Raw genomic sequence first — 144179 nt, 5'->3', positions numbered from 1 at the left:
AAACAGCAAGTATGGAAAATAAGACAGAAAAGCTAAGGTGAATTGGCGACCAATCCAGAAATGTGGTCAAAAGGAAGGAGGCTGCTCTGTGGAATCACACACACACACAATACAGAAATGCAAACACTCACTATTTCTTTAATCTAAATTCTGATGTAGCCAAATTGGGAAGATGGATGGTATGGAAAAGTCGCTTGCGTGGGAAGAGACAGGGGATGGAAAGAGAGGCAAACTCTTTCATTCCAATGTGGGAAGTCTACAGATAAAACCTCAAGATGAAAAATCAATAAATAACAGATCAGCAGGCTACAGAGGGATATTTAGGAAAACAGAAAAAGAACTCCTAAGAAAATGTAAGGAGATTGTTTTTGCAAGACAGTAATTATGGGATAGAGAGCTCTTTTTCTTAGAGATCTTTACAAAAGTATTTCCTTCTATAAATTTTGTTTATCTGTAACATAGTTAAAACTCAGGACAAAAGAGAAAATGTTTGTGTATGAAGATTTTTACAAATGATAATGCTAAATATGCAAATAGATGGTAAAACTGAGGAATCCAGCCTACTCTGAGGAGTCAAGGAAGACTTCAGAGAGGAAATAACTTCTCATCTGAGATCCAAAAAAAGATTTGGTATTATACATGGTATTTCATACTCTTATCGGTTGCTGTAAAAGCTATATGATTCATTCATTTGTTACAAACTGGAGAAAAAAGCTCCATTTGAGTATGGAAATGACACTATGAGAAAAGTGTATCATTGAAATGTTTTTCAAATGTGAATTTATATAGACACAGTAGTCTTAGAGAATTATACAAATCATGAACCATTAGAGTGGCGTGACTTATCCAAGAAGAAGGAACTAACAAGTCACATTTTGTTCTTCTAATTTGAAAAAAAAAAAAAAAGTAGAATGTAAGGCCTTTTTTTCTAATATCATCATCATCAATCATGGGTGAAGAACAGTTCTGCCATAAGTAAAATGGCAAGGTACATGGAAAACGGGCGCCGTTTCCTTCTAAAAACTCAGATGCAATAAATAAAACTCAGTGATTGTATAATGTGCTTTTAAATAAAATCCAGAAATGTATATGATGCATTTTAAAGTTCTCTGTACTTTAATTTATGCTTTATGTTTAGTATTCTGAGGAAATCAAACCCTGAGCACAATGGATCATTTGCCAGTTACCTATAGAGTAATACATGTTATCCACAGTAGAAAAATCAGGAGCAATTCTGTTTTTCTTGAACCATTCCCTAACCCCTAACAAATCGCAGGAGGTGTCTACTCTCATGGCCAGGAGGTCATTTCAAATTGGTTGTGCTTATTTTTCCTCCTCTACAATGTTTTCTGAAACTAATGCTGATGAAAATAATTCAGGGGAGTAGAAGGAAAACTTAATTAGGTGAAGGGAAAAATAACACATCAAAGTATGCCCCAATACCCTTGAGCTTAAATACAAAGCTATGCTATTGTTCTTACAAGAAATCTTTTTCTGGCTTTCCATATGTGAAAAGTGTAAAAGAGATGCATGATCTGTTAGTTCAAAGACTCTGGCAGAAATTATATGTAAGTCATTTGTTGGTTTAGAGGAAAATACCCTGAGAAACTTTCAGCAGATGTTGTATTTCAGTAATAGCATTCCTCTTTTTCTACAAGCTTTTTATTTTCTTTTTCGGTATATAACCAATAAGGACATGTTCATTGAATTTCTCTCCATTGTGGCCTCAAGAGCCCTGAGGTCTTTACCTACCAAGTTGCTCCAAAATGGGATTATCTGACTAAACAATTCATTCTCACAACCTGTTTGAGATACTTAAAGAATTCTACCCTAACTTCTTTTATCTTGGTTGCAGACATTAAAACATACAAAGTTGATTTCAAATGGTCTGTAAACTCTACAGCACTATTCCAGTCTTCTCCTTTATTGAAACGTGGACTCATCTGTCTTCTAAACCTGAAGGGATTTCATTAGAAAATTCTCTTACTTTAAAATCACTGCTTTTGTTTTTTTCTGTTTTTTCTACCTTTGTTTTGGCCGATTTTCTTGAGTGTGTGGGTGTGTGAGGGTATTAAATTTGGTGACATTTTTGGTTATTCAGTACAGATCTCAAGTACTATTAGAACACAGTGATTAGGTAATAAAGAATCAGAAGGCAGTAAACATACAGGAAAACATATATAATGTATGTCAACCCCATGGATGAAAACCTCATCAAAATCATACAAGAAGTGGAAATAGTGGGATTATTTTTGAATACAAATTTAAAAAGTGATTTACTTACTTCAGGTGGCAGAAAACATCTCTACTGAAAAATAAGAATATGTTTCACAAATAAGTAAGAGAACTACAAGGAAAGATATGAAAATTATATTACCTAAAAACAATTTCTACTTAGAGAAAATGTTTCATTGAGAAATTAGTCTTTGTTCTACTAATGATAATTCTATGCATTAATGCATTATTTATTTTTATTAGAGAAAGTTACCTATTTGGGAATTTAAAAGTCAGCTTTGTGTTCCTAAACATTTCATGTAACTCTGGTCCACACACACAAACACAGAAGCCTGAATAAAAGAGATAAAAAAGTAAAATGTTCTATGTCAAAATTATGTATTTTTCCCCTAACCTAAACCATCAAATCTAGTTAATAGAAATATGTTTCTCTAAAACTTTTTGAAAAATAAACAAATTCAAGAAAAATATTGATTCTTTATTCTGTAAAGTTTCTGGTGGCATGAAAAGTTGGTGAAACATATTTTAAATGTTTTTGAAGTAAAAATACAACATTCTGTTCTACAAGCAGCCAAAGGGACTTTGATAAAATGGATGCAAAATACTTAATATAAAAATCCCTGATGAATTATATATTGCCCTTGAACAATACTACTCTACACATAAGACAGCTTTGAAGTGTCATTTTATTTCTGCTAGTATTTTATATGTACAAAAATATGTGAAATACTTAGCATAGTACTTGGCACAAAATAACATTTTATATGTTAACTGTTGACCATATCAATTACTCTTTAATTATTGTAATACACATATACAGAATTTTGATTAAATAGGTTTCCTTGAGAACAGGATCCCTTTCAGTCATACTCACTGTTGAATCCCCAATGTCTAACAAAGTACCTTGCATACAGAGAACACTCAATATGTGAGGAATGAGTGATAGGAATGAAATTAATATGCTGCTGATAAAATCTCGGCAGTGACAGATAAAATGGTTTATTACTTGAATCTGCATCTTATAAACATTAAAAGCAAAAAATGTCCTCACATAATTGGAATATCACCTTAACTCCAATTTTTGGAATGGGGTCATGAATAAATAGAGATTTATCCAGCATCTGTATGGTTCATTCACTTTTTAAATTCTATGACCTCATAGTTTTTACAGTACCTAAGTAATTTAATACATTTAGAAAAAAATTGCAAAATATTTTGTTCACAAATAAAATAAGGAAACAAAGTCAAGTTTGATGATGACTGATCAGTTCAATTTTCTAACATTTTTGCTTATGCTAGCAAATGTATATGGAGAGTCATTACCATGATTTTATTTAAAGGTGTTCAGTCTCTCCCTATAACATTACCATTTCCTTTTCAATCTTAAAAAAATGGCTGAGATGCCAGCTATTTTTCTATAATAGATGCAAACTGGACAAAAATGTTCTCAATTATTTTTAATGAACTTTTCAATTATTTACCACTGGTATCACTATGCTTCTTGAGGATAAATTGAGGGTAGAAAGTGGAAAGTAAGAAGAAAGGAAGGAAAGAAAAGAAGGAAGGAAGGAAGGAAAGAATTGAAATTACTCTGCTCAAGAATGTGAGGTTCTACATGCCTCTTCCATCCACATTATGTTATTGTTTATCATCATAAAACCCTCTGAGTATTTAAAGCAAATGTCAACAAGTTAGTCATGTTGTTTGATGATATATATGCTTTGTATTGCCCTGCTTTGGTAGTTGGCTTGCTATAAGTTGTAATGCAGCTAAATAAGAACTCTGCAATTTTCTGTTTCTGTTTGGGTCACCTAAAACAAAATGAGGCATTAAACCAAAAGAGAAATTTAACACAAATCTGAATTTATTACAGTTCAGACTTTGCTATGATGTGAATTTCAGAGAAATGAGTGTAGGGAATTCAAGCATGATGAAATGTTAAAAGTTATGTTAGCCAGAATAGAAGTAGGTAGATAAAGAAGGTCTTAGTGAAGATGGACACATTTCTTGAAGAATAAATTTTTCTTGGAGAAGCTGGTAGCTTCATGAAGTTCTCTCCTTGACAACTGAATCACTGCTTGATCAGGGCCAGGGAATGAATTTTGAATGGCTAAGTTTAAAAAGCAAGTAATTTATTGCCACTACCCTCCCCAAAGTAGGTGTGAAATGAATGGTAAAGTGATAAGCTCTGAAGGTCAACTATGAGCAAAGCCCTGTAGAGAATTCAATTAAATAAGGTACAGCTCTTTCCTTCCAAAAAGTATATTCTGGAAGAGAATACAAACAATTCCATGAAAATTTAGGACAATTCTGATCAAGTCCATAGATTCAGTACAATTGATTGGCTAGAGAAGTACTGAGAACATAAAGATTAACTTTGACTGGAGGACTAGGAAAGCTTTTCGAATATGGAGATTGAGATAGAGGGGATTCAAAGAGGAACTTCCTAGGTGTGAATGTTCTAGTTTCCTAATGCTGCCAGAATGCAAAACACCAGAGATGGATTGGCTTTTATAAAGGGGGTTATTTGGTTACACATTTACAGTCATAAGGCCATAAAGTGTCCAAGGTAACACATCAGCAATTGGGTACCTTCACTGTAGGATAGCCAATGGTGTCCGGAAAACCTCTGTTAGCTGGGAAGGCATATGGCTGGTGTCTGCTCCAAAGTTCTGGTTTCAAAATGGCTTTCTCCCAGGATGTTCCTCTCTAGGCTGCAGTTCCTCAAACATGTTACTCTTAGTTGCACTTGGGTTACTTGTCCTCTCTCAGCTTCTCCAGAGCAAGAGTCTACTTTCAATGGCCGTCTTCAAAATGTCTCTCATCTGCAGCTCCTGTGCTTTCTTCAAAGTGTCCCTTTTGGCTGTAGCTCCTCTTCAAAACATCACTCACAGCTGCACTGCATTCCTTCTGTTTGTCAGCTCATTTATATGGCTCCACTGATCAAGGCCCACCCTGAATGGGTGGGGCCACACCTCCATGGAAATATCTCATCAGAGTCATCACCTGCAGTTGGGTGGGGAGCATTTCCATGCAAACAACCTAATCCAAATGTTACAACTTAATCACCACTAATATGTCTGCCCACAAGATTGCATCAAAGAATATGGCTTTTCCTGGGGGACATAATGCATTCAAACCAGCACAGTGAGAATAGAGAGGAAATTCCAAGCCAAGAATATATGGGTAACACTGAAAAAAAAATGGGGAAAACCTTCACTATTTTAAGTTTGTGTCATAGAATTTTACACCTGGAAAGGACATTACAGTTAACTTATTTTATAGATCTTGAAATCACATTCCTTATTACACAGAGAGGAATATTTTGTGGTAAAAATTAAGTTTCAATGCAACATTTTTAATTGCTCTTCTTTACCAAAAGGAATTAGCTTCTTGGAAAGGACAGGAGATATCCTTTTTGCTGGAAATTCACTTTGTCTGGAAGACAAGATTCCGGGTGCTTGACTTGTCATCCAATAAGCTTTAAATTACCCTCCTACTACCAAATATTGTTTCATTGAGATGGACTGAGACAATACTTCAAAACTAAAAATATAACATACAAATTCTGACAGTTTCAGATCTTTTTATATTTTATTTAACAAATTATTTCAATATATTATTAATGAGCCTCTACTATTTGGCAGGCCCTGTTTTTATGCAGAAGGAAACAGAGCAAAGTGTTCTATTCTTGTGAAGCTTAGATCACAAAGGAAAAATCTTAAAAACTCATTATTATCTTTGTTATTATTATCATTCTCTTCAAACTGAACAGCCTAATATGTCTGTAACTGAGAGAAAATATTCAATTGTGGTTAAGGATGTTAGCTCTAGTTAAACTGTCAAAATGTAAATCCCATCTCTGTTCCTTATTGGCTGAATGACCAGGTGTAATTATTCTCTCTACTTCCATTTCCTCATTTGTAAGATTAGATAACTATGATACTGAGTTCATATTGTTGTTTTGAAGATTAATGAGATAAAACATGTAAACATCTTAGAACACTAAGAGTCTATTACTGTCTTCATCTTTGACATTTTTTTTTAATTGAGATTGTTCACATTCCATACAATTATCCAAAGATCCAAAGTGTACAATCAATTGCCCATGGTACCATCATACAGCTGCTCATCCATCACCACAATTAATTTTTTTTCAATTTTTAGAACATTTTCATTACTCCAGAAAAGAAATAAAGACCAAAAAAAGAAAAAAAAAAAAAAAAGGAAACTTAAATCCTCCCATATGCCTACATTATTGACTCATAGTATTGGTATAATACATTTGCTACTGTTGATGAAAGAATGTTAAAATACTATTAACTGTAATATATAGTTTGTAATAGGTATACTTTTTCTCTATGTGCCCCTCTATTATTAACTTCTAGTTATAGTGTCATACATTTGTTCTACATCATATGAAAGACATTTCTAATATTTGTACAGTTAATCACGGACATTGCCCACCACAGGATTCACTGTTTTATACATTCCCATCTTTTAACCTCTAACTTTCCTTCTGGTGACATATGTGACTCTGAGCTTCCCCTTTCCACCACATTCAAACACCATCAGCACTGTTATTCTCACAAAGTGCGACCATCACCTCTGTCCATTTTCAAATACTTATGTTAAACCTAGTTGAACATTCTGTTCATAATAAGAAACAGCTCCCCATTATTTAGCCTCTTTCCATATCCTGGTAACTTATATTTCATGTCTATGAGTTTATATATTATAATTAGCTCCTATCAGTGAGAACTGTTAATATTTGTCCTCATGTGTCTGACTTATTTCACTCAATATAGTGTCCTCAAGGTTTCTTCATCAACCCATTTTTCTTTTAAAGACAGTTTTGTTCACACCCCATACATTACATCCTAAGTAACAATCAATGGTTTCCTGTATAGTCATGTATTTATGTATTCATAACCCTCACCAATATCTAAACAAGGACATCTCCATTTCTTCCATAAAGAAGGAGGAAGAGTCAGAGAAAGTAGAGAGACAAAAGAAAAAGAAAAAGAAAAAAAGAAAAAGAAAAACAAAACAACAAAAAACATGACAGCTAGGAAGCAACAAAAGGAAAGATAGCATTAAACTAAAGCAGAATAAAGAGTTAGACAACATGACCAATGCCAAGAGTCCCATACCCCTCCCTTATGTCCCCTTCTTATATGCATTTAGCTTTGGTATATTGCCTTTGTTGCATTAAAGGAAGCATAATACAGTGTTTCTGTTAAGTATAGTCTCTAGTGTGCATTGATTATATTTTTCTCCCAATACCACCCTATTTTTAACACCTTGCAAGGTTGGCATTCATTTCTTCTCCCTCATGTAAAAATATATTTGTACATTTTATCACAATTTTTGAGTGCTTTAGGTTTCACTGAGTTATACAGTCCCAGTCTTTACTTTTTTCTTTCCTTATGGTGTCCCACATGCTCCTAATCTTCCTCTTTCAACCATACTCACATTCATCTTTGTTCAGTATACTTACATTGCTGTGCTACCATCAACCATGATTGTGTTCCACACCTCTCACTTCTGTCTTTTCCTATATGTCTGTAGTGTTCCCTTTAGGATTTCCTGCAGAGCAGGTATCTTTTTCACAAACTCTGTGATTGTCTGTTTGTCAGAAAATATTTTAAATTCTCCCTCATATTTGAAGGACAGTTTTGCTGAATATAGGATTATTGGTTGGTGGTTTTTCTCTTTCAGTATCTTAAATATATCACACCACTTCCTTCTTGCCTCCATGGTTTCTACTGAAAAATCTGCACATAGTCTTATCAAGCTTCCTTTGTATGGATCATTTTTCTCTTGCTGCTTTCAGGATTCTCTCTTTGTCTTTGAGATTTGAAAATCTGATTATTAAGTGTCTTAATGTAGGCCTATTCAGATCTATTCTGTTTGGGGTATGCTGTGCTTCCCTGGATCTGTAATTTTATGTCTTTCATAAGAGATGGGAAACTTTCATTGATTATTTCCTTTTTTATTGCTTCTGCACATTTTCCCTTCTCTTCTCCTTCTGTGACACCCATGACATGTACATTCATGCATTTCATGCTGTCATTCAATTCCCTGATATGTTGCTCATATTTTTCCATTCTTTTTCCTATATGTTCTTTTGTGTGTACGATTTCAGGTGTCTTGTTCTCCAGTTCCTTAGTGTTTTCTTCTGCCTCTTGAGATCTGCTGTTGTATGCTTCTATTATGTCTTTCAACTCTTGTGTTGTGCCTTTCACTTCCATAGATTCTGCCAGTTTTTTTCAAACTTTTGATTTCTACCTTATATTCACCCAGTGTTTTCATTATACAATTAATCTCTTTTGCCACCTCTTCCCTAAACTTTTTGAATTGATTTAGCATTAGTTTTTCAATTCCTGTATCTCAGTTGAAGTGTAAATTTGTTCCTTTGACTGGGCCATAACTTTGTTTTCCTTAGTGTAGGTTGCAGTTTTCTGTTGCCTAGGTATCTGGTTTCCTTGGTTACCCTAATCAGGTATTCCCAGTCCAGAACATGCTCTGATCTCAGAAGGGAGCAATATTCAGTGTCAGTCCCTGACAATGTGTCTTAGAAGATTGACACACCCTGTGAGGCCTCTAGCTGCTGTGCTTTTCCTAACCTGCCCAGCAGGTGACACCTGTCAGCCTGTAGCTCCTGACTGGTGTAAGGTGGTGTGGCCCACTTAGTTTCTGTTTTGGCTGTTTTTCCCCCAGGCTCTGGTGTCTGGTTCCGAATGGGAGGCTTGTAGTAGGGCTTGGCACCACCTCCTTCCTCTTAGTGAAGATACAGACCCTAGGGAATTTTCATTTGCATTTAAAAAGGCTCTTTGTCTCTCTGACTCTGCTATCTCCACCCTTGTCTGGGTCAGAGGACTGTGAACTCAAAATGACTGAGGCTTTCTCCTCTGAGCTGCCCTGGTTGAGAGAGAGAAAAAGGGACAGAAAGCCCCCCTCAGGGCCAGTCCACAGTCCCCCCAGCTTCACCCGCCAGCCAGAGATAGCACCCAGTCCTCTGGGCTCCGCCTCCCAACATAGAGAAGTTTGCCGGCTGTTTTAAGTTCAGTCATCACTAGAAGCCTCTGTCTGCTTGTCACAGATTTGTAGATTGTATTGAGCAGTCCACATTTGATAATCAAAACCTCAGATAGAGTTGGACTGAGGTATATTCGCTTATTCAGAGTGCTGCTCTCTATCATAGTGAGGTCTTGCAGTTCAGGCTGCCGTGAGAGAGGATCTCACAGTGAGGGTCTGCCCTCTTTACTTACAGATTTTATGTTGTGATCTCAGGCATTCTTCCCAATCAGGTTGGTGTATGATGTGTGGACAGTCACATATGTCCCCCAGCAGTTATTCCAGATTATTTCCTAGTTGTTTCTGGTTGTTTATTAGTTATTCCAGGGGGACTAACTAACTTCTGCTCCCTCTATGGCACCATCTTCTTTCCTCCCATCATTGACTTTTAAAAATGTATTTATTTCTAATCATCCCACTATCGTGTCATTTTTAGTGTATTGCCTTTAACTACTTTCTTGAAGTATAATTTCCAGGTAAAAAAGCTGCATGTATTTAAAGGGTACAATTCAGTAAGTTTTGAGGTAGGTATACATGCATGAAACCTTCATCACAATGAAGAAAATGAACATAGCTATCATCTCTTAAAACCTTTCTCTTGTCCTTTGGTAATTCCTCTCTCCTTTGCTTCATGCCCCTTATCTTTCCTAGGTAAGCATTATAGATTATATTATATAAATAAAGCCACACACACTCTTTTGTCTGACTTCTTTCACTCAGTACAATTATTTTGAGGATCATCCATGTTGTTGCATGTATCAATTGTTCATTCCTCTTTACTGTTAAAAAGTATTCCACTGTATCAATATGGCATGATTTGTTCATCCATTCACCTCTTGATAGACATTAGCATTGTTTCCAGCTGTTGGTTAATACAAACAAAGCTGAGACAAATACTAATTTATTAGTTTTTATAAATACATAATAATGCTGTACAGGTAGGCTTTCTGGGTTTAACTGCTGCCTTTAAATCTTTGATGAAGTGTCGACAGAAAATTTTGCCCACTTCTTATTGAGTTTTTTCCTTATTATTGGGTTTAGAAGGTTCTTCATATATTCTGAATAAAATTCCTTCATGAGATATATGATTTGCAATTGGTTTTCCTAGTCCATGGCAGTGTCTTTCTAAGAGCAAGCATTTTTAACTTCAATGAAGTCCACTCTATCATATTGTTTTTATTTATGGATCATGATTTTTGAGTCAGAGATATGAAATTTGAGCCTCACCCAAGGTCACAAAGATTTCTCTTACAGTTTCTTCCTGATCTTATAGAATTTTAGATTGTACATTTAGGTCTAAGATCCATATTTAATTATTTTTTTCTATATGATATAAGGTATAGATCAAAGTTCACTTTTTCATATAGATATACAAGTTTTCAAACATCATTTGTTGAAAAGATGATTCTTTCTCCACTGAATTATCTTTATATATTTGTCAAGATCAGTTTTCCCTTTATGTTTGTGTATACTTCTGGACTTCCTATTCTGCTCCATTATATCAGTCCAACCCTCTTTCAAAACTACAGCTTGTAAAAGTCAAAATCAGTTACTGTTGGTTTTCTATCACTGTTCTTTTTCAAAATTGCTTCACTTATACTAGGCTCTTTGCATTTCCATATGAAATATTGAATCCACTTGACAACTATTACAAAAGAAAGAAAAAAGCTACTAGACTTTGTTTTGATTAGGTTGAATTTTTCAATTTGGGGAAAATTGACTTCTTAATAATAATTGGTCATCCAATCTGTGATCACAGGTTATCTCTCCATTAGGTGTTATTTAATTTTTCTCAAAATGATTTTTAGTTTTCATTGTATGTGTTAGCAACACATTTTTCCATTAGCTATTTTGCTTGTACAAGGAACAACTCATATTTTATTCTGCAAATGATCATTTCAAAAAAGTGGCCAAAATTGTAAGAAGATGAATTCATGTTTATTTGATTGAGTTGATAATTCACTTCTGTTGAAATGTTTCACCCAGAGCCCTCTGATCTCTAAAACTTTGTTAAAAATCTCATTGACTCATATTTTGATTTAGATAAAATATAAATATATAAATATGCACATTGATAGATTAAAATATAAATGAACAATTATTTTCACAACTTGAAAGAATTCTTTCAGAGTGCAATCATCAGATATGAAGTTTTCTTCCATTGGTAATTCTCATTAGAGAAGTTCTCTTCCATTATTGTCTTTTAAAATATGGATAATGTAGTTATTTTAAGAGCAATATGATTTCATACTATTGAGAAATGTGTTTCCTCAGTATAATGAGAAGTTTTAGTGTGGTCTATGGATCATTATTTCATTCTTGAAATTGGCAGAATTCTAGTATTTTGTACAGTGTCTGTCATGCTGCAGATTTTGTACAGTGGCTGTTATGTAGCAGATTAATCCTTCTTGTAATTAAACCCTGGAGAATAAGTCTTCCCTTGTCTTACACCGGGGAGGGGGGGCACATCATCTTTTACAACCTGTAAAGTCTTTCCTATCCCTTTACTTGAAAATTCTGGGAAAATAAGTCTTCTTTCCCCAGATCTCTAGGCCACCCAGAATTAGACTTAACTTAGGAATTCGATCCACATCTGCCATTTTTATTACCCATTCTTGTTGGGGTACACGAAGGAAGACAAAATTTCTCAGTACTCACTGAAGTTTCTGGTTCTTTTTTGTACTGCAACAGATGTGGCAGAGAATACTGGATCCTTATCTGATATGCATTCTATCATTCTTCCCTAAGAAAAACACTAATTTTGTATGGAAGTAAAACATACAAAGCTGAAAAAGAAAACCTCCTTTTCTCATTCTCTCTTCTTTTGTACACTCTCTTTTTCTTCCTGTTTAGAATCAAAATGTGATTTCTGGTAATGAAGCAGTCACCTCATATCCATAAATAAAAGACCAAGAATTTTGCTGAGACTTTAGATATGATATCCTGGGTATCTGAAACAACACCCTTAGCTGTCTAATCCTTCTTTCTGTAGGAAAAACATAATATCCTATATTGTTTTATTTACTGTTATTTATATTCTCTTTACCTGCAAATTACCTCAGTGCTTCACTAATACAATAGGTATACAAAGGTTGCTATTATAGTGTTTGGGTATAAACTATGATATATTTTCACATTGAATATTATGACTGTTGTAAATAATCTTGGACATCCTAGCTTAGGCATGAAAGGGACTTTTTGGTTCATATAACTGAGCAGCTGGTATGAATTTCATCCTCCAGCTGACTTCTAGAGAACTGCAGATATTATAAGCCTTACATATTCCCACTCAAGTTTCCAAAAGAAAGGGGGGAGATCACTTCAAAAGTCTCTCTCAAAAGAGAAAAGAAAAGACCCCCATTAAATCTTCCCTAGTTCTAACTTCTGTAGTCAGGGGAATATCAAGCACTGACTGGTTTGGGTTTGTCCAGGCCTAAAGAATCTCTAGAAATAGGGTGGGATCACTTAAAGTGGCTAGCTCAGATGAGTGGTTTTCAAACTTATTTGATGATACACCTCATTAAGCCAAAAAAAATTAAAAAAAGTTTATATTGTGAACCATTTGGTATATGTATATATACATAAGCCACCACAAACAAATGCTAATGAAATGTATGTCTCAGGAAGCAAAACTTTCATATTCTGTTCTATATAAATACTGGTAATAACAACATAAATTTATTTGACAATGCACCAGTAGGTTACAAATTCAGTTTGAAAAATTACAACTTAGACTAATCAGTGTCTAGCCCTATGGTCAATATCACCACAGCATCATATCATAAAGTGTGATAGAGTGGGATAAATAGTAGAGATGCAACCACAACTTCCCCCCAACTCTTCAAAACACAGAATCACAATATATATGTTTTGTCTACCAGTTCTAGGGGCTCACAAAAGCACCTAGAAATAAAAAAAAAGACATGGGTTTCAAATTATGTTGTTCTATCACAGGCGGAAAGATAGTCTTTGATAGGGAAGGAAGCTGATTGGTTATTTTAAGTCAATATCACACTATTTGTAGAAATTCCCATGGTAATATGCTTGTCAGAAGGTACATGCCCAATTACATACATAGTGAAGACAGTGATTAGGTTGTCTTAAAAATTCCAAAGTTAAAAAAAGAAAAGTTTGCTATCTACTTTAAAATTTAGCTTTTCTCCCCCTTGGAAATGAGCTGATTTTCTAGATGCAGTAATATCAAGATTACTGAAGAGTATGGAAACGATGTTAGCTTGTTTGTTCCTTTAAGTCTGGAAAGGCCATGTCATGGCTAGTCACTGAATACAGTCAATAACTTGCAGGCAATGATTTTGGCAACTTTGAGTACAAATGCAAAATAATATAAATGTTTTATTTCAGAGAATTTTTTAGTTCAATAAAATCATTTGGTATATTTATTCTGTTTATATTTTGCCTGACAAAAGTAAGCAGCAAAAAATTGCATGAGTAGAGCTCACTGTTTAAGTGAATATTGTTAATCTTATGGATCCCTTCTGTCTCCACTTAACACATTGCTTTTGTACCTTTTGCATACAAAACAGTGTGTTCTATACTTGGAGTATGTAGCAGTAGGACATACTTGGTTATTCTGTAGTAACACCCGCAGAATCTCAACAATAGTTTATTTTTCTGTCATGCTGCATCTTCACTACAGATATTTTGGGACTCATATGTCCCAAAGACTGCAGATGTCTTTCTTATTCTGGGTTTAGTCTGACTACCTGATGTATTGGCAACTGGTAAAGCAGAAAGGAAGAGAGAACATGATAAGTCATGCATTGGCTCTTAAGGCTTCTATTCTAAAGTAATAAATATCTCTTCCATTCACATTGAGTCACCCATAGTCATTGGAAGACTTTGCACTAAACTATTCTGCCTTATAATTACATCATAAATATTTGCCCTTTAAGGTTATGAGAATTCTTACAATAAACATGTTTAACTTAACATTCCCCAACCCAAGAATTTTTTAACAACAGCTATTGATAACCCATATACAATGCAACTTAGTTTAGAAGTTTTGAAGAAAGGTAATAATCATTCATTCCAGACTGTAATAGAGCCGTCTATGTGAATAGGGTGTTTTGCTTAATACAGTTACACAAATGAATAATCAACTTCCAAGGAGGAAAAGCTCAACAGGAAATGCATGCTGAACAAGCATGAGATTTTTTTATTAATTTCATAAGTCACTTTAGGATATTGCAGTGATTTGGGCCTCTCATTATATAGTATTATTTTAAAATTAGAAAATTCAGGCATTATTTTTAATCTAGATTAATCTTATTTCATGTCCTGAAAACAACAAATTGGAATAGGCTTCTAATATCTTTGTCATTTGTGTTTATTTTTGAATGAAAAATTGTTAAAAATAGAAGCAGTGTGGATTTTATCAGTGCTTTTTTTAAAGTGGAGCCATTGTAGGTTTACAGAAATACCATGCAGGAAATACAGAGCTCTCATACACACACACAGTTTGTCATATTATTAAAATTTTACATTAGTATGGTAACTTTGTAACAATTCATGAAACAATATTTTGAATTATGCTATTAACTTTAGCACACTGTTTAGTTGTGAAATTCTATGGATTTGTGTGTGTATGTGTGTAATACTCTTATACAACCTAAAATTTTCCTTTTTTTTTCTCATTTCAGTGCTACAATTCAGTGGTGTTAATTGCATTTGCGAAGATGTGCCTCCACCCACATCATGAATTGCCAAAATGTTTTCATCACCCCAATCAAAGCTCATGACAATTAAACATTAATTACCCATTCTCCTGGTGACCTGCACTCCAGTTTCTGCCTTCATGAATATTCTTATTCTTCTGTTTCATATAAGTGGTATCATAAAGTATTTGCCCCTTTGTATCTGGCTTATTTCACTCAACATGATGTCTAAAAGTTCAACTATGTTGTAGCAAGTGTCAGAACTTCATTCCTTTTTACAGCTGAATAATATTCCATTGGATGCATAGACCACAGTTTGTTGACGTATTTGTCTGTGATGGACCTTGGGTTGTTTCCACTTTTTGGCAATTGTGAAAAATGCTACTATGAACATTGTTGTGCAAAGTCTATTCAATTGGTTAAGTATATACCTAGAAGTGGAATTGCCAGGTCATATGGAAATTCCGTACTTAACTTTCTGAGGAATTGCCAAACTATTTTCCACAGTGGCTGCACCAATTTACAATGCCACTAACAACATATTTCTACACATCATCTCCAGCAGTTGTTATTTTCTGTTTTTCAGTAGTAGCCATTCTATTGAGTGAGAGATGGTATCTTATTATGGCTTTGATTTGCATTTCTCTGATAACTAATGACTTTGAGCATCTTTTCATATGCTTACTGGCAATTTGTATATCTCTTGGAGAAATGTCTATTCAATTATTTTTTCCATTTTTTAAACATATATTCTATTCCAGAAAATGATCCGTGTGTACCTGAGAAGAGGGTGTATTCTGCAGTTTGGGGGCACAGTGTTCTTTGTATGACTATTAGACCTAGTTCATTTATTGCATTGCTCAAATTCTCCCTTTCCGTGTTGATTTCTGTCTAGATGTTTTATCAGTTGATGAAAATGGTGTATTGAAGTCAGCAACTCTTTTTGTAGAGGTGTGTATTTCTCCCTTATTAATGTTCTCATGCATTTTGGGACACTGTTGTTAGGTACATTAAGTTTCTGATTATTTGTTCTTGGTGTATTGATCCTTTAATTAATATTTATTTTCCTTCTTTTTTCTGTTGTACAGATTTTGATTTAAAGTCTATTTTGTCTAGTATTAGGAAGGTTACTCCAGTGCTCAGCTGGTTAGTATTTGCATGGAATATTGTTTTCTATCCTTTCACTTTCAACCTATTTGTTTTAAAATGTATCTTTTATAAACAACATATTGTTGGGTCCTGCTTTTTTATCCATTCTGCCTATCTGTGTTTTTTGATTGGGAGTTTAATATATTTATATTAATTGTTATTACTAAGTAGACAAGACTTCAGCCTTTTTTTCATTTTTTAAAATCATCATATATTTTCTGCCTCTTTTTCTTTATTGCAGTCTTCTTTTGTGTATAGTTGAGCTTTTGTGTTATAATTGGTAGATCCTTTTCTCATTTCATTTCTGTGTATAGTTTAAATACTTTCTTTATGGTTACTCTGGGTTTATATTAAACAATCTAAGTCTATAGCCTACTAGTTTGAAAAGATACAAACTTAATTTCAATAGCACCCATAGTCTCTGCCCCTATATACCTTCATTTCTCCTCTTTATTTTTTTTTCACACATTACCTCTTTATATTTTGCATGTCCATTACAAGGAAATATTGTTATTTTTATTCAACTGTATTCTAAATTTTACAGGAAATAAGGAGTAGAGTTAGATACTGAGGATATATTTCTACTAGGTTTGCATTTACCTATGTAATTACATTTACTGGAGATCTTCACTTCACACTTCTCCAAGCCACTATCTTCTGTCTTTTCCTTTCATCCTGAAGAACTCCCTTGACATTTCCTGTAGGGCAGGTTTTTTGGTGATGAACTCTCAGATTTTGTTTATCTGTAATTTTTTGATTTAAATTTTTAATTTAAATTACAATTTAAATTTAAATTACAAATTTAAATTTGTAATTTTTTGATTTAAAGTCTAGTTTGTCTAGTATTTGTCTAGTATTAGGAAGGCTACTCTCAGTTTTGAAGGACAGTTTTGCCAGAAAAAGAATTTTTGGCTGCCAGTATTTCCCTTTCAGTACCTTAAATTGCCATACAACTGTCTCTTTACCTTCGTGGTTTCTGAAGAGAAATGGGCACTTAGTCTTGTGAAGGATCCTTTGTATGTGACAAATCACTTTTCTCTTGCTGCGTTCAGAATGCTGTCTTCATCTTCGGTATTTAACATTTTGATTAGTATGTGTGTTGGAGGTCTATTTGGTTTATCCTGTTTAGAGTATGTTGTACTTCTTGAACATGTGTATTTATGTCTTTCATAGGAGTTGGGGAATTTCTGGCTCTTAGTTCCACAAATATTTTTTCTACCACTTTTCCCTTCTCTTCTTCTGAGACTCCCATAATGCATGTGTTGGTACATTTCATGTTTTCCCACAGGTCTCATAGACTGTCCTCTTTTCAAATTCTCTGTTCTTCAAACTGTATGATTTTGATTTTCCTTTATTTTAGTTTACTAATTACTTCTTTTGCCTGTTTAAATCTGCTGTTGTATGTTCCTAATGTATTTTTAATCTGTTTTTGTGTTTCTCATCCCCTTATATTCTGTTCTGTTCCTTTTTGAACTTTCTAATTCTTTTTGTTCACACATTATCTTCTTAATATCCTTTAGCTCTATAATCATATTTAGTTTATTTTTATCCACAGTTTCCTTTAATCCCTTGAATTAATTTAGGATATTTGTTTGAACTTTGATTTGTTGTTTCAGTGCTTCCTCTGAAGTTTTAATTATTTTCCCTTGAATAAGCTAAATCTTCCTGTTTCTTTGAATAGCTTATGATTATACATACTGATTACTAGAGCATTTGATTACTTTGATATGCTAACTCTGGTAGTTCTTGCCTAGGATTTTATTGTAGATTGGCTGTATGCTAAGGCTCTTTTCCAATGCTTGGTCCAGTTTATACCGAAATTTTATAGCAGCCCATGGTTAATAGTTCAGATTTTCTCAGGTCTTCTACACCTGTCTCTTGCCCCGGACATGCATTGCAATTTTTTTTTTTTTTTTAACCAGAAAGGGGATAGGAGAGGGGCCAGCCTGGGCACCACTAGATCTATCCCTTAATTTTTTTTTTTTAATTTTTTATTGTGAAAGATAACATATATAAAGAAAAGTGATAACTTTCAAAGTACAATTTAACAAGTAGAGAGAAAGTTTCAAAGAATGTTATTTGATTATGGTTCCACAATTTCAGCTATTTCCTTATTGTAAAATATATTAAAAAGTGATAACTTTGAAAAGTATGATTTAATAAGTAGTTACATAGGAAATTTCAAAAAATGTTATGGGTTACAGTTCCACCATTTCAGTTATTTCCTTCTAACTATTCTAACACCCTGGCAACTAAAAATAAGAAGTAAAAAATAAAAATCTTTTATATAAAGATTCAGTGTTTATAATCCTTTGTTAAATCCTATCTTGTCTGTTGCTACCCCTTCCTCTTGTTTAATCACTTTCTCAATTTTCAAGGATGTCTAGGAAGTGCCACCCTAACTTGTTCATATTCAAAAGGGGTGTCAACATTGTGGAAAAGGGGGAAGCATCTGACTGATGTTCTTGAAGAGGCTGCTGCCTCTGGATGTTGGAACTAATCCAGCGTAAGAACACCCTGGATGATTTAAGTTTTGGAAGAATAAACTTAGTAAGTGAGATTTTATAGAATCTAAGAGAGGGACCAGGGTTTTCTTTAGGGTTTTCAGGTCTAGTATTGATTTGAGCTTGTCCTACTGTGGCCATTTGGCATATCTAGCTGAGGCTTGCAAAAGAATAACCTCCAGGATAACCTCTCAACTCTATTTGAAATCTCTTAGCCACTGAAAACTTATTCTGCTACCTTTCTTTCCCATCTTTTGGTCAAGAAGACATTCTCCATCCCTCAATGTTATGTCCAGGCTCATTCTTGGAATCTGCGTCCTATGTCGCCAGAGAGACTCATTCACCTTGGGGTCATGTTCCATGTAGGGGGTGGTGAGTGATGAAGTTATTTGCAGAGTTGGGCTTAGAGAGAGAAAGACCAGATCTGAGCAACAAAAGAGGTTCCCTGGAGGTGACTCTGAGGCATAATTATAGGTGGGCTTAGCCTCACATTTACAGCCATAATTTTCACAAAAGCAAACCACAAGATTGAGGGCTTGATTTATTTGGTAGGTGGTTTCTAATTTCACATAGCATACATTCTGTCCAAGAGAATCAGTGTCTCACATTACCTTCACTTAGTTGTACTATCATCATCACCCTCAATTTTAAACAGTTGTTGTTATTTAAATATCCTCAAATACCCGAAAACTCTTATCAGCCTCTAAGTATATATACCTAGTATTTGTGTGGTACTAGTAAGGTATTCTTATTAAGTATGGTTATTAGTATGCAATAAGTAATTTTTTCCATATACAACTCAGTTAACTCTTGGTACCAGTGTCATACCTTAGAAGAATATCATGCACTGAGTGCTGCTGTGAGTGACATTTTGAAGAGCAACTGAGGGTGACATTTTGAAGAGGAGCTACAGCCAAGAGGGACACTTTGAAGAATGCACAGAAGATGAGAGAGGAGCTGCAGATGACAAACAGTTTGAAGATGGCTGTTGAAAGCAGACTCTTACTCTGGAGAAGCTAAGAGAGGACAAAACACCCCAAGAGCAACTAACAGTGACATTTTTGAGGAACTGCAGCCTAGAGAGGAATGTCCTGGGAGAAAGCCATTTTGAAACCAGAACTTTGGAGCAGACACCAGCCAGGTGCCTTCCCAGCTCATAGAGATTTTCTGGACACCATTGGCCATCCTCCAATGAAGGTACCCTTTGTTGATGGACACTTTATGGCCTTACGACTGTAACTTTGTAACCAAATAAACCCCCTTTTATAAAAGCCAAAAAAAAAAAAGAAGAATATCATGCAAGCACTGATTTATATCTGTCGTGCTAATCTGCGGGATACATGCCTTTAAGCAACCCCTTTCAATCATGTTTGACTTCAATGTAGCCCTGATACTTATAATCCTATTAACAAACAATTATCACCCCTGTCCATTCCCATACCTTTAAGTTCACCCTCATTAACATGTCTGTACATATTAGGTTATCATTCCCCCTTCACTAGCTTCTGTCTATCTCTAGGTAACCTATGTTCTGCATAATAAGACACTGACTTTATATTTTTCAGGGAGTTCACAGTAGCAGTAACATGCAGTATCTCTCCTATAGTGTCTGACTTATTTCCCAAAGCATTATGTCTTCAAGTTTTATCCCTGTTGTCATATGTTTCAGGACCTCATTCCCTCTTCCTGCTGCATAATGTTTCATCATATGTAGATATCATATTTGGTTATCCACTCATCTGTTGAAGGACACTTGGATTCTTTCCATCTCTTGGAAATTGTGAACAATACCGCTATGAATATCAGTGTGTAAATGTCTACTTGTGTCACTGCTTTCAGATCTTCTGGGAATATACTGAGAAGTGGAATTGCTGGATCATATGGTAATTCTATATCTAATTTTCTGAGGAACAGCCAAATTGTCTTCCACAGTGGCTTTACCCCACCAGCAAGGAAAAACAGTTCTAATTTCTCCACATCCTCTCCAGCATTTGTAGTTTCCTGTTTGATTAATGGCAGCCATTCTCATTGGTGAGAGATAATATTTCATTGTGGTTTTGATTTGCATTTCCCTAAAAGCTAGCAAAGATGACCAATTTTTCATGTATTGTTTCTTTCAGCCATTCGTATTTCTTCTTTGGAAAAATGTATTTTCATACCTTTAGCCCATTTTATAATTGGGCTGTTTGTACTATTGGTGAGTTGTAGGATTTCTTTATATATTCAGGGTATCAGTCTTTTATCAGATAAATGGTTTCCAAATATTTTCTCACATCACCTTTTTGACAAAATCCTTCAAGGCACAGAAGCTTTTGATTTTGAGGAGTTCCTATTTATCTATTTTGTTCTTTCTTGCTAGTATTTTGGATGTAAGGACTAAGAAGCTACTCTCATTACTAGATCTTGAAGATGTTTCCCTATATTATCTTCTAGGAGTTTTATGGTACTTTCTCTTCTATTTACGTCTCTGATCCACGTTCAGTAAATTTTTGTATAGGGTGTGAGGTAAGGTCCTCTTTCATTATTCTGAATAAGGATCTCCAGCCTCTCCTAGCCCCATTTTTTGAAGAGACTGCTCTGTCCAAGTTCAGTGTGAAAATCAGTTGACCATAGATCTGGGGGTCTATTTCTGAATTCTCAATTTGATTCTGTTGATCAGTATGTCTGTCTCTATGCCAGTACCATGCTGTTCTGATCACTGCGGCTTTATAGTAGGCTTTAACGTCAGGAAGTGTAAGTCATTCCACTTATTTTTCTTTTTTAGAATGTTATCAGCAGTTGGGGCCCCTTTCCTTTCCAAATAAACTGGATATCTAGCTTTTCCAAGTCTGCAGATTAAGTTGTTGGAATTTTTATGGTAATTGCATTGAATTTGTAGATGATTTTGGGTAGAATTGACATCTTAATGACATTTAGCTTTCCTAACTATGAACTTGGAATATCTTTCCACCTAATTAGGTCCTCTTTGATTTATTTTAGTACTGTTTTGCAATTTTCTGTGTAGAGGTATTTTACATCCTTGGTTATTTTTATTCCTGAGTGTGGAGACATGGAAAGTCCCCTGGCTTGATAAATTATACATAGGGACCATTTCCCAAAATCTGGAAGCCTGAAGGTGGGCTCCAGAATGGGAAAAGACCAAAAGCTTTGCATGTCTGAAAGCAGACTGCAATTTAGATGAGGGAATAGTCTCTGAGCTCCTGCTGGGCTCCTTCCGTGCTCCTGTCTTCTGCCCCCACTGTTTCCCATCTAGTCCCCAAAGAAATTGTCCCTTAAGACTAAAGATATGTAAATACACCTCATGGCTTTAGAAGAAATGTATCCTCCTTGAAATACCTGAGAACAGTCACGTAGGAAACTACCTTGTATGCTATAAAGACCTGTAGAAATGAGTAGAATAAAACTTTCTTTTGCATGGACACTGAGGATGGAGTGTGCTCCCCTTCTTTCACACCTAAGTACTTGATTATTTTAGTTACTAGTTTGTGTGGAATTTTTTTCTTGATTGCCTCTCCAGTTAGGTCATTACTAGTGTATAGGAACATTACTGACTTATGTGCGTTACTTCTATCCTACCACTCTACTGAATTTATTAGCTCAAGTATCTTGGTAATCAATTTTTCAGGATTTTCCAAATATACAATCACATCATCTGCAAACAATGACAGTTTTACTTCTTCCTTCCCAATTTGGATGCCTTGTATTTCTTTGTCTTGCCAAATTGCTCTGACTGGAACTTCTAGGACAATGTTTTATAATAGTGGCGACAGTGGGCATCCTTGTCTCATTCCCAATCTTAGTGGGAGGGTTTTCAGTCTCTCACCTTTGAGTACTATTCTGGCTGTGGGTTTTTCAAATATGCCCTTAATCATATTGAGAAGGTTTCCTTCAATTCATACCTTTTGAAGTATTTTTATCAAAAAGGGATGTTGAATTTTGTCAAATGCTTTTTCAGCATCTGTTGAGATGATCATTTGACTTTTCCCTTTCAATTTGCTGAAGTGTTGCATTACACTGATTGATTTTCTTATGTTGAACCACCCTTGCATGCCAGGAATGAGCCCCACTTGGTTGTGGCATATAATTCTTTTAAGGTGCCTTTGAATTCTATTTGCAAATATTCTGTTGAGAATTTTTGCATCTCTTTTCATTAGGGAGACTGGCCTGTAGTTTTCCGTTCTTGTGGTGTCTTTATCTGTTTATGATATTAAAGTGATATTAGCTTCATAAAATGAGTTATGTAGTGCTTTTTTTCTTCAATTTTTTGAAAGAGTTTGGACAGGAATGGTGTCAATTCTTTTTGGAAAGTTTTGTAAAATTCCTCTGTGAAACCATCTGGCCCTAGGCTTTTAATTGTAGGTAGATTTTTGATGACTGATTGAATCTCTTTGCTTGTGATTGGTTTGTTGAGGTATGCTATTTCTTCTTGGGTCAGTCTAGCTTGTTCATGTGTTTTCAAGAAAATATCCATTTTCCCTAAATTAGCTTGTTGGCATACAGTTGTTCATAGTATCCTTTTATTTATTTATTTTTTATTTCTTTGGGACCTGTAGTAATTATTCCCTTCTCATTTCTGATTCTGTTTATTTGTGTCTTCTCTTTTTGACTTTGTCAGTCTAGCTAAGGGTTTGTCAATCTTGTTGATCTCAAAGAACCAACTTTTGATTTTTTTAATTCTCTCTACTGTTTTTATTTCCCTCCTGTTAATTTATTTCTGCTTTAATCTTTATTTCTTTTCTTCTACTGGATTGAGGGTTAGTTTGCTGATCATTCTCTAGCCTCTTCTGTTGTTCAGTTATGCCTTGGTTTTAGCTTTTTCCTCCTTATTAATGTATGCATTCAGAGGTATAAATTCCCCTGTCAGCACTGACTTCACTGCATCCCATAGGTTTTGATATGTTGTGTTCTCATTTTAATTCAGTGCTATGTGTTTATCAATTTCTCTTGTAATTTCTTCTTTGACCCACTGGTTGTTTCAGAGGGTGTTGTTTGATTTACATACAGTTTTGATAGATCTGGTTTCTTGGTGGTTATTGAATTCCAGTTGCATTCCATTATGGTAGGAGACAGTTCTTTGGATAATTTCAAAGTTTTAAAATTTATTAATACTTGTTTTGTGCCCCAACATATGATCTATCCTGAAGAATGTCTCATGAGTGCTACAGAATAATGTATATCCTGGTACTTTGGGATGTAATGATCTATACATGCCTGTTAATTCTAATCCATTTATCACATTGTTAGGTTCTCAATTTCCTTACTGGTCCTGTCTAGTTTTTCTGTCTACAGAAGGGAGTGATGTATTGAAGTCTCCCACTATTGTTGTAGAAATGTCTATTCCTCCCTTCTTTTTAGCCAATGTTTATGTTCTTTGGAACTCCTTTATTGGATGCATAAGCATTTATGATTATAATTTCTTCTTGGTGAATTGTTACTTTAATTAATATGTAATGTCTTTCTTTGTCTCTTATGACATCTTTGCATTTAAAGTCTATTTTGTCTGATAGGATAGCTACCCCTGCTTTCTTTTGTTTGCAGCTTGCATGGAATATTTCAATCTCTTCATTTTGCAGGGTCTAAGGTGAGTCTCATGTAAACAGCATATCAATGGGTCATACTCTTCTATCCATTCTGCTGGTCCATATCTTTTGATTGGGGAGTTTAATCCATTCACATCCAAAGTTATTACTGCCAAGGCAGTTCTTGAACCAGCCATCTTATCGTTTGGTTTTTAGTTGCCAGATCTATTTCCCCCTCCCCTCTTTCCTTTTTTTCCTTTAAGTTACCCTTACTAATACTCTTCAGTTCTATGCACTTCTCCAGACATCTCTCTTCTTTCTTTTTTTCTCAGCCGGTAGAGCTCATTTTAGTTTTTTCTTGCAGGGCAGGTCTCTTGTTAACAAATTGCTTGACTGTGAAAATTTTAAACTATCCTTCACTTTTGAAGGAGAGCTTTGCTGGATAAAGAATTCTTGGCTGGCAGTTCTTCTCTTTCATGATCTTCAATATGTCACACTTCTGCCTTCTTACCTCCATGATGCCCACTGAGTAGTCAGTACTTAGCCTTATGTGGTTATGTGGTGAATCACTTCTATCCTGCTTCTTTCAGGAGTTTCTTCTCTTCAGCATTTGACAATCTGATTAGTATATGTCTCAGAGTGGGCCTATTTGGATTTATTCTATTTTGTGTTCATTGTACTTCTTTGATTTGCATATTTATAGCATTTATAAAGATTGGAATTTTCCCCAACCATGTCCTAAACTACTCTTCCTAGTCCTTTACTATCTTTCTCCTTCTAAGACACCAATGATTCTTATATTTGTGTGCTTCATGTTGTCCTTCATTTCCCTGAGATCTGTTTCAAATTTTTTTCATTTTGTTTTTTTTACCATTTGTTCTTTGGCATGTTTGTATTCAATTGCAATGCCCTTTAATTCACTTACTCTTTCTCCTCCCTCTTCAAATCTGCTGTTGTGTTTCTCTTGTATATTTTTAATTTGATCTACAGTAACTTTATTTCCATAAGATCTCTCATTTTATTATTTCATCTTTCAAATTGTTATATATGCTCTTGTAAAATCTTCTTGGTGTCCTTTATGTCTTTAGCCAACCCATTGAAGTTGTTTTGGAGATTTGTATGCATTTTTTGATTAATTGCTCTAGATTCTGTTTCTCCTCTGGCTTTTTAACTTGGTTGTTTGGCTTGCCCATATCTACTTGGGTGTTCATGTGCATTGTGATTTTCTGTTGGCTTCTGGGCATTTGCCCATCTTGATATGATTATTTTGGGATATGCAGGATTATAAGAATATTTACCTGTAATTCAGCAGAGCTACAGCTTACTGGAGTGCACTTTCCCTGTCTTCCTTGCAGATGGAACTCTTGAACCACCTCTTACCTTCAAACCAGCTTTCCCCCATCTTCACCTTTGTGCTGTGCAGGGTCCAAACCAGGTGGAAATCCAATCAGTGCACCAGTGCTCCATGTGCAGTTGGGACTGCCAACCCTGTGGGTGGGGGGAGGACCCTGTGCCATTTGGCAGGAAGTCAACTCAAGGGCACTGTCAGCCTGGTTGTTCCTGGGCCTTTGAGTGGACTACTCGCAGGCTGTGGGGCTGTGTGTCTCACTCTTCACTCAAATGTGCTGCTGTTCCTCTCTACCACTCATCTGTGAGCCTCTGTGGTTGAGGAGGATCTTTTTGCACTTCTGTGTGGCAGCCTTGGCTCACCCCACCTCTCACTTGATGCAAACTACCAGCTTCTGTGGAGGAAGAGTAAATGTGATCACTACCTGTTCACAGAATCCCAGGTTCCCTTATGGGAGCTCTCAGTCACAGGGCTGTGAAGAGTTAGGTCCCCAGCCAATTGCTGAGATGGCTGCACAGGGAGTGGATAGCCATTCCCTACCCCACTTGGCAGCCAACTCCAGCCACCTGCCCCTGGTGGTAGCCCTGTTTGGATAAAATCACCTTGTCTTTTCAGATGCAGTTTCTCCACTTTTTCATCCAAGAACTACTTACATATGATGTAGAGGTCCCTCTCTGGCTGATTACACCCTGGAGCCACTCTTCTGGGCACTTTGTGTCCTTTCTCTATTTTCTTTTTTTTATGGAGAAGAAGTTTGATTTCCTCTCCTATTCCACATCTTTCTGAAAGTCTCCCTGCACTGCAATTTTTAAGATTACCCTTGTACTGGTTTGTATATATTATGTCCCCCAGAAAAAGCCATGTTCTTTGATGTAATCTTGTGTGGGCAGACATATCAGTGTTAATTAGATTGTAATTCTTTCAGTGCTTCCATGGAGATTTGCTCTGCCCAACTGTGGGTGATGACTCTGATTGCATAATTTCCATGGAGATGTCACCTCACCCATTCAGGGTGGGTCTAAATTAAATCACTGGAGCCGTATAAATGAGCTGACAAACAGAAGGAACTCAGCACAGCTGAGAGTGACATTCTGAAGAGGAGCTACAGCCCAGAGGGACACTTTGAAGAAAGCACAGGAGCTACAGATGAGAGACAGTTTGAAGATGGCTATTGAAAGCAAACTCTTGCTCCAGAGAAGCTAAGAGAGGACAAACACTCCAAGAGCAACTGAGAGTGACATTTGGAAGAGGAGCTGTAGCCTAGAGAGGAACATCCTGGGAGAAAGCCATTTTGAAACCAGAACTTTGAGGCAGACACCAGCCACATGCCTTTCCAGCTAACAGAGGTTTTCCAGACACCATTGGCCATCCTCCAGTGAAGATACCCAATTGTTGATGACTTACCTTGGACACTTTATGGCCTTAAGACTGTAACTTTGTAACTAAATAAACCCCCTTTATAAAACCCGATCCATCCCTGGTGTTTCGCATTCCAGCAGCATTAGCAAACTAGAACAACCGTATCATATGTAACTCCTTCTCCTTACAGATTTCCTTTTTTCTGTTCCTTCTCTGGGAGCTCTGGGATGTTTTCATTGTTATATGCAAAATTTCTTCCCTAATGGCTATGATTTGCTCATCTGCTCTATCACATTGGTGGCCATCTTTTCATTAGAGCCTGAAGTTCTGGGGCTGACCTAACTTACAGTGTGGTCATTTACCCTTTTTTGGTGTGGCTTTTCTGCTTCTAGTAACTTTCACATTAGGGTGTCCTGCTCCATGGATCCAGATGGGGTCAGTATTCAAAAACACCCAGTTTTTAAAAAATTAGGTGCACCAGTGATGGGAGCATGCACCACTTGCTAACTGTTCGAACACAAGTCACTCTTTTTTCCCGGAGGCTGCCTTGTATTCAATTGCTTACTAACTGGTAGGGAAGCACTTTTAGTTTGTGTGGTCTTGAGTCCCCCTGACTGAATGTTTAGCAACTTCTATGCTTTTGGTTGTTTTTATGTGCCAACTTAAGAAGTCAGTTTCTCCCTCTTGCCTAGGATTTGACTGTAGATTGGCTGTGCATTAAACTCTTCTCCAATGCTTGGTTACTGCCACAGGTGGCAAGCAACCAGAGCGTGAGGTGCCTGGGCTGGAGTGCTACTGCAGTGTGACTCTTGAGCCATGCAGGACAAAATGTTGGGGGGAGATCCAGACTGGTAGATCCGATCCAAGTCATATATTACTTTCCTTTTTTGTTTTATTTTCTTTCTTCAATTTGGCATTTATAGAGCATTATCCATTCTCTATTTTTCTTCAGAGGAATCTACCCTTTCATTTAGCTGTCTCTAAGAGAAAACTTAGAGACATCTTCATGCCATCACTCTTTGCACTGCTTTTTAATATCCAAGTGTGTGTGTGTGTGTATATATATATATATGTATGTATATATACTCTATAATTATAAAGCACAAATAACCTGGGATCTTTCTATACGATAGCTTTTATCCCCAGACTTTTAATATATTTATATAAAATACAAAAGGTAAAATAAAAAGCTCAATATTAGGTGCTTTTATATTATCAAAAGAAGATGGTGGCATAGAGAGGAGTGGAAGTTAGTTAGTCCCCTTGGAACAACTAATAAACAACAAGGAGCAGTTAGTAAATAATCTGGAATAACTGCTGGGAGACAAAGGTGACTGTCCATATATCACACACCAACCTGGATTAGGAGAAATGCCTGAGATCACAGCATAAAATCTGTAAGTAAAGACTGTGGAATTGTGCCAAGAGCCCCTCCCCCATGGAAATCTGAACTGCCAAAACCTCACTGTGATAGAGAGCAGCACTCTCTGAATAAGTGAATATACCTCAGTCCAGCTCCAACTGGGGTTTTGATTAACAAACATGGACTGCTTAATACAAGCTATAAATTGCCAACAAGCAGACAGAGTCTTTTAGTAATGACTGACCTTAAAGGAGCCAATAGACTTCTCTGTGCTGAGAGAGAGAGCCCAGAGAACCCATTTTAAAAAAATGGGTGTTTTTGAATACTGACCTTATCTGGATCCCTGGAGCAGGATATGCTAATGTGAAAGTTAATAGAAGCAGAAAAGCTGCACCAAAAAAGGTTAAATGTCCACACCGTAAGGAAGGTCAGCCCCAGAACTTCAAGCTTTAATTAAAAGATGGCCACCAGTTTGATAAAGCAGATGAGCAAATCATAGCCATTAGGGAAGAAATTTTGCATAAAACAAAACATCCAAGAGCTCCCAGAGAAGGAACTAAAAAAAGGAAATCTGTAAGGAGAAGGAGTTACACATAATAGGGTAATCTTAAAAAATTGCAGTGCAGGGAGATTTCCAGGAAGATGGTGGAATAGGAGAGGCAAAACAAACTTATTCTCCATAAAAAAAGAGGGAGAGAGAAAGGGTACAAAGTGCTCAGATCAGTGGCTCCAGGGTATAACAAGTGGGTGAAGCTGGTGGGACCATGGACTGGCCCTGAAGGGGAGCTTTCTGTCCCTTTTTCTCTCTCTCAACCTGGGTGGCTCAGGGGAGAAAGCCCCAGCCATTTTCAATTTGCAACTCTCTGTCCCAGAGAAGGGTGGAGTTAGCAGAATCAGAGTGACAAAGAGCCTATTTAAATGCAAATGAAAATTCCCTAGGGGCTGTATTCTCCCTAAGAGGAAGGAGGTGGTACCAAGCCCTACAGCAGGCATCCCATGCAGAACCAGACCACAGAGCCTGGGGGAAAACAGCCAAAACAGAAACTGTGGGCCACACCTCCTTACACCAGTCAGGAGCTACAGGCTGACAGGTGACACCTGCTGGGAAGGTTAGGAAAAGCACAGCAGCTAGAGGCCTCACAGGGTGTGTTAATCTTTTAAGACACACCCTCAGGAAGACCTGATACTGAATATTGCCCCCTTCTGAGATCTGAGCATGCTCTGGTCTGGAAGTACCTGATTGGGGTAACCAAGGAAACCAGATGCCTAGGCAACAGAAAACTACAGCCTACACTAAGCAAAATGAAGTTATGGCCCAGTCAAAGCAACAAAGTTACACTTCAACTGAGATACAGGAATTGAAAAAAACTAATGCTAGATCAATTCAAAAAGTTTAGGGAAGACATTGCAAAAGAGATGAAGTATATAATGAAAACACTGGGAAAATATAAGGTAGAAATTGAAATTTCAAAAAACAGCTGGCAGAGTTTATGGAAATGAAAGGCACAAAACAAGAGATGAAAGACACAATGGAGACATACAACAGCAGAGCTCAAGAGAGAGAGGACAACACTCAGGAAGTGGAAAACAAGACAGCTTAAATCCTACACACAAAAGAACAGACAGGGAAAAGAATGGGAAAAATATGAGCAGTGTCTCAGGGAATTGAATGACAACATGAAATGTGTGAATGTACATATCTTGGATGTTGGAGAAGGAGAAGAGAAGGGAAAAGGGGTAGAAGTAATAATAGAGGAAATAATCAATGAAAATTCCCCATCTCTTATGAAAGACATAAAATTTCAGATCCAGGAAGCACAGCATACCCCAAACAGAATAGATCTGAATAGGCCTACACTAAGACACTTAATAACCAGATTTTCAAATCTCAAAGACAGAGAGAGAATCATGAAAGCAGCAAGAGAAAAACTATCCATCACATACAAGGGAACCTTGATAAGGCTATGTGCAGATTTTTCAGTAGAAACCATGGAGGCAAGAAGGAAGTGGTGTGATATATTTAAGATACTGAAAGAGAAAAACTATCAACCAAGAATCCTATATCTGGCACAACTGTCCTTCAAATATGAGGGAGAGTTTAAAATATTTTCTGAACAAACAGCCAATGACAGTTTGTGAACAAGATACCTATGCTTCAGGAAATACTACAGGGAGCACTACAGACATATAGGAAAAGACAGAAGTGAGAGGTTTGGAACACAATTTTGGTTGATGGTAGCACAGCAATGTAAGTACATTGAACAAAGATAACTGTGAGTATGGTTGAAAGAGGAAGGTTAGGAGCATGTGAGACACTGGAATGAAAGCTGAAAGTTGAAGACTGGTACTGTATAACTCAGTGAAACCTCGAGTGCTCAACAATTGTGATAAAATGCACATGTGTTTTTACATGAGGGAGAACAAATGAATGTCAACTTTGCAAGGTGCTAAAAATATGGTGGCATTGGGGGAAAAGTCAATGCAAACTAGAGACTATAATTAACAGAAACATTGTATTTTGCTTCTTTCAATGTAACAAAGGCAATATACCAAAGCTAAATACATATAAGAGAAGGACATAAAGGAAGGATATGGAACTCTTGGCATTGGTGATGTTATATGACTCTTTGCTCTACTTTAGTTTAATGTTATCTTTATTTTTGTTCCTTCCTAGATGTCATTATTTTCTCTTTCTTTTTTCTTTTTCTTTTGTCTCTCTACCTTCTTTGACTCTTCCTCCTTCTTTGTGGAAGAAATGAAGATGTCCTTATGTAAATACTGGTGAGGGTGGTGAATACATAAATAGGTGACTATACAGGGAACCATCAATTGTTTACTTAGCATGGAATGTATGGGGTGTGAACAAAACTGTCTTTAAAAAAGTGGGTTGATGAAGAAACCTTGAAGACACTATATTGAGTGAAATAAGTAAGGCATATAAGGACAAATATTGCAGGGTCTCACTGATATGAACTAATTATAATATGTAAACTCATAGACATGAAATATAAGTTACAAGGATGTAGAATGAGGCTGAAGAATGGGGAATGGTTACTTATTGTGAGGAGAATGTTCAACTAGGTTGAACTTAAGTATTTTGAAACGTACAGAGGTAATGGTAGCACTTTGTGAGAATAACTAACAGTGCTGAATGGTGTTTGAATGTGGTGGAAAGGGGAAGCTCAGAGTCATGTATGTAACCAGAAGGAAAGTTAGAAATTAAAAGATGGGAATGTATAAAACAGTGAATCCTGTGGTGGGCAATGTCCATGATTAACTGTACAAATATTAGAAATCTCCTTCATGAACTGGAACAATTGTATGACACTGTAACTAGAAGTTAATGAGGGACATATAGGGAGAAAAGTATACCTATTGCAAACTATATACTACAGTTAGTAGTATTTTAACCTTCTTTCATCAACAGTAACAAATGTACTATTCCAATCTTATGAGTAGATAATGTAGGTGAGGGTAGGTAGGGGTAAGGGATGATTTAAGTTTCCTTTTTTTATTCTTTATTTCTTTTCTGGAGTAATGAAAATGTTCTAAAAAAAATTAATTGTGGTGATGAATGCCAGCTGTATGATGGTACCATGGGCAATTGATTGTACCCTTTGGATCTTTGGATAATTGCATGGAATGTGAACAATTTCAATAAAAAAAGGAATAATTTCATTTCCTCACAAAGGAGTTCTCTCCAGTGTTTAAGTACATTGGATAATTTTTTTTCCAGTTCCTTTCTATGCTATGTAAAAAAAGGTGAATCCATACTAATGAAATGATAATCTAATGTTGACATCAAAAATGTGTAAATATCATGCATACATATGATTTAAATACATTGGCTCAATGTGGAGCTAAATATGAGCTATACAAAATCCTGATTAAAATTATTTATGAAAATATAAAATTTATGATGAGCTTTATTTGAAAAATATTATATTAATTAACCCAAGACCACTTACAGCAATTTCTATCTGCTACAAAAACATCTTTTCTACAAATTTTGCTGAACTCTCAATAAACACAACCTTGCATTTGTTAGCTGATGTTCATGTCATCTCCATCTCTGCCTGATAGGATTTAAAATTCTTCATGGATAAACAGCATCTCTGTGCTTCAATATCCTACTAAGGGAGGTTGGGCAAGATGGTGGCATAGAGAGGTGTGGGATTTACTTAGTCCTCTAGAGCAACTAGTCAATAGCCAGGAACAATCAGTAAATAGTCTGGAACAACTGTTGAGGGACATCCATGTGTGGACACACATTATACACCTGCCTGGAATAGGTGGAAAGGCTGAGATAGCTGCATAGAACTAGGTTCTTTACACCAGCAGGGAATTGCAGGCTGACAAGTGACACCTGCTGGATAGGATATGAAAAGCAGGGTCCAAAGTCCTCACAGGAAAGTCTGACAATCTGCTGAGTCTCATCTTCAGGGAAACTTGATACTGATTGCACTTCCTCTTGAGACCTGGGCCTGTCTGGCTTGGGAAAATCTGATTGAGGTAATCAAGGAAACCAGATGCTTAGACAACAAAAAATTATGAGTTACATTAGGAAAAATGAAGATATGGCCAAAGGAACAAATGTACACTTCAAATGAGATACAGGAACTGAGACAACTAAAGATGTTCAAACAAATCTTATAAATCAAATCAACAAACTGAAGGAAAATGTGGCAAAATAGATGAAGGATAAAAAGAAGACCCTAGGTGACCAAAAAGAATTCATAATGTTGAAAAAACAAATGTTAGAATTTATGGGATTGGAAGGCACAATGGAAGAGATGAAAAACACAATGGAGATATACGATAAGAGATTTGAAGAGGCAGAAGAAAGGATTCATGAACTGGAGGACAGACCATCTCAAATACTACAAACAAAAGACCAGATAAAGAAAAGAATAGAAAATATGAACAATGTCTCAGGGAATTGAATTACAATATGAAGTGCATGAATATATGTGTCATGGGTGTCCCAAAAGGAGAAGAGAAAAGAAAAGAGGCAGAAACAATAATGGAGGAAGTAAGCACGGAAAATTTCCCATCTCTAATGAAAGACAAAATTACAGATCCAAGAAGTGCAGCATACCCCAAACAGAATATGTCTGAATAGATCTATGCCAAGACACTTAATAATCAGATTATCAAATGTCAAAGACAAAGAGAGAATTCTGAAAGCTGCAAAAGAAAAGCAATTGATCACATACAAGAGAAGTTTGCTAAGACTGTATGTATTTCTCAGTAGAAACCATGGAGGCAAGAAGGCAGTGATATGATATATTTAAGATACTAGAAGAGGAAAACTGCCAACCAAGAATTCTATACCTGGCAAACCTGTCCATCAAAAATGGGAGAGAGTTTAAAATATTCTCAGACAAGCAGACAATGACAGAGTTTGTGAACAAGATACCTGCTCAACAAGAAATACTATAGGTAGCACTACAGGTGGAGACATGAGAGAGAGGATTGGAGAATAGTATAGAAAAGAAGGCTATCAGTAAGTGTAAGAAAAAAGAGAAAAAACAAAAATAAATTATGATGCATAAAATCCAAAAGAAAAAATGATATGTAGTAAGTACTACTTTGAGTGAAAGTAGCCAAAAACAAAAGTTCAAATGCTGTATCATCTCACTAATATGTACTAACATTAATGAGTGAAACTTGAAAGTTTAATTTGAGAACATTTTTATGAGGAGGTAGAAAAGATGTCTGATACTGAAGGAGTACAGAATATTCAACAGGATTGATTGTTAAAATCCAGAAATAGATATCACAATATTGTGTGATCCTAGCACAATAATAAGTACTCTGAAGAAAGATGAGTGTGAGTATGGGTGAAAGAGGAAGACTATGGGCATGTATGATACCAGAAAGAAAGTGGAAGATAAAGACTGGGATTGTGTAATTTAGTGAAACCTAGAGTGGTCAATGATGCTAATTAAGTATATTAATATAAGAATGTTTTTACAAGAGGGAGAACAAATGAATGTCAAATTTGCAAGGTGTTGAAAACTGGATGGTATACGGGAAAAATACAACCAGTGCAAACTAGAGTCTATAGTTAACAGTAACATTGTACTTTGCTTCCATTAATTGTAATAAAGGCAATATGCCAAAGCTAAAGGTCTATAAGAGGGGGACATAAGGGTGTGGCATGGGATTCTTGTGGTGTGGTTGTATGAACCTTTCACTGTATTTTATTTTTTTTCTTTTATCTTTTTTTCATTCTTCATTTTTTCTCCTCTTTTTCTTTCATTGCAGAAGAAATGGAAATGTCCTCTTATAGATTGTGGTGGAAAATGCATAATTTTTTGAATATACAAGGAATCATTAATTGTTCACTCAAGATGGATTGTATGGGATATGAATAAAACTGTTTAAAAAGTAAGTAGAGGGATACAAATGCTGGAGAAATTGGGGAGAGAGAGATGTACCTATTCACTGTTGGTGGGAAAGTAGAATGGTGCAGCCCATTGGGAGGGCAGTGTGGTGGTTCCACAGGAAGCTTAGTATGAGGTTGCCATATGTCCTGCAGCCATATTATTGGTCGTATACTGGGAGGAACTGAGAACAGGGACACAAGTGGATATTTGTACGCTGGTATTTGTGGTGGCAGTATTCATGATTTGCAATGGATGGAGGTGGCCTAAGCATACATTGACTGACAAACCAAATGGTATACTGTGGTGTATACATACAACAGACTATTTAGCATATGCAAGAAGGAACAAAGTTGTGAGGTATGCAAATAAGTGAATGGACTTTGATGATGACAATAGGTTGAGTGAAAGAAGCCAGAAATGAAAAGACAAACATTATAGTGCTTCAATAATATGGACTACCAATAATGTGCAAATTCTGATAATTGAATCTGAGATCCATGGATTATCAGGGGAAGGCTTATTGTAAAGGTTCCTAGTTTTAAATTCTTACAGCAGTGACATCTATTCATGAGTTGTAATGGTTATTTCTAAATTCTGAGATGCTGAATTGTTGTGTCTGAATTGGTCAGTCTCTGGAGCTTCAGGTGTCTGTGTGGCACCTGGACTTAGAAGCCAGAGTTTAGCAGCTGTGAGTGTTGGCATTGCCCCATGCAGCAACTGTTAAAGAGACTGAAAAGGAGATCAGACTTCAATTGTAGATATGAAAGAAATAGACTTGGTTGAGATTGAGGTAGATCAGACTAATGAGTAGAGGATAATATTAACTGTTTTAAGACTTTGGCTTCTGTGTGGGACCAAAGGAAGAAATGTTTATTTGGTGCAAAATTTATATTTTCTGTAGCACACTATATAATTTAACTTGCATGTTCAGTTTACTCAAACACTATAATTAAATGGAACCTTGAATAGGGAATGAGATCTGTTGGTTTTTATGGGTTAATGTGAAGCCCCAATACATCCCAGAATAATTTAGGCAGAGAATAAAAAGTATTTGCAATGCCCCCTTGAGGGACTTGGGGAAGATGTGGAAATATTAAACCTCCCCAGCTGTGGAATTCCTGATATTCTCACAAACATTAAGGATTACCAGTTTAGTAGGCCAAGCCCTTGATCTTCAGGCTTGCCTTTGTCAAGCTTGCTACTGCAAAGGAGAAGATGAGCCTACTTATAATTAGATCTGAGAGTCACCCTTAAAGAACCTCTTTTGTTGCTCAAATGTGGCCATTCTCTCTAAGCCAACTCAGCAAGTAAACTCATTGTTTTTCCACCTTCATGGGACATAACTCCTCCCAGGGGTGTAAATCTCTCTGGTAACATGGGGCATGACTCCTGAGCATGAGCCTGGCCCTGGCATAGTGGGATCAAGAAAGTTTTCTTGACCAGAAGAGGGAAGAGAAATGCAACAAAATAAAGTTTCAGTAGCTGAGAGATTTCAAGTGGAGTTGAGAAGGCATTCTGGAGGTAACTCTTCCGCATTATATAGGTATCCCTTTTCAATTTTTTGTTTATTAGAATAGCTAGATGGAAATATCTGAAACTGTTGAACTTAAGTAGGGTCTCCTCGATTCTTGAAGATGATTGTATAACTATATAACTTATATGATGTGAATGTATGATTGTATAAACCTTATGGCCACTCTCCCTTTATGCAGTGTATGGACAAATGAGTAGAAAAATGGGGACAAATAGTAAATGAATAAGTGGAGGAGGGGTATGGGATATTTTTGGTGTTCCTTTTTACTTTTATTTTTATTTTCCTTTTTTGGAGTAATGAAAATGTTCAAAAATTGATTGAGGTATTGAATGCACAACTATATGATGACACTTTGAACAATAGTATACTTTGGATAATTGTACAGTGTGTGAATATCTTTCAATAAAATTGCATTAAATAATAACAGCATGCCATTAGACACACTTTGCTGACAAGAATAATTCTCACCTTAGCACTGTAGCCAAAGGAGAGTAATAAGACTTGATCCATTAAACATCCTTCTGCTGATTACATATCTTTCAACTCATTGGTGTGCCAGCATCTGTTTTACTTCATTCCTTTCTTTCATTTTATAAATTTAAATGCCTAATTTATTTTGAATAAAACAGTAAGTAATATTGAAATTGGTTAGAAAGATTTCTTAGGAAAAATCACCAGAAGTAATTACTATATAAATCAAGTTGGGGAACACTCTGTCTACAATGTTGGAGAATTTTTTTCTGAGTCCTTGAAGATAAATTGTTTTAATTTCTTACTTGTGTCCTTTAACTCTCCTGTGGATCCAAGTATTTGTTTGTTTGTGTGTTTGACTCTGACTCTATAAAATATAGTTCAAATGAAAGAATTGAAGTATTATTTAGAAAACAATACACATGTTTGCACATACACATACACATGCATATATACATACACATGTATGTGCATATATGCACATAGTTTAAGTTTATCAATTGGGGCATACACACTTGAACTTAAAAGTGAAATCTGAAATGCAATACCTTGTACCACAAAGATGCCAGTTTTGAGGAGTTAATTAGCCTTCTAATTTGGAACATGCTGTAATTGGGTCTCCTTTGTTATGAGAGACTAAAGTGAAAACAATTGCATTTTCCTTACATTTATATTCCTGAATTGTCAAACATAATTGTTTTTTTTTCTTATCTGCAGGTAATTGACTTGTAATTTTTATGTTATTGCAATGTATTTCTGCTTTGGAGTCTCTTTGTAATCCACACCCTCTGCAAGTTCTTCATTTCAAGAACTGTAGGATGTGGTATAACATTAATTCATTTGTATAGCTCCATGGAAATAGTGATGTCTAAAAGGGAGTCACATAGGGGATAAACCAATAAAATACTTTAGCACCTATTCTTTTGGTTCACAACCTCTTTTTAATTATAAAATCACTATAAAATATAGAGTATGTGGAAATAGAGGAGGAACAAATCTGTAAATCCATCATTCTTATACATTTCAGCATAAATTTGTTTCACATTACTTTCTTGATACATATTTTACATTGATATGTGTATAAATTGAATTATTTTATATTTTTAATTGTAATTTTTTAAGGAACTTAGAAATTTAGGAGAAAGATATTTATTCCATGAGGATCATAAATAAAAGATAAAAAGAAAAAGACAGTTGAGAATTGGCTGGTTATGTAATAAAACAACAGATAAGGAGATAGTACTAGAATATTTGACTAGTAATATATGACTAAGAATCTGGAAAATGAAATATCTAGAAAGATAGTATCAGCCATTTAAGAAAGGGTATGCTTTAGGAAAAAATCACATTAGGTTAACTGTACAAAATCATTACTTGTTTTTCACTCACACAAATGCCCAGTGCATGTTTTGATTGGCTCTGCCCAACAAAACATGAAGGACTCAATATAATGGAGGTTGTATTGTCATTTATTGTCAATCCACCATCTGGAAAGATGGGGTCTCTTTGGTCAATACAGCAGGAAAGAGAGCTTCACAATTAAATGATATAACTAGATGTACATCACTTCTGCTAATGCACTATGGCCAGAGCAAGTCATAATTCTCTATATGACTGAAAAGGGCTAGAAAATGTGTTTTTTTTAGAGTCTAAAAGGAAAGGAGATCCAGATGGTGGATGGTATCTTGTACCATAGGTAAATGGTCATATTCCCATTATTTTAGTTGAATAATATGATGGAAAGTGTAACTCTACTTACTAATTAGAATTATTTCTTCAGTATATTTAACCAAATTTTTGAGAACTCATATTTTAACATTGTTCTCCTCAAAGCATTAATTTATGGTTAAATCTCCTTGGATACAAAGTTTTACTGAAAACTACACTAGTGGCTTGCATTTCTACTTGTCTCTCTTATTTTAAGAAAAGATTTTACATCTAAAATTACTGTTCCTTCTTTTGTGAGGCAAGTTTCTTTCTGTAAATCTATTTTAATAAAAAAGTATCTTATTAGGGGATGTAAATAATTAAAATGATAAAGACCTACAATTACAACTTCACAAATTTTTTACTCTATACAATGGATATTATACCTTAGGTAGATTCAATTAAAAAATATTTAAAGTGCTTCATATTTTGTATGTGTTCCCTAAAAGTTAAGAAGTTTTTATGAATTTAGTGCAATCATGACATGCTGATACTAATACTAATCATATACATTACTATTACATTTACAAAATAGGATTTTATTTTTTCTGATTTACTGGAAATTTGTCATACAAAATGATTTAATATAAGGAAAATTACCTTTGTGCATGAAGATATTTATTTATGAATTGTATAAAACAATAAAAATCTAAAACAATTTAAATAATTATAAGAAATATTTACATAAATTATAAGTTCTTGGGAAAATTTTTATTCTGCTATTAAAATTACAATCATGAAGACTACATAGAAACCTGGGAAAAGTTATATACTGAACAGTAAGGTAGAGTAAATCAAAATATAAAATTGCATTAAAATGGCTGCAACTATAAAAAAATACACATAGAATTCCACTTCTGTGTATCATAGACTAAGACCCTACCGTATGATCCTTTTCCCATTGAAAAACTATAAATCTCAAACATAACAAAAAGTAGCTTAGAGTACCAAGAATACTTCAGAGTACCTGTTTTTCTTTTCTGGGCTGCTCAGGCAAATACCCTGCAAAGGGATGGCTTAAGCAATGGGAATTTATTAGCTCATGGTTTTGAGGCTAAAAGAAAGTCCAAATCAAGACATCATCAAGGTGATGCTTTCTTTCTTTAGACTGGTATTCTGGGGCTGGTTGCCAGCAATCCTGGTACTTGACTTCTTTGTCATATGGCAAGGCACATGGCAGCCTCTTCTGGCCTCTCCATTCTTTTCTGGATTCCATTGAATTTCAGCTTCTGTCTGCTCCCTGTGGTTTTCTCTCCCTCTATGAATTTTATTCTGCATATAACGGACTCTGGTAATTAGGATTAAGACCTAATTGAAAAGGGCTATGATTTGACTGAAGTAACCTCATCCAAAAGTCCTTCTTATGATGGATTCACACCTACAGGAATGGATTACATTTAACATGTTTTTCTGAGCTACATACAGCTCCAACCACCACAGTACTTGAGAGTAAACAAAACCCACATCTCCCGATCCTAAAACTTATTACAAAAGTGTCAGAAATCAAAACAGGGTCACCATACCAGGCAAAGTACTATGACCAGCTGAGGTGCTTGCTGAGGTTAAAAGTTACATGGAATGAACAGTGGAATGAAGTAGTGATAAATAGGAATTGTGATCAGGTAACCAGTTACAGAAGCAAGAACTGTAATGGTTACAAATATTTCTTGTTTTGTTATGAGTATGTTTGTATATGTACATAAAGCAAAATCTTTTTTCTTCCCTATCTTATCCTCTTATCATATGACATAGTTGCATTAGCTTCATGTCATAGTATTTAAGTTTTAAGATATTAAGTTAAAGAGTGAATATTGCCCAGGGACTTGTACCCTATTCTGGGGAGACTTGGTGCATTTCCTTTTGTATGCAGGACAGTTGAGTATTATAGGCAAAAATACGGCTTATTGTTTTTATTTGGAGATTAAGTATGGTTTAAATAGATGTGTATGGCTGCCAAGTTGACAAGGGGTGGAGTGTGATGGTTAGGTTCATGTGTCAACTTGGCCAGGTGATGCCATTCAGTTGTTTGGTTAAGCAAGCACTGGTCTGATTGGTATTATGAGGGCTTCCAGTGAACTTAAATCATCAGTAAGTTGATTGCATTGATGGCTGATTACATCTACAATCAACTGAGAACATTGCCTTCAACAATGAGAGATGCCTCATCAAATCAGTTGAAGGCTTTAAAAGAAGAAGTGGTGATTTCAGCAGTCAGAAGAGAGAATTTCCATCTCTGCTTCAGCCAGCCAGCTTCTCCTGGAGAATGCATCAAAACTTTAATTGGAATTCCCAGCTTGCAATCTGCCCCAAGGAATTTGAACTTGTGCATCCCCACAGTGATGTGAGACATTTTTATAAAAATCTCACAATATTTACAGATATTTCCTTTCAGTTCTGTTTTTCTAGAGAACCTTGACTAATACAACAAGGCAGTTCACCTCATTAATAGAGTAAAAGAGGGAAATAATATGATCATCTCAATAGATGCAGAAAAAGCTTTTGTTAAATGCAGCAGCCATATGGGGTTTAAAAAACAAACACACACATACAAAAAACTCTTAGCAAACCAGAAATAGGAAATTTAAAATAAACAAAAACAAAAACAAAAACAGAACACCTTCCCTAAACTTAATCATTTAACTTTGAAAGTGTTCTCTGAGAGATCAGGAATAACACAAGGAAGTTTGTCATTAACATTCCTATTTGATGATACTGGATATCCTAGTCAACATAATAAGGCAACTAAAAAAATGTGTAAGGATTAGAAGGGAGGAAACAAATCTGTTATTATTTATAGATTATATGATTATATGTGTAGAAAACTCCATCATTAGTATTAATAAATGAATTTAGTAAAGTTGCAACAAACAAAAAACAACATATAAATTTATTATGTTTTCTATATAAGCAAAAATTTTTCTATATTATCTTAGAAAATGCAATTTTAAAAAATACCATTTTTAATCACAACAAAAATATCAAACACTTAGGAATAAATCTAATGAAAGTTGTGTAAGACCTATGTATTAGTTTCCTGTGGCTGCTGTAACAAATTAGCATAAACTCAGTTGCATACAACAACAAAAATTTCTCCTCTCATAGTTCTGGAAGGCAGAAATTTATATCAATATGACTGAGTTTAAATTAAGGTGTCTACAGTGCTAAACTGCCTACTGAGGCTCCAGAGGAGAATCTGTTCCTTGCCTCTTCCAGCATCCACAAAGCCTTCCTTGGTTTGTGGCCACATGACTCTAATCTCTGCCTCAATGGTTATATTCATTACCTTAACCTCTTGCAGGTCATATCCTTCTTTGTTATGTTCTTTTAAGGATTTATGTTATTGCATATAGAGCCTACCCAAATAATCCAGGTTAATCCCCCCGTATCAAGATCCTTAACTCAATCATGTCTGCAAAGGTTCTTTTCCATAAAATATAATATTTACAGATACCAGGGATTAGGACCTGATTTCTTTGAAGGTCATTATTAAGCCTACGACAGTCTCCATGAATTAAAATTATGGAAATTTATTTATTCAATGAAGACTTAAACAGAGGGATATATCTATACCTTGTTATAAGAAAACAAAAACAGCATAATACTGGCAGAAGGACAGATACATAGACAAATATAATTGAATTGATAGCTAAGATATCAATCCTTACATTTAGGGCCCACTGATTTTTGACAAGGGGGCAAAGATCACTTGATTGGGAAAGAATAGTCTCTTCAATAACTGATACTGGGAAAACTGACCCCCCATTTGCATAAATAGGAGAACTCCCACAAAATCAACTAAAAATGGATCAAAGATCTAAGTATAAGATACAGAACTATCAATCTCCTAGAAAAAAATGTAGGGAAGCATCTTCAGGATTGTGCTAGGCAATGGTTATTTAGACTTTACACTCAAAGCACAAGCAAAAGAAAAAAGAAAAAAAAATAGATAATGAGACCTCATCAAAATTTAAACTTTTTGCACCTCAAAGGAATTTATCATGAAAGTAAAATGGCAACCTACACAATAGGGGAAAATATTTTGAAACCACATATCTGGTACAGGCTTAATATCCAAAATATATAAAGAAATCCTTCAACTTAACAACAGAATACAAACAACCCAAATTAAAAACAAGTGCAAGTCTTGAATGAATATTTTTCCAAAGAAGATATACAAATGGCCAGAAAGTACATGAAAAGATGCTCAACATCATTAACCAACAAGGAAATGCAAATAAAAACTTCAGTGAGATATCATTTCACACCCATTGCAATAGCTGCTCTTTTAAAAATTGGAAAATAACAAGTGTTGGACAGGATGTGGAGGAATAAGAACACTCATTCATTGCTGATGGCAATGAAAAATGGTGCAGCCACTGTGGAAGATAGTTTGGTGGTTCCTCAGAAAGCTAAGTATAAAACTACCATATGACCTGGCAATCCCACTGTTAGGTGTATACCCCAAATAATTGAAAGCAGGATCTTGAATAGATATTTGTACACCAGTGTTCAAAGAAGAATTATTCAAAATTGCCAAAAGATATAAGCAACCAAGTGGCCAAAGACCAATGAATGGATAAATAAAATGTAATGTATATAAACAATGGAATATTATTCATCTGTAACAAGGAACGAAGTCCCGATTCATGTGACAGTGTGGATAAGATTTGAAGACCTCATGTTGAGTGAAATAAGCCAGATGCAAAAGGACAATTGTTGTATGATCTCACTGATTTAAAATAGGTAAAATAAGTAAACTCATAGAGTTAGAATTGAGAGTAAGTTACCAAGCAATGGGGTGGGAGTAGGGTGTAGGAAGTTAAGACTTAAAATATACAGGGTTCCTGTTTGGAATGATGGAAATGTTTTGGTAATTGATGGTGGTGATGGTAGCATAATATTGTGAACATAATTAACAGCACTGAAACATCTATGTGAATAGGATTAAAAGGGGAAATGTGAGATTGTATATATGATAACAGAATAAATATTTTTTTTTTTAAATTCATGGAACTACACTACACAGTGAACCCTAAGTTAAACCATGAAATATACTTAACTGTACAATTATAAAAATATGCTATCATCAATTATAATAAATGTTACAAAAAGTTGTTGTTGGTGGGATGGTCTATGGGAATACTGTGTTTTATACATGATTTCTGTAAACCCACAGCTTTTCTAATAAAGGGAAAAAATGAAGGTAAAGTAAAGATAGCTTTTTACACAAAGAAGGGTAATATAATTCCTTGCAAGCAGACCTGAATAGAAAAATGCTAAAGGAATGTCTTCAGGTGGAAGGGAAATTATATTTAACACAAATTAAAAATTTCAGAAAAGAATCAGGTGAATTTGAAATGGTAAGTATATGGATAAATGCAAAGGCTACTTTTTTCTTTTCATCTTGTCTTCTTAATTTATTTTATAAATTAATGACAATTATTCATACCCTTTTCCCTATTGCCAATGCTTTCCAACTGGATTACCTACTTCAAATATCTCCCAACTTTGGCCTACATGTGTACACACACATGCACACAGACATACAGACACACACTAGTTCATCCTAAATAAATATTTGTAAAGAACACTTATTTACATCATGTTTGCCTTGCAAGAGACTTTTTGAAATCTTCCAATTTCTTGCTGAGTAAAAATTTTGGTCTGACATGCTACAACTTTTAGGTTCCAAGTCTCATCACCAACTGCTCCCTGAAAGTGAAACCCCATCCACACCCTTACTAGTTCTTACAAGTGTCACTTTAAAGGTGATTAGAAGGATTCAATATAATATAATAATCAAGCATGCCATAACAAGTGGTAATTTCCTAGCTCAAGTCAATTGTGTTTATAACAAAAGAAGGTGCTTTTCTTCTTTTTTATACTTCTTGAATTTTTTATCTCTCAGAATTATTTTTAAATATTTGAGAAATGTGGATGTGAGTGGCAGTTTTAGTTTCATTTGCTGCTCAAGCAAATGTCATGCAACAGGTTACATTAAATAATGGGAATTTATTAGCTCATGGTTTGGAAGCCTTGGAAATGTCCAAATCAAGTCATCCTCAAAACATCTCTAAGGGGGTGCTTTCTCACCCAGGAATTTCACATTCTGTGGATGGCTGCTGGTGATCCTGGTCCTTGGCTCCTCTGTCACATGGCAATATACAACCTCCCATGGCTTCTCTGTTTTCTTCTGGGTTCTGTTGAATTTCAGCTTCTGAATTCTCCCTGTGTCTTTCTCTCTTTATCTGAATTTTGTTCTGTGTACAAAGGACTCAAGCAATAGGATTAAGACCCATTCTGATTGAGGAGGGCCACATCTTAACTGTAGTAGCTTCATTAAAAGGTCCTATTTACAATGGGTTCACACCTTAAGGACATGTTTTTCTAGGGTATATACAGCTTCAAACCACCACCTGGAGAGTGACAGAGAGAAAGGGGAGAGAGGGAGGGAGAGTGAGACAGTGAGAGAGATCCACCAGTTTTCTGCTAAAGCTCATAAGAACAAAGCATGTTATTCTAGTACAGAGACCTCAAAGGGGACACTAGAGTGCTGCTCTCATCCTACATTATTCCAAAATACTGAAGCAATAAAATAATATTTACACTTTGAGGTATGGAGGGGAATAATATATTCTGGACTCAGTTTACTACATATCTTAGGGATCAAGATTTTCTTAAGGGTGGCCATAAATGCTGACAGTGCAAGTTTGAATGGAAGACGCTTTAGAAACAGAAGTGGAGACCTGGGGAGAGAGACACAGCACGGTGGGCTCTTTATCAAAGATTACCTACTGGGATCTTTTCCTTAGATGATGAAAAAAGTCAACTAACAAATGGCATTTAAAAATTCTTTTCCTTCTAATTTGCTTTTCACTTTCTTTTCATATAAATGTGAACTCTCCTATATCCATAACTTTGAAGGATGATTATTTTCTCCAGCAAAGTGTGATGCAAGAAATAGAGAGAAATGAAAACTGTCTCCACACCTTCTCTACATGTTCACCTTCCCTATCACCCACAGCCATGGAAAGGGAAAAAAGATGTAGGAAAGCTTTGACAGAGTAAAATTTTCAAAGAATTAGAAATATGACTTTTATACAAATACAGAATAAGCACATGTCAGAGTTTTCTTTACACATTAAAGAGGAAATAATTGCAATAGTAAAGCTTATTCAAAAGAGAATTAGAACATCCAAAATTACACGCCATCCACAGGGAAGACATTCTAAAATAAGCTGAGTTAAGAGCATTACTGTTTAATTTCCTACAAAGCAGTAAAATCAGAACATTTAGCATTATATTTTCTATAACAGAACTTTTTTCTTGTCTACTGGAAAATTTCTACAAATTAACATGTAACTCCACAGAGCCTGAGCACTTAATTAATCATAAATAGAAAAACCAAACAATGTTACACTTGCCTACATAATTAAATTGGTGGATGATCTGTAAAACAAGTCTTCAATATAACATTTTAATGATGTCATCCAGTCTATTTTTTATATCCAGGTTTTTAATTTTTCTTAACAGTCTGGTTCTATATCAGCTTAATTCTGCAGAAGCAGATGCTGAGATTGCATTTAGATTGCTAGATGAGTATTAGGTATTAAACATGTGAAAAGAATAGAGCTGAGCAAGGATTGGCCAAGGAGGAAATCAAACTGTCATTCATGCCACTCAAAGCCTGGCAACCCAGTGGGAAGCACTGGAGAGACTTCTGCTAATCATAGTTCTCCTGAGACAGTCTGAAATGTTAGATCCCTTTGGTGTGGATATGTCATTGGATGAGAATTGCCCCTGAACAGGGCTGATATTGGCCAAGGTTGTTCTCTGCAGCTGAAGCAGAACTTGAAAGAGCTAAAAATTAAAGATTGTCTACCGGTCACACTCCCCACAACTGGGCAGCAAGTCCTAGGGATCTTGGTAGGGTGTTTCTATCTCCTTCACAGTCCACTCCTTGTGCTGTTTGGATCCATGCCTCCACATATGTTCAGGAGGCAACTCCTCCATGATTCTCATGGGCCTCTCTTTCCAAAGAGAAATTAGGAGAGGTTAGTGGAATAAACAACAGATCCTGCTGCTGCAGGTAGACTGGACCACAATAGATTTTCATGATTTCTCTTCTCCACTATACATCTTAGATTCCTCTTACCTTCAGCTACTACCTTTGCTCACCCCAGTGGCCTTCTCTAACCACCTCTCCATGCAGAATTGATGAACCTAGGCATTTACAGTCATTAATGGGCAAGAGAGTACTAAGAGGGACCAAATATTTCACCTGGGCTCCATGATCATTGTGCAATTGCACTCTATCTCCTCTTGATGATCAGGGTTGATTCCTGATGCCAAGACAGTGACACAACTTTCTTCTTCCTGATCCCTGCACAAAAGGATGCAAGGTACAACATACTTAAAACTTAATGGGAAGCTTGTCGAGTTCCCTGATAAAAATATGGCCCCCTTGAGGTCAAGGTCTCCTAACACTAAGGCTAGAATTGTGAGAATAGAAAACCTAGGGTTCAACAGTGGATCCTCAGGAATTATGTTATGCATGGCCACTCTTGTAACCATCCCTTTCATCCTGGACCCAAGTACTTTAACCATAAGGAAGTAAAGGTCTTTGAGTTCATGCAAATACTGCTTACTGAAGGATGACACCCTATCTTCACAGAGCATTGCCTCTGGGCTGGGGCTTCAGCTGTGTCTTCATAGGTGGTATATTATATGATGTGAACAGGGAATCCAATGATCATGGGCCCATTCCTTCATCTCCTTTTCTGTAAAACATATCCTGTGTCTCCTTAATTGTGTCGTTATGTGGTATCACATGCCAGTGATCAAACTTTTCTTAAGTCCTCATTAGTACTGGTGAATGAAATAATGTGAGTGGGAAAGGCAAACTCATTAACAGCATACATGTATTCCAATGAGAAAAAAAGGAGAAGGAAGTAGATAAAATATGGCCTGTCAAGTGCAAAATGTAGTCAAGGTTCTACTGCATTGCTAATTGGTCTCCTTGAGTACTGCCAGATCCTCATCTTGACTGGTGGTAGGCCCAGCAGTTATTTCTGGAAATAGCTAGATTGATCTATTATGTACATGGGTGTTCTTGCAGTTGGGACCATAGATAGCATCCATCTGGATGCTCTCTGGAGAGCATAAATATATGATACAGGTCTTCACATTTTGTGCCCACTCCCAAATCTTTATCCATATGCTTCTACTCCAGATCTCCTTGTGCCCAATCTTCCAATTCCAATCTTATTCCTTCAACATTTCCAGTCAGGTAGCCAAACTTTCTGAAACTTCCCATCAGTTTGTATATATTCTATAGTTGTTTTACATGTTTTTACACATACAATGGATAACAAATTTCTCTATGGTCAGGTCTATTGAGAAGATTTTCCTTCTCCAGTATTATTCAATGAAACTTTTTGCTCCTCTTTCATCTATTTGTAAAGAATTTCCCAAAGAGCCATAGGTGAGAGCTGAGGGAAGGATGATAGTGGAATAGTGGTGCATTCCATGTTGTTCTGGGATAACAGCTTATGAAGCTTGCTGGTACCCTCAGGTTCTGCTTATGGTTACTACCATTTGTAACACTTCCATATTTGATGGATTTGTTCTTTCTGAGCCTATGTGGTGATCCTAATAAGATCCACCTCATGACAGACAGTCTTGGATTCATGGTTGCTTGCTGCCTCATGCTAAGGCATTCCACCAGATCCCATTAGTATGCCAGGAGTCCTTTTTTTAGAATGTGTATACTTTGTCACTTCAGTGTCATTGCCTTGTTCCAGAAAGCCATGTGCTTGCATTCTTTCTCATGCTGGGGCTTACAACAAACTCCACAAACATCTTTTCCCATCACTGATACATCTAACACTGTAAGGTCTGGGGGATCATATAACCCAGCCAATGGGGTTGCTTGTAGAACAACCTGAAATTTCTACAAGGCCTTTCCATTTAGAGCTCCACTCCAATCTATAGATTTTACATTACCCACTATGGGTCTGAGAGCTACTCAAAAAATCTGCCAGACCTTGTGTATTAGTCAGGGTTTGATTATGGGAATTGTTTCAAGTGACCATGGTTATGGGTAAGCCTGAATTCTGTAGTGCAAACTTTAAGTTGGAAACTCTGATGGAGATGGAGTTGAATTCCCTGGGAGATTCTGGCTGGCTAAAGTAGAGATAGAACATCTTCTTTCTGATTTCTGAAATCCTGAGTTCTGATTTTAGGATCTTCAATTTTGGATGAAGAGACTCTGTTCATTGTTGAGGGCAATCTCCTATATTGATGACCCATGCAATCAGCTATAGAGGGTATCAACTGACTACACAAGAAAGTCAATCTGTGAAATGCCATCACAATAACAATCAGACCAGAGTTTGTTTGACCAAACAATTGGACACCATAACCTAGCCAGTTGACATGTGAAATTAACTATCACACCTTTTGCTTCCTTCTTATGGTAGAAGTTAGCAAATGCAATAACTTGTCTTTTCCTTTGGAGGGGATATGACAACATGCCTTTTACCACTGGACCACTACCACTGAATGATTTTACACATATTGTAGGACTCAGAGTCTTCAGTGTATCTATCTCCCACCCAGTTGAATGTATGTGTCCTATCATGGCCTCAAGTATGCTAACTCTCACTTCTCCAGTCTAATCGACGTAACGTCAATGATGTTGATCAATGTGATATTCTGTGGCGTGTCCAGAGAGTACAGCTAAAATTGGACTATATTTTGGTAAAACTCAGTAAAGTTAACATGAGGACATAATTATAAATGGATTTTATTGCCCTCTGTATTATTCTGACATGTTTCTGATTCCCTTTTGTGGTTGAGCACATTTGCCAAATTTTTGACATGAACCTGAGGCCAAACTAATATGCTATAACAAAGGTAAAATATCTTCCTTCAGTATCCATCTGTTTTCTGCAGAGCTAAATTAATTAATTAAATACAATAGTGATTACTATCCCTATGTTCTTTAGATCATTAGGGATCTGTATAAGCCATTCTCCCTTGAGATGTGAACTTTTCTGTGTATCACCTTGGCTGGGAAGGGAGGAGGAGGTTGCATTAGAGCCTTGTGCATCACCTTTTCCATAATGATATACCTCATCTTTCACCAAGACCAAATATGGAGATGCATTTAATGATATGTAAGTCAGTGCCAATTAATCATTTGGAGATCAGCAATGTAACTACCTATTCGGTAACAGAACCAGTAGACATAGACAAGTTTATTCCAAAATGTATATAGAAAGTTCCAGCCCTAGAACAGCTAAAGCAATATGGAAAAAGTAGAATAAAGTAAGAGGAGTCACTCTACTTGATATCAAGGCCTACTTTATAGTGACAGTATTTAAGACAGTGTGGCTTGGCAGAAAAATAGACACATAATCAATGGAACAGAGTAGAGAACCCATGAATTGACCCACACAAATATACCTAGTTGAGTTTTGTAAAAGACAGAAAAGCAATTCAATGGAGGGAAGAGAGCCTTTTCAACAAATGATGCTGGAAGAATTATGTCCTTGAGTAAAAAACAAACAAACAAACAAAAAAAACCATTGATCTATCTCACATCTTACACATAATTAACTGAAAAGGGCCACAGACTTAAATGTAAAACATAAAATAGTTAGAAACAAATATAGGTAAAACATTTAATGTCTAGAATTCTTAAATTTGACACCAAAATTATGATGTATAAAAAGAAACATTGGCAAATTTAATCTCCTCAAAATTAAGAAATATTTCTCTATGAAAGACTCTGTAAAAAGTATGAAAAGACAAGCTACCTATTGGGAGAAAGTATTTGCAAACTACATATCATCAAAATTCTAGTCTCTAAAATACGGAAGAAATTTCAAATCTCAACAAAAACAAATCAAAGAATTTGGAAAGTGGGCAAATGACAGAGACATTTCATGAAAAATTATATACAGATAGAAAATAAACACATGAAAATTTGTAGCATCATAGCCACCAGGAAAGCACAAATTAAATCACAGTGAAATATCACTATACACCTATCAGAAAAGCTAAAAAAAAATAGTGGTAATACCAATGCTGTAATTTGTTCAAAATATTTTTAATTTTCCTTTTTTATTTCTCCTTTGACCCATAGGTGATTTAAAAGAGTATTATTTTATTTCCACATATTTAGAGATTTTCCAATGATGTTTCAGTTATTGTTTTCTAATTGCCTTCTATTTTGGACACAGATAAATTTTCTGTGCCTTGAATCATTATGTATGAAATTAGTGTTTTAGCTATGAATTTGGTTTAGATTGATAAATATTGTGTGTCCTAGAAAAGAGTACTTATTCTACTGTTGGATGGATTGTTCTATAAAGGCCAATTAGGTCAAATTGCGTAAGTGTATTGAAGTCTACTCTATGATCACTGATTCTCTGTATACTTGTTTTTATCACTTATTGAAAGGGTTTTGTATTGAAATCTCTGACTATAATTGTAGATTTGCCTATTTGTTCTTATGGTTGATAAATTTAGTTGTATGTATTTTGAAGCTCTTATTGCTTGCATAAATATTTAGAATTACGTCCTTCTGATAGCATAATGCTTTATCATTATAACAATTTTATCCCAGTAATATTCTTTGCTCTGATATTTGTATTTTATAATTATATTAATATAGACCTTTCAATTTATTTTGTATTAGTGTCATATATATTTTTTCCTTTAACTTAAAACCCATTTATATTTAAAGACATTTCTTGTAGGCAGCATATAGTTATGCATTTTTTATCCAATCTGTCAGATTTGCATTTAATGTGATTGCTGATAGGATTAGATGTCAATCTATGATGATATTCTTAGCTGGTTTCTATTTGTCCTTTCTGTTGTTTTTTGCCCTTTAATTATTGTCTGCCTTCTTTTGGATTCATTAGTGGTTTTTAAAAATCTTTCTTGCTTCTTTTAGTGGTTAATTTAGGGCTTATAGTACCCAGTCTACTTCAAGTGATATTATATCATTTTATGTATAACAACATTAAAATAGTATATTTCCAATCTTTTTGCTACTGTTGTCAAGCATTTTACTTTGGTATACATTACAAACCCCATACTGTATTGTTGTTATTTTTGTTTATATAGTCACTAAGTTTTGAAATGTATTTTAACCAGGAGAAAATAATCCTACATATATACCTATGCTGGTTTGAATGTTATGTACCCCAGAAAAGCCTGTCCTTTTAATCCAATCTTGTGGCGGCAGACTTATTTTGGGTTGGAACTTTTGATTAGGTTGTTTCCATGGAGATGTAACCAAGCTCATTCAAGAAGGGTCTTAATCCCCTTGCTGGAATCCTCTATGAGAGGTTAAAAGACAGATGAAACTGAGAGAGCTTAGAGAGGCTAAGAGAAAAATGCCCAGAGATATTTGGACAGCGAGAGCCATTTTGAAACCAAAGCCTGGGAAATAAGAACCATCAGATGTCACCATATGCCTTCCCATGTGACAGAGGAAACTGGGGTGCCAGTGACCTTTCCTCTGAGAAGGTATCCTCATGTTAACACCTTAATTTGGACATTTTCAAGCCGTAGAATTGTGATTTGTAAAAATAAATCCCCATTGTTGAAAGCCAGCCCATCTCTGGTATACTGTATTTTGACAGCCTTAGCAAACTGAAAGAATACCCAGCTAGTTAACATTTCTGGTGCTCCTCCTTTCTTTCTGTAGATCTGATTTTCCATCTGCTGTCATTTTCCTTCTAACTGAGGATTTTGTTTATCATTTCTAGTAGTGTTTCTTTACTGGTGATGACTTCTTTCAGATCTTGTATGTTTGAAAATTCTCTACTTTAAGTTGAAATATATTTCACAAGATATAGAACTTTAGGTTGACATATTTTTGTTTGTTTTAGTCATTGAGGAGGTTGCCCCACTGTCTTCTCATTAGTAGTGTTTCCAAGGGCAAAGTTTCTGCCATTTTAATCTTTGTTTCTCTGTAATGGAGCTTTTTAAATTTGATTATGGTAAGCCTTGGTGTGCTTTTCTTGTTTGTTACTCTGTGTGGTTCATCTTTTGAATGTATGGGTTTATAATTTTCATCACATTTGGAAAATTTTCAGACATAATATCTTTGCATATTTTTATGTCTTTTTCTTTCCTCTACTTTGGGGACACATTTACAATAACATTAGTCTACTTGAAGTTGTTCAATAGCTCACTAATACTCTGTATTTTTCCTTTTTAAATTCTGTTTTTTTTATCCTGTGTTTCTTTTTTTGGATAATTTTTATTGCTTTATCTATAAATTCATTGATTTTTACTTCTTCAATAACTAATCTGACTCTAATCCTTTAATCCTGTCTACTGTAGTTTTCTTCTCACCCATTGTAAGTCTCTTCTTGAGAAGTTTACTATGGTTCTTTTATTGTAGCATACTTCTTCAAGGTTCTGATTAATTTTTATACTAATGGAACACAGATATAATAACAATTTTTGGCATATTTTGCTAATTTAACACCTGTGTAAGTTCTTGATTGGCTTTGTCTAATTGGTTTTTGTCATCATTGTGGGTGCATTTTCCTACATCTTTGTAAATTTTTAATTTATTTATTGGAAGCCAGACATTGCAAAATTTCCTTGCTGAATGCTGAACATTTTTGTATCACTATAAGTATTAGCATACTTTATTCTGAGACATATAGTCTCTTGGAAAGAGCTTGAATGTATCTGGTCTTTCTTTAGAAATCTATTTGGTGGAACCTGAGCAGTGTTCAATCTGAGGCTAAATATTCCCCATTACTGAGGGAATATTTTGTGCATTCTACACAATGTCTCATGAATCATGAGGCTTTACATAATGGCTGGGGAGATCAAACACTGCTCCCAGCTATAAATTAACTCCAGGCCCTATATCCTCTAATCCTTTCAAGTAGAATTTTTCCCAGCCTCAGATAGTTACCTCAACTGAGTACTCAAAGGAGACCTGTTATAGATCTCCAGATGCCTCTCTCTGTACATCTTTCTCCTCTCCAATGCTCTGTCCCCAAACTCTAACTACTGCTTTCTTCCTGCACAGTTCTACCTTTTCAAGACAGGGATTCCTCTATATTATGACTGAGTTTTTCCAACTTGTGCTACAGTCTAGAAATGCTCTCAAGGCAGTAATCTGGGGTAATCATGGTGTTCCTATGTCTTAAGGACCACTGCCATTCATTGCATATGCCAGTGTACAGTAAACCATCCTTTCTTATATGTTATCCAATTTTTGGTTGTTTCAGATGGGATGATCAATATAGTCCTTCTTAACACCTTAACTTACAGTGGAAGCCTATGAAGGAGATTCATAAATATATAGATTCATGAGCTTCAGTCTGATTCATTAAGACTTGGGGAGTGGTTGGGAATACACATTTCTTCAAAATTCTCTAGTTTTTCTGATGATCAATGAGGATTCTATTTCACACCCTAAATAACCAATATATAGTGAAAACAGTATCCGAGAGTTATCATAGCAGTTTGGTTGGCATGTTTTTTTTCTTAGTTAAAACAACAACAAAAGTAAGGTAGACTTGTTTGTTGGTTGGTCAATCAAGTTTATTGAGTATAACTTATGTAAAATAGGGTTCAATAATTTTAATATTAGAGTTCAGCATGTTTTGCCCAATATATTATATTGTGCAACAACCAACATAATAAAATATAGAATGTTTTCATCTTCCCAAAAAGTTTCCTTTGTTCTGCAGAGTCAATCCTTTCCCACTACTACATCCAGAATTATTCAACCAATGATCTGCTTTCTGTACCTATAGCTTTGACTTTTTTAGAAATCATACAAATATAACCATATAATGTCTTCTGTGTTTAGTGACTTTCACTTAGCATAATGCTTTTGAGATCCACTCATTGTGTTGGTGGTATCAGTAGTTGTTCCCCTTATGTTGCTGAATAGCAGTTTATAGTGCAGGAATAACATAATTGTATTCATTCATGAATTAAGAAGCATTTGTGTTGCTTCCGGTTTGGAGCTATTATGAATAATTCTGGTAGAATATTTACTTATGTATTTTTATGTGGACACATTTTCTTTCTCTTGTATGTATACCAATGATGTATGAGATTTATGATTGCTCCATATCTCTGTTAACATTTAGCATTATCAGTGCTTCTAATTTAAGATATTCTAATGAGATTGTAGTACTACCTCATTGTGGTTTTAATCTGCACTTTTAATGACTAATGATTTTGATTATTTTTTTTCGTGTGTGCATCTGTGTAACTTCTTCAGTTAAGTGCCTGCTCAAACACTTATACAAATTTGATTCACTTTTTTGGCTTTTTATGATTGAGTTGTAAGAACTCTTTATAGTTTTGGATGCCAGTCTTTTATAAGATACATATTTTGCAAATATATACTCCCACACTTTTGCTTGCATTTAATTTTCCTTACAGTGACTTTCAAAGAGAAGTTTTCATTTTGATGATGTCCAGTTATGTGTCTTATTCTTGTATGGCTCATACTTTTAAAAAATTAATATCCTATATAAGATATCTTTTCCTAAACCAATGACACCAATATCTCATTGTAATTTTCCTTTGGTAGTTTCATAGTTTTGACTCTTACATTTATAATTTATTCAATTTTGGTTAATTTTAAACAAGCATGTTTCTACATTATCAAACATATCCCTACACAGAATATACAACATAAATAATTGTGATTGAACATTGAAATCAGAATTCCATGTTTATTTTTTAATTATTGCAAGAGAAGAAAACTCTATTTTTATGATTTTCAAAACAACACATACGCTAGCTTATTTGAGAATCCAAGGTTCACATCAATTGGATTCTCACAAAACATTCTGGTCCAGTTCTAAATATAGTTGATTTAAAAGAATTACCTTGATATGTTGAAACACATATCCAGGTGTCTGAAATTGGTACTTGGTCACCAAAGGATAGAAGGGTTGAATTAAATGGAGTTGGCTTAAAGAAAATTGTTTTATCTCAATTGATATTGAGAAAACAGTCAACATAATAATTGTTATAATAATAGACATTTATATAAAGAAACATAATTTCATACATTTCCTCATTTTATCTACATGTCTGCAGTGAAAAATTAATAGATGAGATAAAATCACCATTATTTATAGACTATAAGCAAAGGCTTGATAATTTAGATGATTTGTATCAGTCATACTGCTAAAAAGTCTGTGTAGAAGCATGATATAAATGTCTATTCCAATACCTACGCCCTTTGCTAAATAGTTGTCCCAACAGCTGATAAAGTAGGAAAAGAAAACTATATGGGAAGGAAAGAAAGTTTCTTATTATCTGAAACACTAATTTCCAGATGATGGCATATTTTGGAACACAGCATCAATTCAAAATTATTTTATTGATTATGCTGTGGCTCAACTGTTTTCTTTATTCTATCTGATTTTTTAATTCTGTGAAACTGTTAAACTATGCACTCACAACAACATGATTATGTTTTTTTAGGATACACATAATCCTGTCTGTCCATGAAGTACATTAATATTCTCCAAAAGACCTCTTATTCATGAAATAAAACTTGTTTGAAAATTAAAATCAGATTTAAAATATGTAAAGTTTCAAGTACTGGGGGTCTTTTAAATATTTTGTTTGCTCTTAAGTTAGGTTAAAAAATGATGAGGGAGGAGGCAGGGCAAGATGGCAGCATAGAGAGGTGTGCAATTCAGTTAGTCCTCTAGAGCAACTATAAATATCCAAGAACAACTAGTAAATAGTCTGGAACAACTGATGGGGACAGCTGTGACAAGACAACATTGTACACCAGCTAGGAATGGGTGGAATAGCTGAGATCACAGTATAGAACTGCAAGAAAAGCTCCCCAAACTGCAGAGCAGGCACCCCTTCCCCATCAGCATAGCAGGCTGAGTTGGAAAACTTTGCAGTGGGAGAAAGAAGCAGTCCCTGACAAGAACAAGGGAATGTAGCTCAACCAAGCTCCAATTGCAGTTTTAATTTAAAAATTTGAATTACTGAATACAGGCAATGAGCACAGATAAACCAGGAACAAATAGGAAATGAACATGAGGTTCCTCCCAGCAGAGAGGAGGCAGGGCTGACAGAAAAAAATATATAAATAAATAAAAACAGAGACTTTTGGAAACAGCTGAGCTCAGAATACTGGAAAATGGCTGTGTCCTAAGAAAAGGGGCACAAAGAACCAGATACCAACACTGGTTGACTGGCAAAAGTGGGGGGCTGGGACTGGCTCTGAAAAGGGGCTTTCTCTCTTTTCTTCTTTTTTCTCTCATTCTAAGTAGCTCATTAGAGAAAGCCATAGTCATTTTCAATTGTCAGAGCTGACCCAGACAAGGGTGCAGTTAAGAGAGTCAGAGAGACAAAGGAGAAATTCAAGTATAGGGGATAACTTCCTAAAGGGTGTATCTTCTCTAAGAAAAGGGGTACAGGGCCCAGCTCAAGTGGCAGCCCTCTCTCAGGGAATTAAGACCCAAGGGTCTGGGCAGGGACAGAAACAGCTTAAGCTTGGCTTTTGACACCCTCAGCCTCTGGCTAGGACAGGGTCTACTGAGAATTAAAGGTACCACACATCTTTACACCAGTGCAGGGCTGCAGGCTGACAAGCACCACCTTCTGGGCAGGATAAGAAAAGCACAGAGTCTCAAGGCCTCACAGGAAAGCCTGACAATCTGCAGGGTCCTGAGACCTGGGCCTGTCTGATCTGGGAAAATCTAATTGGGGTGATCAAGGAAAACAGAAGCCTAAATAACCAAAACTTACAAATCACACTAGGAAAAATGAAGATATGGCCAAGTCAAAGGAACAAATTTACACTTCAAATGAGATACAGGAATTGAAACAAATAATTACTAATCAAACAATCAATTCAAAAATTGATTGACAATACAAAAGATTAAAAACACAATGGAGACATATAACAACAGATTTGAAGAGGCAGAAGAAAAGATTCATGAACTGGAGAACAAGACATCTGAAATCCTACACACAAAAGAACAGATAAGGAAAAGAATTGAAAAATATGAGCAGTGTCTCAGGAAATTGAATGCCAACATAAAGAACATAAATGTACATGTAATGTGTGTCCCAGAATGGGAAGAGAAGGGAAAAGGGGCAGGAATAATAATTGAGGATATATTCACAGAAAATTCCCCATCTCTTATGAAAGACATAAAATTACAGATCCAAGAAGCACAGTGTACCCCAAACAGAACAGATTCCAATAGACCTATGCCAAATACTTTAAAATCATATTATCAAATGTCAAAGACAAAGAATTCTGAAAACATCAATAAAAAGCAATCCATCACATACAAGGGAAGCTCAATAAGACTATGTGTGGATTTATCAGAAGAAACCATGGAAGCAAGAAGGCAGTGGTATGATATATTTAAGATATTGAAAGAGAAAAACAACCAGCCAAGAATTCTATATCAGGCAAAACTCTCCTTCAAAAATGAGGGAGGGTTTAAAATATTCTTAGACAAGCAGACACTGAGAGAGTTTGTGTACATGATAAATGCTCAATGAAATACTAAAGGGAGCACTACAGATAGGAAAAGTCAGGAGACATGGTTATGGAGAACAGTATTGCACAATGGTAGCACAATACTGTCAGTACACTGAAAAAAGGTGATTGTGAATACAGTTGAAAGAGGAAGGTTAGGGGCATGTAGAACAACAGAAGGAAAGATAGAAGATAAAGACTGGGACTGTATAACTTAGTGAAATCTGGAGTGGTCAATAATTGTGATTAAATGTATAAATATAAGAATGTTTTTACATGAGGGAGAACAAACAAATGTCAACTTTGCAAGGTGTGAAAAATAGGATGGTATTGGGGGAAAATACAATCAATGCAAACTGGAGTCTAAAGATAGTAGTAACATTGTAATATGCTTCCATTAATTATAACAAAGGCAATACACCAAAGCTAAATGTCTATAAGAGGGGATTTAAGGGAGGGGTATGGGATTCTTGGCATTGTTGTTGTTGTCTGACATTTTTATAGTATTTTATTTTAGTTTTGTTTTTCTTTTGTTGTTTTTTATTTGTCATTTTTTCTTTCTTTTTCTTTTTTCTTTTCTTATCTCTTCCTCTTTCTTTGTGGAAGAAATGGAAGTGTCCTTATCTAGATAGTGGCTGTGAATGCATAACTGTGTGATTATACAGGTAACCTTTGATTATTTACTTAAGATGGAATGTATGGTGTGTGAATAAAACCATCTAAAACATAAACAGAGAGATACAAGTGCTGGAGAAAATTTGGCTAATGGAATGTACCCAATCACTGTTGGTGGGGAAGTAGAATGGTGCAGCCCATCTGGAGGGCAGTGTGGTGGTTCCACAGGAAGCTAAGCATGGGGTTGCCATATGGTCCTGAAACTCAGTTATTGGGTATATAATTGGAAGAACTGAAAAGAGAGACATGAATGGACATTTGCACAGTGGTATTTATGGTGTCACTATTGCTAATTTGCAGTGGATAGATGTGGCCTAAGGGTATATCGACTGACAAACAGAATAGTGAACTGTGTTGTATACATATAATGGAATATTGAGCTGTTACTGGAAGGAGTGAAGTTGTGAGGTGAATGGGCATTGAGGACAGAATGTTGCATGAAATAAACCAGAAATGAAAAGTAAAATATTATAATGCCTCACTAATATGGACTACCTATAAGTGCAAACTCTGAGAATTGAGTCTGAGAACCTAGGTTATCAGGGGAATGCTTACTTTAAAGGTTCCTAGATAATAAGCTCTTCCAGAAGTTACATCTATTCCTGTGTTGTAATGACTATTTCTAAATTTTGAGAGGCTGAGCTCTTTCTGAATAACCTTGTCAGTCCCTGGAGTATTGGGTATCTGTGTGACTCCTGAGACTCAGAGCCAGAGTCCAGCAGCTATGAATGTCAACATTACCCCATTCAGGAAATGTCAAAAAGTCTGAAAAAAGATCAGAGTTCAATTAGAGATATGAATGAAATGAGCTTGGTTAAGACTAAAGTAAATCAGACTAAAGGGTAAAGGGCAATATTGACAGTGAATTTAAAACTTCAACTTCTGTGTGAGACCAAAGGAAGAGACATTTATTAGGTGCAAAATCTGTATTTTTTTGTAACACACTATATCATTTAACTTGTATGGTCAGTTTATACAATCAACATAATTGCATGGAACTTGGAATAAGGAGTGAAATCTAGTTTGTTTGTACAGGTTAGTATGAAGCCCCAATACATCCCAGAGTAATTTGGGTAGAGAATAAAAATGTATTTGCAAACCCTTGAGGGACTGGGGGAAAATGTGGAAATATTAAATTTCTCCACTTAGGGAATTAATGATATTCTCACAAGCATTGGGAACTACCAATTTAGGAGGCCAACATTCTTACAAAGGACTGGCTAAGCCTACTTAAAATTGTGCCTAAGAGTCACCCCCAGGGAATCTCTTTTGTTGCTCAGATGTGGACTCTCTCTCTCTCAGCCAACTCTGCAGGTAAACTCACGGCCCTCCCGCCTATGTGGGACATGACTCCCAGGGATGTACATTTCCCTGGCAATGTGGGACATGACTCGAGGAGATGAGTTTCACTCCTGGCATCATGGGATTGAGAAAGCCTTCTTGGTCCAATAGGGGATAGAAAAATGAAACAAAATAAAATTTTAGTGGCTGAGAGATCTCAAATAGAGTCAAGAGGTCATTCTGAAGGTTATCCTTATGCATTATATAGATATCCCATTTTAGTTTTTAGTGTATTAGAATAGCTAGAAGGAAACATCTGAAACTGTTGAACTGCAACCCAGTAGCCTTTATTCTTGAATATGATTGTATAACTATATAGCTTATACTGTGTGGCCATGTGATTGTGAAAACTTTGTGGCTCCCACTCCTTTTATCCAGTGTATGGGAAGATGAATAAAAAAATAAGGACCCAAAGTAAATGAATAATAGGGAGGGATGTGGGGTATCAGATATTTTTGGTGTTCATTTTTACTTTAACTTTTATTCTTATTCTTTTTTGTGTGTGGTAGTGACAATGTTCAAAAATTGCTTATGATGATGAATGCACAGTTATATAATGGTACTATTGTACACCATGGGTGACTATATGGGATGTGAAGATATCCCAGTAAAATTGAATTAAAAATGATGAAAAAATTAAGTATTCTGTTGAACAACAATTGAGAAGACTCAATTTTTGAGCAGATATTTAAACTTCAGTGCATGAAATCCACCCTCTGTAATTTAGTCTCTGGTCTAACATGTCATCCCAGGATAGTAAGAGTCCAGCCAAAGCTTATTATAGAACATGATCATTTGTATTGAAAAGTAAAAGGGAGCAAGTTAATAAAATGAGAAAAAGCTGATCCCTGAATATATTTTAAATGTAATTCATCATGAAATACATGTCAAAAAGTTAGGCTTGTAAAAAGTTGGAGTATTCTGGTATTCTAAAATGGAATCCTCTCCTCACCAGTTTCTATTACTTAATTTTTAAAGGGAATAGGTAGAGCTATAGGAGTGGGATACAGTATAACACAGTACCTTCTGTGCTGGTTTACTATTAAGTTTCAGGCTGCTTGTGTTGATTTGAAGCAAGTAAGTGAAGAGATCCAGGTATCTTCAAAAAAATTAAAGTTTTCTTGTATGATGCTATTCTTCTTTGATTCCCTTCTCTATGGAGAGATGCCATTTAATTCTCCTCTGTAATATCTATATTCTTGTAATCTGCATGCTACCAGCTTCAAATCAAATAGTTACCCACAGCAACTCTCTTCATATTTCACAGCAAATTTCTTTCTAATTTGCTTCTTGATTGCCTTAGTGGATGGTAAAAGATCTGTTACACTCCATCTGAGAGATGAACTAAAAGTACTCAGGAAATTAATAAAATGCCCTCCTTCTGAGCTTAACTCCAAACAGGTTAGTGAACATGTCTGCCAGTTTCCCCAGTATATGTTACATGAGTCTTTAACTGCAATATCTTTTTAACCAGAAAGTTTTTAGAACAATTTCATATAACAGCAGGGTAGGTGACCGTTTGAGAATAACAACTTTCTTGCTCAATTTCTTTGCTAGAGCAAGAAAATTGTTCAAATTCATCTTGGCCCCTAACCCTGATGTTTATTACAGCAGGTGAGATTTTCCCTCCAGGCAGCCACTATGCTATTGCTCTTTTCATACTAAATTCATTTCCCATAGCAACTCTGTTAATCATTTCCTTCCTTCCTTCTTTCCTTCCTTTCATCTTCTTTTCTTTCCTTCTCTTTTTCTTTTACAGCATTTCACAGATTTTGTACTTTTTAAGTTTCATATTTTATTTTAAAGTGCTTACTCTACATTTTCTCTTTTCTTTAATTCCATATAACAAGAATACATAATATTTCTTTTAACATCAGCTGACCAAAATGTTTTCTTCTTGAATTACATATATTTTATATGGATATATGTTGTAATTATGAGTTCAAAATTGGTGTGAATGCCACAAATAGAAATAACCCATTATTCCCCCCCCCACACACACACACACATACTCACACACATGTATCCCAAATCTCAATCAGATTTATACAATTATGACCCATGAATTGTTAATCAGACCATATCATAAAAACATAAATGAAGTCTCAATATGTCTGTATATCATTCCAATTTTTAGAATTATGTTCTGAAACAAGTTAAGATACTTATATACATGACTGAGTTTCATGGAGCTGGAGCCAGATGTTTATGATGTTGATAGTGACTCAAAAAAATTATATTTTATGAACTTCACCATCAATATTGAAACCAATGACTTTAACATTATTTTATAGTACAATTTTGTTATTTCAACTATCTTGACAGATGATGTGAGTAGACACACATTGATTTGAACTGGGGTACAATGATCTGATCATATGTAGTCTGTCTTGCAGTTTAAAAAACATCCTTTAAATGGTTTAGAAATTTTTAAAGCATTGGTTGTCATTTTCAGAATTATAATGCTCAAGTCCCTGAACTGACACTTGAAGTTTTTTTTTTTTCCTTTCTCATTAAATAATAGAGGGGTGTGTGGCCAAAAACAACAAAATTAAAGCTAAATTAAACAAACAACTTTTAGATCCCTTCACATTAAATGAAATGTGGGAGTAGGCACATACTCATGGAATTCTCTGGTCTTTCTGTGTTTTCAATCATCTGAAGCATCTAGATTGATAAAACATGGAATGGCCCTTTAAAGACTCAATTTTGGTGTCAATTATGGTGCCTTTGCAGGGCTGGGAAAATGGTCTCCAGGAAGCTGTTTATGCTTTAAATCAGCATCCACTTTATGGTGCTATTTCTCCCATAGCCAGGATTCATGGGCCCAGGAACCAATGGGTGAAAATAGGAAAGGCATCAGTCACTATTATCCCTAGTGATCCACTAGAAAAATGTTTACTTCCTGTACCCATGATCCTAAACTTTACTGGTCTACAGGTCTTAGTTCCAAAAGGAAGAATGCTTCTACCAGGATACAAAACAATTATTCCAATGAACTGGAAGTTAAGACTGCCACCCAATGGTCACTTTTGGCTCCTCATGCCACTGAATCAACAGGCAAAGAAGGGAATAACTGTACTAGCTGGGGTGGCTGATCCAGATTATCAAGTGGAAACAGGACTGCAACTAAATGATGGGGGTAAAGAAGAGTGTGCCTGGAATAAAGGACATGCCTTAGGGTGTCTCTTAGTACTTCCATGCTCTGTGATTAAAGTCAATGGAAAAGTGCAACAACCCAATCCAGGCAAGATTACTAATGGCCCAGACACTTCAAGAATGAAGGTTTCAGTCACTCCACCAGGTAAAGAACCACAACCACCTGAGGTGCTTGCTGATGGTAAAGGGAATATAGAATGGGTAGTGATAAAAGGTAGCTATTAATGTGAACTATAACCATGTGACCAGTTACAGAAATGAGGACAGCAATGACAATGAGTATTTTTTCTTTTTTGTTTTGCTATGAATATGTTTGTATATACACATAAAACACACAGCTTTGTTTTCTTCCCTATCTTATTCCCTTATCATAGAACAAAAATTGCATTAATTTTATGTCATAGTATTTAAGTTACAGGATATCAAGTTAAATAATGAATATTATCCAATGGCTTGGATCCTCTGGGGAAAGAATTAATGTACTTCCAGTTGTACACAGGACAGTTGAATTATCTCAGGTAAAGGCATGACTGTTATTTTTATTTAGAGATTAAGTAGGGTGTAAAGAAATGTATATGGGCACCAACTTGATAAGGGGTGACTCTGATGGACAACTTTGCTGAGTTATGTGTCCAGCTGTTTGGTCAAGCAAGCACTGGCATGATAGTCCCTATGAGAATATTTTATGGATTTACATCATTAGTTATTTGATTACATCTATGTCTGATTATATCTGTAATCAACAAAGGCAATTGTCTTCAGCAATTTTTAGAAGTTTCATCCAATCAGTTGAAGTCATATATTTTTATGTTTATTATACTATTTTCTTCAAGAAAAAAGTTATAAATATGTTAGAAGAAATTTGTCAGTCTTTTGGATGTATAAAAACTCTGGTATCTTAAGAATAAAATGTTTTTATTTTATATATTTTTTGTTTTTGCCTTGTTTTCCAATGTTGGTTATGTTAATTCTTTTGATGTTATCTCTTTTACAGTGGTTTTCATTTCTGTGATGTTTCTTTTATCTTTTTCAGTTTTCATTCACTAAAATTTGCGACTCTCCTTTTGATTTCCTTCAGTTTTCTGCTAATTTGCTTCATAATTTAGAACTATTGAAAATATATTGGGGAAGAGGGGCAAGATGGCGGACTGGTGAGCTGTATGTTTTAGTTACTCCTCCAGGAAAGTAGGTAGAAAGCCAGGAACTGCGTTGACTGGACACCACAGAGCAATCTGACTATGGGCATACTTCATACAACACTCATGAAAACGCTGAACTGCTGAGATTAGCGAAATCTGTAAGTTTTTGTGGCCAGGAGACCTGCACCCCTCCCTGCCAGGCTCAGTCCTGTGGGAGGAGGGGCTGTCAGCTCCGGGAAGGAGAAGGGAGAACTGCAGTGGCAGCCCTTATCAGAAACTCATTCTACTGATCCAAACTCCAACCGTAGATAGACTGAGACCAGACACCAGAGAATCTGAGAGCAGCCAGCCCAGCAGAGAGGAGACAGGCATAGAAAAAAACAGCACAAAAAACTCCAAAATAAAAATGGAGGATTTTTGGAGTTCTGGTGAACATAGAAAGGGGAAGGGCAGAGCTCAGGCCCTGAGGCGCATATGCAAATCCCGAAGAAAAGCTGATCTCTCTGCCCTACGGACCTTTCCTTAATGTCCCTAATTGCTTTGTCTCTTAGCATTTCAATAACCCATTAGATCTGTGAGGAGGGCCCTTTATTATTTTTTTAATCCTTTTTTCTTTTTCTAAAACAATTACTCTAAGAAGCCCAATACAGAAAGCTTCAAAGACTTGCAATTTGGGCAGGTCAAGACAAGAGCAGAACTAAGAGAGTTCTGAGACAAAAGGCAATAATCCAGTGGCTGAGAAAATTCACTAATCACAACTTCCCAAGAAAGGGGGGTGTCTGCTCACAGCCATCATCCTGGTGGACAGGAAACACTCTTGCCATCGCCAGCCCCATAGCCCAAAGATGCCCCAGACAACCCAGTGTGACGGAAATGCTTCAAATAACAGGCACACACCACAAAACTGGGCATGGGCATTAGTCTTCCCTGCAACCTCAGTTGATTGTCCCAGAGTTGGGAAGGTGGAGCAGTATGAATTAACAAAGCCCCATTCAGCCATCATTTCAGCAGACTCGGAGCCTCCCTACACAGCCCAGGAGCCCAGAACCACCCTGTGGGGGACAGCACTCACCTATGACATAGCACAGTCATCCCTCAACAGAGGACCAGGGGGTGCATGGCCTGGAAGAGGGACCCACTCTCAAGTCTCAGGAGCCATACGACAATACCAAGGACTTGTGGGTCAGTGGCAGAGACAAACTGTGGCAGGACTGAACTGAAGGATTAGACTACTGCAGCAGCTTTAAAACTCCAGGATCACCAGGGAGATCTGATTGTGAGAGCCACCCCTCCTCCCTGAATGCCCAGAAACACGCCTCATACGCAGGGCGGGCAACACCAACTACACACACAAGCTTGGTACACCAATTGGACCCCACAAGACTCACTCCCCCACTCACCACAAAGGCAAAGCAGGGGAGAACTGGCTTGTGGAGAACAGGTGGCTCATGGACGCCACCTGCTGGTTAGTTAGAGAAAGTGTACTCCACGAAGCTGTAGATCTGATAAATTAGAGATAAGGACTTCAATTGGTCTACAAATCCTAAAAGAACCCTAACAAGTTAAGCAAATACCAAGAGGCCAAAAACAACAGAAAATTATAAAGCATATGAAAAAACCAGACGATATGGATAACCCAAGCCCAAGCACCCAAATCAAAAGATCAGAAGAGACACAGCACCTAGAGCAGCTACTCAAAGAACTAAAGATGAACAATGAGACCATAGTACGGGATACAAAGGATATCAAGAAGACCCTAGAAGAGTATAAAGAAGACATTGCAAGACTAAATAAAAAAATAGACGATCTTATGGAAATTAAAGAAACTGTTGACCAAATTAAAAAGATTCTGGACACCCATAGTACGATTAGAGGAAGCTGAACAATGAATCAGTGACCTGGAAGATGACATAATGGAAAAAGAAAGAATGGGGAAAAAAATTGAAAAAATTGAAATGGCCCTCAGGGATATGACAGATGATATAAAACGTCCGAATATAAGACTCATTGGTGTTCCAGAAGGGGAAGAAAAGGGTAAAGGTCTAGGAAGAGTATTCAAAGAAATTGTTGGGGAAAACTTCCCAAATCGTCTAAACAACATAAATACACAAATCATAAATGCTCAGAGAACTCAAAATAGAATAAATCCAAATAAACCCACTCTGAGACATATTATGATCACACTGTCAAACACGGAAGAGAAGGAGCAAGTTCTGAAAGAGCAAGAGAAAAGCAATTCACCACATATAAAGGAAACAGCATAAGACTAAGTAGTGACTACTCAGCAGCCACCATGGAGGGAATAAGGCAGTGGCACGATATATTTAAAATTCTGAGTGAGAAAAATTTCCAACCAAGGATACTTTATCCAGCAAAGCTCTCCTTCAAATTTGAGGGAGAGCTTAAATTTTTCATATACAAACAAATGCTGAGAGAATTTGCTAACAAGAGACCTGCCCTACTGGAGATACTAAAGGGAGCCTTACAGGCAGAGAAACAAAGAAAGGACAGAGAGACTTGGAGAAAGGTTCAGTACTAAAGAGATTCGGTATGGGTACAGTAAAGGATATTAATAGAGAGAGGGGAAAAATATATATGACAAACATAAACCAAAGGAAGATGGCTGATTCAAGAAATACCTTCACAGTTATAATGTTGAATGTAAATGGATTAAACTCCCCAATTAAAAGATATAGATTCACAGAATGGATCAAAAAAAATGAACCATCAATATGTTGCATACAAGAGACTCATCTTAGACACAGGGACACAAAGAAATTGAAAGTGAAAGGATGGAAAAAAATATTTCATGCCAGCTACAGGCAAAAGAAAGCAGGTGTAGCAATATTAATCTCAGATAAAATAGACTTTAAATGCAGGGATGTTTTGAGAGACAAAGAAGGACACTACATATGAATAAAAGGGACAATTCAACAAGAAGAAATAACAATCATAAATGTTTATGCACCCAATCAAGGTGCCACAAAATACATGAGAGAAACACTGGCAAAACTAAAGGAAGCAATTGATGTTTCCACAATAGTTGTGGGAGACTTCAACACATCACTCTCTCCTATAGATAGATCAACCAGACAGAAGACCAATAAGGAAATTGAAAACCTAAACAATCTGATAAATGAATTGGATTTAACAGACATATACAGAACATTACATCCCAAATCACCAGGATACACATACTTTTCTAGTGCTCACGGAACTTTCTCCAGAATAAATCATATGCTGGGACATAAAACAAGCCTCAATAAATTTAAAAAGATTGAAATTATTCAAAGCACCTTCTCTGACCACAATGGAATACAATTAGAAGTCAATAACCCTAAGAGACTTAGAAAATTCACAAATACCTGGAGGTTAAACAACACACTCCTAAACAATCAGTGGGTTAAAGAAGAAATAGTAAGAGAAATTGCTAAATATATAGAGAAGAATGAAAATGAGAACACAACATACCAAAACCTATGGGATGCAGCAAACACAGTACTGAGGGGGAAATTTATAGCACTAAATGCGTATATTAAAAAGGAAGAAAAAGCCAAAATCAAAGAACTAATGGATCAACTGAAGAAGCTAGAAAATGAACAGCAAACCAATCCTAAACCAAGTAGAAGAAAAGAAATAACAAGAATTAAAGCTGAAATAAATGACATAGAGAACAAAAAAACAATAGAGAGGATAAATAACACCAAAAGTTGTTTTTTTGAGAAGATCAACAAGATTGACAAGCCCCTAGCTAGACTGACAAAATCAAAAAGAGAGAAGACCCATATAAACAAAATAATGAATGAAAAAGGTGACATAACTGCAGATCTTGAAGAAATTAAAAAAATTATAAGAGGATACTATGAACAACTCTATGGCAACAAACTGGATAATGTAGAGGAAATGGACAATTTCCTGGAAACATATGAACAACCTAGACTGACCAGAGAAGAAATAGAAGACCTCAACCAACCCATCACAAGCAAAGAGATCCAATCAGTCATCAAAAATCTTCCCACAAATAAATGCCCAGGGCCAGATGGCTTCACAGGGGAATTCTACCAAACTTTCCAGAAAGAACTGACACCAATCTTACTCAAACTCTTTCAAAACATTGAAGAAAATGGAACACTACCTAACTCATTTTATGAAGCTAACATCAATCTAATACCAAAACCAGGCAAAGAGGCTACAAAAAAGGAAAACCACTGGCCAATCTCCCTAATGAATATAGATGCAAAAATCCTCAACAAAATACTTGCAAATCGAATCCAAAGACACAGTAAAAAAATTATACACCATGACCAAGTGGGGTTCATTCCAGGCAGGCAAGGATAGTTCAACATAAGAAAATCAATCAATGTATTACAACATATTAAAAATTCGAAAGGGAGAAATCAAATGATCATCTCAATAGATGCTGAAAAAGCATTTGACAAAATCCAACATCGGTTTTTGATGAAAACACTTCAAAAGGTAGGAATTGAAGGAAACTTTCTCAATATGATAAAGAGCATATATGAAAAACCCACAGCCAACATAGGACTCAATGGTGAGAGACTGAAAGCCTTCCCTCTAAGATCAGGAACAAGACAAGGATGCCCGCTGTCACCACTGTTATTCAACATTGTGCTGGAAGTGCTAGCCAGGGCAATCCGGCAAGACAAAGAAATAAAAGGCATCCAAATTGGAAAAGAAGAAGTAAAACTGTCATTGTTTGCAGCTGATATGATCTTATATCTAGAAAACCCTGAGAAATTGATGATACAGTTACTAGAGCTAATAAACAAATTTAGCAAAGTAGCGGGATACAAGATTAATGCACATAAGTCAGTAATGTTTCTATATGCTAGAAATGAACAAACTGAAGAGACACTCAAGAAAAAGATACCATTTTCAATAGCAACTAAAAAATCAAGTACCTAGGAATAAACTTAACCAAAGTTGTAAAAGACCTATACAAAGAAAACTACATAACTCTACTAAAAGAAATAAAAGGGGAACTTAAAAGATGGAAAAATATTCCATGTTCATGGATAGGAAGGCTAAATGTCATTAAGATGTCAATTCTACCCAAACTCATCTACAGATTCAATGCAATCCCAATCAAAATTCCATCAACCTACTTCTCAGACTTGGAAAAGCTAGCTATCAAATTTATTTGGAAAGGGAAGATGCCTCTAATTGCTAAAGACACTCTAAAAAAGAAAAAGCAAGTGGGAGGACTTATACTCCCTGACTTTGAAGCTTATTATAAAGCCACAGTTGCCAAAACAGCATGGTACTGGCACAAAGATAGACATATAGATCAATGGAATCGAATTTAGAATTCAGAGATAGACCCTCAGATCTATGGCCGACTGATCTTTGATAAGGCCCCCAAAGTCACTGAACTGAGTCATAATGGTCTTTTCAACAAATGGGGCTGGGAGAGTTGGATATCCATATCCAAAAGAATGAAAGAGGATCCCTACCTCACACCATACACAAAAATTAACTCAAAATGGACCAAAGATCTCAATATGAAAGAAAGTACCATAAAACTCCTAGAAGATAATGTAGGAAAACATCTTCAAGCCCTTGTATTAGGCGGCCACTTCCTAGACTTTACATCTAAAGCGCAAACAACAAAAGAAAAAATAGATAAATGGGAACTCCTCAAGCTTAGAAGTTTCTGTACCTCAAAGGAATTTGTCAAAAAGGTAAAGAGGCAGCCAACTCAATGGGAAAAAATTTTTGGAAACCATATATCTGACAAAAGACTGATATCTTGCATATATAAAGAAATCCTACAACTCAAATGACAGTAGTACAGATAGCCCAATTATAAACTGGGCAAAAGATATGAAAAGTCAGTTCTCTGTGAGGAAGTACCAATGGCCAAGAAACACATGAAAAAATGTTCAGCTTCACTAGCTATTAGAGAGATGCAAATTAAGACCACAATGAGATACCATGTAACACCGATTAGAATGGCTGCCATTAAACAAACAGGAAACTACAAATGCTGGAGGGGATGTGGAGAAATTGGAACACTTATTCATTGTTGGTGGGACTGTATAATGGTTCAGCCACTCTGGAAGTCAGTCTGGCAGTTCCTTAGAAAACAAGATATAGAGTTACCATTCAATCCAGCGATTGCACTTCTCGGTATATACCCGGAAGATCGGAAAGCAGTGACACGAACAGATATCTGCATGCCAATGTTCATAGCAGCATTATTCACAATTGCCCAGAGATGGAAACAACCCAAATGTCCTTCAACAGATGAGTGGATAAATAAAATGTGGTATATACACATGATGGAATACTACATGGCAGTAAGAAGGAAAGATCTCGTGAAACATATGACAACATGGATGAACCTTGAAGACATAATGCTGAGTGAAATAAGCCAGGCACAAAAAGAGAAATATTATATGCTACCACTAATGTGAATTTTGAAAAATGTAAAACAAATGATTTATAATGTAGAATGTAGGGGAACTAGCAATAGAAAGCAGTTAAGGAAGGGGGAACAATAATCCAAGAAGAACAGATAAGCTATTTAACATTCTGGGGATGCCCAGGAATGACTATGGTCTGTTAATTTCTGATGGATATAGTAGGAACAAGTTCACCGAAATGTTGTTATATTAGGTACCTTTCTTGGGGTAAAGTAGGAACATATTGGAAGTAAAGCAGTTATCTAAGGTTAGTTGTCTTTTTCTTACTCCCTTGTTATGGTCTCTTTGAAATGTTCTTTTATTTTATTTTTTTTTTTTAATTTTTTTTTCATACAGTTGATTAAAAAAAAAAAAAACAAGGATAAAAATATGTAGAGCCCCCTTGAGGAGCCTGTGGAGAATGCAGGGTATTGGCCTACCCCACCTCGAGGGTTCCTAACCTGACCACAGACATAGGGGACTGGTGGTTTGATGGGTTGAGCCCTCTACCATAGGTTTTACCCTTGGGAAGATGGTTGCTGCAAAGGAGAGGCCAGGCCTCCCTATAATTGTGCCTAAGAGCCTCCTCCCGAATGCCTCTTTGTTGCTCAGATGTGGCCCTCTCTCTCTAGCTAAGCCAACTTGAAAGGTGAAATCACTGCCCTCCCCCCTACATGGGATCAGACACCCAGGGGAGTGAATCTCCCTGGCAACGTGGACTATGACTCCCGGGGAGGAATGTAGACCCAGCATCGTGGGACGGAGAACATCTTCTTGACCAAAAGGGAGATGTGAAAGGAAATGAAATAAGCTTCAGTGGCAGAGAGATTCCAAAAGGAGCCGAGAGATCACTCTGGTGGGCACTCTTGACGCACAATTTAGACAACCCTTTTTAGATTGTAAAGAATTGGGGTAGCGGGTGGTGGATACCTGAAACTATCAAACTACAACCCAGAACCCATGAATCTCGAAGACAATTGTATAAAAATGTAGCTTATCAGGGGTGACAATGGGATTGGGAAAGCCATAAGGACCACACTCCACTTTGTCTAGTTTATGGATGGATGAGTAGAAAAATAGGAGAAGAAAACAAAGAGACCAAGGTACCCAGTGTTCTTTTTTACTTCAGTTGCTCTTTTTCACTTTAATTATTATTCTTGTTATTTTTGTGTGCATGCTAATGAAGGTGTCAGGGATTGATTTAGGTGATGAATGTACAACTATGTAATGGTACTGTGAACAATCGAATGTATGATTTGTTTTATATGACTGCGTGGTATGTGAATATATCTCAATAAAATGAAGATAAAAAAAGAAAATATATTATGCTTTCTGAATATTTTTTATCTATTTTCCCTCCTGGAGTGTATTGGGAGTTTTTAGTGTGTAGGGGAACAGGAGGAAATGACTTAATCATAGAAGGGATTTGCAAGGTGAAGGAGGGTTTGGGGGTTTTAACATGCTTGACTTTACCTTTCTGTGCAAAGTTGGGACAGGGAACAAATTAATCAGGGCACTTCTCACATAAATTAAAATTTATCAAATACTAATACATACAATATCAAATGAAGATATAGAGTATGCTGAAATCAAAAGCCTCTTGGTGCAAATAAATTACAAATATATATGCATTCTTCATTGTATATGGTATATTGAACCAAGTGAAAATAGTTAATGAAGCTCTTCAGTGAAAAATCCTGACAGTATATGAAGGTGCATCTTTTGAGAAGGACTGACTATCTACTTGCTTACTAGAAATGAGGAAATTAAATTTAAAAGTATATTTAATTAATGTGAAATTTAGCAAAACATATGACTATACTTTGAAATTCTAAAATAAAGAAAAAAGTAAGGAACCTGAAATGGTTCATCATTAGATGAAAAGATTGGCTATCATGGAATGAAGCATATGAAAAATAAGATTGTAGATGTCCTAATTTCATCTTTCCAATGGAAATATAAAAAATTAAAATAAGAGTTTTCAGAATTTGACTTTTAAAAATTGTCTTCTTTTACTTTTACTAGCAAACAGTCTCCCTTCCCTACCCCCTTTCTTCCCTCAATCCTTCCCTTCCCAGGAAACCTCTATCTGCTTTCTACGTCTGTGAATTAAAATTTCTGCAATTTTTAATGTACTTTCATTTGTTTGTTTAGAAATATTTTTTTCTAAAATCTTCTACATTTTCATGGGTGGATACTTTTTCTGAAGGAGTACGTTAATCTTCCATTGACTCATGTGCCCTTTCCTTCAAACATATGCATAGGCTTTGTTTGCATTCCTTCCTAATTATTGTCAATAGCTGAATGAAGGTAACTATTTATCCAAAACTAGGTTAAGAATGATGAGCATGGTGAGGAATAAGCTTTGGTTTGTTTTCTCAAACTTAACTCTCACCCAGTTGGTTACTTCCTTTGCCCTGTGAGCACACCATCCCTCTGTATTGATGCTTAACAATACAGCATATCATGGCTGCATGCAGTCCTGACATCACAGACTCTGTATATGAAAGTTTATCTCCACACTCCTTCTCTGCATCCACTTTGCTTCAACTCTAGGAATATTGATTTGTCTCTGACGTGAAATGAGTTGTGCAGAGCTGCCATCTATTGACCCTGACCAAGAGCAGTTTTGGGTCATCCTGGGAGACTGGCTGTGATGGGACTTATTCCTCTGCTCTTTTGGACTCTGTGCTATGTGACAAGAAGACTGCAGGAAAGTCAAGCTGCAGAAATTAGAAAGGAAGGTGTAAAAGGTTTAGCTTTTGACTCAAGCTAAAACACCGGCTCTTCTGAGATATCAGTTTGAATCTTTATAGGACTGGTTCCTTCTTTTTTACTACATTTCCTCTTCTCCTAATTAATATTTGGCATTTTGATGACATCCATTTCCACATCCTATTTCCTTTTCTTTTTTCCTTCCTTCCTTCCCTCCTTCCTTTCATCTACTTCATTTTCTGCTTTCTCTGTAAGATCATTTCAAAAGTGTTATCTTACAAGAAAATAACTTTTCTTATTTTCACAGAATAGTTCAAAATGTCTGTGCATGTTGCATATGTTTAAATTTTTGTGGTACAAAATATCTTAAATATGATATCGCCAGGAAAATTGTAGCTGCTGCTTCTTTAAAGACAGAATTTGTCATTTCTTAATCTTTTCTTTTCTTCCCCACTGGGTTTTTGGGAAATGGAGTGGAGTGAAAATGCCTTCACTCTACCATCTTTAAGGAGTATTCTCTGGGTAATTCATATATTTTACAGACACCTTAGCATTTTACTTTTTATGCTGTGTACATGCAGGTATTCATGCATCCCCACTCAGAAATATTATATATCAGTTTGTAATAAAAATAGATTGTTTATGGCTCACTTCTGACAAGATATAAGATCTCTATACATTTTGCTTTACTTTATTTTTTCCTGTTCTTTTTCTTTCCTTTTATTTCATACATTCTTCTTCCCCTTTTGGAAAATAAAAGTAGGTAATACATACAGAACTTTAGTAAAATATATGCAGACTCCTTATACAACTAACATGTGCTGTTTGTAGACTTGTATATGAATGTAAACACTGAAAAATTGTTCTCACAGCAATGAATGTTTAACTGTTAAGAACTACATACATTTAAGGTATGATTATATTTTGTACAAATAGCACTTCAAATACAACTACAATAGAGAACTATTTCTACAGGACAGGACTAGAAGGGAGGGACAATTATATATATATGATAGATACAGTTATAACATTACAGCCAATGTTTTAGTGTTATAAATATTTGTGGTTATTAACATAGGTGGTCATGGTAGAAATGACTGGTCAATTCACTTACCTTTCCTGATGATTATTTGGATGAGATTATTCTGTTAGGGAAGTCACAGGCCCCTATTAAATGGCCATCTCCCAGACCTCACCTACCCTGACCATCTTCTCTGGGGAAGTCACAAATACTGGGCTTTTGCTCCCCCCATCTGCTTTTCTATTATGAGCCATTCCACAACCAGCAGGAGATGTTAAGTCCAATGAAAAGATCTACCCAGACCGCAAACCCAAAACCAGGAACAAGATAAGAACAGGAATTCTCAGTGACTGGTCCCCTTCCCTGAAATGGACAAAAACCACAATCAAACAAACAGTATTGATTTGTCTCTCTTTGTTGTGAAATGGGGTGTGCAGCGCTGCCATCTATTGACCCTGATCAAGAGCAGTTTTGAGTCATCCTGGGAGACTGACTGTGATGGGACTTCTTCCCCTGCTCTTTTGGACTCCGTGCTATTTAAGTGACAAGAGATTGCCCTTTCCATACTCTTTATTCTGTACAATGAAGGGATCATTTGCTGAAATTTCTGTTGTGCTGTGAACATGCATTCCCAAGACACTGTTGTAGCAATTCACTCACAATTGCATTATTATAATAAGCATATTTCATTGTACTAATGAAAAATAAGATTTTAACCAATTAGAGTAGGAGTCTATAAACTTTGGCCTACAGTAAAATCTGGAGGGCCACCTGATTTTGAAAACAAAGTTTTATTGTAACACTGCCACACCCATTCACATATGTATTGTCTAAAGCTGTGGTGCTTTCATTCAAAAATACAAAGCCAGGTATGACAGTAAAATATGGCTCCCAAAGATGAAAATATCTGTCCTGTTTCAGAAAAAAATATTGCCATCACATGAATGAGTGAATTTGCATTTAGTGCAAAGAACATTTTTTAAATCATCTGTTCATTAGCCTTTTACATTCATTTATATAAAATTGAAAAAAAATGGAAGTACATTTGCATGTGTTAAAATAAAACCTTGAGCAGGTTTTTGTTAGATCTCAAAGAGATTTATTAAAGCACTTTATGAATTGCAGAAATTCCAATCTCCATGAGTTAGAGAGGAGTTCCACAATGACAGTAATGGGTTTTTAATACACAGAACAAAGAAAATTTTTACTGGTTAGTGCAGACTATATTTCCTAATATGATTAGTGCCTAAGGAGGCTTAGGAATGAGGAATTAACTGGTGTAAGAATGAGGAGTTAGCAATAGCTGACTGGCTGAATTTAAATTTTGTTTTCTGGGCAAACTGGGCATTTACAGGAGATAGAAACATGCTTAGGTTTTGGTTTTGCTGACATGAAGCTTAGCATGAGCAATTCCATGTTGGGCCTTCTAAATTTTATTTATCATGTGTCATAATACTCCACCCAGATACTAACTTCATAAAGAGTAGAAACTCATAATTTCAATAAATGGATAGTTTATGTCAATGAATACTTCATAACTTTTAAAAATAGTAGCAAAACATCAGCAAAAAAAATGCTGATCTATGCTGATTTATTATTTCCCATTTTTTCACCAAATTAATATGTTCTTCTATTAAACTAAGTTATGAGAACAAACCATTCTAATTTTGTTTAGAACTCAGATAATTATCATTTTGAAATTTAATAAACAGTTCTGGGCAACAAATATAATGTCATATTTGTTAATGAAAATGCTTAGTTATCAGTTATGGCTTTTTGTTTGCAAACAGTAGAAAACAACTATGGTTTATTAAGGAAAAGAAAGGAGTAAATTATTCAAGGGTTATCAGGTAGCTCACATAATGAATTGCATGGTCAGAATTTTTAGGCTAGGAAAAAACACAGCCAGGGTGGAATTTAAGCAAATCCAAAAATCTGGAAGGCAAGAATTATTCAACCATATTTTCCAGCTATCATCACTGAAATAAATATGTCAATCTCTTTTTTCAAATTTGAATCATTCTAGTCATGATTAAAAAATACAAGAAAAAGAATTCCATTGGCAGAGTTTAGATTCTGCATCCACATTTCAGGTATACCAGACAGGAAGAGAGAAGATTTAGCAGTAGGAATATCTGGCAGATGTCTGAGTTCCTTGGTAACAAAGCAGAACATTTTTATTTATTGCCCTACAACATTAATTAAACCCTATTTCCCACATTAAAAAAAAATAAACAAATGAAAAATGCTATTAGGAAAGAGAAATGGATGCTGGGTAATCAGAATAAAAATATTCACTCCATTCACATTTCTTAAAATGGAAATTTAACATAAATGTGTGTTGGTTTACTTCTTTCATGGGCCCATAAGACCATACTGCCCAGCACCTAATTTCCACCTTGTATTTAAGGAGCAACAAAAAATGGAATGTGGGCAGGAATAATGATCCCTCTAGAGCTGACTACTGAGCTATCACCCATGGTTGCCATGCTCTCTCTTTCCCAAGGCACAGAACTGAAAATCTAGGAGATGGCAGGGACAAATAAAGGAAGAAAACAACATCCTGACCCACCACATGTTGGAAAACCACTTTAGAGAACTGCCTGACACAAATCTGTTGGTAATACGAGAAGGAATTCAAACTATTGAATTAAGCCATAGACTTCTATAACTAATTTTATCATATATGAAATTAATTATAATTAGAAATTGATTTTAAGTAATGCACTTGATCTATCTCTTATAGAAACTCTCTTATTCTCTTTCTTTTTATCTCTTTCTCTCTCTCCCATAAACCAATGTGACTGGATTGAGTATTTAAGGAAAATTGAAAGGCACAATAGAAGAGAGGAAAAACACAATGGAGATATACAACAGCAGACCTGGAGAGGCAGAAGAAATGATCCGTGCACTAGAAGAAGTGACAAATCAAAATCCTACACACAAAAGAACAGATAGGGAAGGAATGGAAAAATATGCATAGGGTCTCTGGGAACTGAATGACAACATGAAGTCATAAATATAGGTGTTATAGGTGTTGCAGAAGGAGAAGAGAAGGGAAAAGGGGCAGAAAGAATAATAAAGGAAATAATCAATGAAAATTTCTCAACTCTTATGAGAGATATAAAATTACAGGTACAAGGTGTGCAGGACACCATACTTACATGGAACTTTGAATAGGGAGTGAAGTCTTGTTTGTTTGTACAGGTTAGTGTGAAGCCCTGATACATCCCACAGTAACTTGGGCAGAGAATTAAAAATGTATTTGCAAAGCACCCTTGAGGGCCTGGAGGAAAATAAGGAAATATTAAACTTCCTCACCCAGAGAATTACTAATATTCTCCAAACATTGGGGACTACCAATTTAGAAGACCAAGCCCTTGACCTTGGGTCTTGCCCTTATGAAGCTTGTTACTGCAAAGGAAAGGTTAAGCCTACTTATAATTGTGCCAAAGTGTCACCCCCAGAGAACCTCTTTTGTTGTTCAGATGTGGCCTTTTTCTCTAAGCCAACTCTTCAGGTGAACACATTTCCCTCCCCTGCACATGGGACATGAACCCCAAGGGTGAAAATCCCACACTGGATATAGGGAGTGGGAACCACAAAGTTTTCACATTCACACAGTCACACAGTGTAAGCTATATAGTTCTACAATCATCTTCAAGAATAAAGGCTACTGGGTTGCAGTTCAACAGTTTTAGGTATTTCCTTCTAGCTATTTCAATAAAAACTAAAAAGAGATATCTATAGAACATATAAGAATAACCTCCAGTATGACCTCTTGACTCAATTTGAGGTCTCTCAGCTACTGAAAATTTATTTTGTTTCATTTCTATTCCCACTTTTGGTCTAAGAAGGCTTCCCCAATCCCACAATTCCAGGGTCAAGCTCATCCACACGAGTCATGTCCCACATTGCCAGGGAGATTTTCACCCCTCGTATTCATGTTCCACATGGGGGTGGTAATGAGTTTACTTGCATAGTTGGCTTAGAGTGAGGAACCACATCTGAGCAACAAAAGAGGTTCTTGGGGGTGACTCTTAGGCACAGTTTTAAGTAGGCTTAGCCTCTTTTGCAGTAACAAACTTCATAAGGGCAAGCCCCAAGATTGAGGGCTTGGACTTCTAAATTGGTAGCTCCAAATGCTTGTGAGAATATCATTAATTCTTCAGGTGGGGAAATTTAATATTTCCACATTTTCCCCCAGTCCCTCAAGGGTTTGCAAATACATTTTTATTCTCTGCCCAAATTACTCTGCGATGTATCAGGGCTTCACATTAACCTAAACAAACCAACCAGATTTCACTCCCTATTCAACATTCCATGTAATTATTGTGTTTGAATAAACTGACCATGCAAGTTTAATTATATAGTGTGTTACAAAAAATACAGATTTTGCACCTAATAAGCATCTCTTCCTTTATTATCACACAGAAGTTGAAATTTTAAAAACACCATCAATATTGTTTCTTACACATTAGTCTGATTTACATTAGTCTGATTTACCTTAGTCCTATCCAAGTCTGTTTCATTCATTACTCTAATTGAAGTCTGATCATTTTCATACTCCTTAACATTTGCTGTCTGGGGTAATGCTGACATTCATAGTTGCCAGACTCTCACTGAGTCTCAGGTATCACACAGATACCCAAATTCCAGGGTCTGACTAGGTTATACACAAAGAGCTCAGCATCTCAGAATTTAGAAATAGTCCTCACAACTCAGGAATAGATGTAACTGCTGTAAGAGCTTACAATCTAGGAACCTTTACAATAAGACTTCCACTGATAACCTGTGCTCTCAGACTCAATTATCAGGGTTTCCACTTTATACTTATTCCATATTATGGAGGAATTATAATATTTTTCTTTTCATTTCTGGTTTGTTTCATTCAACATACTGTCCTCAATGTCCATTCACCTCACAAACTCACTCCTTCTTGTAGGAGCTCAATATTCCATTGTGTATATACACCACAGTTTGCCATTCCATTCATCAGTCGATGTACACTTAGGCTGCATCCATCCACTACAAATTGTGAATACTGACGCCATAAACACCTCTGTGTAAATGTCCATTCATGTCCCTGTTCTCAGTCCTTCCAAGTATATATGCAATAACAGGGTTGCAGGACCATATGGCAACACCATGCTTAGCTTCTTGTGGAACCACGACTCTGCCCTCCATTTGGACTGCACCATTCAACTTTCCCACTTACGGTGATTAATTATTTCCCTCTGCCCACATTCTCTAGCACTTGTCTCCCTTTGTTTATTTTCAGATGTTTTTATTCACACACTACACATTCCATCTTAAGTAAACAATCAATGGCTCCCTGTATAATCACACAGCTATCCATTCACCACCACTATCCATATAAGGACATTTCCATTTCTTCCACAAAAAAAGGGGAGAGGCAAAAAAAGAATTAAAAGTAAAAAGAAAAATAAAGAAAAAATGACAACTAAAAAGCAACAAAAAATCAAATAAAAATATAATACAATTAAAAAGTCAGATGACAACACTAACACCAAGAGCTCAAGAGTGCCCACCAGAGTGACCTCTTGATTCCATTTGGAATCTCTCAACCACTGAGTCCCCCTCTTATAGACATTTAATTTGATATACTGTCTTTGTTACAATTAATGGAAGCATATAACAGTGTTACTGTTTACTATAGACCCTAGTTTGCATTGATTGTTTTTCCCCAATACCACCCCATTTTTAATATAATTTTACTAAGATATATTCACATACCATACAGTCATCCAAAGTGTACAATCAATTGTTCACAGTACCATCATAGAGTTGCTCATTCTTCACCCCAGTCTATGTTTTGAACATTTTCCTTGTACCAGAAAAGTGAAAATAAGAATTAAAAAAACAAAAGTAACAAAGAACAACCCAAATCATCCCCCCTCCTTCCCTATTGTTCATTTAGTTTTTGTTCCCATTTTCTACTCATCCATCCATATACCAAATAAAGGGAGTGTGATCCACGAGGCTTTCACAATCACACTGCCACCCCTTGTAAGCTACATTGCTATACAATTGTCTACAAGGGTCAAGGTTATTGCATTGCAGTTTGATAGCTTCAGGTACTTACATCTAGCTATTCCAAAGCATTAAAACCCAAAAAGGGTTATCTATATAGTGCACAAGAGTGCCCACCAGAGTGACCTCTTGATTCCATTTGGAATCTCTCAACCACTGAAACTTTATTTCATTTCATTTCACATCCCCCTTTTGGTCCAGAAGATGTTTTCAATCCCACAATGTCAGGTCAAGATTCATCCCCAGGAGTCATATCCCACATTGCCAGGGAGATTTACACCCCTGGGAGTCAGATCCCATGTAGAGGGGAGGGCATGAGTTCACCTGTGGAGTTGGCTTAGCTAAAGAGAGAGGGCCACATCTGAGTAAAAAAGAGGTACTCAGGGGGAGACTCTAGGCACAATTATAAGCAGGTTTAGCCTCTCATTTGCAGTAACAAGATTCATAAGGGCAAGTCCCATGATAGAGAGCTTGGTACATCAAACCACCAGTCTGCAATGTTTGTGAGAACATCAGCAACAATCCACATGAGGAAGCCCAACACCTCTGCATTTTCCTCCAGCTCCTTGGGGGGGGGGCTGCATATATATATACTCTGTCCAAATTATTTTAGGATAGGTCACTATTTCACACTGACCTATACAATCTCACTTCCTATTAAAAGTTCCACATAGTTATGATTGAACAAACTGTACAAGTTAAATTGTTTAGGAAATATAGATCATGCACCAACTGAACATCTCTTCCCTTTGTCTCACATGGAATTTGAAGTTTTAAAATGCAGTCAGTATTATCCTTTACCCTTTGGCCTAATTTGCCCTAGTCCTAACCACATCTGCTTCATTCATATCTCTAGTTGAAGTCTGGACACTTTTCCAGCTTTTTTTAACAGTAGCTATATATGCTAATACCGACATTCATATCTGCCAAGTTTTAGCTCTGAGTTTCAGGTGTAACACAGATACTCAAAATTCCAGGCATCTATTAGTTATACACAAAGGGATCAGCATCTTGGAATGTGGACATAGCCTTTTTAATTCAGGAATAGATGTGACTGCCGTAAGAGCTTACAATTTAGGGACTGTTACAATAAGCATTCCCCTGATAAGCTGTGCTCTAGGGTTCAGTTCTGAGTTTGCACATTGTAATTAGTCTCTATTGGTGAGGCATTATAGTGTTTGCCTTTGTTCTCATGTAGTTAACTCCAAATGCTGTCTACAGGTTCCATTCACCTCTTTGTGTGTCTCACAGCTTCACTCTTTCTGCAGTAGCTCAATATTCTATTGTATGCACACACAACAGTTCACCATTCTGTTCCTCAGTCGATGCACACTTAGGCCACCTCCACCCATTGTAAATCATGCATATCCTCTCCATAAACACCAGTACTACCTCATTTTTAACACCTTGAAAAGTTGACATTCATATATTCTCTCTCATGTAAAACATATTTGTACATATAATGACAATCATTGAGCACTCGAGGCTTCAATAAATTACACAGTCCCAGTCTTTATCTTCTATCTTTCCTTCTGGTGTCCTACATGCCCCTAACCTTTCTCTTTCAACCATACTCATAGTTGTCTTTGTTCACTGTACTTACAATATTGTGCTACATCAGCCAATATTGTGCTCCAAGACTCTGTCTTCTTTCTTTTCCTATCTCTGCAGTGTTCCCTTTAGTATTTCCTGTAGCGAGGTCTCATTCACAAACTTTCTCAGTGAATATTTTAAACTCTGAGAATATTTTAAACTCTCCCTCATTTTTGAAGGACAGTTTGGTGGATATAGAATTCTTGATTGGCAGTTTTTCTCTTTCAATATCTTAAATATATAATACCACGTCCTTCTCACCTTCATGATGTCTACTGGGAAATTGGCACATAGTCTTAATGAGCTTTCCTTGTGTGTGATGGACTGCTGTTCTCTTGCAGCTTTCAGAATTCTCTCTTTCTCTTTAACATTTGAAAATCTGATTACTAAGTGCCTCAGAGTAGGTCTATTTGGATCAGTTCTGTTTGGGGTATGCTGCACTTCCTAGATCTAATTTTATGTCTTTCATAAGAGATGGGAAATTTTCAGTGATTATTTTCTCCATCATTGTTTCTGCCTCCTTTCCCTTCTCTTCTTCTTTTGAGACACCTATAACATGTACATTCATGCACTTCATTTTGTCATTCAGTTCCCTGAGACACTGATCATATTTTTCTATTCTTTTCCCTATCTGTTCTTTTGTGTTTAGGATTTCAGATGTCTTGTCCTTCAGCTCCTGGATCTTTTCTTCTGCCTTTCAAATCTGCTGTTTTATGTCTCCATTGTGTTTTTCATCTCTTGTATTGTGCCTCTCATTCCCATAAGTTCTGCCAATTGTTTTTTCACACTTTTGAGTTCTTCCTTATGTTCACCCAATATCTTCTTTATATCCTTCATCTCTTTTGCCATGTCTTCCCTCAACTAATTGATTTGATTTTTGAATTGATTTAGGAGATTTGTTTGATTAATAGTTAATTGTTTCAATTCCTGTATCTAGTTAAAGTTTGTTTTTTGACTGGGCCGTATCTTCATTTTTCCTACTGTGATTTGTAATTTTTTTGTTGTCTAGGCATTTGGTTTCCTTGATTACCCCAATAAGATTTTCCCAGACCTGACAGGCCCAGGTCCCAGGAGGAGGATGTATTCAGTATCAGGTTTTCCTGACAGTGGGACCCAGCAGACTGTTAGACTTTTCTCTGAAGCATCTAGACTCTCTGCTTTTCCTATCCTGTCCAGCAGGTGGTACTTGCCAGCCTACATTTCCCCACTGGTGTAAGGAGGTTGAGTTCCTTTAATTCTCAGCAGACCCTGTCCTGGCCAGGGTCCAAGGGTGTCAGAAGCCAAGCTTAAGTTGTTCCTAACTTTTTGGTATCCCCTCAGGCCCTGGGGTCAGAAATCTCTGAGGGAGGGAAGCATTTGAGCTGGGCCCCACACCTATTATTTAGGGCAGATACACCCTGTATGGAATTATCTTCTACACTTGAATTCCTTCTTTGTCTCTCTGACTATGATAACTTTGCCCTTGCCTGAGTCAGGTGACAATTTAATATGCCTGAGGATTTCTCTAATAAACTACTTAGAATGAGAGAATAAAAAAGGCAAAAGAGTGAAACCACCTTTTCAGAGCCAGTTCCCGGCTCCCCAGTTTTGCTGGTAGACCAGTGTTGGTACCCAGTTCTCTATGCCCCTTTTCTTGGAACACAGCCATTTTCCAGTGTTCTGAGCTCAGTCATCTCCAAAGTCTCTGTTTTTATTTATTCATGTATTTTTTTTCCATCAGCCCTGCCTCCTCTCTGCTGGGAGGAACCTCAAGTTCCTTTCCTGTTTGCTCTGGGTTTATCTGTGCTTGCAGCTTCTATTCAGTAAGAATGACTGATTATGGCATTTGACATATTAATTTTGTTTTAAAAGATTATGTTTTGCAATATAAACTGTTTTATATATAGCATTCAGCTTTCTATGCTGCTAAATGATCTCAGTTGTCTTCTCATAAATATTAAATATTAGAAAAATAAATAGCAGTGACAAGTGGAAAATGTAAATATGAAATTATGTACTGACACACGTCCTAAAGATTTTCAACTGATAATAATATGTAACAAACAAAATTCATTAATAAAATTAAGCTAAATTTATTAGGTCTCATCTTTACAGAATTTTAGCACTGTCTTAGGGGAGTGAGGAGATATTCATATGTTTGGAGTCAGGGCTTAAACGACTTGAATTGGATCTTTGAAAACATTGAATTGACTGAGGTTGGGTAAAATTTGTTGTATAACAGCCATGATTTGTAGGCATAACAAAGGAAGCTCTTATAATGAGTCATGATAAGCAAATTGTTTTTTAGTAGAGTCTTGATAATTACATTGTTGTTTGATTGTTGTTTTTTTTCCCTCAAGTGAGTGGATCATAGTCCCAAATAAATTGATCTGCATGAGCTTCCAGAAGTAAGCAGTGAAGTTATATTTTGGTGTACAGATTTACATGCAGGGATTTCTTGAAGTAAATGATCTTAGCTCTTAGGAGATCCAGTCCTCAAGACAAATGATTATTTTCAAAGATGAATGAATTGTAATGTACAATTATAAAAAAGTAACCTTTCATAGGGTTCCTCAACATATTAAATTTCTATAGTGGAGTTAATGTGTGTCATTTACTGAAAATAGAAAAGTGTCAAAGGCAAAGTGAGCAATAACTCAAATAACATTTTTACAGACAATGCTGTTTCATGTATTTTGAATAATCATTGGTAGAAAACCTGCTAGTTTGAAGGAGCTTGTTTTATGCCTCTTTACTGTTAATTCTAGGCAAAGACTTCCCCAGAATCCTGCATGTTGGCAAACATTCTTTATGTGTTATTATGTCTTTACCTATGCTAATCACATCTGCCTTGCAGACTAAAGAAGATAACATATTTAAATATTAAAAGCTGCTTCAAGCATGATTTCTAGTAAGCATACCCTAAGTTTATTATTTCTCTGAATATTTTGCTGAAATGGTTCATAATGGCTGACTTTTATGTAGGAGTTGGCAAATTAGGGAAATTAATATGGATAATAGATTATTTGCCTTTAGTTTTCTTAAAGTTGGCATAAGTGAAAGGCTAATGCAATTTTCTACCTGACAGTATTTTGATATATTTTATGTAGATATTGATTGATTTAGTTTATTGTTTATATAATAAAGGCATTTAATCACCATGGACATTACAAATTAATGGTAATTTAAGGTAAGGGATTTATAATTTAGTGGCTACAGGGAAACAAAAAAATATTTTAATGTAGAATGAGGTGCTAAAGCTAAGAAGGAATTTTGATATTCACTTTGTTATTCCTTAGTAGCTGAGACCTGTTTCATGCATTATTCACATCCCCTACTCAATTCATCATGTAAATTACCTAAAACTGTCCAATATTTTTCTTCCAGAAAGAAGGCATGACTCTGAACTGCCATGAGGGATATTCAAAGCCAGATATCAGAGATGGGTTAAAGAGCTAAAGGGTTGAGAAACCATAGGGAATCTACTTGTGGCCTCTTTCTCTATCGAGAGTTAAGGGAAGAATCAATATGTCAATATTTTAATCTGAGATTATCTATAGGATAAAAACTGTCAACAAGTTATAGGTGTTTTGGAGAAAAATAGTTTTTAGATTGGAGTGATTCTTGAGGAAAGATTTCCTTTGGAAGGATTGTAAAATCTCATCCTCATTAAAGTTGTGCTCTCCATTTGGTTTCTAGCTTCATTTTTACATAATGATTTTGCATCAAGTTTTGGATAATGTTTAAAAAAGATTTTTTTTATATATTTTTGCAAAAATGGAAGGTGATTTATTTTACTTGCTACACCTGAAATTAGTAACATATTCTTTTTCCTAGAGTTAGAAGTTGATAATTTTAAGATTCAGTGTAAACAACTTGTTTACTTTTTCCTCATACTATTGAGCAAAAATGCTACTATTACACACACTATTTTCCCTTTGTTGATGGAATCTCATGTTCCTTGGCACTTTTAGAAGATTAACATAGAATAAGCCTTTCTTAAGAAGAACAGGCAAGAATTGTATATCTTTAAGGTAAATTACTTGGTTATGATCTAATCACAGTTTTTCTTTCTCTGACTTGTTTCTCTCTATTACCAAGATCAGGGCTAATTCAAGTTTTCTAGAGCTTGGACAGCTTTTTTCCTTATATTTCTTACAGCCTTTCTGAAAGAAAGAAGTTCAAATTATGAATGGAAAATTAGGAACAGGGCCTTGGAGGACCAATGAGGAGAGGTACTGAAGCATAAGGTTCATTAGATTCATGGCAAACTTGTACTGTCCAAGATGATTGCTGATAATGACATCCAATCACAGTTTGAAAGGAATCCTGTGCTCTAGTCTCTCCCTCATTATAGCTTGCATGCACTTTTTTCCTTTATTAGAGAAGTTGTGGGTTTACAGAACAATCATGCATAAAATACAGGATTCCCATATACCACCTTATTATTAACATTTTGCTTTGGTGTGGGACATGTTTTACAATTGATGATAACATGTTTTTATAATTGTACTATTAATTATAGTCCATGGTTTAACTTATGGTTCACTGTTTGTGTCGTCTAGTTCCATAGATTTTTTTTTTAATTTTTTATTCTGTTACCATATATGCAAACATTCCCCCTTTTAGCCACATCAGATATATATTTCAGTGCTGTTAATTATGTTCACAATGTTGTGCAACTATCACCAACATCCATTACCAAAACATTTCCATGATTCTTAGTAGGAACCCTGTACAGCTGTACATTTGAAGCCTTAACTTCCAATTCCCTATCCCCACTGTGCCCCCATAACCTATATTTTAGATTCTATGAGTATGCTTATTCTAAATATTTCATATCAATGAGAACATACAGTATTTGTTCTCTATCTGGCTTATTTAACTCAGCCTGATGTCTTCAAGGTTCATCCACGTTGTCATGTGTATCAGCACTCCATTCCTTTTTTTACAACTGAAAATATTCCATTGTATATATATGCCACATTTTCTTTATCCATTCATAGGTTGATGAACACTTGGGTTGCTTTCGTCTTTTGTCAATTATTAATAATTGCACTATGAACATTGGTGTACAAATATCTAGTTGGGTCCCAGATTTCAATTCTTTGGGGTATATACCTAAAAGTGGGATTGCCAGGTCATGTGGTGTGCCAGTTTGAATGTATTATGTTCCCCAAAACTCCATTATCTTTGATCTAATCTTATGTAGGCAGAGGTATCAGTGTTGGTTAGATTGTAATTTTTTGAGTGTTTCCATGGAGATGTGCCCCACCCAGCTGTGGGTGATGACTCTGATTGGATAATTTCCATGGAGGTGTTACCCCACCCATTCAGGGTGGGTCTAAATTAAATCACTAGAGCCATATAAATGAGCTAACAAATGGAAGGAACTCAGTGCAGCTGTGAGTGACATTTTGTAGTGCAGCTGACAGTGACATTTTGAAGAGCTTGCTACAGCCAAGAGGAACACTTTGAAGAATGCACAGGAGCTGAGAGAGGAGCTACAGTTTACAGAGACATTTTGGAGATGGCCTTTGAAAGCAAACTTTTGCTCCAGAGAAGCTAAGAGAGGACAAATGCCCCAAGAACAGCTGAGAGTGACATTTTGGAGAGAAGCTGAAGCCTAGGGAGGAATGCGCTGGAAGAAAGCCATTTTGAAACCAAAACTCCAGAGCAGATGCCAGCCACATGCCTTCTCAGCTAACAGAGGTTTTCTGAACACTGTTGGCCATCATCCAGTGAAGGTACCCAATTGTTGATGCATTACCTTGGATACTTTATGGCCTTAAGATTGTAAGTGTGTAACCACATAAACCCCCTTTATAAAAGCCAATCCATTTCTGGTGTTTTGCATTCCAGCAGCATTAGCAAACTAGAATATGGGGTAATTCTATACTCAACTTTCTGAGGAACCACCAAACTGTCTTCCACAGCAGTTGCACCATTTTACATTCTAATGAATAAGTATTCCTATTTCTCTGCATTCTCTCCAACACTTGCAATTTTCCATTGTTTTAATAGCAGCCATTCTCGTGGGTGCAAAATGGTATTTCACTATGGTTTTGATTTGCATTTCCCTGATGGCTAATGATGTTAGCATCTTTTCATGTGCTTTCTAGTCATTTGTATATCTTCGTTGGAGAGATGTTTATACAAGTCTTTTGCCTATTTTTTAGTTGTGCTGTTCATCTTTCTGTTTTTTAATTTGAAGGATTTCTTTAATATTCTGGAAATTAAAGCTTTATCAGATATGTGGTTTCCAAATATTTTTCCCATTATATAGTTGTCCTTTTACTTTAATGATAAAGTTCTTTGAGGCACTAAAGTTTCTAATTTTGATGAGTTCCAATTTATCTATTTTTTTCTTTTGTTGTTGTGCTTTGGGTGTAAAGACTAAAAAATCATTGCTTACCCTCTAAAAGATGTTTGAAAAATCTACACTTCCATCAACCTCTTTCAAATAATGTTGGCATAAGCTGTCCTTTAACACTCAGAAATTACTCTTTATTCCTTTTTCTCTTTGAATTATTATTATTCTATTTCCTATGCAGAATTTTATTCTAATGTAAAATATTGTATGATTGAAAGTCTAATATTTATAACCCTATCATAATTTTCTGCAATAAAATGTGTATAAATTGAAATTTCTTCTTTTATATTAAGAACATAAAGCTCAAAGTATTAAACAATTTATTCTGGATTGAATTAATACAACTGAAATTAATATAGAATTTATCCAAACAACATAAACATAAAAATGTTTTAAATAAAGAATTATTAAACATAACAGTAAAATAAGAAAACACATTTACTGAGAATACATCACTTTAAGAGATGTGCAGGGCTTATTTTTTTCAATTTCTCAGGTATCCCTAGATTAATATAAGTTACTGCTGGACTTAGATGAGACTTCATCTCAATTGTTGAATGTAATTGCTGAGGAATTAGAAAGTAAATTCAAGTAACATAGATTTGATTTAACAATGCACCTTAATATTTTTACTGCTTCTCAGTTTCAAAACAAAGTAACTAATAAACAAACAAAAATCTAAATATTATCCATTATTGAAATTGTTTTAAACAGATCTGGCAGCTCATAATTCATTTTGATCCTCTTTTGGCTTTGCTGAAAGCAAGAAAACAGAAAATAATTTATATTCTAAACACCAACAACAATTATTTAACTTGCACTTTAGTGCCTCATTTTCTACCCCTAAACAATGACAAAATTTGGAATGTGTGGAAGGTACATTATGATTTTGCAAAGTCCTACAAGAACAATTATGAATGTCTTGTTCTTATGCAGTTCAGTTTTTCTTTAATAGTTCAATTCACACACCATACAATCGATCCTAAGTGTACAATCAATGGCTCTTGGTATAATCACATAGTCATGCATTCACCACCACAAAGAATATGAGAACATTCTAATTTTTTCCAAAAGAAAAAAGAAAAAAGAAAAAAACTCCTATACCCCTTATGTGGAGAGCCGCTTTCCGGGTTAGGGCCTGGTGGACACGCCGCGACCTGCTCTAGAGTAGCCCCCGCCCATCGTTTGAGCCAAGATGGCGCCCGTATCCTGCTTCCGCATATGACGCATGAGGCAGCGGTTGCTGCTAGCCTATTGTACACGCTTACGTAGTGCCAGCACATTGGTTGTAACTATTGTATATAAGAAATTGCCCGGGCTAGCCTCGGAGAGACAGCCCACAGGGAGCCATGCCTGACGGCCGCATAGAGGTTGTTCTCCCACGGGGTGTAGGGCCTCGTGTGGAATATGTAACAGAGAAAGTTTTCTTCCTGGCTCCAGTAAAAGGCTTGCATTCACTGCCATTGTGTGCCTCAAGTGTCAGTTTGTCTGTGTCTCTCCCTCTTTCCCTCTGTTCTCCTTGCCGGCCGAGGACAGGACGCGTGGGACCGAGCGAGAAGGCGCCGGACAAGTGGTGGCCTGTACGGGGAACACACATACCTTTCGCCTCGCTCCTCTTTCATTGCAGCGGACTTCCCGCGCCTGATCAGCGCGAGAAGGTGAGTGTTCCTTTTACGTGAGAGTCAGGGCCCGTGGGTTCTCAGGCGGTCCCGGGGACTCGGAAGAGCTCTCCGAGTGGTTAAAGTACAGTGCCGACTGCAAGCATGGGGCAGTCTGGAAGTTCACCTTTGTTGGCTCCTTTAAAAACTCTCCTGAAACAGAGGGGTATTTCAGTTAAGAAAAGCTCCCTACAGAGGTTTCTCGATGATGTTGAAACTTTTGCCCCTTGGTTTCCCTCCACCGGCAGCCTCAGTCTGCCCTCTTGGCTGAAGCTTGGTCACGATATAGACCGGGCGCGTCAGACGGGCGTTTGTCTGGATCCAATTCTAGTCCCTATATGGGAGACCGTCCGCGCGGTCCTTGAACTGGAGTCGACTACAGGCCTAAGTCCGTCCTCCGCCTTGCAAGAGGTACGGCACGCTCTCCAAGAAACCCAGTCGGTGTCATCTGCGGTCGGCTCCCATAAAGGCAAGCAGCCAGAGTTGAGTGGTGGTAGCTCGGACACCTCTGCCTCAGAATCGGATAGCGGTGACGATGAGGGAGCGGAAGCGCCTCCATTAATTGATTGGGAGGAGCCTCCCGCCCCACCCACGCGGCCTTCCGCCCCGCCGGCGCCTGTTGCCGCGTCACGAAAAACGCCGCGGCTTCCGGTGGGCTGGTTGAGCGGTTCCGTCAAAGGCCCTTACCGAGAGCTCCCACTAGTGCCCGAATCCGATAATCACGATGGTCCGCCTTTGCGGGACCCGGAACCCCTTGCAGGCGGGCCGGGGGAGGGGCATTCACAGCCGTATCCCCCACCTGAATACTCAGGCCCCCTAGACCCCATATCATCAGAATGTGGAGGGAGGCATTTCTGGAAATGGGTCCCCTCTTTCACCTTTAGGCCTTTCGGTATACTAGGTGGGTACCAACCACTTAAGCCAGAACCATCCCCAGAAATGTACCCGGTTATTATTAACCACCAAGGCAACAATCAATATGAAGCATATGATTACAAACTTTTGAAGGAGCTAAGGCAGGCCGTCCATCAGTACGGCCCCAATGCCCCTTATACCCTGAACATGGTTGAAAACCTCTCCGCCCTAAATCATACGCCCGCAGATATCGTTCAGTTAGCCCGTGCTTGTTTGCCACCAGGTCGATTTATAGATTGGAAAGCGTGGTTTGAGGAATTAGCTGAGGAACAAGCGGCTAAGAACGCAGCGGGAAGACATGGCGCATGGAATACAGACATGCTGTTAGGAAGGGGAGCCCATGCCCAAAATCAAACGCGGTTCCCTCAAGAGGTCTATGCCCAAATCTTCCGTTGTTTTGTGGGAGCTTGGAAAAAGCTGACAGGTGAGGGAGAGGCTCAAGCCTCGCTCAGTAATATTCATCAGGGCCCCACAGAACCTTTTGTGGACTTTGTAGCCAAAATGCAGACTGCAGCCGAGAGAATTTTCTCAGATCCAGGGGTGGCAGAGACTGTAGTTAAACAAATGATATTTGAACAGTGTAATAAAGAATGTAAAGTTATTTTAGCACAAAACAGAGGAAAACAGCTAACGGACTGGGTTCGGCTTTGCAGAGATGCTGGCAGCCCGTTAACTAATGCAGGTCTAGCTGCCATGCTAGCCAACTCCTTACAAGTGTCTGCAAAGAAATCTAAAGAACTAGAAATGAAGCCCAGAGGATGTTTTCATTGTGGCCAGCTGGGACATATTAAGAGGAACTGTCCCAATAAAGGTCAACCACCTGCCACTCCACAGTTTGGTAGACCATATGCAGCAACCAGGCTATGTGGCCGTTGCCACAAGGGACCTCATCGCGCAGAAGACTGTAGGTCAGCCTTCGATGCGCAAGGTGTGCGCCTTTCTGGCCGTCCTGAACAGGACCCAAAAAACGGGCAGGGGGGGTCCACCCTTTCGGTGGGCCCCCCTGCATGCCATCCGGCGACACGAAGTCCGCCCAAATTCGCGCATCCCCTGGGTCAGCGGGACTGGACCTCTGTGCCACCTCCAGACTCGTACTGACCCCCTCCATGGGTGTCCAGTTGGTAGGGACCTCCTTTAAAGGGCCCTTGCCAGCAAAGACTGTTGGGCTCATAATTGGGAGAGCATCCACAGCCCTGAAAGGACTAAGTGTCATACCAGGTGTTGTGGATTCAGATTTCACAGGTTACGTCCAGATTATGGTACAATCTCAGCAAGGTACGCTGGTCATTGCAAAAGGTGACAAGCTGGCACAGCTCTTGCTCCTACCCAGCTTGCATACACTCTTTCAGAGTAGACCCAGACAGAGAGGAGATAAGGGATTTGGGTCTTCAGGGGAAGTTTTTGAGGGCCTCCATATGTCTCTGGAGTCTCGACCCATGCTGACTATCAAGGTACAAGGCAGATCTTTCCTAGGCTTGCTAGATACCGGGGCCGATCGGTCAATTATAAGACAACAGGACTGGCCCTCCACCTGGCCGACGTGCAAGGCGGAAGATACCATCAGAGGAATAGGCCAGGTTTCGGCACCCATGCTGAGTGCCGCTGCCCTTCATTGGGCAGACGAAGAAGGACACCAGGGTAGTTTTCAGCCATATGTATTGGCCCTGCCTGTTTCCCTTTGGGGAAGAGACATTCTTACCCAGATGGACGTTACCTTGACCAGTGGTTGTTCCCCAACCTCTAAGCGATTGTTAAAAGGAATGGGATATGTCCCTGGCAAAGGCTTAGGAGCCTCGTTACAGGGACGTGTAGAGCCCATACAAGCTACCTCCAACATTGTCAAGCAAGGCCTGGGTTTTTCCTGGGGGCCACTGAGGGAATGTTCCCACCCACACCCATAAAGCTAAAATGGAAGACCAAATCTCCGGTTTGGGTGCCTCAGTGGCCCTTATCACGGGAAAAGCTCTCTGCATTACACACTCTGGTGTCAGATCAGCTAAGAGAGGGCCACCTCATTCCCTCCACATCACCTTGGAACACCCCTATTTTTGTTATAAAGAAAAAATCAGACAAGTGGAGGTTGCTGCACGATTTAAGAGCCATCAATAATTGCATGGAGCCTTTAGGGCCCGTTCAGATGGGGTTGCCCCTCCTTTCGGCCCTGCCAGAGCGTTGGCCTGTTATCATCTTAGATATCAAAGACTGTTTCTTCTCTATCCCACTTCACACAGAGGATACCCAAAAATTTGCTTTTACTGTGCCCTCTCTAAACCAAGAGGGGCCCTGTCACCGCTTTGAGTGGACAGTCCTGCCCCAGGGCATGACCAACAGCCCTACCATGTGTCAGTTGTATGTCGCTGCACAGTTGGCCGATACCCGGCAGCAATTCCCCAAAGTAAGGATCCTTCACTACATGGATGATATCTTGCTGACTCATGAAAGCCCAGATCTCCTTAACGCTGCACTATCACATTTGGTTCTTACACTTAGAGAGGTCAATCTCGAAATAGCCCCGGAGAAGATCCAGATGACCGAGATTGTCACCTTCCTGGGAGTGAAACTTACGTCTACTCAAGTCTCCCCCCAAAAGGTGTCTCTCAGGTTAGATAACCTGAACACCCTCAATGACCTACAAAAGCTCATGGGAGACATAAATTGGGTTCGCCCATACCTGAAGTTACCCAATGCCGAATTAAGACCCTTGTTTGACTTGCTTAAAGGGGATCCGGACTTAGCTTCGCCCCGGTCCTTCACCCCTGAAGCGAGACAAGCACTATGCCAAGTAGAACAGGCACTCAGTAGTGCCACATTAAAAAGAATAAACCCTGATAAGCCTTTCGAAGCTTGCCTGCTGCCGACGGTGTCACAGCCCACGGCGGTGCTGTGGCAACAGGGGCCATTACTCTGGATCCACCCCGGAGTTTCTCCAAAAAAGATCTTAGAGCATTACCCTACCGCAGTTGCAGATCTGGCCCTGGAGGCCATCAAGAAGGCCATCCAACATTTTGGCCAACCACCAAAAAACCTTAGAGTACCCTACTCTCTCCCACAAATTGAGGTGCTTACCGGATGCATAGATCAGTGGGCTGTTCTCCGATGCACCTTTTCGGGATGTATTAATAACCAATATCCCAAAGACCCCCTCTTACAGTTTGTCACCCAACATCCGGTAATCTTTCCCAAAGTGACTTCGTCTAGGCCACTAGCGAACGCCCTCACCGTGTACACGGATGGCTCCAGCTCCGGTACAGGGGCGTATTGTGTGGAAGGGGACACTCCCAAAACAGTGTTTTTTCAACCACAAAAACCGCAGTGGGTTGAATTGCAGGTTACTATTACAGTCCTGAGAGAGTTTCCTGGCCCCCTGAATATTGTCTCTGATTCCCTTTATGTCGTAAATTCTCTGCAAATCCTAGAAACTGTGGGCATTATAAAATGCTCCTCCACTGTAAGCACATTCTTTCTCGAGCTGCAAGAGACGATTCGTACTAGGCAACATCCCTTTTACACAACTCACATTAGGGCCCATACAGGCCTACCTGGTCCCGTGGCCCAAGGAAATCACATAGTAGATGTGGCCACTCGACAGCCACACGTCTTCCCCGTGCTGACACCATATCAGCAAGCCCGAGAGTTCCACGCCAAATTTCATATCAATGCAGGTACCCTGGCTAAGCGGTTTGGTATACCGCGAGCGGCCGCTAGAGACATAGTCCGAGCTTGTGGAAATTGTGTTACTCAACAGCATATCCCATCTGTGGGAGTTAACCCTAGAGGTCTCGTCCCAGGAGACATTTGGCAAATGGATGTCACTCATCATTCAGAGTACGGAAAAGTCAAATACCTGCATGTGTCAGTAGACACATGTTCTCAAATATTATTTGCCTCTGCTGAGACAGGAGAGAAAGTCCACCAAGTCATTGCACACTGCCTTGCCGCTTGGGCAGCGTGGGGCAAGCCAAAAATGTTAAAGACAGATAATGGACCTGCTTATACCAGTAAAACTTTCCAAAAATTTTGTGATAATATGGGAGTACAATTGAAGCACGGAATCCCTTACAACCCTCAAGGACAAGGTATCATTGAAAGAGCACACAGGTCTCTGAAAGACTTGCTCAACAAACAGAAAGAGGGGATAGGTCACGGCCTATCCCCAAGGGCTCAACTGTCTGTAGCCTTATTCACGTATAATTTCTTAAATGAAAATTCACAGGGCATGACACCTGCCCTTCAACACACCACCCCGAGTCCTCCACATAGAGGTCTAGTCCGATGGAAGGATGTCCTGTCAGGACAGTGGCAAGGCCCTGACCCCGTGCTCAGCTGGGCCAGAGGCTCTGTTTGTGTCTTCCCACAGGAACCAGGACGTCAACCGGTGTGGGTTCCGGAGAGATTGGTGAGAACCGTATCAACGCCCGAGAGCGCTGAGAAGCTGCAGCCTGACCAATTGGGAAAACCCCAATATGACACAAGAGACCCAACCTTCAACGCTGGTGACGATCAGCAAGATGACCAGCAAGATGATGAGAATGATCCTGACCGCCTCCCCGTCGTCCAGGGGGAGGACCGGTGATCCCAACCCCTATTCTCCTATAAATACCCTCCTGATTTGTTTTCTCTTTCTCAGCAGTGTTGCAGTGGTCCAGGGAGAAGATCAGTTCCTCTGGGGCCTCTGGCACCATCCCCCGACGTTAGCTCCCTTTTCTGCGGGGTCTCCCGCCTCTCCTCAGTTCTTCACTCCTAATTTAACTCTTAGCCTCCGTCATCTACCTTTGCCTGCCAATGCTTCCTCCATAACCTTCAACGAGACCTTTCCTCTAACCGATGATACGCTGATCCTTTCATTTGCTAATCGCTCTATAGCTAATTGTTCCTGCGCAAACAGCACAAGTACTGCCTGTGATACCCATTGCACTCAGGTGACTTTTGGAGTCTTGCTAGAATTTCTTAATACCTCAGCTGGCTATCAACAGGACTGTGAGGGGTTGCTTAACAAAAATGAGACGAAAAGATGCCTCAAGTTTTTTGGGTTTAGACCAACAGTCCTTAACTGCTCTCGAGATCCTGATGTCCCGCAGCCTTCTCTCCCTCCTTGCGCGCATGACCTGCACAGGAAAGCCACTCTGGAGGACTTCTCTTGGCACAGCTGTATGCCCGTGAGACACCCGTTCCTCTTAAGTGAGGACTGGTGGCTCTGGTCCGTGCGCCCTCACATACGTAATTTCACAGCAATAAGCAAGATCCGAAACTATACTGAGGCATCGGCGTGGGGTACCGTAAACCAATGTCGAGAACCGCTAATTGACCCCATAGCCTCCCGTATCCAAACCTTCGCTCAGCATTTGGCCTGCAACCCCCTGGGGGCATGTCTGGACCTGCGCTATTTCATGCTATTGAATGGTACCCTTACCAACACGTCAACCGACGCGACGGGTAACTCTTCCAATTGTTCTTTTTCGGGTGCAGAGGGAACATATGCGGATAAAAATTGTTCCTTCCCTTTGCACAGGCAGGTTTGTGTGCTCCCTCCCTTCGCCTTTCTACTCTCTACAGAGCCTACCTTCAACTGTTCTAGCGTCCCCTGTACCCTGTCTGAATGCTGGAACGGATTCCCTCCCTACGCCATCCTAACCTACCGTCCCAGCTATGTCTGGGTCCCGGTCAATACCACTGATTGGGTAGGCCCTATTACCCAGGTTGTGTCAACGGAAAACTTTCCGTTTTCTGGGCCTTTTAATCCCTCCCTTAACAGGAAACCAAGAAGTGTCAAAAGCTGGCTGTGGAACCTCGGCGGCATCGTCGCTTCAGTGTTCGTCCCAGCAGTGGGGAATGCGGTGCTTCAAGCCTGGACAACGGAGCAGATCGCCCTGACGATGGAAACAGTCAACACTTTAGCCAATGCCACCCGGGACGCGTTGCACGCCCACAATCTAATGTTAGAGTTGAATTCGCAAGCGATCCAGAAAATGCAAAGTGAAATACAGGAACTTGGACAAGAGATAGATGGGCTCTGGAAAACAGTTGTGCAACTGTGTGACACCCGATGGATCCTTTTCAGACTTTGTGTCACTCCGGTCAGGGCCAATGTAACTACTAACACCCACAAAGTCTCTGACTGGCTTAAAAATACTTATCTGCCAACTTTTGCCAATCTTACCCAGCAGGTGGACGTCAGCCTGGACAAGATTGGAACCGTTAAGTTGACCCCCATTAAGTTCAACCTTGCCAGTTTGGTAACTGACCTGTGGAACCGAGTTACCTCCTGGTTTTCATGGCCCAATCTGACCACTTGGGTTTTCCTCGCTGTAGGGTTGTTGGTGGGTTTAGTAATCGTCAAATGCCTGTTAGAACGCTTGTTTCAAGCACAGCAGCAACTGCGTGTTACCACTATGATGGCTATGTCTTCAACCTGTAGTACTTTTGACAGCAGCTTCTATACTGATCGATCCCCGTCCCGGCCACTCGGGGTGGGGCGCTCTGGGGCCAGGTTCACGGCAAAGTCCATGGCCGTATCCCGGATATAACATATAGCTCCAGCTGTCTTAATTTTTGTCTCAGGCGAGTCTCTTAGGCGGGGTCCCAGTTGTGGCCAGACTGGGCTCTGGCCATTGCACAGAGACGCCTAGTGACGCCTTTGACACTGGTTGCCACTCTCCCGCCCCAACCGTCTTTCCCCAGTTACGAGGCGAAGTACTGTAGGGAGAGTCACGTTGTTTCCAGCTCACGGGCTCTCCGGTCTCTATATGAGGTAAGCATTCTGGTCGGTGCCAGAGGTTCCGCCGTAAAATGGCAGGGGCCTAGTCCAGACTCCCCAAAGCACCAAAGCATGTAGTGGGTCACTCAAGCCCACGGGAGTACACTCATCAATGGAGACACTGGGTTGAAATATATAAAAAGGGGGGAGATGTGGAGAGCCGCTTTCCGGGTTAGGGCCTGGTGGACACGCCGCGACCTGCTCTAGAGTAGCCCCCGCCCATCGTTTGAGCCAAGATGGCGCCCGTATCCTGCTTCCGCATATGACGCATGAGGCAGCGGTTGCTGCTAGCCTATTGTACACGCTTACGTAGTGCCAGCACATTGGTTGTAACTATTGTATATAAGAAATTGCCCGGGCTAGCCTCGGAGAGACAGCCCACAGGGAGCCGTGCCTGACGGCCGCATAGAGGTTGTTCTCCCACGGGGTGTAGGGCCTCGTGTGGAATATGTAACAGAGAAAGTTTTCTTCCTGGCTCCAGTAAAAGGCTTGCATTCACTGCCATTGTGTGCCTCAAGTGTCAGTTTGTCTGTGTCTCTCCCTCTTTCCCTCTGTTCTCCTTGCCGGCCGAGGACAGGACGCGTGGGACCGAGCGAGAAGGCGCCGGACACCCTTATACCCCCTATTATTGATGTTTAGTTTTGGTACAGTGTCTTTGTTACAATTAATGAAAAAATATTACAATGTTACTGTTAACCATAGACCTTAGTTTGCATTATTTGTATTTTCCCATATACCACTCTATTAATAACAACTTGTAATAGTGGCATACATTTGTTCTAGTTTATGTAAGAACTGTCTTATATTTTTACAATGAACCATCATCATCATCCACTCTAGGTTTCACTAAGTTATATGGTCCCAGTTTTGGATTTTTTATATTCTAGCTTTCCTTTTGGTGACATACATAGCCCTAGCCTTCCTCTTGCAACCATACTCACACTCAGCCTTGTTAATTACACTTAAAGTATTGTGCTATCACACAGTATTGTGCTATACATTTACAAACACTTACAACCAACCTTTTTGAGGCAGTTCAGTTTTAGCAACACCTACCTCTAACCACCAGTGTGTGCGTGTCAGGCCCCTCAAAGTCCCGTCTACTGTATTGTCAACCCATGCGTGTTATGCACTTATAGGCCAGCTTCCATCACTCCACCCCTCCACCTGGCAGCCCTAAATTCCCACTATTCTGGGAATCATCTGGAGGGTATGTGGAGATCTAGGGCCCAGACTCCCCCTCCATATTGAGAATAAGTTGCTGCATGTAGCTGTCTATGTGATCAGGACAGAAGTTAAAGGTCAACAGACCTCCTCAGGAAAGAAAGACTGTACAGATGGTATCATAAACCACTGATCTTTAAAGTGTTAAAACTCTTTTCTCCTGATGTATATGTTGACAACAAATCTCCAGATCCTGGTATCATGAGACACTGCTGAAACTCCATTGTTATACCCTATGGAATATCTTTGTCCTTAACCCGTATAAGCTGCCTCTTGCACTCTTGCATTTGCAGAGTGTTACTTCCATTTTCTGGATGGCTGCCACTGGAGACTCTCATGTAACTGCTAATAAAACTCATGTCTGACTCTGTGCCTAACATGTTCTTTGGTCTTGTGGCTGCCCCAACTGAAGCCCTCCAAGAGCTGAGTTCAAGCAATTGGTAAGCCAGCCAGGAGACCATAGAGCCACTGGCCATATTGTGCATGAGTCCCGGGAACAGAGAATAGGCAGTGGATATCCTGGGTTGGCCTCCCAAGTAGGGAGGAGTGGCTGTCCCCCTGGATAAATGGGGAACACTGTGAGAGTATGGGGACACCCTGAAAACACCAGCAGGGTTGCTAAATTTTTTGCAACAGATAGCAGGACAAATGAATCTTAGCAAAAGAAAAAGAGAATGCCAAGTAGCAGTGGTCATACCTTGCCCTTTTTAGGAGCTTTACATATGGCCACAGAGGCAGAGCAGGTGGTAAATGCAACAACCTGCCATCTAAAGGAAGAATTAAAATTGGAGAGGGATGCATAACTCATTCAAGCAGACATGAAATATACCTTAACTGAGCATTTATGTTTAGTGGATGATCCATTAAAAACATTAGCCTGTAGGTAGTCTCAAGCCTGTGGTAGAAAATTACCCTGAGTCCAAGACTGGAGAATACTAACTAATCTGGGATGGGATCCAAAAGCCTGGGATCCCATAGATTCTTCATCTGATAATGAATAGGAAAAGGAAGTGGTTTGGGAAGCAGAGGATAAAGTAACACCACTTTTGTATATAGCAGTTCCAAACACTACCTCTTTACTACAAGAAATTAACACTCAATTATGTCATTATCAGTTTGTTTTAGATTTAGCTAATGCTTTCTTTAGTACTCCCTTAAATAAGGCCAATCAATTTGCTTTCACCTTCACCTGGGAAGGATGACAAAGGATTTTCACTGTGTTCCCACGAGGCTATTTACATAGCCAACACTTTGCCATGGCCATTGCAACAAGCTGCAAGGCCCTGGCTACCCTGTTAAATTTTTGGGTGTAGTATGGTTGAGTAAGTCAAAAAATATTCCTTCTGCAGTAATTGGTAAGTTCCAATGTTTTCCTATGCTGCATATGTCAAAGAAATCAATGGCCTTTCTAGGACTACTAGGATATTGGAGACTTTTCATTCCCAAATTAGTTCAAATATTGAAAACCATTTTATATGCTAATTTGAAAAGGTCATACTTGGGAATGGAAGGACCTCCAGCAGGCTGCTTTTGAAAAAACAAAAAGGGCAACAGCACAGGCACAAGCACTGAGGAGGGTAGATACCCTGTGAATTGGAGGTGGCTAGCATTGACATTGGCTTTGGTTGGGTTTTGTGGTAGAGGTAACATTCTAAGCAAGTACTGTTAGGATGCTGGTCACAATTATGGAAAGGAACAATATTAAGATACAGCTTGTGCTGGTTTGAATCTGTTATGTACCCCATAAAAAACCACGTTCTTTAATACAACTTTGTGGGGTCAGACCTATTGTGGGTAGAATCATTTGAATAGGTTGTTTCCTTGGAAATGTGACCCACCCAATTGTGGGTGGGACCTTTTGATCAGATTATTTCCATGAATTTGTGATCCCTGCCCATTCAAGATGGGTCTCAGTTAGTTTACTGGAGTCCTTAAGAGACACAGAGAGAAAATTCCCAGAGATATTTTGGAGACAGTCATTGAAACCAGAACCAGGAGAGAAGCTAAGAGGTGAAATCCAGAGTTTGCCCCGGAAAAGCTAAGTGAGAACCCACATATGCTTAAAGAGAAGGCCACTGGAATCAGAAGCTGAAAGAACACAACCCAGGAGCAAAGGACCAGCTGACACCAGCCACATGCCCTCCTAGCTAACAGAAAGATGTCATCTGGGTACCTGATGGAGTGGCAAAGCTGCCTTTCCAAGGCACCCCATGTGTGCAATGCATCCACATGATGAACTGGAACAGCAAGGCCATATCCTGGATAGATGTCTACCACAAGCAAGGTATAGGGCATAGCTTGGGATGGAGGGAGAGGGCCAATTTAGTCCTCTCTCCATGAGTCACCCAGTACAGCCCTTCTTGGAATAGCTTCTAAATGCTCTTTTGTGGCTCTGGTTCATAGTTGACATCTCTCACATTGGTAATTGGCAGATTGGGCCTCTTTTAATGAGAGGTACTCCATGTTTCTGAGCCCATAATTTCATGGTGTTGGCATTTCCATGTCCAGGTCAGTGGTGGATCCACCCAGCAGTGGAAGCAGCCGTGGGAAGTTCAGCTATTTCATGGATGTTACCAAGGGTAAGTTAATTATCTTCACCCTTTAGGCAGGGCTCAGTCTTGGATTCTTGCCCAGGAGAATTCACAGCCTTTTTGGGTGCAAAAAGCAGCTTGGTATATCATTTATCTACTAGGTCATTCCTATTATGTTGGTCATGACATAGGCCCTTACCATGTGTGTTAATGTGGGTAACATAGATGGTGCATTTCCACACTGCCAACTGTTTCCAAAAGCCCCTTCCTCACATTTTATTCTCCAATGATATTCCCTACATGAACCTGACCATATTGCTAAGCTGTTAGCAGCAGCCCATGAGTCAGTAAACAGGTATATAGGGGTGTTTGTTTCTGAGTGTTCCAAGGCTAAAAGGACTGCTCACACTTCAGCCCACTGAACATTTGTGCATATAGTCTATTCAAGGCAAGAGAAACAGCAACTACTGCCCAATGTCTGACAGATGGCTTCAGCTTGGCTGATCCATTAGTGAACCAGTGCTGAGTATCTGATGGGAAATCCTTGAGTCAGGGTCCCCAGGATACCAATTCAAGAAGGGAAGGCCCCTCATCAGGATCACTGTTGAAGTGGCATCCATCACCCCCTCATGCAAGCCTGGGGGCCTGGTGAGCATGGTCCTGAATATACCACTTCCATTTAATGATACTTTGTTGTTGGGCACTGCCTGAATAATTGTTCTGATTACCCAGGACCCAGGACGTTATGGGGATTTCTGCCCTCAGGAGGACCTGGGAGCTCTTGGTGAGCCTTTCTGTTACCACTAAGACTGAAAAGCATGCCAGAACTTGCCTGTTAAAGGGAGAGTAGTGTTGGGCTGCATCTCAGTACCTCTTGGACCCAACACCCAGGGTTCTGGGAATTCCTGTTGCTCTCTCCTTTTATCAGAGGGACTCATTGATGTGGGTCAGGGTAGCAGAAATCTGTAACTCAAATTGAGATCCAGGCTCTAAAGATTCTAGAGGCAGGGCAGCTGAAACCACCACTTTTACCTCCTGCAGGGCCTGCTTCTCATCTGTTTCCCAGTGGAAATTATCTGCTTTTCATGTCATCCAATATAGGGATGCCAGGAGGATACTGAGATGAGGAATATGCTGACAACAATATGTGAATAGCCCAATCAAATACTGGGCCTCCTTTTTAGAAGTGGGTGACTTTAAGGGCAGTAATTTATCCCATACTAGGTCAAGGATCCAGTACAGAGTTCTGGCCCATACATTACTTAAGAAGTTTACAACAAAGCATGAGCAGTGAAAGAAGAAGTAGACAAATGGGATCTCATCAAAACTGAATACTTTTGTGCATCAAAGGGCTTTGTCAGAAAAGTAAAAAGGCAGCATACACAATGGGAGACAATATTTGGAAACCACATATCAGATAAGGGTTTAATATCCAGAATATGAAAAGAGGTCCTACAACTCAACAACAAAAAGACAAATAACCAATTTAAAAATGGGGAAAAGACATGAACAGACACTTTTCCAAAGAGGAAATACAAATGGTGCAAAAACATATGAAAAGATGCTTAACTTCACTGGGTGTTAGGGAAATGCAAATCAAAACCACAATGAGATATCATCTCACATCTACTAGAAGGACAATTTTCAAAAAAAAAAAAAAGAAACAGAAAATTACAAGTGCTAGAGAGGATGTGAAGAAAGAGGCACACATTCACTGTTGGTGGGAATGTAGAATGGTGCAACCACTCTGGAAGGCAGTGTGGCAGTTCCTCAGGAAGCTAAGCATAGAATTGCCTTATGAGCCAGCAATCCCATTACTAGGTATATATTCAGAGGAACTCAAGGCAAGGACACAAACAGACATTTGCACACCAATGTTTATAGTGACATTATTCATTATTGCCTAGAGATGGAAACAGCCAAAAATGCCCATCAATGGATGAGTGGATAAACAAACTGTGGTGTATACATACAATAGAATATTAAGCAGCTGTAAGACAGAATAAAGTCACAAAACATATAACAATGTGGATGAACCTTGAGGACAGTAGGTTGAAGATACATATTTTTATTTATCTTAAATAAATACCTCAGAGCATAATTACTGGCTCATAAGGGACTATTATATAAAAAATAAAATGCCAGTTTTCCAAAGGTGTTATACCACTTTTATATTTCTCCCACACACATATGAAAGTTTTGCTTGCTCCACATTCTCTCCAACTTTTAATGTTTTTGATTTTTCATTTTTTTCATTTTATTTGAATCTCATGATGGATTTAATTATCATTTTCCATAATGGCTAATGATGTCAAACACTTTTTTAGAGATTATTGACCATTTGTATGTTTTCTTTTGTACAGCGTTGGTACATATAGTTTACCCAACCTTTTATTGGGTTGTTTGTCTTTTCATTATTGATTTGTAAGAGTTCTTTATATGAATATGAGTCCTTTATCAGTTATCTGTGTTTCAAAGTTTTTTCTCTCAATCTGTTTTATGAGCTCTTTCCAAATTTTTAATAGGATAAAAATATTATGTTGGAGTCCAATTTATCCATTCTCCTTTTTTTTTATGGTTCCTGATTTTTGGGTTAACTCTAAGAAATCTTAGCCTAGCCCAAAGTTGCAAAGATATTCTTCTATGTTTGCTTCTTGTATCTTAATAGTTTTACATTAAATTCTATGATCAAGTTGATTTTTGTGCATAATAAGAGTACTTTGAAAATGCCTTGTCAGTTTCTTGGTTAATTCTCTTCTCTCTCTTAGAATGCCTATCCCATCATCCTTTGAGGTCCTTTTGCCCCTACCCACCCACCCCCTACATTTTCTCTCCTTCAAATTTCTAAATATTTAGTGATTTTGATTCTATTAAAATAGAATTTTTAAATTTTACTTTCTAATTTTTCATTGTTACTATATAGAAATACAATTGATTTTTGAACAACCCTTTTGTATTTTGCAGAATTGCTAAATTCACTTATTAATTCTAGTAAATTTTTGGTGGGTGTTTGTGATTTTCTATGGTCACAAACATATCCTCTACAAATAAAGCCAGTTTTTCTTCTTTCTTCCCAAGTGTAATGTAATTTACTTCTTGTTGTTTTATTGCAATGGCCACAACCTCCAACATAATGATAAATAGAAGTGGTGAGAGCAGACATCGTCTTATTCCTTTTCCTATAGGAAAATAATTCGGTTGTTCACTATTAAATATAATACTAGCTGAATGTTTTCATTTATTCTTTATAAGGTTGAGGAAATTTACTTGCATTTCCATTTTGTTTAGAGTTTCTTTTTGTAAAACCAGAAGTAGGTGTTTAAGTTTGTCAAATATTTTTTCTGTATCTATTGAAATAGTCATGGTTTTTTTTCTTCTTGAATTCCTTAATGTGGTGAATTACAGTGATTAATTTCCCAATGTTAAACCTGCTTGGCTTTCCTACATGTATTAGATTCCTAGGTATACTAATTTTTATATATTTCTGGATTATATTTATTCATATTTTCTTAAGGATATTTAAAATCCTAGCATTTTTTAATTCAGAAACCTTATAAGGAAAGTCTCTTTAAGGCAGGTCAGGGATAGACAATTTTGGTCAAGAGGCCAAGTATGAATATATTCATCACCATTATATTTATCAGATACACCCCAGAATATGAAGTATTATCTAATACCCTTCTTAATAAAGATAGAACTTACAGAATTTTTAACCCTAATGGAACATTATTTTAGTTCTAGAGTTTTGACCTTAAGTTATCAGTCACCTGATACTTGATACAGTCACCTACATTCTACATCTTAATCATGGCTATTTTTTATGTACTTTTATAAAGATTATTCCTGATTAAAATCCAATTAGAAAAAGGTTAGTGGTTTGATAAACTATGATATATCCATAAAATGGGATACTACATAATTATTCTAAACAATAAGTTAAAATAAAATGGCTAATGGAAGAATATATTTCCAAAATCTTATTAAGCAAAAAAATCTGAGTTAGAATGTATGTACATTGTTATTCTTGTATAAATACAGAAAATAAGATAGAAGGATAGAGGTACTAGTTTTTGCTTCACCTTTTTATTCCTTTTATTCTGACAATGGCTGTTTTAGGGGCTAGGAACTAGGGATGTGGTAGGAAAAAGAAATTTTCACTTTATATTTTTACATGTACCTTTTGCTTTCTTTAATATTTTTTCTATACTGTATATGTATTATGTAAAGAAACAGCTAGTTAGTATTTTGAAGTTTGAAATTAATAGTCATTGCTGTGTGTATGCTTCTGTGTGTCTGTGTGTATTTATGTTTGCATGTATGTGAAAGAGAAAGGCAGAAAGAGAGAGAGAGAGAAACTAGAGGAGGGGAAGAGAGAGCAAATATAAACAGAAATAAAAGATTATAAAAATGCAATCCAAGCTACACCTTTTTAAATTTAAACAAAACAAAAACACACAAGCAAACAATGATAACCATCTTCTACTATTTTGGACCAATCAGAGCAGAAGTGAAATGCCTCCTTTTTTCCACCAGAACAATAGCTGAGTGTTGAATTATTTATATTGCAAACATTTGTGTAGAAATTATAACTTCATACTATTGCAAAACCTGGGGAGAATAAAAGGTCACAAAACATGAGTTGATAGCTCTAGAATACATTGTGCTCTCTAGATTCCATTATTGAACTACAACACAGCTTATAACAGTATTGAAAATATTTCTAACAGTTTTATGTGGCCCATAAAATGGCACTGATTCTCACAATACTAATATTACTACTTCTGCTCCCTAAGCATATATGCAAGTTTACACTGTTTGCCATCTTGATAGGGAAAAATATTTTAAAATTACCTTTTTAAATATCTACATAAATTCCTATTACAAACAAATTAAAATAGAAGAGATTGTAGATTTTGTGATGCCAGATCTTTCTAAGTTGTTTCATTATTTTTCCTAGTATGGAGTTTCTTATTTGCATGAACTTACAGAATGTATTTTAGTTTGTACCTTTTTCCTCAACTTCAGAATGCCACTGTAAATATCAGTGTTGTATGGAAGTAAGTTTTCCATTCACAGTAAATAGTATTTGTCTTTGCTATTATGCTTGCTTTATGTCTGTAAAAAAAAAAATACTTGGAAAGTTGTGTATAGTGGACTTGGAATCATTCATTTCTGCCTCAGCATACACTTTGCTCACTTCTTTACCTGCCTTTTGCCTGGGAAATCAACATGTGAGAACTACATCAATAGAGCTCTCATGGCCTTGGCTTTAGATAGATTCAAACAATGGAGAGCCTCATCAAAAATTGGATGAAAACTGTTCCCCAAGAATAACCAAAATTTTTTTTTTCTTTTTTTGAAAATGAAGACAATAACAATGAAAAATGGTGGGTGGGGAAATTCAGTACTAAATACTGAGTTCTATATAATCACTATAATTTAAAAGATTGAATATCTTGGAAAATAAAAATAAATTTCTAGAACACAAAGAGCCCATAAATAGATATCCCAGTATATGTGATAACTCATGTACAACAGAAAGTGGGATTTCATTTCAGTGAGAAAAAAAATAATTTAGAGAAATCTCTAAAAAATAAAGAAATAAGCCTTACCTGACTAACTTATATTATATATTACAGTAAATCCAGAGAGATTAAATAATTAAATTGAAAAATAAAAGAAGAAAGACACTAGGGAAAATATAAATACATTTATTTCATATATATGTATGAAACTGGAAAAGATATAAATACAGAAGCAAGAAATGAAAAACTAGGTATATTAAAATGATAAGCATATTCAAAAGTTAGACCATGTATAAATGATATATCTATTTACTCACACATTTAATATTTTGGACTCTCCTCATTCCTTAATGAAGATTCAAGATTCCAAAAGATATTTCCTTTAGTCTAAAGAGCATATTTTAAAATTCCTACAGAACTGCTGTTCATGAAAGTCTGTATTTGACCTTCAGTTTTTAATATTGCCTTTGTTGGGTACAGATAGGCTAGTTTATTCTACAGCTGTTTCTATTGAATGCCTATCAGTTCAAGAAGGAACCCCTATGCCTGGTCAGAGCTGGAAAATCTTCCATCCTTGTGTGAACTGTGGGAATTGGTCAGCTCATAACCCCACTGCCACTCTGCCCCTTCATCCTCCTATCCCTCCCTTCACTGCCCACCCCAGGGCTTTAATACTTTTCTCCCTGCTTGTTATTTGCCTGGCCTACATAATCTAACCTCACTTACTCAAAGTTCAGTGCACAGCAAAACACTTAAGAGTTACTGTATGTAAATTTCTGGAAATTTTTCTATGATTAATTCCTTCCTTTCAGGTTGTCTGCCCTACAAATTCCAATCTCCTAAACCTCTCCAAAGTCTGATCTGTGTCTCCTCAATGGATGAGAATACTGAATTCTTCTTGTATCCTCCTCTCTGCTCTGAGGTCTGGAAAATGCTCCTAGGCAGAAATTCTGCATGTCCTTAGAGCTCTCCTCATTTGTTGCCCCTCTCTGATGGATGGTAGCTCTGTATTGTCGCCCAATTTATGAAATAGTTTATTTTATTTGTTCAATTTTCTAATTGATTTTAGCAACAGGCTTCTGATAATAGGTCCTGTATCATGATTGAAAGCCCAAATATGTTTTTGTATCTTTACAGACAATATATATCATGAAGTCTGTGGGTAAACACAAAATTGAAAAGGCTATTTCCAACATATGTAATTCAATATATATAACAATATCTCTGATATACAAAGAACTCTTAAGCTAGACTGGAAAATTTTTTAAAATCTAACAAAATTAGGTAAAGATATGATCAGAAAATTCATAAATGGGGACTTACAAATTGTAATAAGGATGTGGGAAAAGTTGCAATTCATTTGTTTAGGAAAATGAAAAGTAAAGAATAGAAAAACCTTTTAAAAACCATCAGATTAGAAAAAAAATTAGTGTGAATAAGAATGAAAACATCCAGTACTTTTGAGGACATGGGAAATAGACACTTGCATATAAAACTAGATGGAAAGTAAATCCCTATAACTTGTTTTTTTTGGGGGGGTAAGAACACCTTGGAAATATCCTTTATACTATATAAAAGTATTTACCATTTACTTAATAATAGTATGTTTGGAAGAATCTATCTTTTGGAAACAATGCTACCAATAAGTAAAAATATTTGAACAACAATGTTTATTCCAGCAGTGTTTATGCTGACATCTTAAAACAAGGTGAGTATATATTGTATAGGGTATAGTTGAGATTACAATACATACATATCATACAATTATATGAAGCTGCTTAAATGAAAAATATCCATTCATGTTGCTAAGTGAGAAAATCAAGTCAGGGAAATATGGAAAATGCAAAAAAATTATTATGTTTGTATAAACTTTGATGAGCTGGAGAAAGATTTAAAGTATACCCAAAGTTGTTGATCTTCATTACATCAGGAGATGATTATAGAAAGTGTGGATGACAGGGTATTATTAATTGTTCAGATTATGTCTTTGATTTGTTTCACTAGTCATAATAAAATACTTCTGTAAAGTTATAATTAATGATATATTAAATTAATAAGGTAGGGTGTTGTTATGGTTGATTTCATGTGTCAATTTGTTTATGCTGTCCAGTTGTTTTGTCAAGCTCTGGCCTGATTGTTATTGTGAGGGTGTTTCATAGATGATTGGTATGCGTAGTCAGTTGATTGCATTTACCCCTAATTGCATCTATAATCAACAAAGGAGATTGCTCTTAGCAAAGAGGGAAATCTCTTCATCCAATCAGTTGGAGGCTTTAAATCTAGAATTCAGGATGTCAGAAGTCAGAAACACAAATCTCTGTCTCTACTTCAACCAGCCAGCAGTTTCTCCTGGGAAATTAAACAGGATCTTCATCAGAGTTTCCAACTTGCAGCCTACCCTACAGAATTTGAATTTGGACTTACTAATCTGCACATTCATATAAGCCAATACTTACAATAAATCTCATATATATATATATATATGTGTGTGTGTGTGTGTGTGTATGTGTGTGTGTATATATATATATGTGTATATATATATATCCTGTCATTTCTGTTTCTCTGGAGAACACTGACCAAAACATTTATTAAGCTCACCTGAAGAACAAAAATAAAATATATAATATGATGAGACAAAATGCAAGTAAACTGAGTAGTATTTAGAAATATAATACTTTTTGGAAAAGAAATATAAATACAAAAATTATAAACATTTGTAAATATATAATGTATAAGTATAAATGAATATAAAAAAGACATTTTTTTCAGGGATAACCACCTATGTCATACTGGTTTATTATTCCCCTGTGCCAGTTTGGATGTATTATGTCCCCCCAAATGCCATTATCTTTGATGCAGTCTTGTGTGGGTAGGAAACATATTGGTGTTGATTGGGTTGGAGACTTTTGATTGGATGTTTCCATGGAGATTTGATCATTCAACTGTGGGAGAGATCTTTCACTGGATGATTTCCATGGAGGTGTTGCCCTGCCCACTCAGTGTGGGCCTTGATTAGTTTACTAGAGCACTATATAAGCTCAGACAGAAGAAGCAAGCTTGCTACAGCCAAGAGGGACACTTTGAAGAATGCACAGGAGCTGAGAGAGGAGCTGCAGATGACAGACAGTTTGAAGTTGGCTGTTGAAAGCAGACTCTTGCTCTGGAGGAGCTAAGAGAGGACAAATGCCCTAAGAGCAACTGAGAGTGACGTATTTGAGGAGGAGCTGTGACCTAGAGAGGAATGTCCTTGGAGAAAGCCATTTGGAAACCAGAACTTGGAGCAGATGCCAGCCACATACCTTCCCAGCTAGCAGAGTTTTCCAGATGCCATTAGCCATCTTCCAGTGAAGGTACCTGATTGCTGATGTGTTACCTTAGACACTTTATGGCTGGCCTTAAGACTGTAACTGTGTAACAAATAAACCCCCATTATAAAAGCCAATCCATTTCTGGTATTTTGCATCCTGGCAGCATTAACAAACTAGAACATTCCTTAACTAAGTTCTCACTGAAGTTTTCAAATAGGAAGGCTGCATGATGAAGTTACAAAGTGAATAACTCCAGACCTAGTGCCTCTGTGTTCTATTACTCACTCAAACACTTGCTAACTCATTGTGCTTCGGAAATATGATGTCTTTGAATCCAACATTCCATATTCTTCAGATCAAATCCAAAAATTGCAAGCATACAAAAGAAATGAGGGAAAATGGGGGGAAATCTAGTCCTAAGCTTTAAAAAAATGTCTGAAGGTGAACGGAGACAAACTTGTAATCTTATAATACTTAAGAAGTTAGGATATAAAAATAACTAAATTTGCAGGTAGTTACATAACACAAATTTAACATTGGTAGAATTAACATCACAATTTTGCTATATTTTCCTTTTAAAAAGTTCTAGTAATATTTTACATTTTGGAAATAAAACCTGTTGAGTGTATTGCCTGAAATTTCCTTTTAGCTTCTGTAATTGGTGGATATATATGGGAAAGCAAAGCTGGAGGTGTTTAAAAGTTATTGATTTTGAAATAGAAAGTATATGCACATGTGCTTAAATACAAATAAGATTAGATTCATAAGGTACAAACTTCTCCTTCAATAGATATACCACAGACTGATTAACCAGTGATACTGGAGGGTTAATAATGTTTTGTCACTTTGCTTAAAAAGAAATAGATAAAAATTGAAGCTTGATAAATTTACTCCTCTGCTCCTTCTACTGAGACTCTGCTGAGTGTGGAGGACATCCAAGGACAGCTAGATTGCTTCAGTGGTTCAGAACATTCTACTAGAGCCCCCATCTCAGAAATGTCTTATTAAAGAATGCCCCACTTATAAATCATTATTCCTCCTCATGAACTGTTAGGGAGGAAGAATGACAAATAGTTCCAAGTGATACAAAGCTCAGTGATTTCCTAAATCACAGTTAGACAACATTGGATTCTGACAGTAGATCCAGGCCAATTTTTTGCACTCATCTTTATCCCATAACAAGCTGGGACCAGTCAGTAAAGCACCAGAAATCTTTTGAAGCCTAGGTAAAATTGTACAAGTTAAAACACCCTTAACTTTTCCAAGTTCTCATGAAGTACTTTACTTGTAAGGGAATGTAAGTTATTTCATTCCAATATATATTTCTAAATTATTTTTAACAAATGTAGGGTGCCAAATACCCATATTATACTTATTAGTCAATGAAGATTTAATGTGATTTTTAATACATTTTATTACCCTAGCAATGATTATGCTTGTTTTATATGATTATTAAATTAATGAATTCAGAGAAACAGACATGACCTACCAGATAAATTAGTCTTTACTTTTTTCAGATAATGTTACTTAGAGTCAGTTTATAAATTCTCTTTTCTAACAGCAAAATTATCTAGGATTAATGGTGGCTTTTTATTATTGAATTTTATGAAAACAAGACTTTTTATTTTTAAACAGTTACAAGGTATAAACAATGTAGAAATAATTAAGAAGTTTATCATTTGCATATCCATAAATGAAAGAACATTGTTTAATGTACTCAGAATAGCTGATCAAAAACCCAAGATTAATTAATAATATTTCCTTTCCTTAAAAATGTGTCCTGTTAGTATTCATTCAAAGATATGTGCCATAAATGCTTTTTTTTAATTTAACTCAGTTTTATTGAAATATATTCACATACCATACAATCATCCATGATGTACAATCAACTGTTCACAGTACCATCATCTAGTTATGCATTCATTACCCCAATCTATTTTTGAACATTTTCCTTACATCAGAAAGAATCAGAATAAGAATAAAAAATGAAAGTAAAAAAGAACACCCAAATCTTCCCCCCATCCCACCCTAATTTTCATTTAGGTTTTTGTCTCCGCTTTTCTACTCATCCATCCATACACTAGAGAAAGGGAATGAGATCCACAAGGCTTTCACAACCACGCTGTCACCCTTGTAGTCTACCTTGTTATACAATTATCTTCAAGAGACCAGGATACTGGGTTGGAGTTTGGTAGTTTCAGGTATTTACTTCTAGCTATTCCAGTATATTAAAACCTAAAAAGTGTTATCTATATAGTGCATAAGAATGTCCACCAGAGTGACCTCTCGACTCCATTTGACATCTCTCAGCCCCTGAAACTTTATTTCATTTAATTTTGCATCCCCCTTTTGGTCCAGAAGATGTACTCAATCCCACAATGCTGGGTCCAATGACTCCCAGACATCCCTGGGAGTCATTGCCAGGGAGATTTACACCCCTGGGAGTTAGGTCCCACATAGGGGGGAGGGCAGTGATTTCACCTGCTGAGGTGGCTTAGCTAGAGAGAGAGGGCCACATCTGAGCAACAATGAGGTACTCAGGCAGAGATTCTTATGCAAAATTATATGCAGATTTAGTCTCTCCTTTGCAGTAATGAGTGTCATGAGGGCAAGTACCATGACAGAGGGCTCAGCACATCAAACTGCCAGTCCTCAATGTTTGTGAGAGCATCAATAACAGTCTAGGTGAGGAAGTCCAACTCTTCTGCATTTTCCCCCAGCTCCTCAGGGGGGTTCTGCATATATATTCTTATTCTCTGCCCAATGTACTTTGGGATGTGTCACTATTTCACTCTAACTTATACAAACCTACTATATCTCACTTCCTATTTAAAAATCCATGTCATTGTGTTGACTGTAGAAGTGATTCTGTTTAGAAAATATAGATCCTGCACCAAATAAACATCTCTTCCCTTGGTCTCACATGGAAGTTGAAGTTTTAACACACAATCAGTTTCAATCCTTACCCTTTGGCCCAATTTGCCCTAGTCTTAGCCATATCTGCTTCATTCATATTTCTAATTGAAGTCTGGGCTCTTTTTCAGCTTTTTTTAAACAATTGCTGCATGCATTAATACTGACATTCATATCTGCCAAGCTCTATCTCTGAGTTTCAGTTGTCACACAGATACCCAATGTTCCAGAGACCAATCAGATTATACACAAATAGATCAGCATCTCAGTGTTCAGAGATAGCCATTACAATTCAGGAATAAATTTGACTGCTGTAAGAGCTTACAATCTAGGGAACATTACAGTAATTGTTCCCGTTAGGTTGTGTTCTAAGATTTAATTCTGAGTTTACGCATTGTAGTTAGTCCATATTGGTGAGGCATTATAGGTTTGCCTTTGTTTCTGGTGTACTTCACTCAAAATGCTGTCTACAGGATCCATTCACCTCTTTGCATGTCTTGCAGCTTCACTCCTTCTCCTAGTTGCTCAATATTCTATTGTATGCTACACCACAGTTCACCATTCTGTTCCTCTGTCTATGTACCCTTAGGCCACCTCCACCCATTGCAAATATGAATTCTGCCTCCATAAACACCAGTATGCAAATGTCCATTCATGTCTCTGCTCTCAGATCTTCCTGTTACATACGCCATAATGAGGTTGCAGGACCTTATGTCCCCCACATACTTAGCTTTTTGTGGAACCACCATACTGACCTCCAGAAAGGCTATACTATTCTGCCTCCTCATCAACAGTAGATATGTACATCCCTCTCCCCATATTTTCTCCAGCACTTTTACCCCTATTTATATTTTTCCTACAATTTTATAGAGATATATATTCACATATCATACGTTTATACACAGTGTACAGTCAGTTGTTCATGGTATCATCATATAGTTGTACATTTATCACCACAATCAGCACTGAACATATTGATTACTACAAAAAATATAATAGTAAGGACAAAAAACAACACCTCTACCAAGAATCCCACATCCCTCCCTTATATCCCCCTCTCATACACATTACCTTTGGTATATTGCCTTTGTTACATTTAGTGGAAAAATATTACAATGTTACTGTTGACCATAGACTCCAGTTTGCTTCAATTGTTTTTTCCCAAATACCATCCCTTTTTCTACACTCTGCATGTTGACAAAAATGTTGACATAAAACATTTTTATATTTGTACATTTAGTAACAGTCATTGGCCACTCGAGTTTTTGTCAAGTTACACAGTCCCAGTCTTTATCATCTATCTTTACTTCTGGTGTCATACATTCCCCTATCCCACCTCTTTCAGCTTTACTCACAGACATCTTTGTTCAGTGTAGTTACAATATTGTGCTACCTTCACACAGTATTATGCTATTTCTTGATCTATACAATCAATCCTGCTGAACATTCTGTAGTCTTTCAGCATCAAATGCCCAATCTATACCATCTTTCTATATACTGGTAGCCTGTGTTGTCAGCTTTTAACTCTCAAAGTTTTCTCATTAATGTTAGATCATTTTAGTGAGACCACACAGTATCTGTCCTTTTGTTTCTGGCTAACTTCACTCAACATAATGTCCTCAAGGTTCATCCACCTTATATGTTCCATATCTTTGTTCTGTCTTACAGCTGAATCATATTCCATCATGTGTATATACCACAGTTTGTCTATCCACTCATCCACTGATGGACATTTGGGCTGTTTCCATCTCTTGGCAATCATGAATAATGCTGCAATAAACATCAATTTACAAATGCCTGTGTCATAACTTTTAGCTCCTCTGAGTATATACCTAGCAATGGAATAGCTGGGTCATATGGCAAATCTATATTTAGCTTCCTGAGGAACCTTCACACTGTCTTCCAGAGTGGTTGCACCATTCTACATTCCCACCAACAATGAATAAGTGTGCCTCTTTCTCCACATTCTCTCTAGCACTTGTAATTTTCTGTTTATTGGATAATGGCCATTCTGGTAGGTATAAGATGATATCTCATTGTAGTTTTGATTTGCGTTTCCCTAATAGCCAGTGAAGTTGAACATTTTTTCATATGCCTTTGAGCCATTTGCATTTCCTCTTCAGACAAGTATCTGTCCATGTCTTTTGCCCATTTTTTTAATTGGACTGTTTGTCTTTTTGTTGTTGAGTTGTAGGATCCCTTTATATATTCAGGATGTTAAACCCTTATCTGATATGTGGTTTGCAAATATCATCTCCCATTGTGTAGCTTGCCTTTTTACTTTTCCGGCAAAGTCCTCTGATGTACAAAAGTGTTTAAGTTTGAGGAGATCCCATTTGTCTATTTGTTCTTCATAAATGCTTTTAAAAGCTACTTATTCATCATTATTTACACAGAGACTAAGGGCAACTTTACAATGCAGAAGGCTGCACAAAGTTAACAGCCCTACTATAGGGGCAAGTAGTATTGTATGGCCCCTGATCTGATGCATTGTGAAGGCACTTCACTTATTTCTTATTACTGACAAAGATGTATAACCTGAATCTTACTAGAAATATATGAGATAAACCTAAATTAGGTTGCTTTCCATAAAATAACTCCTGTTCTTTCTTCAAGAACTCCAGTGTCTTTAAAGATAAAGAAAGGTTAAGAACCTCTTCCAGATTAAAGGAAACTAAAGAGATAAGACAACCAAACAAACTGTGTGATCCTAGATTACATCCTAGATTTCAACAAAATAGCCATAAATAATATTATTGAGAAAGTCATCAAATTTTGAATGTTAACTACATATCGGGTATTAATCATTACTGTAAAATGTCCTGCTTTTCAGAATTTTATTGAGGTTACAAAGAATTCTTGTTTATAAGGAATCACACTAAAGTATTTAAGAGTAAAGAAGTATGATATCTGCAGCTTACTTTCAGATGGCTTTGTAAACAACCAAAAATAATCTGAAAACAATCTGCAGTAAAAATGATTATCAAGCAATAAAAAGCAATATTTGTAAACACACACACATATGCACACATATGTAGATGGAATGAATATTGTAAAATAGGATAAAATGTTAACCGTTGGTTAATCTTGAGTTTTCTGTATGTGTGAATTCATTTCTAAATGAAAAGCTAAAAAATAAAAACACAACAAATGTAAATATAAAAGGTGAAATAGATTGAATAGTCAAAAAATGTAAGGAATAACTACAGGGGGCAGGACAAGATGGTGGATTGGTGAGGTGTATGTTTTAATTACTCCTCCAGGGAAGTAGGTAGAAAGACAGGAACTGGGTGGACTGGACACCTCAGAGCAATCTGACTTTGGGCATACTTCATACAACACTCGTGAAAACGTGGAACTGCTGAGATCAGCAAAATCTGTAAGTTTTTGTGGCCAGGGGACCCATGCCCCTCCCTGTCAGGCTCAGTCCCATGGGAGGAGGGGCCATCAGTGCTTGGAAAGAGAAGGGAGAACTGCAGTGGCAGCACTTATGAGAAACTCATTCTACTGATCCAAACTCCAACCATAGATAGACTGAGACCAGATGTCAGAGAATCTGAGAGCAGCCAGCCCAGCAGAGAGGAGACAGGCATAGCAAAAAACAGCAAGAAAAACTCAAAAATAAAAGCAGAGGCTTTTTGGAGTTCTGGTGAACATAGAAAGGGGAAGGCCAGAGCTCAGGCACTGCAGGCTCATTTGCAAATCCTAAAGAAAAACTGAAGTCTCTGTCCCCTGGATCTTTCCTTAATAGCCCTAATTGCTTTGTCTCTTAGCATTTCAATAACCCATTAGATCTGCAAGGAGGGCCCTTTTTTTTTTAATCTTTTTTTTCTTTTTCTAAAACAATTACTCTAAGAACCCCAATACAGAAAGCCTCAAAGACTTGCAATTTGGACAGGTCAAGACAAGAGCAGAACTAAGAGAGCTCTGAGACAAAAGGCAATAATCCAGTGGCTGAGAAAATTCACTAAACACCACAACTTCCCAAGAAAAGGGGGGTTTCTGCTCACAGCCATCATCCTGGTGGACAGGAAACACTCCTGCCCATTGCCGACCCCATAGCCCAGAGCTACACCAGACAACTGAGTGTGATGGAAGTGCTTCCAATAACATGCATACACCACAAAATTGGGCATGGACATTAGCCTTCCCTGCACCCTCAGCTGGTTGTCCCAGAGTTCGGAAGGTGGAGCAGTGTGAATTAACAAGCCCCACTCAGACATCATTTCAGCAGACTGGGAGCCTCTCTACACAGACTGGCAGCTCAGAACTGCCCTGGGGGGATTGCACTCACCTGTGACATAGCACAGTTATCCATCAACAGAGGACGAGGGGGTGCAAGGCCCGGAAGAGGGACCCACTCGCAAGTCTCAGGGGCCACACGCCAATACCAAGGACTTGTGGGTCAGTGGCAGAGACAAACTGTGGCAGGACTGAACAGAAGGATTAGACTATTGCAGCAGCTTTAGAACTCCAGGAACACCAGGGAGATTTGATTGTTAGAGCCACCCCCCCCTCCCTGACCGCCCAGACACACAAACCTTATACAGGGTGGGCAACACGAACTACACACGCAAGCTTGGTACACCAATTGGACCCCACAAGACTTACTCCCCCAGTCATCACAGAGGCAAAGCAGGGGAGAACTGTCTTGAGGGGAACACGTGGCTCATGGACGCCACCTGCTGGTTAGTCAGAGAAAGTGTACTCCACGAAGCTGTAGATCTGACAAATTAGAGATAAGGATTTCAATTGGTCTACAAATCCTAAAATAACCCTATCAGGTTAAGCAAATGCCAAGAGGCCAAAAACAATAGAAAATTTTAAAGCCTATGAAAAAACCAGACGATATGGATAACCCAAGCCCAAGCACCGAAATCAAAAGGGCAGAAGAGACACAGTACCTAGAGCAACTAATCAAAGAACTAAGGATGAACTATGAGACCACAGCATGGGACATAAAGGACATCAAGAAGAGCATGGAACAGGATATAAAGGACATCAAGAAGACCCTAGAAGAGCATAAAGAAGACATTTCAAGACTCAATAAAAAAAATAGATGATCTTATGGAAATTAAAGAAACTGTTGACCAAATTAAAACGAGTCTGGATACTCATAGTACAAGACTAGAGGAAGATGAACAATGAATCAGTGACCTGGAAGATGACAGAACAGAAAATGAAAGCACAAAAGGAAGAATGGGGAAAAAAATCAAAAAAATCAAAATGTACCTCAGGGATGTGATAGATAACATAAAACGTCCAAATATAAGACTCATTGGTGTTCCAGAAGGAGAAGAAAAGGGTAAAGGTCTAGGAAGAGTATTCAAAGAAATTGTTAGGGAAAACTTCCCAAATCTTGTAAACACCATAAATACACAAACCATAAATGCCCAGCAAACTCCAAATAGAATAAATCCAAATAAACCCACTCCGTGACATATTCTGATCACACTGTCAAATACGGAAGAGAAGGAGCAAGTTCTGAAAGCAGCAAAAGAAAAGTAATTCACCAAATATAAAGGAAACAGCATAAGACTAAGTAGTGACTACTCAGCAGCCACCATGGAGGCAAGAAGGCAGTGGCATGACACATTTAAAATTCTGAGTGAGAAAAATTTCCAATGAAGAATACTTTTTCCATCAAAGCTCTCCTTCAAATTCAAGGGAGAGCTTAAGCTTTTCAGAGACATACAACTGCTGAGAGAATTTACTAACAAGAGACCTGCCCTACTGGAGATACTAAAGGGAGCCCTAAAGACAGAGAAACAAAGAAAGGAGAGAGAGACATAGAGAAAGGTTCAGTACTAAAGAGATTCAGTATGGGTACATTAAAGGATATTAATAGAGAGAGGGAAAAATATATATGACAAACATAAACCAAAGGATAAGATGGCTGATTCAAGAAATGCCTTCATGGTTATGACATGAAATGTAAATGGATTAAACTCACCAATTAAAAGATATAGATTCACAGAATGGATAAAAAAAATGAACCATCAATATGCTGCATACAAGAGCTCATCTTAGGCACTGGGACACAAAGAAATTGAAAGTGAAAGGATGGAAAAAAATATTTCTTGCAAGCTACAGGCAAAAGAAAGCAGGTGTAGCAATATTAATCTCAGATAAAATAGACTTTAAATGCAGGGATGTTTTGAGAGACAAAGAAGGTCACTACATACTAATAAAAGGGGTAATTCAGCAAGAAGAAATAACAATCATAAATGTTTCTGCACCCAATCAAGGTGCCACAAAATATGTGAGAGAAACACTGGTAAAACTAAAGGAAGCAATTGATGTTTCCGCAATAATTGTGGGAGACTTCAACACATCACTCTCTGCTATAGATAGACCAACCAGACAGAAGACTAATAAGGAAACTGAAAACCTAACCAATCCGATAAATGAATTGGATTTAACAGACATATACAGAACATTACATCCCAAATCACCAGAATACACATACTTCTCTAGTGCTCATGGAACTTTCTCCATAATAGATCATATACTGGCACATAAAACAAGCCTCAATAAATTTAAAAAGTTTGAAATTATTCAAAGCACATTCTCTGACCACAATGGAATATAATTAGATGTCAATAACCACAAGAGACTTAGAAAATTCACAAACACCTGGAGGTTAAACAACACACTCCTAAACAGTCAGTGGGTTAAAGAAGAAATAGCAAGAGAAATTGCTAAATATATAGAGAAGAATGAAAATGAGAACACAACATACCAAAACCTATGGGATGCAGCAAAAGTGGTACTGAGGGGGAAATTTATAGCACTAAATGCATATATTAAAAAGGAAGAAACAGCCAAAATCAAAGAAGTAACGGATCAACTGAAAAAGCTAGAAAACAAACAGCAAACCAATCCTAAACCAAGTAGAACAAAAGAAATAACAAGGATTAAACCAGAAATAAATGACATAGAGAACAAATTAAAAAAAAAAGAGAGAGGATAAATAACACCAAAAGTTTGTTCTTTGAGAAGATCAACAAGATTGACAAGACCCTAGCTAGACTGACAAAATCAAAAAGACAAAAGACCCATATAAACGAAATAATGAATGAGAAAGGTGACATTACTGCAGATCCCTAGGAAATTTAAAAAATTGTAAGCAGATACTGTGAACAACTGTATGGCAACAAACTAGATAATGTAGAGGAAATGGACAATTTCCTGGAAACATATGAACAACCTAGACTGACCAGAGAAGAAACAGAAGACCTCAACCACCCAATCACAATCAAAGAGATCCAATCAGTCATCAAGAAGCTTCCCACAAATAAATGCCCAGGGTCAGATGGCTTCACAGGGGAATTCTACCAAACTTTCCAAAATGAATTGACACCACTCTTACTTAAACTCTTTCAAACCATTGAAGAAAATGGAAAACTATCTAACTCATTTTATGAAGCTAACATCAATCTGATACCAAAACCAGGCAAAGATGTTACAAAAAAGGAAAACTACAGGCCAATCTCCCTAATAAATATAGATGCAAAAATCCTCAGCAAAATACTTGCAAACTGAATCCAATGACACATTAAAAAAATCATACACCATGACCAAGTGGGGTTCATTCCAGGCATGCAAGGATGGTTCAACATAAGAAAATCAATCACTGTATTACAACACATTAACAAATCAAAGGGAAAAATCAAATGATCATCTCAATAGATGCTGAAAAAGCATTCGACAAAATCCAAATCCCTTTTTGATAAAAACATTTCAAAAGGTAGGAATTGAAGGAAACTGCCTCAATATGATAAAGGGCATATATGAAAAACCCACAGCCAGCATAGTACTCAATGGTGAGAGACTGAAAGCTTTCCCTCTAAGATCAGGAACAAGACAAGGATGCCCGCTATCACCACTGTTATTCAACATTGTGCTGGAAGTGCTAGCCAGGGCAATCTGGCAAGACAAAGAAATAAAAGGCATCCAAATTGGAAAGGAAGAAGTAAAACTGTCATTGTTTGCAGACGATAAGATTGTATATCTGGAAAACCCTGAGAAATCGACGATACAGCTACTAGAGCTAATAAACAAATTTAACAAAGTAGTGGGATACCAGATTAATGCACACAAGTCAGTTATGTTTCTGTATGCTAGAAATGAACAAACTGAAGAGACACTCAAGAAAAACATACCATTTTCGATAGCAACTAAAAAAGTCAAAGGACCTAGGAATAAACTTAACCAAAGATGTAAAAGACCTATACAAAGAAAACTACATAACTCTATTAAAAGAAATAGAAGGGGACCTTAAAAGATGGAAATATATTCCATGTTCATGGATAGGAAGTCTAAATGTCATTAAGATGTCACCCTTGTCTGTTTGTTTGTTTCCTTCCCCCACCTTTCCACTCATCCATTCACAAACTAGACAAACAGGAGTGTGATCCCTATGCCTCCCCCCCCAGTCCCACTGTCCCCCCTCATAAGACACATTTTTATACAATTGTCTTCAAGATTCATGGGTTCTGGGTTGTAGTTTGATAGTTTCAGGTATCCACCACTAGCTACCCCAATTCACTGGAACCTAAAAAGGGTTGTCTATATTGTGCATGAGAGTGCCCACCAGAGTGACCTCTCAGCTCCTTTTGGAATCTCTCTGCCACTGAAGCTTATTTCATTTCCTTTCACATCCCCCTTTTGGCCAAGCAGATGTTCTCCATCCCATGATGCTGGGTCTACATTCCTCCCTGGGAGTCATATTCCATGTTGCCAGGGAGATTCACTCCCCTGGGTGTCTCATCCCACGTAGGGGGGAGGGCAGTGATTTCACCTTTTAATTTGGCTTAGCTAGAGAGAGAGGGCCACATCTGAGCCACAAACAGGCACTCAGGAGGAGGCTCTTAGGAACAATTATAGGGAGGCCTAGCCTCTCCATGCAGCAACAGTATTCCCAAGGGCAAATCCCATGGTAGAGGGCTCAATCCATCAAACCACCAATCCCCTATATCTGTGGGCATGTTAGCAACCATCGAGGTAGGGCAGGCCAATAACCCTGCATTCTCCACCAGCTCCTCAAGGGGGCTCTGCATATTTTTTTCCTTGTTTTATTTTTTAAAACTTTTTTTTCTCAATCAACTGTATGAAAAATAAAAAAAAATTAAAAAAATTAAAAGAAACATACAATAAAAGAACATTTCAAAGAGACCATAACAAGGGAGTAAGAAAAAGACAACTAACCTAAGATAACTACTTTACTTCCAACGTTTTCTTACTCTACCCAAAGAAAGTAACCTAATATAGCAACATTTCTGTGAACTTGGTCCTACTATACCCATCAGAAATTAACAGACCGTAGTCATTCCTGGGCATTCCCAGAACGTTAAATTTACCCATGATACCTATCTGTTCTTCTTGGATTATTGTTCCCCCTTCCTTAATTGCTCTCTATTGCTAGTTCCCCTACATTCTACATTATAAACCATTTGTTTTACATTTTTGAAAGTTCACATTAGTGGTAGCATATAATATTTGTCTTTTTGTGCCTGGCTTATTTCGCTCAGCATTATGTCTTCAAGGTTCATCCATGTTGTCATATGTTTCACATCATTCCTTCTTATTGCTGTGTAGTATTCCATCATATGTATATACCACATTTTATTTACCCACTCATCTGTTGAAGGACATTTGGGTTGTTTCCATCTCTTGGCAATTGTGAATAATGCTGCTATGAACATTGGCGTGCAGATATCTGTTCGTGTCACTGCTCTCTGATCTTCCTGGTATATACCGAGAAGTGCAATCGCTGGATCGAAGGGTATCTTTATATCTAGTTTTCTAAGGAACTGCCAGACTGACTTCTAGAGTGGCTGAACCATTATAGAGTCCCACCAACAATGAATAAGTGTTCCAATTTCCCCACATCCCCTCCAGCATTTGTAGTTTTCTGTTTTTTTTTAATGGCAGCCATTCTAATCGGTGTCAGATGGTATCTCATTGTGGTCTTAATTTGCATCTCTCTAATAGCTAGTGAAAGAGAACAATTTTTCATGTGTTTCTTGGCCATTTGTATTTCCTCTTCAGAGAACTGTCTTTTCATATCTTTTGCCCAGTTTATAATTGGGCTGTCTGTACTATCATAATTGAGTTGTAGGATTTCTTTGTATATGCAAGATATCAGTCTTTTGTCAGATACATGGTTTCCAAAAATTTTTTCCCATTGAGTTGGCTGCCTCTTTACCTTTTTGACAAATTCCTTTGAGGTACAGAAACTTCTAAGCTTGAGGAGTTCCCATTTATCTATTTTTTCTTTTGTTGCTTGTGCTTTGGGTGTAAGGCCTAGGAAGTGGCCGCCTAATACAAGGTCTTGAAGATGTTTTCCTACATTACCTTCTAGAAGTTTTATGGTGCTTTCTTTTATATTGAGATCTTTGGTCCATTTTGAGTTAATTTTTGTGTAGTGTGTGAGGTAGGGATCCTCTTTCATTCTTTTGGATATGGATATCCAACTCTCCCAGCCCCATTTTTGAAAAGACCATTATGACCCAGTTCAGTGACTTTGGGGGCCTTATCAAATATCAGTCAACCATAGATCTCGGAGTCTATCTCCGAATTCTCAATTCAATTCCATTGATCTACATGTCTAGCTTTGTGCTGCTACCATGCTGTTTTGACAACTGTGGCTTTATAATAAGCTTCAAAGTCAGGGAGTGTAAGTCCTCCCACTTCGTTTTTCTTTTTTAGAGTGTCTTTAGCAATTCGCGGCATCTTCCCTTTCCAAATAAATTTGATAACTAGCTTTTCCAAGTCTGCAAAGTAAGTTGATGGAATTTTGATTGGGATTGCATTGAACCTGTAGATGAGTTTGGGTACATTTGACATCTTAATGACATTTAGCCTTCCTATCCATGAACATGGAATATTTTTCCATCTTTTAAGGTCCCCTTCTATTTCTTTTAATAGAGTTATGTAGTTTTCTTTGTATAGGTCTTTTACATCTTTGGTTAAATTTATTCCTAGGTACTTGATTTTTTTAGTTGCTATTGAAAATGGTATGTTTTTCTTGAGTGTCTCTTCAGTTTGTTCATTTCTAGCATATAGAATCATTATTGACTTGTGTGCATTAATCTTGTATCCTGCTACTTTGCTAAATTTGTTTATTAGCTCTAGTAGCTGCATCATCGATTTCTCGGTGTTTTCCAGATATAAGATCATATCATCTGCAAACAATAACAGTTTTACTTCTTCCTCTCCAATTTGGATGCCTTTTGTTTCTTTATCTTGCCAGACTGCCCTGGTTAGCACTTCTAGCACAATGTTGAATAACAGTGGTGATAGCGGGCATCCTTGTCTTGATCCGGATCTTAAGGAGAAGGCTTTCAGTCACTCACCATTGAGTACTATGCTGGCTGTGGGTTTTTCATATATGCTCTTTATCATATTGAGGAAGTTTCCTTCAATTCCTACCTTTTGAAGTGTTTTTATCAAAAACGGATGTTGGATTTTGTCAAATGCTTTTTCAGCATCTATTGAGATGATCATTTGATTTTTTCCTTTTGATTTGTTAATGTGTTGTAATACATTGATTGATTTTCTTATGTTGAACCATCCTTGCATGCCTGGAATTAACCCCACTTGGTCATAGTGTATGATTTTTTTAATTTTTTTAATGTCTTTGGATTCGATTTGCAAGTATTTCATTGAGGATTTTTGTATCTATATTCATTAGGGAGATTGGCCAGTAGTTTTCCTTTTTTGTAGCATCTTTGCCCGGTTTTGGTATCAGATTGATGTTAGCTTCATAAAGTGAGTTAGATAGTTTTCCATTTTCTTCAATGTTTTGAAAGAGTTTAAGTAAGATTGGTGTCAATTCTTTTTGGAAAGTTTGTTAGAATTCTCCTGTGAAGCCATCTGGCCCTGGACATTTATTTGTGGGAAGTTTCTTGATGACTGCTTGGATCTCTTTGATTGTGATTGGTTGGTTGAGGTCTTCTGTTTCTTCTCTGGTCAGTCTAGGTTGTTCATATGTTTCCATGAAATTGTCCATTTCCTCTACATTATCCAGTTTGTTGCCATACAGTTGTTCATAGTACCCTCTTATAATTTTTTTAATTTCCTAGGGATCTGCAGTAATGTCACCTTTCTCATTCATTATTTCATTTATATGGGTCTTCTGTCTTTTTGATTTTGTCAGTCTAGCTAGGGGCTTATCAATCTTGTTGATCTCAAAGAACCAACTTTTGGTGTTATTTATGCTCTCTTTTTTTTTTTGTTCTCTATGTCATTTATTTCTGGTTCAATCCTTGTTATTTCTTTTGTTCTACTTGGTTTAGGATTGGTTTGCTCTTCATTTTCTAGCTTTTTCAGTTGATCCATTAGTTCTTTGATTTTGGCTCTTTCTTCCTTTTTAATATATGCATTTAGTGCTATGAATTTCCCTGTCAGTACCGCTTTTGCTGCATCCCATAGGTTTTGGTATGTTGTGTTCTCATTTTCATTCTTCTCTATATATTTAGCAATTTCCCTTGCTATTTCTTCTTTAACCCACTGATTGTTTAGGAGTGTTTTGTTTAACCTCCAGGTGTTTGTGAATTTTCTAAGTCTCTTAGGTTTATTGATTTCTAATTTTATTCCATTGTGGTCAGAGAATGTGCTTTGAATAATTTCAATCTTTTTAAATTTATTGAGCCTTGTTTTATGTCGCAGCATATGATCTATTCTGGAGAATGTCCCATGAGCACTAGAGAAGTATGTGTATCCTGCTGATTTGGGATGTAATGTTCTATATATGTCTGTTAAATCCAATTCATTTATCAGATTGTTTAGGTTTTCAGTTTCCTTATTGGTCTTCTGTCTGGTTGGTCTATCTATAGGAGAGAGTGATGTGTTGAAGTCTCCCACAATTATTGTGGAAGCATCAATTGCTTCCTTTAGTTTTGCGAGTGTTTCTCTCATGTATTTTGTGGCACCTTGATTGGGTGCATAAACATTTATGATTGTTATTTCTTCTTGTTGAATTACCCCTTTTATTAGTATGTAGTGACCTTCTTTGTCTCTCAAAACATCCCTGCATTTAAAGTCTTTTTTATCTGAGATTAATATTGCTACACCTGCTTTCTTTTGCCTGTAGCTGGCATGAAATATTTTTTTCTATCATTTCACTTTCAATTTCTTTGTGTCCCTGTGTCTAAGATGAATCTCTTGTATGCAGCATACTGATGGTTCATTTTTTTTTTTTTGATCCATTCTGCAAATCTATACCTTTTAATTGGGGAGTTTAATCCATTTACATTCAACGGTATAACCGCGAAGGCATTTCTTGAATCAGCCATCTTATCCTTTGGTTTATGTTTGTCATATATATTTTTCCCTCTCTATATTAATATCCTTTAATGTACCCACACCAAATCTCTTTAGTACTGAAGCTTTCTCCATGTCTTTCTCTCCTTTGTTTGTTTCTCTCTCTGTAGGGCTCCCTTTAGCATCTCCAGTAGGGCAGACCTTTGGTTAGCAAATTTTCTCAGCATTTCTCTGTGAAAAATTTAAGCTCTCCCTCAAATATGAAGGAGAGCTTTGCTGGATAAAGTATTCTTGGTTAGAAATGTTTCTTACTCAGAATTTTAAATATGTTGTGCCACTGCCTTCTCGCCTCCATGGTGGCTGCTGAGTAGTCACTACTTAGTCTTATGCTATTTCCTTTGTATGTGGTGAATTGTTTTTCTCTTGCTGCTTTCAGAAGTTGGTCCTTCTCCTCTGTATTTGACAGTGTGATCAGAATATGTCTCAGAGTGGGTTTATTTGGATTTGTTCTATTTGGAGTTCACTGGGCATTTATGATTTGTGTATTCATGGTGTTTAGAAGATTTGGGAAGTTTTCCCGAACAATTTCTTTGAATAGTCTTCCTAAACTTTTACCCTTTTCTCCTCCTTCTGGAACACCAATGAGTATTATATTTGGACATTTTATATTATCTATCAAATCCCTGAGGTCCATTGTGATTTTTTCAATTTTTTTCCCCATTCTTTCTTTTCTGCTTTCATTTTCCATTCTGTCATCTTCCAGGTCACTGATTCATTGTTCATCTTCCTCTAGTCTTGTACTATGAGTATCCAGAATCTCTTTAATTTGTCAACAGTTTCTTTAATTTCCATAAGATCATCTATTTTTTTATTTAGTCTTGCAATGTCTTCTTTATGCTCTTCTAGGGTCTTCTTGATGTCCTTTATATCCTGTTCCATGCTCTTCTTGATGTCCTTTATATCCCATGCCATGTTCTCATCATTCATCTTTAGTTCTTTAGTTAGTTGCTCCAAGTACTGTATTTCTTCTGATCTTTTGATTTGCCTGCTTGGACTTGGGTTATCCATATCTTCTGGTTTTTCATATGCTTTAAAATTTTATGTTGTTTTTGGCCTCTTGACATTTGCTTAACTTGTTAGGGTTCTTTTAGGATTTGTAGACCATTTGAAATCCTTATCTCTAATTTATGAGGTCTACAGCTTTGTGGAGTACACTTTCTCTGACTAACCAGCAGGTGGCATCCACGAGCCACCTGTTCCCCTCAAGCCAGTTCTCCCCCACTTTGCCTCTGTGGTGAGTGGGGGAGTAAGGTTTGTGGGGTCCAATTGGTATACCAAGCTTGGGTGTGTAGTTGGTGTTGCCTGCCCTGTATAAGGGGCATGTATCTGGGTGGTCAGGGAGGGGGGTGGTGTCTCTAACAACCAAATCTCCCTGGTGTTCCTGGAGTTTTAAAGCTGCTGCAATAGTCTAATCCTTCAGTTCAGTCCTGCCACAGTTTTTCTCTGCCACTGACCCACAAGTCCTTGGTATTGGCGTGTGGGCCCTGAGACTTGTGAATGGTTCCCTCTTCCAGGCTTTGCACCCCCTGGTCCTCTGTTGAGGGATGACTGTGCTATGTCACAGGTGAGTGCCATTCCCCCAGGGTGGTTCTGGGCTACAGGTCTGTGTAGGGAGGCTCCCAGTCTGCTGAGATGATGTCTGAATGCGGCTTGTTATTTCCCACTGCTCTACCTTCCCAAGTCTGGGACAACCAGCTGAGGGTGCAGGGAAGGCTAATGTCCATGCCCAATTTTGTGGTGTATGCATGTTATTTGAAGCACTTCCATCACACTGGGTTGTCTGGGGCAGCTCTGGGCTATGGGGCCAGTGACAGGCAGGAGTGTTTCCTGTCCAGCAGGATGATGGCTGTGAGAGGATGCCCCCCTTTTCTTGGGAAGTTGTGGTGTTTAGTGAATTTTCTCAGCCCCTGGATTATTGCCTTTTGTCTCAGAGCTCTCAGTTCTGCTCTTGTCTTGACCTGCCCCAATTCCAAGTCTTTTAGGCTTTCTTTATTGGGGTTCTTAGAGTAATTGTTTTAGAAAATGAAAAAAAGTTTGAAAATAAAAATAAAAAAAAAAAGGTCCCTCCAGGCAGATCTAATGCATTATTGAAATGTTAAGAGACAAAGCAATTAGGGCTATTAAGGAAAGATCCAGGGGGCAGAGAGATCAGTTTTTCTTTGGGCTTTGCAAATGAGCCTGCAGGGCCTGTGCTCTGCCCTTCCTCTTTCTATGTTCACCAGAACTCCAAAAAGCATCCACTTTTATTTTTGAGTTTGTCTTGCTGTTTTTTTTTTACTATGCCTGTCTCCTCTCTGCTGGGCTGGCTGCTCTCAGATTCTCTGGTGTCTGGTCTCAGTCTATCTATGGTTGGATTTTGATCAGTAGAATGAGTTTCCAATAAGAGCTGCCACTGCAGCTCCTTTCCAGTGTTGATGGTCCCTCCTCCCACAGGAATGAGCCTGGCAGGGAGGGGCGCGGGTCCCCTGGCCACAAAAACTTATGAATTTTGCTGATGTCAGCAGTTCTACGTTTTCATGAGTGTTGTATGAAGTATGCCAAAAGTCAGATTGCTCTGTGGTGTCCAGTCCACACAGTTCCTGTCTTTCTACCTACTTCCCTGGAGGAATAACTGAAACATACACCTCACCAATACACCATCTTGCCCCGCCTGCCTAAAACATTTTTTTCCAAAACATAAAATCTGGGATTTTGAGCACTTTTTCTCAAAGTAAGGTGTTTTAGTGAATTTCATTTGTTGAGTACCAAAATGAACCCTTTTAGAAGAATAACAAGATACCACATAAAAATCATCCAATATATATGTGTGTGATTATTTAAATAAGTTTATGTGTATAATTTGTACTATGTAAGTATTTACATAAGATAATAATTCATTGTACATATTTTAATATACCTTTTCTTGGCTTTATTTGCAGCCTACATATTCATCTTGAATTCTAAGCCCATATTACCATGGTCTTAAGGCTTATATTTTTTAACAACTCCATCTCAAATGTGAAATATGATAGATCTTTACTATCAAACCTATTCACCTTCCCAGTTTTCTTTCTAGGTAAAAAGTTTCATTATTGGCAGCAGACAGAAAAGTTGATGGCATAGAGAGGAGTGGAAGCTGGTTGATCCCCTTGAAGCAACTTATAAACAACCAGGAACAACTTGTAAATAATCTGGAATAACTGTGGAGGGACAAACATGACTGTCCACTCATACACCAACCTGAATTTGGAGGAATGTCTGCTATCACAGCATAAAATCTGAAAGTAGAAACTGCAGATCCACACTGGGAGCTTCCTGCATCCATGGCCTAAACTGCAAAGCCTCACAGTGCTAGAGAGCAGCACTCTCCTGGCAAGTTAATATAGTTCAGCTGAGCTCCAACTGGGGATTTAGTTAACAAACATGGACTGCTCAATGCAAGCTAGAAATCCCCAAAAAGAAAACAGAAGCTTTTGGTGATGACTGACCTTGGAGAGCCAGAAGGGAGCTTTCTGTCCCTTTTTCAGCTCAGTGGACAAAACCTCAACCATTTTCAGTTACCAGTGCTTGACCCAGACACGGGTGTAGATAGCATAGGCAGAAAGACTGTTCAAATGCTAATGACCTCTCCCTAGGGCGGGTATCTTCTCTAAGAGGAAAGGGATGGGACCCAGCTCTACTACTCACCCTTCATTCAGAACAGGACCCCAAAGCCTGGGGAAAAACAGCCATAGGCTGCACCTCCTTACATCAGTCTCAAGCTACAGGCACAAAGCTCCACCTGCTGGGCAGAAAAGCACAGTGACATGAGGCCTCACAGGGTGTACCAATCTTCTAAAACACCTTCAGGGAAACCAGACACTATTCCCTCCTTCCCAGACCTGAGCCTGTTCTGGTCTGAAAAAACCTGATTGGGGTAACCAAGGAAACCAGATGCCTGGACAGAAGAAAACTACAACCTACAACAAGAAAAATGAAGTTATCATCCAGTCAAAGGAAAAAACTTACACTTCAAAGGTGATGCAGGAATTGAAACAACTAATACTAAATAAATTTTAAAAGTTTATGGAAGATATGGCAAAAGAGATGAAGCATATAATGAAAACACTGGGCATACATAAGATAGAAACCAAAAGTTCAAAAAACAACTGGCAGAATCTATGGAAATGAAAGGCACAACACAAGAGATTAAAGACACAATGGAAACATACAACAGCAGATCTCAAGAGGCAGAAGAAAACACTCAGGAACTGGAGCACAAGGCACCTGAAAGGCTACACACAAAAGAACAAATTGGAAAGAATGGAAAAATATAAGCAAAGTCTCCAGGAACTTAAGGACAAAATGAAAAGCAGGAATGTATGTGTCATTGGTGTCCCAGAAGGAGAAGAAAAGGGAAAAGGGGCAGAAGCAATAATAGAGGAATTAATCAAAGAAAATTTCCCATCTCTTATGAAAGACATAAAATTATGGATCCAAAAAGTGCAGCATACCCCAAACAGAATGAATCTGAATAGGACTACATCAAGACACTTAATAATCAGATTATCAAATGTCAAAGATAAAGACAGAAATCTGAAAGCAGCAAGAGAAAAGCAATCCATCATATACAATGGAAGCTTGATAAGCCTATGTGTGGATTTCTCAATAGAAACCATGGAGGCAAGAAGGATGTGGGGTAATACATTCAAGACACTGAAAGAGAAAAACTGACAACAAAGAAACCTATATCCAGCAAAACTGTTCTTCAAATATGAGGGAGAGTTTAAAATATTCTCTGACAAATAGACAATGACAGAGTTTGTGAACAAGATACCTGCTGTACAGGAATCACTAAAGGAAGCACTGCAGACAGAAAGGAAAAGACAAGAGTGAGATGTTTGGAAAACAATTTTGGGAGATAGTAGCACAGCAATGTAAGTAAGATGTGAGTATGGTTGAAAGAGGAAGGTTAGGAGCATGTGGGACACCAGAACGAAAGATGAAAGATAAAGACTGGGAGTATATAACTCAGTGAAACTTAGGGCACTCAACAATTGTAATAAAAGGTTTTTTACATGAGGTAGAACAAATGAATGTCAACATTGCAAATTGCTAAAAATAGGGTGGGATTGGGGGGGAAATACAATCAATGCAAACTAGAGACTATAATTAACAGAGACATTGTAACATGCTTCCTTTAATATAACAAAGGCAATATACTAATGCTAAATGCATATGAGGGGGGACATAGGGGAAGGGTATAGGACTCCTGTCATTGGTGACATTGTCTGACACTTTATTCTACTTTAGTTTAATGCTATCTTTCCTTTTGTTGCTTTCTGGCTGTCATTTTTTTCTGTTTCTCTTCTTTCTCTTCTGTCCCCCTACATTCTTTGACTCTTTCTCCTTCTTTACGGAAGAAATGGAAATATACTTAGATAGATAGTGGTGATGGTGCTGAATACACAAATACATGACTATACAGGGTACCAATGATTGTTTACTTAGAATGGAATGTATTGTGTGTGAAAAAAACCATCTTAAAAAATGGGTTGATGAAGAAATCTTAAGGTCACTATATTGAGTGAAATAAGACAGATGCATAAGGACAAATATTGCAGTGTCTCACTGATATGAACTAATTATAATATTTAAACTCATAGACATGAAATATACGTTACCAGGATATAGAACAAGGCTAAAAATGGTGAGTGGTTGCTCATTATGAGCAGAATGCTCAACTAGGGTGAACTTAAACATTTGGAAATGGACAGAGATGATGGTAGCATATTAACAGTGTCAAAAGGTACATGAAGGTGGTGGAAAGGGTAAGCTCAGAGTCACATATGTCACCAGAAGGAAATTGGAGGTTAAAAGATGGGAATGTATAAAACAGTGAATCTTGTGGTGGACAATGTCCATGATAAATGGCACAAATATTAGAAATCTCTTTCATGAACTAGAACAAATGCATGACACTATAACTACAAGTTAATAATAGAGGGGCATATAGGAAAAATGTATACCTATTGCAAACTGTATACTACAGTTAGTATTTTAACATTCTTTCATCAACAGTAACAAATGTACTACACCAAAACCATGAATCAATAATGGGGAAGGGGAGTGAATAGGGGCAAGGGAGGATTTGAGTTTCCTTTTTTTGTCTTTATTTCTTTTCTGGAGTAATGAAAATGTTCTAAAAATTAAAAAAAAAAATAATTGTGGTGATGGATGCACAGCTGTATGATGGTACCATGGGCAATTGATTATACACTTTGGATTTTTGTGTAATTGTATGGTTCATGAATAATCTCAATAAAAATAAATAAATTTTTTTAAAAAGTTTCATTATCTAGCTTCCCACATGTGCCAGTTTGTATATATTATGTCCCCCAGAAAAAGCTGTATTCTTTAATATAATCTTGTAGGGGCAGACCTATTAATGCTGATTAAGTTGGAGCTTTTGGATTGGGTTGTTTCCATGGATATGTGCCCCACCCAACTGTGGGTGATAACTCTGATTAGATAGTTTCCATGGAGGCATGGCCCCACCCATTCAGCATGGTCCTTGATTGGTTCAGTGGACCCCTATAAAAGCTAAGACAGAAGGAGCTTATGGTTGGCTGCAGCTGAGAGACACACTTTGAAGACTGCCATTGGAAGCTGACACTGACATTTTGGAGAACACCATTTTGAAATGCAACAAAAGCAAGTGGTCACCAGCCACATGCCTTTCAAGCTAACAGAGGATTTCCAGATGCCAATAGCCTTTCTCCAGTGAAGGTACCCAATTGTTGATGTCTTACTTTGGATACTTTATGGCCTCAAGACTGTGACTTTGTGACCAAATAAACCCCCTTTATAAAAGCCAATCCATTCCTGGTGTTTTGCAAAAGGGCAGCATTAGCAAACTGGAACATCACCCAAACAAGAAATTTCAGATATTTGGCCACCTGCTTACAAAAATCTGTGAGTTCCACACTGCCTAAAAGATAGAGCATGATTGTTTAATAAAAATTATCAATCTTGGCACACATTCATTTAAATGTTTATTTCAAAGAATTGCCTCACATGATTTTGGGGGCTGGCAAGTCATAAATCCACTGGCAGACTGGAAACTCAGGCAAGAGTTGACATTGTATTCTTGCAGCAGAATTTCTTCTCCTCAGGGAAGCCTCTTTTTTTCCCCTTCAGGCCTCAGATGATAAGAGGAGGCCCACCCACTTTATTAAGATTAATCTCCATTACTTTTGTTCAATTGATTTAGAAACTAAATCACATCTATAAAATGCCTTCATAACAACATCTAAGCTAGTATTTGAACAAAACAGAGCTTGGTAGCCTAGGTGATACATGAAATCAACCATCACACATCCTATATAAAAACATGCTCCCACATAAAATTACCTCAATAATATGTGCACTTTCTTCTTACTTTATGTGGATATACTCCACTGTATTTTTGTATATTGTTTATTCAAAAGCTACTTATTTATTGAATAATTACCATAGCCCAGGAGAGTAAAATAAGCAAATATTTCTGCCCTGAATGGGCTTATTTTATTGTAAACCTAGATAATTGGACTGCAAATATAAATTTTGGCATCATCAGTATATAAATGGAATTTAAAGCTATTAAACTAGGTAGGATCACAAGGTAAATAAAGATAGAGAGAAAGACAGATCTAAGGACTGAGAAAGAATATAAGGGGGAGAACCTTCAAGATGTTTGGTAAGATCAATGGATAGTGGGTTCAGTGACAATTTGCAGCTTTGGAGGGAAAGAGGTCAAACTCTAGGAGATAATTAGTGAATTAAGTGTATAAAATTTAGATGACTGAGGCAATGCAGATATACAGGTCTAGTTTATGACAATGGAGGTGAGGAGTTGAAATAATTGGAAGCCAATTGAAGGAGAAAAGTTGAAAAACAATGAGAGGCTAGGTGAGCTGGTTTGGATATTTTGTTCCCTGAAAGGCCATGTTTTTAATGCAGTCTTGGCGGGGGCAGACACATTAGTCTTGATTAGGTTGGGAACTTCTCATTGTGTATTCCCATGGAGATGTGACTCACCCAACTGTGGGTGACAACTTTGTTTGGGTTATTTAAATGGATGTGTGGTCCCACCCATTCAAGGTAGGTCTTGATTAGTTCACTGGAGTATTTAAAAGAGAAGCTAAGAACTGATACAGAACCAGATGCTTGCTGACACTTTGAGATGCTAGCCCAGAGTTTGCTCCAGAGAAACTAAGAGAGGACAAAATTTCCCAAGAGCAGCTGAGAGAGACATTTTGGAGAAAGACATTTGAAACACAACCCAGGAGCAAAGGACCAGCAGTTACCAAGCATGTACCTCCCCAGCTGACAGAGATGTTCTGGATGTCATTGACCATTCTTTAGTAAAGGTATCCTCTTGTTGATGTCTTAGTTTGGACACTTTTATGGCCTCATAACTATAAATCTGTAACCTAATAAATCCCCATTATAAAAGTTGATCAGTTTCTTGTATTTTGCATAATGGCAGCTATAGCAAAATGGAACAGATTTTGGTACCAGAGAAGTGGGGTTCTGCTGAGTTTGCAATACCAAACATGTTGGAATGATCTTTTAAACAGATAAGGGGAAGGTTCTGGATGAATTCTGAGGAGCCTGATAGAAAAGGCCTAGATTGCTTTGAAGACTGTTGGTAGAAATATGGCCTCTAAGATACTTCTGACAAGGCCATAGAAAGAAATGATGAATGTGTCATTGCAAACTGGAAGAAAGGAAATCCTTGTTCTAAAGTGGCAGAGAAATTGGCAAAATTTAGTCCTGGTGTTGGATGGAAGGCAGAATTTGAAAGTCATGAGCTAGGAAACTTAGCTGAAAAGATTTCAAAACTAAATATGTAAAATGCAGCCTGACTTCTCCTTGCAGCTTGTAGTAAAATGTAAGAGGATAGAGATAAGCTTAGAACTGAATTCTTGGGTACAAAAGAAACCAGAAATTGATGTTCTGGAAAATTCTGGGCTTCCAGAAAGAGAAGCTCCAGAGGCTACAGCTCCACATGAGCCAGCCATTTCAGTACAAGCCAGGATGGAGATGGAGTTATCCAGAAAGGATTTCTGGGAAGTACCATTTTCTGCGTTTTGATCCCTGTAAAGCTGCACACCAAGCCAACATTTTGTGTGTGTGTGTGTGAGATCTGTACAGATAGAACCACTGCCAGTCTGGACTGGAGGGGACGGAGAAGGGACAAATTGAGAGAAGTATAACTTCAAAGGCAGAACCATGGAAGCCAAGGTCTGAGGCCCAGAAATCTTGAGCAAGGATAGCAGAGCAACTCATGCATTTGGAAAGGGTGTTTCCCCCAGAGGCAGAGGGTGAACCTTCCACCTGGATGCTCAGGAAGAGTGCTGCTTCAAGCCTCAGAGGGTGTGGAGCACATTCCCTGGGGATTGAGGAGATCCTGGTCACCACCCCACTGCTCAGAATTGGGAGAGACTTTGTCCTGGAGATGCGGAGTCTGGGTAGCTCTCCAATGCTTGAGGAGGGTGAGGCCGAGAAGAAGGTGGTTGCCCCAATGATGTTGGACAACTCAACCCAGGGATTTGGGAGAAAAGGGATGCCATGAAGGCCCTTTGAAAGGGTTGGATTCCTGCTCTCTCAAACCCCAGGTGTAAAACATGATACAATAAAAGACTCTCAGAATTTGAAATCTACTGGAGTTTGCCTTGCGGATTTTCAGAACTGTTTTGGTCCATGAACACTGTTTTCCTCCCAATTTATTCCTATGGCAATTGGAATGTTTATCCTATGATTGTCCCTCTTTTGTATATTGACAGCAGATAACTTGTTCTGAGTTTCACAGATTCACAGCCAGAGGAGAATATTATGACTTTGTACATATCTATATTGTGATGGAATGAATTTATTCTTGCATTTGGAAAGAACATGTCTTATTGGGGCCCAGGGGTTGGAATGTGCTGGTTTGGGTTTATCACATCCCACAAAAAAAGCCATGTCCTTTAATTCAATCTTGTTGGGGCAGACATATTAGTCTTAATTAGGCTGGAAACTTTTCATTGAGTGTTTCCATGGAGATGTGACTCACTCAACTCTGGGTGCCATCTTTGAGTTCTTTCAGTAGAGGTGTGACCCTTCCAATTCAGGGTGGGTCTTGATTAGTTCACTGGAGTATATAAAAGAGAAGCTAAGAGCTTTCAGATGCTAGCTCAGAGTTTGCTCTAGAGAAACTAGGAGAGGACAAAGTGCCCCAAGAGCAGCTGAGAGAGACATTTTGGAGAAAGTCATTTGAAACACAACCCAGGAGCAAAGGGCCAGCAGATGCCAGCCATGTGCCTTCCCAGCTAAAAGTTGTTCTAGACGCCATCAACTGGTCTTCAGTGGAGGTGTCCTCTTATTGATGCCTTAGTTTGGACACTTTTATGGCCTTAGAACTGTAAATCTGTAGTCTAATAAATCTTTATAAAAGCTGATCAATTTCTGATATTCTGCATAATGGCAGCTCTAGCAAACCAGAATACTAGATCATTGGAAAAATATGCTAAATATATATTTTAAATCTGAGAAGCAAGGTAGAAGTGCTGAAGTAGATGGTGATAATCTAGAAGGTAAATTTATTGAGAAATGAGGGGAGGTTGGACAGTTTTTTAAATGACAGCACAGTGACGGAAAGTAGTGCTAGAGTGCATTAACATGATTTTTATAACTGGTCGTTTAGGAGGAAGGGAGACAGAAGTGTTTGGAAGTGTAAATGAGGAGCCAAAAACCCAAGTGCTCCATCTTCAAGCTCAGTGCTACCATATCTGTGAGAGAGTTGCAGGGGAAAACAGTGTCCTAAGTGGAAAGACAATGTTCCCTTAGAGTAAAAGGATGATGGAAACATTTAGGACAAATGTTGATGATATTGGAGATTTTCTTGGTGAAGGACCATGACTTTCAGAAGATTCAACTGGAGCATTTGGGTCACTGGGGGAAAATTTGATGTTGTGGGTAGAAAGGAAGAAGCCAAATTAGAGATTGAGCTGAGCATTAAAGTACAGAGATGACTCAACTGGTGATCTGGAGTCTGCAGCTTCTTTTGATGACTGGCATTCTAAAACATTCTGAGATTGGTACTGGAGCATTCAAGGCATATAGGACTTGTTGGCATAGATAGGGGCTGTTGTTAATGGAGAATCAGAGGTATATTGGTTCCCTCTTGTTTCCAAACCATTCTGGGTTTGTGGCCTGGAGTGTGTTTTATTAATCCCTTCAGAGAGATTAGAGGTGATCCTTGTAAACTATAGGGTGTATTTATCCACAATGTGCAGTTTTCTGTCTTCATCCTTTTTGATGACCTGAGAGCTGGGAAAGGAGGTATTAATATAAGCACAGCAACTACTGGGCTCTTGTTGATGGGTGGCAGAGGACTTGTGGAGGAATGAAAAGCACACCTTCTTCTTAAATTTGCAGTCTTTTTCCATTTGTTAAGGCCCAGTACAATTTTCTGAACTGCTTTTTTCTGTACTTTTCATTTTGTTCATTGTGTCACCACATGTGCCTGCTGTCTTTCCCACTAGACCTTAAGTTTTACTTCTCATATTCACAAAACCATGAGCCAAGAAATCCCTTTTGTTTAAGTCAATCCACTGCATAGTATTTGATTTGGTAGATATTGAGACTATGATATTGGACTAAATGCGTCTGCTCTGAAAGGAAATTATTGTGTGACAAGGAGACAAATGAGTAAACAGGCAATTATTGTAAAAGTGTTAACACAACATACTGTTTGTACCTAGAGAAGGAAACATTTAACTCAAGATTTGATGGTCAGAAAACATATCATATATACACTAGGATCTAAAGAATAAGCTGAAGTTAGAAAAATGAAAGGAAACAGTGTAGGAAATGGCCTCTGTAAGGATCTGGAGGCAAAGAAGAACATGAAGTAAATAGGAACCTGAAAGTGGTTCCATAGTTGGAGCGTATCATCTGAGAGGTTGGGAGATTAGAGATTTGCCTGGAGACATAAAGAGGTGACACACAGTAGTTAGCACTGATAAATTGACACTAGGTATCTAATAAATAGTTATAGATTACCTAATTTGTCAGCAACCATCCAGCCAACCTAGATTTACTACTGTAGTAGTCCTAAATGGGGTAACTAGAGCTCATTGGCAATTTAAATGAAAGATTCTGATTGTCATCTGCACAAAAAATATATTGACTCTCAAAAGGTGTGTTGTTAAGGCAGAAGAAATAATAAATTAGATAAAGAGTCTCTCCCTCACATACACACAACCACATATGCATTTGCATGCATACATATTCAATGAGAATTCAAAGCCATTTCTTCAACTGTTTTACTAATCTCCAGTAAATTACTAGATTTTATGACCTTTTCCATAAAAGCTACAGAAATAGATTATCTTTAAAATTTCTTCCAGGTTAAAATTTATATCAGATAAATTTTGTCCCATGATGTTGCAAACATAAAACCATTTCATCATTGATAATCTGTTGTTTTAATTAATAAATGAAAAGTTAATTATCAAGTCCCTAATATACATATATTGCTATTGATTTATTGCATCTCTTTCTTCTAACCAATCAGTATAATAAAAAATAAATCATTGGGATTCAAGAATGAGAGATGGAAAAGTGAATTACATTAAGGCACAATGAAATTTGATTTTACAAGTATCACTTGTCATAACTACTTAGCATTTGTATAGAATCTGTATTTCTTATTTTATCAATGAGGGTAGTAGAGGTAACTATTCAGTTGACCTTGCTCCTGAAAAATGGAAAATTGTTTCAGTTCTTCAGTTCTAGTTGACATTTCCTTTCTTGCCTTTCATGATTTTCTCCTTTTATACTGTACTAGGTTTGGCTACTATGTCATTTCCATCCTCTACTTTACCATTTACTACCCACTGCTCTTTGTTATCTGTGCAAGTAGCCTATAGGGTGGTAGCTAGATTTCAGTCTTAAATGAGACGATTATTTTCCAGATTTTCCAATGTGTTGAATTCTGCCAGGCCAGGAGGGTGTTCCATGCAGCCCAATTCACAGGAGTTACAGTCCAAGGATGGCCGGTAGCACCTGAAGATGGCAAGTCTGTGCAAACCCAGTATTGGGTTCAATTGTGGGCATGAGTTACTGCTGAAGCCCACTGTAGGAAGGTGTTTGCTATGGTGCTATGGGTGAAAAGAAAGATGTTTATGGTGAACATTAAGGGGCAATTCCTGCTTACCTAATAATATACATGCTAAGGTTCCATTGCTTGATAACAAGGTAACAGTCAGAGGAACATCATGGGAGGTCTTAAATACCAGATATTATTCCTCTGCAAATTTTGAGTCATCTACTGATACATCAATAGTTAATCTGGGCATAAGTAGGGTCCACATAGTCATGCATAAAGTTCCTGTGGGAATAGGAGGAATTGGATGAGTGATAAAGATTTTAACAGGCATTTTCTGAATAAACTGAGGTCTTATTACAATATTTGAGGTAACTTCTATTACCCAGGGACCTACAATTCCTAACCAATGTGGCTGTATAGGTGAGAACCAAGGCCAGTTGACCTCATTTTCCACATTTTGTATGGTCGGAGGCATTGGCAATAAGAAATTATTAATCTCCCTTTTAGGCTGTGAAGCAGCTGGACCTTTAATTTGTATTGTCAACACCTACATCAATATTGCTGTTAGCATTTCAATAGGAGTTGGGGATGCAGCTCCTGGTGTGGAGCTTAGGCGGATAGAGCATGATAAAGCCTTTTAGTCCACTGCTGCAATGACTTTTATCATGTTTTAGCTGTTCCTTTGAGAGGCTATTCAGTCTTTCTATAAAGCTTGCACCTGTGGAGTTATAGGGTAGATGAAAAGTCTATATTACATCACAGTATAGCCCATGCTTGGTAGTCCTCTGATCACTGTCTATATGTACAGGTATGCCATGCAGAGTACTCATTCTTTCCAGACAGCATATGGTGGCCCACTGTTTCACCTTCCCCACAAAGAAAGCTAATAAATCTCCTGTAGCCATGTCCATGGAATTAAAAGCATACTTACCCCCTCCAAGAGTGGAAGGGGGCTGATGTAGTCCACTTAGCATGGGATCATCAGAATTTATGACTGGCCAATGTTTCCCATCTGGTGTGGTAGCCTATGTGGTAGATGCAGGGAGCATGAGGGACATTCTGTAATGTTGTCAACTAGATGCTGGCACATGATTGGCAATTGGAACTGTTGAGCCAGATGCCACAGGGTTTGATACCCTTGGCATCTGCTTTTCCAATGAAGCCACTCCACTTCTTCATTGGTTTCAGCTGTGCTACTCTGAATCTGTGCAAGAGATCTGCTTCCACATTCTTGGGTAATGTGTTGGGATTGTGGGCACAGACATGATAAACAGTTGCCTTTCATTGCTGGTACACATCCCAAATGTCTTTCCATAATTCTTGTCCCCAGAGAGGGTGACTTATGGCTATCTCTTACTCCTCTTTCCAGGTTGCCATCCATGTCATAAGGACTTTGTAAACAGCTCAGCTGTTGGTACAAAAAGTTAGTTCATTTCCTGGTTCATGCACAATTACCATCCACATGGCTCTTAATTCAGCCCATTGACTGCTTTGCATAGTGACAGTCTCCCACCATATAGTGTCAGTATTGGTTTGCACTGCCACAGCTATCCATGTGGAAGGCTGCCTGCTAGCAGATCCATCAGTGTACTAAGCAGGCTTGGGAATGGTATCTGTGCCTTCTATAGTGGGCATTTCAACAGCTATTTCAGGTGCAGTGATTTTCGCTCTTGAATCTTCTATATAAGACACTGGTCCTTGAATCTCATGCATTTCTGCACTCAGAGGGCTGGTATTGAAAATGCTGCACTGTAGCAGGTAGGCTTTCCATTTGTTCAGTGTGCTTAGTTGGGTACTGCCAGAGCGTAGTTTAGAAGGTATGTTGGTTAGACACCCCTGAATAAGGATGGCTGTTTTCAAGGTGACTGGGCATCTTTGCATCAGTCCCTCACTTGCAGTAAGGCATTATATGCAGCATACACTTGCTTTTCCAGGGAGCTGTATTTCAGTTCTGCCCCTTTCCATAATTGTGACCAAAAGCCAAGGGGCATTTGTTTAGAATCTTGCCTCTGCTGCAGACTCCATCCAAAGCCAATATCAGTGCTGGCTACATGCAAATCACAGGGCAGGTCTGAATCCATGCCATCCAGTGCTTGTGTCTGTGCTATTGCCCTTTTTGCCTCTCCAAAAGCAACCTTTTAGGAGCTGTCCTATTCCTAGGGACAGCCTTTCTTAATCAAAACATACAAAGGTTTTAACATTTAAGCTGAGTAAGAAAGGTATCCAGTACCCCAATAACCCCAAGAAAGCCATTAGTTGCTTTGGCATCTGTGATGCAGGAAAATATTGTTCCTTATCAATTATAGCAGAAGTTAAAGTTTTTGTCCTACCCAACAGTACAACACCCAAGAATTTGACAGTGCAGCCAGGGCCTTGCAGTTTGTCACCATTGACTGCTCATCCCCAACATTCAAGATAAGATAGCAATGACCCCGAGGCTTCTTTTAATTCTGAAAGAGAGTTACTGGTTAACATGACTTTATCAACATAGTGAAATACATTTACATTGTGGAACTTTTCCAATTAGCCAAAGCCTTTACCAGGAAACCATGGCAGATGTTTGGGCTATGTACATAGCCTTGGGAAAGCACAGTAAAAGTCCATTGTAGGCTTCCCCAGGAAAAGGCAAATGCAGGCTGGCTTGATTTTTCTAGGGAGACACCAAGGATTAGCAAGATCCAATACACATTGATATTGATATGATTGGGTACTAATTTCTTGTAATGAACCAGGACTGTGGCATACAATGATATAACATTTGATAATTGACTGTCATGCACTATATCCCATCAGAGTTTCGTGCTGGTCATACAGGACTATTGAAAGGGCTATGGGTGAACATTATTATACTTACATGCTCCAACACTTTGATAGTGGCTGAGATTTCTTGGTACCTTCCTGGAAGTTTATATTGTTTTAAGCATGACACTTCAAGGTGGGGGTACTTTTACAGGGGACCATTTTGTCTGCTCCTTTAAAATCACTTTGATCACTTTACCCTGGAGGTAAAATTCCCCTATAGTGGTCTGCAACATGGCATTCTGTAGATCAATTCCTAAAATATATTCTAGTATAGGGGAAATATGTACCATATACACTTGGGGGGGAGGCAATCTCCTCAATTTGTAACTTTAGATTGTGCTGCTTTGTCTGGATCATTTTTCCCCCATAGCCATCTATAACCAGTACTGGCCCATGTTATTGGGCTACATTTCCATAGGTTAAGAAGGTACATTTGACTCCTGTATCTACTAGTGCTAATGTTTAATAAGGGACAGTTAATTGTTAATTCTACATGTGGCCTTTGATCCCAGGGGATCCCCAGCTATTGTTCACACCTGAGGCTCTTGACCTCCCCTCTATGGAAGAGGGAAAGGGGCTTGCCATGCCTCTTCTGGGGAGCAGAGGACTATCAGTCTTGGATTTGAACAGTGGTTTCTTTCCTGACTTCCTTTCTCTCTGGGAGGCCTTGGGAGCTCAGTTTAGTAAATTTTTGGGCCCTTAGGCAGTTTGCTCCATAGTTTTAATAGGTTCTTATCTATAGCTTTTATTTCTGTGCCTTCAGCAATGAGATCTACCCACATCTGCCTTGTGAGATCCAATTAGGGGCCATGATGCTCACAGGGAGCCTTTCCCATTGCCTTCATTCCTTCCTGTTTTCCACAGCCTCTCTGTCTCTCTGAGGTTGGCTACAGCCTGATCAGGTAGGGAAACAAAATGTCCTACCAGGATAAACACAAGAAACCCATAGTAATGGTTGGGGACACCATTCAATACCATGGCTTTCATTCCTGTGGTAAAAGCCTCAGTGTCAGGATGAATGAAAGCTGCAGCATAAAGGGTGTGCTTCATTCCTAGCCCCCTGGAAACATCTTGTAGTTCCTCCAATGTTTGCCAATGAGGGGAATTGTGTGGCATGTCCCCTTATTGGGCCTTTCAATCTTACACCCATCAACCAGCCATATCAATAAGAAAGCAGTTTATGCATTAGCTGAGGTAGGATTCAAGCATTGTGGTAGCAAAGGGTGGATTGTAATAGAGCCAATTTACTCATTTTCACTCCAGATAGCACTATCCCCTCTGCTCCATTGTCCCATAACCTAGTATTTTGTCTATAACACTGCCCTAAATCATCCAATTCAACAGTGGTATAGTCTCTCACAGTAATGTGTAATTTCTGTTCAGGAGGATGGAATTGCTGAACCCCAGGGGTTGATCTTGTGACACCTACCATTTGTGTTGTATTATAGGGCACATATATTGGGGCTCTGTCCTCCTCTATCTTTCATTCTCCCCCCCCTTCCTCTTCCAAGGAGGAGTCTATGGGGTCCCACACTTTGGGGTCCCATCCTAGAGTAACTAAAATCCTCCAGACTTGAGCCTGATGCAACTTACGGCCTTTGACTTGGGCATATCTGCATGCTAGAGTCTTAACTGCTTGTCCACTCAGAGCAGGTGATTAGATAGAGAGTCCTTCATTTCCAGCTAGGTAAGTCACATATCCTTTCTAGTTTTAACTTTCTCCTCTAAAAATGCATGCAGTATTTTTCAACACCACTTTTTCTGCCTTGATAGCCAT

Source organism: Choloepus didactylus, chromosome 13 (assembly GCF_015220235.1).
Source record: "Choloepus didactylus isolate mChoDid1 chromosome 13, mChoDid1.pri, whole genome shotgun sequence".
NCBI classification, from domain to species: domain Eukaryota; kingdom Metazoa; phylum Chordata; class Mammalia; order Pilosa; family Megalonychidae; genus Choloepus; species Choloepus didactylus.
This window is presented reverse-complemented; position numbering follows the sequence as displayed.